Raw genomic sequence first — 101,351 nt, 5'->3', positions numbered from 1 at the left:
GTCTATCTTCAACTAAAAAAATATATTTTAAAAAATTTACATATGTTCATATTTCATCTTCATCTGAATAGTCATGAATATAATAATACCACCACATCATTGAAAATATGCTTAGAAAACTTCAGCTTTGTCTGAGTACTACCATTTTCCAAAGTGGTAGAATGGAAATTAGAATGACTAATGAGACCCCAAATATGAAAATCCTCTAATTTACCAAGATTCTATGAGTTCTCAAGGTCATACAAAAGGGAGTATATTAGTTTCCTATGGCTGCCATAACAGAAATACTCAAAACTGATTGGCTTAAACAATAGAAATATATTGTTTCATAGCTCTGGAGGCTAAAAGCCCAAGATCAAGATATAGGCAGGGTTGCTTTCTTCTGAGGACTATGAGGAAGAATCTGTTCCATGTGTCTTCCCAAGTTTCTGGTGGTTTTCTGATGTTCCTTTGCTAATAAGTGATTCACCTTTACCACTGCCTTCATGTTAACAGGGAGCTTACCCTGGCTGGGTAGGTGTATCTGTGTCCAAATTTCCCATGTAATAAGGACATTAGTCATATTGGGTTTGGGGCCAAATCTACGTCAGTAGGACCTCATCTTAACTAATTACAACTGCCATGACGCTATGTCCAAATAAGGTCCCATTCTGAGGTATAGAGAGTTAAGACTCCAACAAATGAACTTGAATAAACACAATCTAACCCATAATGGGGAGCAAACATCAGTGCTGATGTGATGAAATGGAAAGATTCGTCAGAGAATTTAGTTTCCAGTCCCAATCTGTTGAAATTGAGACAAAGAAGGGGGCTTCTACAATGATGTCAAAGCATTGCTGAGAAATGACTAAAAACATGAAGTTTTAAATTAGGTTCTTGGTTGTAAAAAAAAAAAAAAAAAAAAAAAACTTTTCAAAACTCAAAAGAGAGACCTTGCTATGGGTTTTAGTATGTCCTATAAAAGTTCATATACTAAAAGCTTGGTCACCTGTGTGGTGGTGTTGAGGTGGTAGAACCTCCAAGAGTTGGGGCCTAGTGGAAGGTACTTAGGTCATGGGCCACCAACTCAGAGAGGCCTGATGTAGTTCTCACAGGACTGAATTTGTTCTCAGGAGACTAGTTGCTTATAAAGCCGGGCGTCTCACATTCTTGGCCCTTTCCACCTATGATTGTATCCCTTTCTGCTTGTCTACAATGTTGTGATGAAGCTGAAGGTGGGGGACAGTTCACCAGAGCTGGCTTGTCAACCACAGAATCATGATCCACATAAATCTCTTTATACATTACCCAGAATCAGGTATTACCTAGAATCAGGTATTGTTATAGCAGCACAAAACAGTAAGACAGACATTTTAGGAGGACTACAGTGTAAAGAGGCTCAACACAGAAGAAGCAGGATCCCTGCATCTTATTTGCTATAACATAGCGTTATAGGACTACTGCCTCAGGGCTGGGATCCCTCTCAGCCTTTTTGAAGTTGCAAAACCCAACACACCATGCTTGTTTATTTGATGTTGTAATACCACCATTACCTCCTTTCCCCATCCCAAACCCAGAGGAACTGCCAAAAATAGATTTATTTTTAAAGACTGATTTGGTTTTTCAAATTTCACCACATCTAAGATCACATTACACTCTCCAACAAGGAGGTAAGCAAGAGCTGATGGCCCCTGGCAACCAGAAGGGCTGAAGGACAGAACACATAGGGACATACCATAGAAACAACCACAATGAAATTATGAACTATTATCTTTTATTCCCACCTTGCACTATCTTAGAGCACTTTCACAATAGCAAACCTAGAGAACTGGAAGTCAGGTTACTGAAAATAAAATCAACACTATTTGGAATAAGGAATTATGGGTGGCTATTTTTATAGGTGATAATAATTTAGTCTCTAAACTTTTTTCTATTTTCATCATTTTCTACTATAAGGCCACTGTTAATCCAAAATAGTAATAATAGATTTGAAAGATGAGTAAGTTCATTCCTTTGCTTAATACATATTCATGACATAGTGGTGAAAACAAAAGATAGTCCTGTCCTATGGCAGTTCCACTGGGGAGGTAAAAAACCATTTGTTCTTCAATGTCAAAAATTTACTTTGGGCAGTTGTTTTATTTTGTTTTGTTTTGTTTTGAGAAGGGAATGTGGAGGTAGAAATTGCACTGTGCTAGGGATAACATGTGCCCCAAACAACAAAAAACGGCTAAATCCAGAGGTTTGAGGGTCCATTCAAGCCCACTTGGTTGGTGCCTAGATTTGACTACAAGCTGGCTCTTGGAGTCAGCTGCACCTTCTTTGGGCCAAGCCTGCCTCTTGCATTTAATTACCTCCCCCTGGGACAATTGTGAAAATTACCAACAGCAGGGTACTCTTGATAGAGGTGGGATTGAGAATAGCACAGGGCATACCGCTGACATCAGGACTTCAACATATCTTTTTTGTGAGGGAAAACACAAGTCAATCCATATTGTATTGTATTGTATGATACAATACTAAGAAAACTAATAATAATGGCAAAGTCTTCTTTGTCCCTTTCCAAGTCAGGCAGTGTTTTAGATGCTTTGCATATTTTAACAAATTATTTCCCTCATTTTGCTGATAAGGAAATCAAGGCAAAGCAAATTTAAGTTATTTCCTTAAGTTTACACAGCTAATAAGTGGTGGAGTCAGGCTTTAAACGCAGGCAACTTGGATCCAGAGATTCAATCTTCTTGTTGCACTGCAAAATTTTATGTATATTGTGATGCCTTCAATATTAAAATACATTTTAAAAATTATAGAACAAAAACCCACTGAATAATTTACAAAAATGAAAATAGTTTGTTTTTAGGAGAGGGATTGTTTTTTACAGTGTTACATTACTAGTGCAGTATAAACACACATATATATGCATGCTTTTATGGACATTTTTGAAAACAGAAAATGTTTTGAAAAAGTCTTTGCAATTTAGAAAAATTTGTAAGGATTCCATAATCAGAAAAGAGTGATCATTAACCTTTAGGGACAGCCAGTCTTCAACATGGTCTCAATGATTCCAGTCTTCCGGGACTCTTAGGTGCTGCTCCCAACATTCAATAAGGGCTGACTTGTGTGACCAATAGACTACTGTGGAAGTGATGGCATGTGGCTTTCCAGACAAATATCAGAGACTTAAAAGGTTTCCCCTGGACCTCTTAGATCTTTTGACCTGGGAAAAGCCAGCTACCATGTCATGAGGACACTTGGCACCAGCATCCCCTTGCCCTCTGTGTAAGTGTGTCACCTTAGGAGCAAACTCTCAAGCCCCTCCCAACCTCTTGGTTGCAACCTCAAGGGAGACACACAAACACTCCAGTGGAGCCACTCCTGAATTTCTGACCCACAGGATGGTAAACAGAATGACATTTCCCCAAATTGGTTCATGTCCTACTCCCTGGAAAGTGTGAATATGATATGCAAATTTGCAGATATGATTAAGGATCTTTAGATAGAAATGTTATCCTGAATTATCTGGATATGACTACATGTTATCACAAGGATCCTTAAAAGATGGAAGATGGAAGCAAGAGTCAGAGATGTGTTGATAGGTAACAGAGCACAGGTCAGAATGATGAGACTACGAGCGAAGGAATGTGGACAGCTTCTAGAAGTTCCTCCAGAGGAAAAATGCTTGACTTTAGCCCATAAACCCATTTCAGACTTCTGATCTCCTGAACTCTTAATTTTTTAAGCCAGTACATTTGTGGTAATTTGTTACAGGAAATTAATACAACTAATTTATTACTGAGGGTAATAAATAATTATTGCTTTTTAAAGACTCTAAGTTTGGGGGCAATTTGTTATATAGCAAGAGATACCACTATACAATCCATCATTCACAGTAACTTGAAATTATAGGCCAAATGATAAGAGGGCTGTCCTTGATCTCTCCATCAGATCTGTTCAAATACATGGATTCATTGATTCTTCTGGATTCATCTTTATCAATCAACCCATCAATCAACCCACCTCAACATTCCAGAGTAAAAATCTTCTAGTCTTTAACTTGATATCAGTTAAGGGCAGAGAGGAAGAACTCTCTTCAGAGGGACTTCCTATTTCCCAAGGACTTCACAAGGACTTCAGGACAGCCTATTTCCCAAGCCTCCAACTCCAAAATTCTCCTTCTTTGGCTCTCTCTGGGCAAAAGAGGCAGCTGTTGGCAAGGCTACCTGCAAGACATAAATCAGTTCTGGAAGTGCCTTGTCCATGTTAGTGCTTAGCCTTTCCTACTTGAGTGTCTCCCAAATGCCTTTGAGCCATTTACCATACTGCTCTGCCCCCAATAAGGAGCTATAAATCCCTGACACCTGCTCACTACATGCTTGTAGAAAAGTTATTCTTTCAACAGTTCTAAATGAATGTTTTGACAAGAAAAAGGGTTTTAATTTATCCTCTTCATCATGAGCCTATAGTTACACTGAAGTCTCTTCATCCCAGAAAAATAACCTCTCTCCATGTTCCATTCCTCCTAGCAATGGCCCTTCCTTCCTACCAATCCTCTGAAATTGACCTGGCCAAGGTCATTGGCAATCTCCAAACATAACTGACACTTTCCAGTGTTGAACTTACTTAGCTTTTCTGTAATAAAAATTACGTAGTTACCAGTACATGACATTCACTGAGTATTCTGAGTTTTTGACATCTAGTGACTCTCTGCTCTTGGACATTTGATGCTGTTGATCACTTGCTCCTTCTCACATAAGTAATTACATTCATTAAGATGTCTCGAGGGGCTGGGGTTGTGGTTCATGGGTAGAGCACTTGCCTGGCATATGCAAGCCCTGGGTTCGATCCTCAGCACCACATAAAAATAAATAAATAAATAAAATGTATTGTGCCCAACTACAATTAAAAAAAAAAAAAAAGATCTCTCAAGTCTATTTTCTTTCCATCCACAATTCCAGACCCTTGACTAGGGGCTACTATCCCTCCAGAACATTCTGGATTGTTATTTCTATAACAAATGTGACTGAGATACTTCCCTGATTGCAAGTCACATCTGGTGGCTCCACACAGCCTATAGTCTCAAACCTGAAATGTACCCCAATATGCAAGCACTTGTATACACATTAAGTGTCTACAAGCCACTAATAGATCATTTACACTATCATTCATATTCAGAAAAAGAAATTCCCCAAAAGATAGCAGTCATAGATTGAGTAGAAGTTCTAAGACTTTTCCCCTATACCACAGTGGAGGTGTGTTCACTTACTTGCTTGGAGACTTCAGACCCTCCATAGTAAGTCCAAGGGCAAATCCTGGCTTTCCAGGCTTATAATGATCTGGCTCCTACCTGCCTTTTCGGCCTCTTTCTCTCCCTTTTGTCCTTGCTCCCACTGCTGTGGTCCAAATGGAAGAATTTGAACGTAAATGTCCCAAACCTACCTGCTTTCTGTCTGCTGTTGTCTTCATTTAGAATGTTCTTTTCCTTTTTTTAATATTTATTTTTTAGGTGCAGATGGACACAACACAATGCCTTTATTTTTATGGGGTGCTGAGGATTGAACCTGGGTCCCGCCCATGCTAGGCGAGCACTCTACCGCTGAGCCACAATCCCAGCCCTAGAATGTTCTTTTCTGCCTTGACTCTCCAGGTCCCAGGTCTGTCTGTCTTACTCATTCCTAAAAGTGCTCCTCATCCACCTGCTTCTTCTTGAAGCTGCTTTTGGTTACTTCTGTCTCCATACCCTGTCCATCCGCCACATACATCTTTTTCTTCTATTAGGCAGTATTTGCTCATCTGCCTCTCTCGTGACACTTTGAGCTTTCTGAGGTCAGGACTATCTTATTATCATAATTATATCCATAGTGCACAATAACAGTAACAATGGCAAGAATAGTAGCTAATGCATTTATAGTATTCACATGTGCCAGGCACTGCTCTGACCTACCTGTGTGGTAGGTGCAATTATCCCTGTTTTGTAAATGAGGATACTTGGGCACTGAGGGTGGAGTGACTTCCTAAGCTCACTATATAGCATGTGAGGTTCAGAAAATTTGGAACTACCTTGAACTCCAGGCAGAGAAGGGCAAGGAAATGCTCAGGCTGAGGAGAGCGGCAGGTGTGGCCCTGGGGCCTCCTGCCTGCCAGGCTGAGCTGTCCTAGCCTGGCCTGCACTGCTCCCTGCTGGCCGCTCTCTCTCCCTGTAGCTCTCCTCTCTCTGCAAGGGCCCCTGCAGGGGAACTAACCTTGCCTTAAATCCCCTCTGCCACCAGAGGTTGTGTCTGGGGTCTGGCAGCAAGTACAAAATATTCGGGGAGGGGAAGAGAGTCAGAAGATCACACAGGGAATATACAAGGACTTCCCTACATTCACGTCTGAAGGAAAATACTCAAACACTCAAATTGGTAAACTCTCTGCCCCCCCAAATTCCATAGGTTATGCCAAAACTAATAGAAACTTTCATTTTCTAAAAAGAAAGTAGTTACATATTTAATTCTTCTTTCGCTAGGCTCTTCTTTAGGACAAAATTGAATGCTAACTTATTGCTATGATTTGGATATGATCTGTCCCCCAGAGGTTCATATGTTGGAAGCATGGTCCCCAGCATGGTAGTGTTTAAGAGGTGGGACCTAGAGGAAGATAGCTAGGTCATGAGGCTCTACCCTCATGAATGAATGAATACACGTCTGGTAGAAGTGCCTAAGTTCCCATGAGAGTAGGTCTTTATAAAAAGAGCAAGCCTGGCCCCTCTCTGATCTCTTGCTTCCTGTCTCACCATGTGATCTCCTCCACATGCACTCCCACCATTGTAATGTCATCTCCATGAGACCCTCACCAGAGCCTAACAGATGCTGGCAGTGTGTTCTTGAGCCTCTAGTGGGTGGAATAACACTCTTTTCTTTTGCAAAGTACCCAGCTTCTGGTATTTTGTTACAGCAATACAAAAAGACTAAGACACTTGAAAAACATACTTACTGGTTCTCAAATAGGGTGCCTAATGAAACTATTCAAAAATACAAATGTGTTGGTTCTGTTCCAAATGGATTCAGTTGGAACCACTCATGGATACTATTTCACTTCAGGATTAAACTCAAGCAACACTTTCCCAAACCCAAAACCTTTAAGACCACTTAGCATCTTGTTTTTTCCAGCTAAAGGAAATTCAATGCCTTTATGTTGGAACTTCAGGGGGAAAGTATGCATTGTCTAGAGGACACCCCTCCAAGTTTCCTGATTCAAGTCTCTCATTGTGTTTGAGATGTTCTTCCGTTCTGTAAATTGTAGGTGACTGATGGCAACACAAAAAAAACTTCTTTCTCTATACATTCAAATTATATCCTGGCTTGTAGAAGTTGAATTGATTTTCCTTTCCCTCTTTGGAAAAAAGCAGTTTTGTTTCCATTTGTACATTCATTTCATCACACTTGACCTATAAGTGGGTCTCTCTTCTTGTGATTGTTTGTGACCTTGTTGTAATATCTGTCTGACTCCCTCAATGAATATTGAGATGAATAAAATCTTAAACATAGGTTTGTGTTTCCCTCTCTCTCTCTCTCTCTCTCTCTCTCTCTCTCTCTGGTTGTTGTCATTGTTACTGGATTATTACTGGGGATTGAACCCATAGCTACTTTACCACTGAGCTTTTTATCCCCAGTCCTTTTGATTTTTTAACACAGAGTCTCCCTAAATTTCTAAGGCCTCAAACTTGTGATCCACCTGCCTCAGCCTCCTGAGCTGCTGGGATTACAGGCCTGTACTACTGCACCTGCCTCATTTTTCTTCTGGGAAAATTATCTTCAACATGCAAATAGCAAGTACTTTCCTTTTCTCTACTCTGGCCATCTGCTACTTTGCTTTGGTTGGAATTTACTCAAGGGAATTTCTCAGAAGAGAACTCCTGCCCTCGTTGTGCCCTTCCTCCATATGCATAATATCTACCATGGATTCCTGGAAGAACAGTGGAATAGCCAAAAATCTTTTATTTTTAATTAAAGGCAAAGAGAGATCAGGGCATTGACTCATCACCGTCTCTTTTACAAATAAAATAGCATAAGCTAAACCAAAATTAAATAAACCCAAGAGATTTTCACTGGACTCCCTCAGTGTTCTTTCTTGATCCTTTCTCACTTGTGTGGTTGACATTTCATCAACACTTACATGTACTAGAATTGTTTTATTCATAATACCTTTGCATGATGCTGTGGAAAATAAAAAGTACCTGTGATCTTCCTGAGTACACAGAATTAGTCTATAAAAACTATTATCACCTTAACTGGAGGTATTGGCAAGAACACATACACAACAAGTTTTCACGTCGCTTGGGATTCCTTATACCATTGTGGCTGGGTCCCAAGGAGGAGCATCCTCAGAGACAGCCAGGAAGAAACTGTACCACCTTCCATGGTGAGCCTCAGAAGTCACTAAGTACATTCTGCTGCGTTCTGTTCAGGTCCACCTTTGAGAGGATGAGACCCGGGTAGCCCCTCAGGGCCTCGTGATTTAAAAGGGCCTCTTGTTTCTTTAACACCTTGCTGTCTCCACCTTGAAATTCTTTAATGATATCTGGACAGGAGCCCTTCATTTTCATTTTGCACTGGGCCCCCAAAACTAGGTTGCCAGTTCTGATTTTTTTTTTTTTTTTTTTTTTTGGTCCATGAAGCCACAAAGACCTGCCCAGACTCATAGGGTGGGAATATCAAGTTAGTCTCCTTTTTTAATTGGTGCATTATAATAATACATAACCGTGGAACTCATTATGCCATATTTGACTACCTTTTTGATGAAGCAGCAGATTTCTTGGACTGTTCTTGGAAATACTGTTGTGGCCTTTTTTTAGAAAATGCTACCTGCCACAGAGGATTGATTTATGGAGAAGTTAAGACAAAACTGGACTTTTAAAAAACTTTCCTCCAATTTATAAACTTCCCAGCCTCCTGCAAAGTCACCTTTGGGTCCTCCCTGCTCCACAAAACCCTCCTAAAGAGAAGCAAAGGCAGCTGAGCCCAGTGGCGCATGCCTGTAATCTCAGAGACTCGGAAGGCGAAGAGGAGAATCACAAGTTCAGGGCCAGCCTTAGCATTTAGTGAGACGCTGTCTCAAAGTTTTTTTTAAAAAAGGCTGAGGATGTAGCTCAGTGGCAAAGCACCCATAGGATCAATCCCAATACCAAAGAAAGAGAGACAAAGGTGATATCAAAGTGTCCATATGTCCATTCAACAAATCCTGATTGAGTGCACACTGGGGGAGCATTTATAAATGACTCAGCCTCAATAGGCTGGGGCAAGAGTCTCAGCAATGGCTGGCACAAATGAAAGGAGAAGAGAAAGCAGAAGGTAAAGGACCAAGAACCCTGAGAACAAAGTCCCAGGGATGTCCAAGAGAGCCAGCTTCCTGGAGACATGGAATCTGTGTGGCCCCCTCCCATACATTCAACAACATCATTCATTCGTTCATTGAACAAGTATCATGTATGCCATTTGTAAGTTTCCACCCTGGTGGAGCTTGCTTTACAAGGTACACACCTGTTTGTCTCATCTATATCTGATTTAAATGATTTTTGGCTTTAGACTTTTGAATTTGGGCTGGAACAAGAACTTGGGGATTATTGAGATGGAGTGGCTATATTTTGCTTGGGCAAAGGACATGAATTTGGGGAAAGGGATGTCATGGTCTGGATGCTGGTGTCCCTAACAAAATTTATGTTGAAATTAATATCCAATGTGTTAGTATTAAGAGATAAGATCTCAGGCAGGGGGTATGGCTCAGTGATAGCGCACTCGCCTGGCATGTGTAAGGGACTGGGTTCGTTTCTCAGTACCACGTATAAATAAATAAAGGTCTATCAACAACTAAAAAAAAATTTTTTAAAAGACATAGGGTATCTGGGGGAGTGATTAAGTCATAAGGCTCCATCCTCATGAGTGGGATCAGTGCCCCTGTAAAAGAGGTTGGAGGCGGCTGCCTTGCCCCATCTGCCACGGAAGGACCAGGGAAGGCAGCACCTAGGATATGGAACTGGAGGGTATTATGTTTAGTGACATAAGCCAGACACAGAAAGATAAATGCCGCATGTTGACTCATATGTTAGTAAGAATAAAATCCATCTCAAAGGCAAGAGCAGAATAGTGATTATAAGAGACTGGAAAGGTTAGGGAGGCAGAGGATAGAGGATAATGGGATAATGGTACCAACATTCAGTTAGATCAAAGTAAGTTCTAGCATCCTACAGCACAGTAGGGAGACTGCAGTCCACTACCAGATACTGTATAAAAAACTAGAAGAAAGGAATTTAAAGATTTCAGACACAAAGAAATAATGGAAGTGTTAATTATCCTGATTTAATTTTCCTGATTGCATCTTATAACATTACTCCATGGATACATACAATTATTATGTATTATTTTCAGGAATTTTGAGCCAGTCTTTAAACCAATTTTTCTCGAAACTGGACATGGGAGAGCATTTATGCCATGACAAGGGAATACTGAGCTTAGGATTTTAGAGCTGTTTTATGTCAAAATAAATGACATTTATTTATTTTTATCATTGTTGCTTTGTTTATTATTTATTACTGGAATATTTTAACAATTTAAGTTTTTCAGTGCATCTTAATTATACAAAACAATGGGGTTTTGTGGCACATTCATGCATGCAAATAACACATGTGATCATATATGATCCCCTCTCCCTGATCGTCTCTCCCTGATCCCCTTCCACTTCTCTAATGGTCTCCTTGCTTCTTTCACAACATCTTTTCCTCCCCCTAGATTCCACATATAAAGGAAAACAAAACCCTTGTCTTTCTGTGTCTGACTTATCTTGCTTAACATTATGATCTCCACCCCCGCCCATTTTTCTACAAATGACATAATTTCATTCTTCTTTATGACTAACACTGGGTTGTGTATATGTACACTGCATTTTCTTTATCTATGCATCTATTGCCGGCATCTAGGCTAATTCCACAAGATGTCTATTGTGAATTGTGCTGCAGTAAGCATGGGTATGCTGACTGTAATTCTTTTAAGCATATAACCAGGAGTGGCCTGGCTAGATCTCGTGGTGGTTCTATTTTTTAGATTTCTGAGGCATCTCTGTACTGATTGACTAATGTATTGATCTACATTCCCTCCATAGGTATACAGGGTTCTTTTCCCCCCTGCATCCTCTCCAGCATTTATTGTTTTGATGTTGTTGGTTTTGTATTCTTAGGTGAAAGCCATTCTGACTGAGGGGAAACAGAATCACAAAGTAATTCTGATTTGCATTTCCCAGATGGCTAAAATTTGGAACATTTTTTTCATATAATTACTGACCATTCTTACTTATTTTGAGGAGTGTCTGAAGAAAAGATATTTCTGATGGGCTCAACAAACCTTTGGAGGTACTTTAGCAGCATGAGCAATTTAGTCATTGCTGTCGTCACCTTCGGACAAGTATCAGGATGGTCAGGATACGTTTTGCGCTTCTTTGCATTGTATGACGTTTTTGTATATTTTAAAAATCGAATGAAAAAATGCTTCGGAGATGGAAAGTCCTGCGTGGTGATAACCACCCACACGGTGACGGCCGCAGCTGGCTGACCAGGGGAGGACACTCAGTCCTTGGGGCACGCGCACAGGTGAGCGCTCCCAGGCCAGCTGCGCGTGCGCACAGGTGTGCTGCCGCCCTCCCTGCCGCTGAGTTTGGCCACCTGCCCGGGAAACTTGTCGCTCTCGGGCGGGGACACGGAACCGGGCCATGGAAGATTCGCTGGGGACTCGCGAGCCCCGGGTTCGAACGAGAGAACGGGACCCGGACCGGCGCCCCCGCCCGGACCGAGACCACCACCCTGAGCGACCGCGGGACAGAGCCGGGGACCGGCGCAGGGAAAGGAATGGGGACGCGCGGAGGGACGGGGACCGGCGAGGGGATCGAGACAGGGACCGGCGAGAGGATCGGGACAGAGGGAGGGACCGAGACCCCCACCAGGACACACACAGGGACGCGGGCCGTCGCTCAAGTGAGCAGAGAGGTTGGGAAAAGTCCCGCCAAAGCCGGACGCGGGACACAGCCCCGGGACCGACCTGGGACACAACTCGGGGACAGACCTGGGAGGCAGCCCCACCTCCTTGGCCCGGGCCTTGGGAAACCCCGGAGCCTCCCGCCCCGAGGAAGGAGAACTTCGGTCGCCGTGCACCACAAAGGTGAGGGGACTGCTGGGGACACGGGGCCCTGCGACCACGGCCAAGGCCAGCCTGCGCTGCCCTGGCTTCCTAGGAAGTCCATTTAAAAGAGGAAATACCATTTCTCTCTTTTGTGCCCTCGGAAGTGACCCTGGAGAGAAAGGGAAGCGTAGGGTGCCCCCACCGATCCCAGATAAAGCAGAAAGCACTCCTCTTGGCAGAGGCAGGGCTGGGACCAGGTAAAGAGGAAGACGGCCCCAGGACAGGAAAAGCCAGGTTCACGTGAAGCTCCTCCCTAGCCCCTTAGGGCTTCAGACCCTGACTCTTCTAACTCTCCTCTTCCTTCTTCCCTTCCTCCTTTAATTCTTCTTCCTTATCCTCTTTGTACTGGGGATTGAACCCAGGGGCGTTTTTCCCCTGGGCCACATTCCCAGCCGGCCCATAGTTTTTAAAAAATGTTTGAGACAAGGCCTCTCCAAGTTCCTGAGACTAGCCTTGAATTTGCCACCTTTCTGTCAGCCTCCTGAGTTTCTGGGCTTACAGTCAAGCATTACCGTACAGCTCCTCCCCAACTTTCAAAGTCCTGGTCCCTGGTGTCCAGATCCAAAGAAAGTCAGCCCCATGAAGAGTTAATAATAATTTAACTCTTTAATAATTTAAATTTAACATTTAACCCCTTTAGGACTATATGCATTTCAGAAACAGCTGGGAGAGAAGCTACACTTTTAACCAAGGAACTAAATCTACCCAGACTTTGTTCACGGAAGGACATAGATTTGTTTCCCTCTTGTCAGTGAGGTCTTCAAGGCAGCCTCTTTCAGATCTCACCTTGAGACCCCACCTTCCTTAATGAACAAACTTTGCTATCCCTGCCTTGAAGAACAAGGAATTCCCATAAGCTCTGGTAGAACAAAGATCATGATGTTCTGGAAGATCATGTGTGCTAGGGAGAGTGGAGATGGAAGACCCAGGCCACCCCTTGTCCCCATGTGCCCTTCTAGGAAGCTGACATTTCATCCAAGTTCACAAATGGTACTGAATGTGCAAATAATGTGCCCAGTGCTGTGGGACTGAATTGATAGGATATTGTTCCTGCCATCCCCAACAAGGAGGCACACAGATCCTGTGGCAATGATTGCCTCCTGCTTCCACTGTGGGTCTCAAAGGCTGAGCCCAGTCTCTCGCAGTTGTGTCCACACAGCTGTAAAGCTACTATCCTGAGTTTATGTTACATTATCTAAAACCAACTAGTATGACAAAGGTTGCACCCAGATTGGCACTAGCTGTTGTTTCTCTGACTAAAGCCACATTGTACAGCAACTGCACCACTAGGAAAATCGAGGGCTGCCTTTTTAAGTTTCCTTATAAACTAGAGTCCCAGTTCCCCCACCCCAAAGTGAGTGAAGGAAATACTTTCATTTTTTGCTTCGTTTGCTCACCACCAATTGGAGGTTTGAAACCAAAGGGGCAATTTATTCCTGTTTTCTACTTAAGCATTGATTTAATGGATAGGATGGCGGGACAGGGCTGCAGAGATCTACCCTCTTAGTGTTCACAGCCTGGTATAGAAGAATGACAGGTCAGATGCAGCACAGTGTGAAATGGGCTGCAGGAGAAACTTGGATTAGGAAAGAACAGAGCTGGGCTCCTGAGCAGGCTCAGGCAGGCTTTCCAGAGGAAGGACCACAAGCTGAGTTCTAGAGAAGCAATAAGAAGGGGAAGGCTGAAGGAGGAAGGTGGAAGGTGTTTTAAGCAGAGGAAGTGTCTGCAGCGACCCAGATGCATGGGAGAGCACGTCATCTTTTGGGGCGAAGGTCAGTTTCAGAGTCTGGGTCTGTGAGCCTGAGGCTATAAGTGTAGAGAAATAAGCAAAGGCCTACTGTGCAGTACTAAATGTTTAAGGATTTCAAATCTAAGATAAGCTCTGTGTTCTAGAACGATCCCTGGAGCCTAGCAAGTAGAATGCAGCCTCCTATTGAATCTTAGAACCCAGAATGTGCTAGATAAATGTGGGAGAAAGAAGATAGAAAGTGCCAGGATTGGTGGAGGAAGAGAACATAGGAAGATCTCAAAAGTTGTTTGTAGCCCCCATCTTCCTGGAGAATTTCCACAGTAACCACAGACAGAAGAGCATGCCAACCTGGACTCCATAGTCGTGTAAATACACACTAGTTCTGAGAGGCCTAGTGCTTGCCGAACTGAGAACCTCAAATCTTAGAGGCAGCTCCCAGCTCCCTGGTTAGGCAGCTTCCACAGGCAGATGCCCTAGCATCCAAGGCAGCACTTAGGTGTTCGGGATTATAGGATCGGTCTTGGGGTTAACTAGCCGTGTTGGGTCACATGTTTAGATGTTTGGTGGCGTCACTAAACCAAAGAAGCCTCTGGAGTCTGAAATACTGTGGCAGAGCTTGTTTCTGTTCTGCACATTCTGTAACATTCAGGCCCATCGCCAAGAGTCAAAGAGTTCTAATACCGACTGAGCCACTGAATTGGAGGCCCATTCCTAATGGCTGTGTGTGCTTTTCAGTTACAGCGAACCCAACTCGGGGAGATATGTGCCCTCGCACCCCAGGCCTGGACTAGAGGAAGTGGAATATTACCAGTCAGAGGCGGAGGGGCTCCTGGAATGTCACAAATGCAGATACCTGTGCACAGGGAGAGGTGAGCCTTTATGGAGTCCATGTACTGTTTGCTGTTGCAAGTGGTCTGAAAGCAGGGGACAGACTTTCCTTTGGGGTTCTAGTGTTTTCATTTCCATACCTATCTGAGGTTCTTGCTTTCCAAAAAAAAAAAAAAATAGAAAGAAATAGAAACTATTTTATGAGCTATCATTCTCCAGACAAGAAACCAGAGAAATAAAGTGATTTTTAAGAATACCCATAGCACTCATATAAATATGCCCTACACAGAGAAACGTTGGATCCTTCGCATTTTCATCTCCATACCTGCATGAAGTTCTGTCTCTCCGAGCAAAGGAAAGTGTAGAACGGGCTGCTCGCCTGGAGCACGGAGCAGCCATGTTTGCAGTTTCCTGACTCCAGGGGGGAGCCCCAAGGGCTGCAGGTGCAACTGGCCGTGAGCTGCCAGGTGTTGGTGGGGGCTTCTCTGACAAGGTAGCTGAGTTTGGAGAGAAGAAAAATCACCCCAGTGGGCCATCAGGTTGCAGCCCAGACCACACAGACAGGAGCAAGTGGTCTTCTTGGAGCCCTGACGCCCAAATACTTCATCATTAGCTTTTGATCCACGCCATTGGCTGAGATGCACTGTAAGAAATACATTTTACATTAAGACCAAGTTCACACGCACAAACAAAAATGCCATGAAACTCCACTTGCCTTACTACATATCAAACACATTGGTATTTTCTGTTTTATTGGAAGCAAAAAACAAAAAACCTATTTATTGAGTACATGAAGTCTGAAAAACACTGAGCTAATATTAAGTGTCAGCTCTCAGGGTTCTCATCTTAGCGTGGGTCCTGCCCGCGCCAGCAATGAAGAAAATCTGGTTCATCAGGGTGAGCCCTAATGGTATGTGGGATTTGTAAGCAATCTTCCTGGGCTACGTATGAATTAGGGAGAAAACAGCCCAGCCTAAGGGAAGAGATCATGGAGCTTCTAACTGAAAATGTATCTTAGGGTGATTACAAAGATGTACATGATTATAGGATTATAAGGAACTTCAATGAAAGGCCTCTAGGCAATCCCAGTGTAGGGATCATTACCTTAATTTACATATGTTGGTGCAGCCTCCTTGCCTTTTAAGTCTCTCAACAACTCCTGAGGCTCAGAGAGGTACAACAAGTCATCCAAAGTCACACAGCTGTTACATGAAGGAGCTAGGATGGAAATTTAGAGCCTGACCCTAAGTCCTCAAGTAGTTTACTTGCTTAGTTTCTTCTTTTCTTGATCATGTAAATAACAGGAACAAGCCAGAGGCTGGCTAACAGGTTTCTCCCTAGAGACATTTTTCTTTTGAGGTTGATTTACCAAGAGGAAAGGGCAGGGCTTAGGGCCTCAGATTGAAACAGACCCTGTGGTTTAGGCTTCATTGCTTCTGGCACTTTGGCTTTGAGCCTGGAGGTTGGGTTTCTAAGTCAAGGTAGTGAAAGAATAGTTCGGCCTCCAGAAACTAACAAATGAGGGCTTGAAAGGAACTCTGGATGGACAAAGACCCATAGAGATACACAATACGGCATTGTGTTGAGAGAAACAACCACTGAACTTGACTCAAGCAGGAAATACATGCCTGGATAAAGGTCAGCTGAAGCTCTTTAGACCCACCTTAGAGTGGATCCTCTGTGACTTCCTTATCAGGGAAGTCATGCCCCACCCCCAACAGACTTGCAAAAATTGGGAACAATTGTAGCCCTCCTTCTCTTTCTAGGGAGACTGGGCTGAAATCTGGGCTGTGATCTAACTCAGAAAGCTCCATGGATTACTAGGAGACCAACAAAAAGAGGCAGGCCCCAGATTTACTTTTACAAGCGAGAATTCTCCGATACTAAAAGCTTTTGGTGTAGAGATCAGACTGAAGCCAAGTCACATGCACGTATCAGGCCACCAGAGAATCCTGTGCATGTGCAGGTTGTGCTCCTTTATTATTGAGAGAGATGGGTAAGCCCGGCAGGAAGGTGCATTTCCTGCCTCCTGCTTGCACCCCGCAGCTTCTCCTTTCCCTTTTGTTTTTTCCCTCTTGCCTGAGACCCTTGTGCTCAAATCATGGGGTTTGCCTTCAGCCTCTCGCCTTAACTGCAAAGCACGTTTCAAAGACTAATCTTCAGCCAGGCACTGGTGGTGCCCACCTGTAGTCCGGCTACTTGACAGGCTGCGCAGGAAGATCCTTTGAGCCCACAAGTTCACCAGCCTGGGCAGCTTAGTGAGAGCTTACCCCGCACCCCCCCCCCCAAAAAAAAAAAGGGTTATTTACTCCACGACAGTTGTCATTTCTGGAGTCAGTAGTGCTGATCTCTCATTCAGAGTCTTGAGGTGTAGGTGCTGAGTTCTGAGTTTGTTTTTCAGAGGAGCAATTTCCTGACAAGGAACCTGAGCTGGAGGAGTTGCCAGCACAGTCCATCCTGGGCCGGAGGGGAAGGACAGGGGGCCCCACTGCCAGTGGCATTTATCTGTGATGGCCCTGAAAAGGTTCAGGGTAGAAGTTGTGGTCGTTTTCTAATTTACGCTCACAGTCCCCTCTTTTTGTGTGTTCCGCTGTGGACTGCACCACCGGAGCTTCCGCAGTCCCCTTTATCCCAATGCTTATTGAACACCCTGTGCAGAACCTGTCTGCACTGAGATCAGATCAAGATTTCAAACTGCAGCTGACTTTAAGACTGTTAACTGATTAACAGATCTGAATGCCATGGCCAGAGTCCAAGTAAGGAGTGACCCTAGGCGAACTGCCCGGGTTTTCCTGGTTTTATTTTGTCTTTTGTGCGGTATTGGGGACTGCACCCAGGGTACCCTACACTGAGCTACATCTCTGGCCCCTTTCATTTTGAGACAGGGTCTCACTAACTTGCAATCCTCCTGCCTCAGCCTCCCAAGTCACTGGAATTACAGGCACGTGCCACCCTGCCAGCTGAACCTCTGGTTCTTAGGGCAGAGAAAGGTGCTGGCTCAGAACCATATTCCCTGGAGTTCTGAGAGGGCTGTCTACCCCAAGGAAAGCCTGGGAGCTTCTGGGCTTTATTTTAAGGGTGCCATTGGCCATTTCCATAACCCGAGGCATTCTTTTGTGGTTACACAAAAGTTTTTTGTTTGTTTTTTTTAAGAGAGAGAGAGTATGTGTGTGTGTGTGTGTGTGTGTGTGTGTGTGTGTGAGAGAGAGAGAGAGAGAGAGAGAGAGAGAGGGAGGGAGAATTTTTTAATATTTATTTTTTAGTTTTTGGCAGACACAACATCTTTGTTTGTATGTGGTGCTGAGGATGGAACCCGGACCACACGCATGCCAGGCGAGCGCTCCACCACTTGAGCCACATCCCCAGCCCTACAGAAAAGTTTAAAAGAGGAATAAAGGGTTTGGTGGGGGCTGTAGTCCTTCTAACGTTTTTTAAGAAATTCCTTTCATACAGCAATATGCTGGGAAAGCCTAAATGTCCCTTACATTGCAATGATTTAATTGTGGCCATCATATTTTTTTTTCTTTTATTTAAGAGAGAGAGAGCTACCGCTTGAGCCACATCCCCAGCCCATCATATGTTTTTTAAAGTTATGAAGTAGATTTATATTTACTGAGATAGAAAAATATTCATACTATATTCTTAAGTGGAAAAATAGGTCATACAATAGTAGATAAAAGCAAAGAAACAACAATAAAAATTATGAACATGTGGTTCAAAAGTCCAGAAACTAAATTGTCCACCAGGCACTATGGCATACACATATTATCCCAAAGGATTGCAAGTTCAAGGCCAGCCTCAGAAACTTAGTGAGACCCTGTCTCCAAATGAAAAAGGCCAAGTGGGATGGTGCATATCTGTAATCCCAGTGGCTCCGGAGGCTGAGGCAGGAGGATCTAAAGTTCAAAACCAGCCTCAGCAACTTAGTGAGGCCCTAAGCAACTTAGTGAGACCCTGTCTCTAAATAAAATATAAAAAAGGGGCTAGGGAGGTGGCTCAGTGATTAAGTGCCTCTGGGTTCAATTCCAGTACCAAAGTAAATAGATAGATAGATAGATAGATAGATAGATAGATAGATAGATAGATAGATAATAAAAAATACTGGAAGGTAGCTCAGTGGTGGAATGCTTGCCTAGCATGCTCAAGAGGCCCCGGGTTCAATCCCTAGTACCATACACACCCACATATACATACTCACCACATATATGTGTGTGTGTGTATGTGTGTGTGTGTATAAATATATAAATATACACACACATGTGTATAATTAAAAAATTAATATATATTGTATATAATGTTCACAGTGGTTAATTTATTTCTCTTATTTACATTTCCTTTCTTGCAATAAGTTTTATAATTAAAGAAAACAGTGATATTATTTGCATTTGGAAAGAGAGTTACAGGTGAAGATGGCATTTCAATTAAAGAGTACCATCATTTCAATTAAAGAATACATTGATGTCACACAGGAAATAGGCCAGCTGGAAGCAGGCCTATTTCCCTTGCAGCCAGGGAAAGGCCACTGGGCTGATCCCAGAGCGTACAGTGCCAGCTCAGAAATACCAACTTTCTATTGTGCTGAGCAAAAGAAGCCAGAGTTCATGAAAGTACATTACTGTATGATTCCAGGTACATGACATTTAAGATAAAACCAACTTCTAATCAGAGGAAGCAGGTCAGAGGCTGCCCAGGGAGAAGGAGAGGAGTTGACTACAAAGTGCTCCTAGGGAAATTCATGTGCTGTGTATCTTGATTATGGTTACACTTGTCAAGACTCATCAAGCCAGTACATTGAAAGTGATACATTTTATTGTGTGTAAGTTGTATCTCAATAAAGTTGATTTTAAGGAGAGCAGATACCTTCCCTAGTCCAAGATAAAGAAGCCATGGGCCCTGAAGGAATTGAACTCTGGGGAAATATTCCAGCCCAAATGATTACTCTTTAGGGAAACTAAATAAAATGAAATTAAACTTTAAGACATATTTGTGGAATTGAAGTCTAGGAGTAGTTTCTTTAATCCAGTAAGTATCCTAAAATAAATTAACTTAATCTTTGATATTTTTAATAAGCAAAAAACCACAGTTATCATTTTTTTTTTTTACTGCTTACCATTGAGCTCACTCCCAGGCCCACAGACATTTTTTTTTTTTTCTAGTTGTTGATGGATCTTTATTTCATTTATTTATATGCGATGCTGAGAATTGAACCCATGCCTCATACATGCTAGGCAAGTGCTCTACCACTGAGCCACACCCCCAGCTGCCACATTCAATGTTTTGATGTATAATTTCCATGCTTTTTTAAAAACTTCATTGTATATTTTTAACTGCTATGATCTTCTTCAAACTTGGAGAAATCTCTTTCAAATTGAAGAGACCATAGAGCACGCATAAAGAGATGACTTTTTTTAGTGTTTTAGGTGGTAGTATGGAATGTTCTCACCCTCCCTGCAGGATGTCTTTCTTTCTAATGGGCACGACTTCTCTCCCCTCTTTCTGACCTCTCCTGGGCAGGCCGCTTTGCTCTTGGGGAGTTACTTTTTTCATTGCAAAGTATTTCCAACACCATTTCTAGAGACCATGGTTCCGTGCTACCACCTAATGCTAAATTACACAGCTTTGGTTGCCCCAGGGAGCAGAATGAAGAGCAGGGGTCTGAACTTCCTTGGGGAAGATGAGCCTGGAGGTGGAAGAGCCTCCATTTGCAAAAACAGCATCTCTTAAAATGGTAATGCACCCTTTTTTTGCAGCCTGCTGTCAGATGCTGGAGGTTCTGCTGAACTTGCTGATCCTGGCCTGCAGCTCTGTATCTTACAATTCCACAGGGGGCTACACAGGCATCACCAGCCTGGGGGGTATTTACTACTACCAGTATGGGGGAGCTTACAGTGGTTTTGAGGGTCCAGATGGAGAGAAAGCCCAGCAGTTGGATGTCCAGTTCTACCAGCTCAAGCTGCCCATGGTCACTGCAACAATGGCCTATAGTGGAGCCCTCATGGCCTTCTCCTGCCTGGTTATTGCCATGGGTGTCCTGCGGGTCCCATGGCACTGTCCTCTGTGGCTGGTGATCGAAGGCCTATTGGACATGCTCATTGCTGGGGCATACATCCCAGCCTTGTACTACTTCTTCCACTACCTCTCCGCTGCCTATGGCTCGCCTGTGTGTAAAGAGAGGGAAGCACTGTACCAAAGCAAAGGATACAGTGGCTTCAGCTGCAGTTTCCATGGTGGAGATATAGGAGTTGGGGTCTTCGCAGCCCTGGGTATTGGGGTTTTTGCCGTGGGAGCTGTCCTAGCCATCAGGGGTTACCTAAAAGTCAAGAAACTGAAAGAGAAGCCTCCAGAAATGTTGGTGTTTTAGGCTTCTTAAAACATTCTACCAAATATAAGTGATGGAAATTACTCTGAACTACCATCTTTTGTAAGAATTCTTTGTTGTAAAACTTGCCAGAACTTCAAAAGTAGCAAGCCAACTTCAGTAGAGGTGGGCTTAGCTCCTAGTTGTGTGAAGCAGCATTCTTTGGCACAACCAACTTTGGATCTTGGAATCCTCTGTTATTAAGGGAGTAACCAAAAGAAAAATTTTTTTAAGATGTTAATGGATTTTTATTTTATTCATTTATTTTTATATGTTGTGTTGAGAATCAAACCCAGTGCCTTGCATATGTTAGGCAAGCGCTCTACCACTGAGCCACAACCCCAGCCCCCTAACCAAAATTATTTTTTTTAATAAATAAATAAATAAATAAATAAAGCCTGGAATCCAGGACTCACAGGGGAAAGGCATGTGGTACATAGTGGCACACACTGTAATCCTGGCAACTCTGGAGGCTAAGGCAGGAGGATTGCAAATTCAAAGCCAGTCTCACAACTTAGTGAGACCCTGCCTCAAAATAAAAGAAAAAGTACCAAGGATGTAGCTCAGTGGTAAAACATCCCTAGGTTCATTCCCCGGTACTAAAAGAGACAGAGAAAGAAGTATAGTTCTTGATTAAATGAGGGAAAATAACCAAGCAAATTGAAAGTACCTTATCTTCAGAGTTCATCAGAAGTCACAGAGGCAACTTCAGCCTGAACTGTTCTGTCTTCAGCAGATAGTCCATAGTCCTTCCGCTGCCTCAGTTCACTGGGAAAAGGGGGCAGGGCTTCCAGAAGAACTACCCCTGGAAAATTTAAGTTGCAAGTGGGCGTGGGCTGGGCAAAGAGGAGTCAGATTAACTCACTGGGTTGCAAAGAAGCTATTCTGTAAGCCCCTCACAATGGCTTGAAAACTCAATAAGTGTTTTGTACCTCTCCTAAATGTATCATTGTATGAAGAATTAAACCTGAGGTCTGGAATTCAGGATCCATCCAGAAGAAAAGAATGTACAATCCTTCCCAACAGAAGAATGTCACTTTTGGCCAGACAACTTCATGGGTTTTTACTGCACATGGAATAATGACTTATGGAACATTACAATATATTTTTGGTACAAGTCCATTCTTTGCTTATGTGAATCCAAACAAAATAATCCAAAGAAAAATTTGAATTTCAAAATGATGGTTCTCTTTAAAATATGTTTATATAATTCTCTTGAATAAGGACAATTTATTGCATTTAGAAGATAAGTTTGAGTTTAGAAAAGGAAGTTCAGATACATGTATGTGTATGATTGTCAAATTTCTTGAATAATACATAAGAAAGTATTAACAGTTTGTAGAGAGAAGGGGATTTTTTTTTAATTTTTAATTTTATACATGACTGAACATGTATTCATTTTAGAAAAATAAAAAAATGTAAAAGTTGGATTTGCTTTCCTCCATTTTTGTTTTTTTAAGAATTAAATTTATAGTGCAAAGGCAGAAGTAGACATATGATTAAGGGGTATTATATGGCCAGCCACAAAAACAGCCTTACTCAGAGAGATGCTATTTATAGCAAAGATCTGTGAGTTTTTGAGTCTATACTTCTACAGAGTTCTTTGCTGTCTTTCTGAACACTTGTTCCATCCCAACTTGGATATAAGTGACAGCTATCTCTGGTGGTCATCCCTATCATATTTCTCTGGTGCCTTTGTCTCTTTCTGCACTAGCAGCTTGCTTAAAAATACTTGAACCTGTTTGATATTGGTAGCTAAGCCAGCTCAGGCTTGGCTGGTTCCTGAACAATAAATAATACATGATCATATTCCTTCAACAGACCCAATATCATTAGACCCAGAAGTCAGCTGTTATCCCTCTCAGTTGTTGCCGTCAGTAGGGTGATTCACAAGAGCTAGATTTATTCCATTTCGGCCCAGCAGATGTGTGCTACATGGATCAGGACTCCACTGGTTTGGAAGAATCTGTCCCAGAAGGAAAATGGTCATATTTCCTGTATCTTGGGCAGTTTGGGTCTGATGTTACTTGGATTTTTAAATCAAAAGAATGCAGCTTCTCAAGTGAGAGCCCATGACTGCTGTCTCTCTAGGTCCTTCAGGAATTTGTGTGGGCCCTCAGGAGATAGGAATAGCAAGCCCTCTGTCGCCTGTGTCCTTTAGCTGCCCAGATTATAGACTTCATTGTGCCACCTATGTCATTGATGGTTGTCTTAATTCTGGAAACAACACTCTTCATAAATCTGTCCCATTTCTTAAGCCTCTCACCAATTTACATTTTAGAAACAATAACCTGTGATTTTCAGAGACAGTCATCCCTTGGTATGCACAGGGGAGCTGGTTCCAGAATCCCCCGTGGACACCAAAATCTAAGGATGTACCAGACCCTTGAATAAAATGGCAAAGTATTTGCAACTAATCTATGCATATTCTCTGTATACTTTAAATCATCTCTAGACTAATTACAATCCAGGGGCTGGGGTTGTGGCTCAGCGGTAGAGTGCTTACATAGCATGTTCCAGGCCCTGGGTTCGATTCTCGGCACTACATGAAAATAAATAATAAAAGGCATTGTGTCCAACTACAACTAAAAAATAAGTATTTTTTTTTAAAATTACAATCCCCAATTCCATGCAAATGCCATGGGAATTGTCATTTTTGCTGTATTGTTCAGGAAATAATGACAAGATTCTACGTGTTCTGTACAGTTAAATTTTTTTTTCAAATATTTTCAATCCTTGGTTTAATCTGTAGATGCAGAACCTACAGGTATGGAGGGCCGACTGTACTTGGCCCTCACCACAGCCTTGTGGGATAAGACTGGAAACCTTGTCTTCATTGGTCAGATAAAGTGTCTGAGGCTTAGAAAGACTGAATGACATGGGCAATATCACAAGGCAGGAAACAGTGGGGACTTGAACCTGGTGTTCCCACTCCAGGTCCATTTGCATTTCCCTTCTTTCTCTCCTCTGAATCCCAAGGAAATGATAACAGACATTCTCCTCAGAAGGGTCTGGGACCTCTGTTGGTACCAGATGAAAGCTAAGCTCGGACAAGAAGATATTCAATCTCTGTTGGCTCTTACTATCTTGCAGCATTTGTGTATTCCTTAAACTTAAAAGAACACTGTCCCAGGGCTGGGGATGTGGCTCAAGCGGTGGTGCGCTCACCTGGCATGCGCAGGGTGCTGGGTTCAATCCTCAGCACCACATAAAAATAAAATAAAGATGTTGTGTCCACCGAAAACTAAAGGGTAAATATTAAAAAAAAAAAAGAAAAAAGAACACTGTCCCCAGTATGCACCATTAAGTGAACAGTCCAAGTATCCATCATAAATAAATCATAAACCATGTGTAGAGACTTGAATGGACTTTCTCAGTTTATGTGTGGATACTTGACTGGATACCAGTTTATGTGTGGATACTTGATGGATACCATTCCATCCATGCAATGGAGTTGGAGGCCATGCACAAAGAATGTGGTCATTCTGTAGAAACCGATGTGGAGAGAGCGGTAGGGTATAGTAAATGCAAAATGCAAATACAGACCTGCGAATATGGTACACTTTTGTGAAAAAAGCCAGAAAGGGGATGAAATGCTGACGTGTATGCTTTTATTTGTATAAAGGAACACTGGACAATTGTAATGGAAACTTAAGTGGTTAAGGATAGAGAACCATGTGTAGAGACTTGAATGGACTTTCTCAGTTTATGTGTAAGTTTTGTTTTGTTTTTGTTTTTTGGGGGGGATTTTGGTAGTGAGGATTGAATCTAGGGGTGCTTAACCACTGAGCCACATCTCTAGCCTCCCGGACCTTTTTTTTTTTTTTTTTTAAACAGTCTCACTAATTTGCTGAAAGTAGCTTTGAACTTGAGATCCTCCTGCCCCAGCTTCCCAAGCCACTGGGATTACAGGTGTGCACCACTGTGCCCAGCTAATGCTTATGTTGTTTTTTAAAACTTTTTATGTTGGGCTAGAGATGCAGATCAGTGGTGAAGTGCTTGTCTAGCATGCAAAAGGCTCTGGGTTTACATCCCCAGCACCACAAAAAAAAAAAAAAAAAATTCATTTTTATATATTCACAAGTCACAAAAATGGTACAGAGAAATGCCTGTGTGCCCTTAACCTGATTTTCCCCAATGTTACATCTTGCATAACTATAAACAATGTGTGTATTCTATGCAGTTTTTTCACGTGTAGGTTGTGGTTACCGCCACCACCATCCAGAGCTGCCCAATCATCACAGACATTCCTGGTGTTTTTATAGCCACACCCATCTCCTTTTCCTCTCTCTCAGTATGTAACCTTTTGAGCCTGGCTTTTTTTCGCTCATCATAATTCCCTTGAGATTCGTCCACGTTGTTGTCTATGTCAACAGCTAATTCCTTTTTATTGCTCATCAGTGCATTCTGTGGCATGAGTGTACCTGTGTAATTGTTCACCCACTGAAGGACATTGGGATTGTTCCCAGTATTGGGCTATTATGAATAAACCTACTGTGGGCTGGGGATATAGCTCAGTTGGTAGAGTGCTTGCCTCACATGCACAAGGCCCTGGGTTCAATCCCCAGCACTAATAAATAATAAATAAACCTACTATGAACACTACTGTATGTGTTCTTTTGTGGACAAAAGTTTTCATTTCTTTAGGATAAATCTCTTAATCTCATTATCAGTCACAGGGTTACATGGTAAATGTGTATGGAGTATTTATAAGAACAGCCTAAAATTTCTCAAAGTGGCATTCTGATATTTCAAACATATTTTTAAAACAACCACCCACCAAAAGCAATTCAAGAATGTTGATGTTGAATGTGACCATGTTCTTACAATCGGGTCAGCAGATCCGCTAGTCTGACCTGGTGAGTGATGTCAGTGTTTACCTTGACTCTCTCTTCCTCTAGGTGTGGTACAGATAGTGGAGGTGATTTTGAACGGGATGGTTCTCATGTGTATTGTGGCCTCCTACTTTGTCCTTGCTGGATTCAGCGCCAGCTTTGCCAGTGGCGGTGGCTTCGGAAACAACTACTACTCACCATTTGAGGGCACTGAGCTGGAGGAGGTTCGGCAACTGGACCAGAAGTATACAGTCCTCCGGGCGCCTCTGATATATGGCGGTGTGGCTGTTTCTCTGGGGCTGGGTGCCCTCACCATGGGCGTTTTACTCCAAGGAGCCAAGAGCCTAACAAAACTGCCTAGAAAGTGGCTCCTCTTGGAGGCCGCCTTCAGCCTCCTGGCAGCAGTGGGCTACTGCGTAGGCATTGGCGTTTACCTCCACGTGACATTGCAGATCAACTCCACGGACACCTGCAAAACAAGAGAGAGGCTCTACGCCCGCAAGGGTCTCACCTGGATGAACTGCCAGCTGGCAGGCACCGATGGAGCAGCAGCCACCTTTGCTTGTCTCCTGGTGATTATGTACAGTGCCAGTGTGGTACTGGCCCTGCGGAGCTACCGGGAACAGAAGCTCTACAAAGACAGCCAAGAAGAGCAGAGAAATGGCAGGGATGTCCCAGAATACCTGTGGTCTGGGACACTCTAAGGGAGACCTTCTGGAACATAATTGTCAACCCAACCCCATTGTCTCTCTCAAGAGTCAAGTCTTTCACAGCCACTGCAAACAATTGGTTTTCACATACTCAATTTTATAAGTGCTTCTTTTGGTACGAATGCAGAGTTAATGGTCTCATTTTTCTGTTGTAAAGGGAGATCAGTATGTCCTTGTTGGCTGACCCGATGATCACTTGAGAAAACTACTACAAAAAGCAACATCAGAAGTCAAGCTATCCCCTGATGGTGATGCTATCTTACCATATGATAATGGTAGAAATAGCCAACTAGCCAGAGAAATTTCAGAAGCTGAGAACAACACATCTGAGGGTAACACATCCAGCGTTATAGTAGAAATCTCACCTGTCATAACTATCTTGAGTCGTCAAAAGGAATAAGCAATCCTTGCTTGGTTCAAGGGAAAGACTGTAAAGCAGTGCTGTGAGTGAATTCTAAATGGGTAAATCTCCCCTGTCCCCAGAGGGGAAGAATTCTTCTGTTTGAGTGCCACCAGTGTCCCCTGCACCTGCATACTGCCAAGCAGCCCCCGTCTTTAAGAGATGGGAGTTGGGTTTCTGGGAAAGAGATGTTTTCAGCAAACTTGATTGTCCTCAGGACCCCTGCCTCGGGGCTCAGGGAAAATATTTCCTACCAGCTATTCCTAGAGGGTTTCTATTCCCATCCACTGGAATTCATTTTGAAGTATTTTAAATTTTTTTAAACATGAGGCTTCCAAATAGTGAGAAAACTCACAAGCTTCTTAAAGATGTCATTCAACTAATTTCAAAGATAAAGCAGTTAATTTTACTAGACTCCAAAGGCTAATTGGAGAACTTCTCACTTCTGCATTCCCCTACTTGCAGGCCTTCCAAGGAAGAGAGTGACCCTCATCCCCCTGCACCATCTTCATAATGTAACAGATTTCTGACATGGAATCTTGAACGTCTTTTCAGTAATTGTCATCTGAAGTGTTCTTGTACTTTACAGTTAGTCTCAAATGTTTCCGTTTGTGTCAGATCCAACTAGAAATATTCACATTCTCTTTATCTGGGTCTTTTTCACATTCTCTTGCTTTTCCATAGCTAATTCTTATGGAACCTATCCAAGACAAAAAAAAAAAGTCAGAAGTAAAATTCACAAAAAAATGAGAGAACAAAGTTTGGAAGAAAACAACCAACTGGAAATCTCTATTGCTCAGTTGGAATAAAGTCCACTATGCCACAGAAAGGTGCTTCCTGTCACCCTTAGCCTGGGGCAGTGACTAGAGTCCACACAAATTTCTCAAGTGGCAGAGATTTTAACAGCAGTAAAAAACAAACACCCACTCCTCAAGAGAACAATGCACACATACACTGGTCTCAACTAGCGTTTATTCTCAAAGATCATATCCCTGTTAAATGATCTTTGCCCATGCTGGGCCTTTTGCTAGATAAAATGGGGACTTTGGACTACTTGACTTCAGCTTTGTGCCCAGGCCCAGCTGGGATACTGCTCCTGAGATGCAGCTCTCTTCACTGATAGGAGCCTATGGGTGAATTTAACAATACTCATGCATGTCCACGGTTTTATAAGGTTCAAAAGCTTTAGCACTTATTCACCACTTGTCAAGATTTGTTATTCACGTGTTATAGAAAACAAGGTTCAAGAAGACCAAGTGTTTTACCCAATAATTAACATTTCATTGAAAGCTATGGGCCAAGTACATCACTGTGCTCAAGTACTTTGGGTCCTCTTATTTAAGTTCATGACCGATGACAGATACTATCTTAACAAATAAGAACTACTGGGTGGGGATGCAGCTCAGTGGCAGAGTGTTTGCCTAGCATGCATAAGGCACTCAGTTCAATTCTCAGCACGAGAGAAAGAGAGAATTGAGAGCACATGAGTGTGCAAGCCTTAGGAAAGTGCCATAACTTGCCTAAATGACAAAACTTTCAAGTAACAGACAGAACTCAGACCTACTGAATCACCTGATGGTGACTAACATGCTTTTGCCTTCAGTGTCCTAGGGAATGTTGTATGAAATGCAGAACATATCCAAAGAAATGTTTCTGCCACCCTGACCAGGGAGGCATATCTTATGGAACTAGGGTATTAAAGTAGATGGTGGTGTAGTAACCAGTAATCAGGTGTTGAGGCAACAGTTGTCAAACCTAAGTTTTCAAAATGTTCATTCTCTAGATGAGGAAATCTGCAAAATGCCTTTAACATGGCCTTTATTTGGAGCAAGGTAGCTAATCTTCCTTGGAAGTCAGGAGACAACAGTGGGGGCAAGGATGGCAGCACCCATTTGTAGGCTTTAAGTAGATTAAAAGTATGTTGGAAGCAAAAACCACTAAACTGATGTTCTACCATGAAGCCATTATGTTATGGAACATGTGACGGCCCGCTCTGCACACAGCCTGTCATCACCCACTTTGTGATTCTTTAAGAAGAGCTGCAGATCATTTATAATTGAGTTTCTTCTGATCAGCTAATAACCTTCATGTCAATAAGGACTGCTTCCCATCATTGGGAACATATGAACCAAGTCAGGATATGATGTTTCTTAAAAACCTTTATTGCTATTTCACTTGAAATGGTGCTGTTTGTGTGTAGTTGGAGTGTCCCCCAAGAGTCCACTATGATTGAAGGCTTGATACACAGGGTGGTGCTAATGGGAGATGAGGTCTTGTGGGAGGAGGACCTCAGGTCACTGGGTACAAGTCCTCAGAAAATGGATCTCCTGGGATCCTCTAGTAGTTCTGAGGGGATTGTTATGTAAAAGCCTAAGTTGGGTCCCACACAGCTCTCTCTGCTCCTTGATGTAAGATGTAATTGCTGGCTCCCAAACATGCTTCTGCCATTGCTATCCACCATGACATGATACAGCTGAGACCTGAACCAATGCCAGTGCCATGCCCCTAAGGCTCCCAAACTCTTCTTCAAAAGTAAGCTGTGTCAGATATTTTGTTACAGTGATATAAAGCTATTACAAAAGGTGATCAAGAATATAAGGTCCTTGCTTAGCATCTAGATGGCCATCTTAAGTGACAGCTGCCATATTAAGGAAAAAGTTTTGCTTTCCTGCCCAAGGGCCTTTCTGAGAAAGGCTCACCTTTCCCTCATACCAACCCAACCCTTAACCACCGGCATTAGGGACCAACTCTGATTCCTGAGCCTGCCCTATAAAAGTCCTGGAACCCAAGCCTGTTTTGCCCCTCTCTCCGCTATAGAGAGATGGCTTTTATTTGTCAGTTCTGATAAATAAATTCTCGTGTGTATCTCTGCCTGGTCTCTGCCTTTCATTTCTTGTTTACCTGTCTCTTGTTTCCCCTTCAAAGAATATTTTGCTTTAACTCATATAGCCTCAAAGTGTCATGGAATATACTCCACGTGTTTGTTCTTGCTTATCTTCCTGAAGCAGGAAAGAGAAGAAAGGGGCTGGGGTTGTGGCTTAGTGGTAGAGTGTGAGGCCCTGGGTTCGATCCTCAGCACGATATAAAAATAAATAAAATAAAGGCATTGTGTCCAACTACAACTAAAAAATAAATATTTTTAAAAAGAGAAAGAGAAAGAAAGATCTTAAAACTACTTTTGGTTAAGAACCTAATTCTATAATAAAAGTTAGGGAGAAAATTCTAGATTCATGCTAAAATATTTGTAAAACAATAAGCATTCCATTTTAAAACAAAGGCATGAAAAAGATTCCATTTTATTTTATTTATTCTTGTTATTATTATTTTTTACAAACAATAGATTTGCTGCAGCATGCTCTGGCTCATATTATTGAATTAAAAAATTTAACACATTTCAAAAATATCAAAAATACACTATAATGAGTCTTAGGACTACAATACAACGATGATTGCACAAAACCATAGATATGAGCCCACTGTCTGGCTGACATCCAGTGGCAAAACAGTTAGAGAAACCCTACAGCATCTGGGAGAGGTGCATGAGATTTAGAATACAAGGAGCTTATGCTGATTAATCACCAAATGAGGGAAACAGAGCAGGTTTGATTGTAGCCGCTTTTCTCAGTCTAGGAAGTACTTACCCAATCACGGGGCAAAGTCACTAACTGGAAAGAAAGAATAACTTGTGTCCATGATTGGGGAGTCTGGAAGGCTCCACCCAGAGGGAAGTAAAAAGTGACAAGACAGTTCTACAGTGATGCTGTGGACATCACTGGATGGCTTGGAGACTAATTCTTTAGTAATTGATACATTTATCATTAACAGCCAAATGCTCCCTTATGGAGGTCTCTTCATTGATAGTTATTAAATAGATAAAGAAGGTGAGCCTGTGGCTTCCAAGTACCTGCTTTTGTTGAAGGTCTACATAGAAAGAAGAGCATCATTTAATAGATCTGCCAAACATAACTGGCTCCATCTCCTGGAAAATAGCACTCGCTACAAGCAATTGTAATAGCACCCAGTGATGCCATGTTGCTCGTGTTGGCTCTTCTGTATGCCAGGAAAATGGGTTCAATGACTTATTGCACATATACACTCTACAGTAGTATAATAAAGCCCTCACTACGTCAGAAATGGTAATTCAATGATTTGACTATGGTAGCACTAGAGCTTTATGTCATACCAACATTGAAAATTTCGGATGTATTTCCAATCCATTTGGATAAATATAAGGATACTTGGCTGACAAGCTACATGTATTTTCCTTTCCCCATGGGACTCCTGAACTGCACCCATAACCAGGAGTTTTTTTTTTGTTTTTTTTTTTTTCCAGAAATTATCTTAAACTCTGTAAAGTGGGAGGTACATGCAGAGACCCAAGAATCAGGCAAAGACCAGGCTCTCCATGCTAGGGATCACCTGTACTCTGCCCACCCAGGGAACATACCCTCTGAGTTAAGGTATTGAGAAAATGACACTCATTTGCAGACAGATTACTGGCTTTCATTTGACAGCCTACTCAGATAACACAACATCTGTCAATTACCTCATAGGTCAAATGGGGTATGTATTTTTGGTAATGAACTATGGCCTTTTAACCTTCTGTTTTAATACAGAACAATTGTAGAAGGACATGAATGAAAGGAAATTGCAAAAAAAAAAAAAGAAAAAAAAAAGAATTATCAGTTTTGGTATATCCTATAATAGAGGTTTTCATCAGACCTAATGATACCTGAAAATAACTCCACCACATCAAAATACATGTGGAATTTCAGAGTTTTGTTGACCAAAAAGCAAACACACTACTTTTGGAAAGGTCAATATGGACCTGGGTTTTGAGGTGGTTCCAATAAGTAGGACAGGAAACAAATAGAAGAAAAGTAGTCACAGATAAATGACAATTTTTATAAGACTATACTACTAAAGTGGTATTTTCCCAAAATAGCTTTAATTTTTAGACAACATCACTCACTAGTCTATTCAGAACCCAAAGGTTCTGCTGTCTGAGTAGGAAGATGTTTGATATCACCCATCACTAACATCTTGGGTTTTTCCTTCATTTTCTTTTTTCATTCCCATATAAAAATAAGGTGGCAACATACTATTGTACCCATCTTTCTAACAGCACCTAAACTTTGTATGAGCCACCATATTCCCCACTTCAAATCAAAGACCTGAGTTCTAAATTTTTTCAGTAGCTGATCAGTAGTTTGACAGAAGGAAGTCAAGTGTTCCTGATGATTTGAGGACTCAAGTTCAAATTCTTGAGAGTTGAACATTAGGTAGCCAATGTGGTATACAGAATGGGGTACTTTCCCTAAGAATGTACCCTAATGACACATGCACATGGGTATGGGGCCTCTGAGAGAATGAAGAGACATAACTATTTGTGGACAGGTCATCTAATTTTTGACTATTGCTTTGAACAAAAACTCCCCCCAAACCCTCCCAAAAAGAACCCACAAAGAAATTAACATATACTTCCAACATTATATTTAACATTTTGTTTCTGATGAAACAAATTAAAAATGGTTCCACTCTGTTTTCTTGTTTTCAAACTATGAAATGTCTTAAAACTTCAAAGCACATTTCTCAATGGGTAAAATCAAGCAATACCAAAATTTTGTAGGACTAAAGAAGTAGGAATTAGTTTGCTTAAGAAAATCTTTTAATGGAAAAAGCAACAAACATACAGAAGGAATTGCATTTTGCTAGAGTTATGTGGAATGTGCAAAAAAAAAAAGAAAAAAATCAAGTTAAGAATTTCTCGAGTCTGTCTTATATTGGTATTGAGTCCAGTACTCTGAAACCACATGAAGCGAGTTAGCAGTTTTCAGATAGGTACATTGTCAAACCTTTAGTGCAAGGTTTGACAACTCACTTCCAACATTCTAGAAAACCATTTCTCCACTTTGGAGAAAGAAGGAACACATCTAACCTGTGAGCTCCATCCACCCATCTGTTCTCACATAGCCTCCATCTGTTTGGGAATCATCTGCTCTAATTCAAGATTCCTGGATGCCAGCAGTGCTGGTGTTGGCCCTGCCTGTCAGGAAGCTGGCTGCCAATTCTACCACACGGTAAGGGAGAGAGGCCAATCCCCAAGTGCCTACCTTGTGATCTGCTCAAATCACATTCCTAGTGGGTATCGCAGCTGTTAAGGAATGACTCTTTTTCTGATATGGGGAAGGAAGTCTTTGCTCCTTCCCCAGCTTTATCCCCAAAAGAAGATTCCTTTCTACCCCATGTTCCTCAGGAGCTTTCACACTTTGACATCCAATAGCTCAATCCAGGGTCTTTCCAAGTACCCTCACAGAAGGCTCCAATACCCAATTATCTCTCTGCCTATGGACAAAGGTGTTGGGCTGCCTCTAAGAAGATTGGCTCGAGTGCAGATTCAAAAATAAAAAGTTCACAGTCAATGAAAAGTGCTCTCATTACATTACTTACATAAATTATCTGTTTGATTGGTTCTACATCTCCAATAAACATCATTTTGATAGGCTATATTCTCGTAGAGAAGAATGAAAAGCCATGTGACTAGTCACATCACACCCCATTAGTTAGTCTGAAAGATAAGGTGATTTCTCTGTCACGGAGATCCATCAGCAGCAATTAGTAAAGGGAATCAACCTTCAGTTATTTCCTCCACAGAAATAGTCCCTTTCCTGCCCAGGCAGGCAAATTCTCAAAATGATCCTAGGAGAGAAAGGGTTAATGGCAGGTGGTAGGACTGACAGAGAACGACTTCTGCTTTCCTCCCAGTAACTCTGGGAATTCCAATGCAGGTTAAATGCAAAACTTAACACTGATGGTGGTACTGGCTCATCCAGGGTCAGGCCCTGATAGCTCTCACCTTTTTGGGCTCTTGAGTTTTACCCCACACATTTCTAGTTAGAAACACAGAAGCAAAATGCCTCTGGAAGGGTCCCTCCCCAACACCACAAAAGCCTTTTCTCACACTGTGCCCGCAACAGTGGCAGAATCATAGCGCTGTGTCAAACTCCTCTGGGGGCTCGGTCCGATCCTCTTCACTGGGCTCGGACTCAGGCCTGCTTTCCTGATGCTGTTTCATTTGCTCCTTCACTTCTTCCTCCAGGTCACGAGGTACAACAAACTGATCCTCTGGCTCCAGCTGAGTAGGGGCAGCAAAATAGCCAGTTTTCCTCTTGGGTGCTTCTGTGGCCACTTCAATGAGGTTCAGGCTATCTTCTAGGGGCACAATTGAGCCATTGGAGAGCTTCTTGCCATAGAGACAGGAAGTAGAAGGAGACTTCTGTAACTCCATTTTGTCCCTACACATTGGCAGAAGTATGCCACTATTTACACTGTTCTGTCTCCGGATCCCAAAAAACAACCCTCTACCATGTTCCTCAGGACATGGGGTGGAAGAATTCTCTGTAAGGGTAGGACAGCTCTCAAGATCTCTTCCTCGGCAGCAGTGGATATCTACTTCTACTTCTACCTTGCTGCCATTGATTATGACCCCTTCAACAGGCTGGTCATCATCACTGTCAAGGCCATTGTCAGACTGATTACTGGAGAAGGTTGCACAAGAAGGCTGGCGCTGAAACACCCCAGAGGTGGGTGCTGGGTGGAGGCTGCAGCGCCTCTCTGGCCGTGGAAGCAAACCAGCCTCCAGGCCCACAGTGTTATGTTCATCAGAAGCAGTGGAGCCCACTTCACTGCTCACCTCCGAGGTGGACATCTCACTGCTGAACTCAGAGGCAATGCCACTACTGGAGGAAGGAGTGGTTGGTTTAGGAGTATCCTTGATGGTGCTGGTGGAAGCAAATCCCACAGGTCCTGGGAGGGTGAGTCCATTCATTTCACAAGTGCAGCCTTCCTCACCAATGTTCAAATAAACCACCATGGCCCCCACATTATCCTGACAGCCATAGCTCTGTGCTAATGTACACAGTTTCTTAGCAGCTGCTAATGGATCTTGTACGTGACGCACTCCGTTAATAGCTTCTGTATATGACAAGTGTTCCCATAATGCTCTGTTTCCCAGAATCAGCAATTCATCTTGAATAGTAAGTGGTGTGGAAGATATATGGGGCTTGGGGAGGATCCAAGGATAAAGGTATGTACAGCCCAGCATCCGGGTACAACAGGTTACCCCATTCACTTTGTTATCCTAGAGATGAGCAGAATAAAAATTTTGAGAAAGCAACAAAAACATGCAACATTTTCATTCTCCAAAACATTTTAAAATAAATAAAATAAAATTATTTATGTTATTATATGATGTGCCCTAGGATCAGCACAATTTTAAGTGAACTCCAGGACCCACCTTCTTCTTCTTTTTTTTTCTTAGAGAGAGGAGAGAGAGAATATATTTTTTTTAATATTGTGTATTTTTTTGTTTTCGGTGGACACAACATCTTTATTTTTATTTTTTTTTATATGGTGCTGAGGATCGAACCCAGCGCCCCGCGCATGCCAGGCGAGCATGTTACCGCTTGAGCCACATCCCCAGCTCAGGAACCACCTTCTTAAAAGATATTTGTTCTAACATGAAGGATATGCTGCGAGGAACATGTTAGACATATAATGAGCAAAATTGTCTTTAATTCTCCCATCCCTAGTACTCTTAGGTCAAAACTCAGATATATCACTAAAAATAATTTCTCATTTAAAGGCAGTTGGTAACTGAAAAGACTTCCAATGGATAAAACTCTAAGTAGCTAAAGTCCTAAATGATCTCTATGGTTATTTGGCCTAAAGGGAAAGTCTGAAATATGTAGCATAATTTACCTACTCTGTAGGGCTGCACCAAGAATGAACAGCAGATTAAATAGGATCCCCTATCATTCTAAACTTAGATGAAAAGGAAATCCCTGGGTGCAGGTTGGGAATTTCATATGCTGGAAATTGATTTTATTGATTTTTCTCCCCCCCCCCCCAAAAAAAACCCAAAAAAACAAAAACTCTGAAATCATCAATAAATTAATATGACACTTGCAGTCACTCTCTGGCTTTTATTTATCAGAATTTGCCATAAACTAAACTATTTTCATCATCTGGAAAATGAAAATAAAATGGGGGTTATTGTAATGTTAAACAAAACTCTGAAGGAACAGTACTTGGCAAATAATAGATAAAATTATTCATGGTTAAAATAACATAAAATTGCAGTGGTGCACACCTGTAACCCCAAATACTTGGGAGGCTGAAACAGGAGGAGCTAAGGTTAAAGGCAAGCTTTGGCAGCTTGGTGACCCTGTCTAAAACAAAGTGGGGTAGGAAAGATGTAGCTCAGTGGTAGAGTCCACACAAATAACAGCCAACTGATCTTTGAAAAAGGAACAAAGGCAATACAGTGGAGAAAGAATAATCTTTTTAAAAAATGGTGCCAGCACAGCTGGACATACACATGCCAAAAAAAAAAAAAGATCTAGACACAGACCTTAAGCTTTTCACAAAAATTAATTCACAACAGACCAAGACCTAAGTGTAAAAATCAAAACTTTTATAAAATACCTAGAAGATAACACAGAAGAAAATATGAGTATCTTGAGTTTGCCAACGAGGTTTTAGATCTAACACCAAAAGCACAACAATCCATTAAAAAAAAAATAGATTAAGTAGAGCCAGACATGGGGGTGCACACCTGTAATCCCAGAGAATTAGAAGGCTAGGCAGGAGAATCACAAGTTCGAGGTCAGGCCTCGGCAATTTAGTGAGACCCTAAGCAACTCAAAGAGACCCAGTCTCAAAATAAAAAAATATTTTAAAAGTGGGGGAGTGGAGATGTAGCTCGATGGTTAAGTGCCCCTGGGTTCAATTCCTGGTACCAAAAAATAAAAATAAAAAAAAACAAATAGAAGTCTTTTGTCTTGTTTGGAATAGCAAAGTAGATGAGCTGGGAACTAAATGAGACACAACATTCATTTTACTTGTTAGCTATTCATTTAAAAGTCCTAATTGCAAATTAGGACTTTTCTAATTAATTTTGCTTCTTTTTGCTAGTCCTTAACTGCTCAGATTTTCTTCTAGCGCTCTTACTGAAACCATCTGAAATGAACATTTATCTACATTGAATACAATTTACAAGGTATGACAGGAAGAAAATGGACCTTCACTGCCTCCATTCAAAGCACTCTTCACTAGAACTGGGAAGCAAAAGTGACTGGCAGAAAGCGAGATGCACCTCTGTAATGATGGCTTTTTGATCCTTCACCCTTCGTGCCTCCTCCAGGTCCTGTTCCAGGCTGAAAACTTTCGAAAGGGGCACTGGCTTCCCACCTCGGCACAGGACTGCTTGGCACGTGCCAACATTAGCCACAGTCAAGCTAAAACTACTTGTTGGATCACCAGTGTCAGGGCGGATGTAGCACAGAAGAGCAGAGGAACCCAGCTTTTGGCCAGCCATTCCTAATTTCCTGTTTAAAAAGAAAGAAAAATGAGGACACAGTGGCTAGTTTAAAAGTGGCAGTCTTTCATACCCATCCTTCCCTCATTCTTCTGCCATGGGATTGTGAAGCAGCCTCACCCCTATCTACCTGAAGGCTGACTCTTGCTATGGGTGATACTGCCTTTTACTCTCAGCTGATGGGAAAAAAAGAACTTTACAGAGAGAGTGGGGGATGGGCAATGCAAGTGCATCTTTCTCTATTGCTTGTCTGTCTGATCAAAGTCTTCCTAAATCAGGGGTTTTCAAACTTCGTCATATCAGAATCATCTGAAGAGTCTGATGATTGTTAGAGCATAGATTGCTGGACCTAGCCCTGGAGCTTCTGATTCACTGGGCAAGGGGCTGGCCTAATAAGTTTCTGAAGATGGTCAGGATACCAGTCCTGGAAAAATACATTGAACACTGCCTGCCCTTAGGACACAATACTAACACAGAGCAGACACTACCAGAAGAATCTAGTTTCAAATTCCAGCTCTGTCATTTATTGGCTACATATCCTCATCAAGTTATTTCTCTAAGAAATTTCTCTGATAAAATATCTACCTGTTTGCTTTGTTCTGATAATTAAAGATATAGGATGAAGCTGGGCACAGGGCACAGCCCTCTAATCTCAGCAACTTGGGAGGCTGAGGCAGGAGGATATCAAGTTCAAGGCCAGCCTCAGTAACTTAATGAGACTCTTAGAAACTTAGTGAGATCCTGTCTCAAAATAAAAAATAAAAAGAACTGAGATGTAATTCATTGGTAAAGCATCCCTGGGTTCAATCCCCAGTATTAAAAAAAAAAAAAAAAGATGATGAAAAATGCATGGTACCTTGCCTGGTTCTTCGAAGGTACTTCTTAATTGAGTTCCAAAACCCTTAATTTTGTCAAGTATCCAGCTCAGTTCTATAGAAAAGTGGACTCCTTTTCCAATACAATGCTTTGTGTAAATGACAGTTAAAACTGGCCTGAGCTCCAGACTGTTCCATTTCAGCCTTGAGTATACAAGTTTACAACCTCTTAGTTGTTCATATCCTTTTATGCAGCCCACCAGATGTGCAAGACACTCCATTACCTAAGATTTTCAGTAGTTGGGGGTTTTGCCCTTAAGTGGCTTAGACATTTTTGTGGGGGACACCAGGGAAATGAACCCAGGGGTACTAAACCACTGAGTCACATCCTCAGCCCTTTTTTTGTTTTGAGACAGAGTCTAAGTTACTTAGGGCCTTGCTAAATATCTGAGACTGGCTTTGAACTTGTCTTGCCTCAGCCTCCCAAACCACTGGGATTACAGGAATGTGCCACCATATCTGGTTCAGTGGTTTAGACTTGAATGAAAATCTTAGTTGGGTAAATCCCCAGTACAAAGTATTCTAAACAAATGAATCTGACCAGTGCATGTTAACCTTTTGTAGGCTTTTGACTCTTTGGAGAACCATAAAATCTTACCATCATTCTCCCTAAAATGTACAAATACATCTATTAAAAACACAATCTTCTATACATAAAGAACAGCCTTTGGGTTCAACAGAGAAGGCACATGACTCCAAAGGCTCTATGACATGCCAATGTTCCCACAATCCCTGCTGATACTGAGATGTATAATCATGGAAGAAGCAGGTCTCTCCTTGATCTGGCACCCATAATTTAGATCTTTACCTTCTGACTCAGATTTATTTTCCAAAGGTAGAGCTGAGTTAGGGATTATTCAACCCACCTGCTTACCTGTGAGATACCAAAAAAGTGTTGGTCATGAAAACTGTGTCATTTGTTGACTGCTGTACCTCTTCCAAAAGCACATCTGCCATTGTACATTGCAGCAGGCGTGGGAGCTCCTCATTTCGGTCCCCATCAAACATGCCATATACAGCTCCAACCCCCTCTGCAAAGTTATCCATAGCTAGGGCAGACACACATAGCCTAGAATAGAAAGATAAGAAATACAATCATCAAAGAAAGCTTCTGGTAAACAATTATTCCTCAGGGAGCATCCTTTTAAAAACTGGTTATTAGCTGGGCGCAGTGATGCATGACTATTATCCAAGCCAACTCAGGAGGCTGAGGCAGGAGGATTGGAAGTTCAACGCCAGCCCAGGCAACTTAGCGAGGCCCTAAGCAACTTACCGAGACTCTGTCTCAAAATAAAGGGGCGGGGGAGGGCTGTGGTAATATCTCAGTAGTAAATGCACCACTGAATTCAAACCCCAGGACCAAAAGTAAATAAATAATTATTAACTGAAGGTAGAGAAGGATGTGGTAAATCTTAAATTTATACATGAAAAATGTCCCCAGAAGTAAGCAGCATTTGTAAGACCTGATGTCCTAAGGAAAGGTGAAATTCAGTCCCCATTCACGGGCAATTTATACAGCTTTGCAAGGCCGTTAAAGGCTGGCAAGGTGAGATATGTTCCTGTAGAAGTGATTAGAGACTGGCTTCATTGATGTCTGTCAATTCCAAAGACCATCACAGCATACCTATGGTTGAAGTTGGGTTTAGTATTCCTTGCAGGAAGGAAGAATGCACACCACGGAATCCTGGACTGTATAAAAAAAGGGTGCTGGAAAGAACCTAGTATAGGATTTGGGCTTTGGATGGGTCACCTTTGGGAGAGTCTGAGAAATGGAGGATCATATCACATTGTAGGCTGAGAAATGGAGGATCATATCACATTGTAGGCTATCAGAAATCGGGGCAATTACAGAGTTGAGTCCCTCAATAAATCTTATCAACAGAGAAGGAAAATTAGCATGAGGAAAGAGCTGTGAGGGGGCTGCTGGGTATTCTGTGGCCTACACATTCATTTTGTTTACTTTACCTGAGTCTCAGGGATCTTATCTGATGGTAACATTCTGTGATTTGTTTATGCACAACAGAACTACTGTGGCCCAGCTGTGAGCATCAGCCCAGTCCCCAGATGGCAGGAGCTGCTTTTTTTCTTTCTTAACCTCTATGGCCGACATACTCACTTATTTCTCTGTCCTGCCATCTCAGCCAGTCCATGACTCCAGAAGGTTGATGTAACGGTAGAATCTGTGGTTGGCAATGGTTTTTGATCAATTTTCAGGGTTGTGATGTGGCTGTAGAAGGAAAGAAGGTTATACCATATTGCCTATTATATTTTAAAAAAACTATCCAAACAATAACATGTTTTTATAAAACAATCTCTTGAAAGACTAAGATGTATTTCCAGACAGGCTAAAAGAAAGTAGTATGATGAACCCGCTGGCTTGGATGCAGAATAAAGGAAAGGGATAGGAGGAAAAACAGAGACAAATATCATTACAATTATTGGGACATGTAAGTTTCAGCCAACCATCTACTTATTTTAAGTATTGTAATACAATAAAGCCTTGGTGCATGAATTAACATATATTGTCTCTCGGATGTTGTAATGTGACCTGTGCCACCTAAAATATCTGTGCCTTCCATGTAAAAATATTCCACATGGGGCTTAGCTGTACATAAATAGACTGACTATTAAATAGGAAATAGAACATCCATTTATAGCTGAATCAAAATCAAAGAAGAGAACCTAGGGTCTTTCTGATCTAATTCATTCTGTTCCTTTAATTAACTGAGAGTCCACAGTCCTAAAGAAGATCCAAAGATGATTGGTGGGCCTCTAGACACATGTGGATTTAATTTCAGATTGTTTTCCCCACCTAAACATGTCCAGTGTCTTGTGTTCCAGAACCAGATTTGTGTTTCCAGTTAGGTCAAGGTCTTGTAACGTAGCAGGCAGAGCCTCTGGAATTAGAATTTCTGTCAAGTCGTTGCAACTTAGGTCTACAAACTGAGAAGAAACAGAAATCAAAATAAAATAAATTCTAGTTTAGTTCTTTATTCCCAATACTCAATCTCCTACTATATCTTCTAAGGATAACTTAGTTTCTTCCCAGGAATGAATTAAGCATACTTGAATTCCAATCTGAGTATGTTAGAATATTATTTCTTCCTTATAAAAGAACAATCTCATTCACACTCCTTTCTTCTTCCTTCTAAGAAGAGAAGCATCTCTGGACTGGGGACATGGCCCACAGTTGCCTGGCAAGTGTGAGGCGGGTTCTAACCCAGCACACACACCCCGACCCTGCTTCAAAAAAAGGCATCACACGCTGGCTATTTCCCCCACCAGGACTTCTTCCAGCACATCAAATTACCTGGATCTGAGGCAACTGCAATATTTCTGGGAAAATGCTGATGTTGTTAGAGTGTGCAACAAGGGTGTGCAGCCTTCTGCAGTTGGCTATGGTTGTAGGAATGGTTTTAAGCTTGTTGCCACTTAAGTTCAGTTCCTCCAATTGTTCCAATTTATTTAGTTTACTGAAAAAGAAATATCAAAATACCACATTATACCAAAACAACAACAGCTGCCAAGTAAGTGCTATTTTACAGCCCCTGAGCATGGAAGGCCAGCTTGGTGTACTTAAGAGGACTGGACCTCAGAGGACTAGTAATAGGAAACAACTGGACACCAGTCAGGCATAGGCTCTCTACCATAACTGGCTCTGCTATCTTTGTACCTGATCTCCCACTCAAGTGTGTTTCAAGGGCTGACAGTGCCCTTGATTTTCTGAAAGCTGTTGAACATACACATCTTCCTGTTATCTAACTTGCAAGGAGCTGAAAAAGCATGGGTCTATTGTTGAGAGATTAATTCTAGCCCTTGTTTCACCACTAATTAGCTATATTAGTAGAAAAAAAGTATAGTAATATCAAACAGACCTCAACAGCCTCAGCTATAAAATGAAGAAATTGTACCAAATCATCACCAAGATTCCTTTCAGGTTTAAATTTCTAGTTACCTATTCAAAACCTAACTTATCTCCACTAAATATTTATCAGGTTCTTGTTGGTACACACAGCACTATGCTTGGGACTCAAAGTGCTCCTAAAATCAATACCCTTATCCAGAATACAAACTGTTCTAATTTATTGGTTTAAAAAATTAGAAAAATAAACTGCTATAATATGGAGAAAAAGTTCAGAAAATAATTAGCAATAAACTAGCAACCTGAGGGCTGGGGATGTGGCTCAAGCGGTAGCGCACTCGCCTGGCATGCGTGCGGCCCAGGTTCGATCCTCAGCACCACATACAAACAAAGATGCTGTGTCCGCCGAAAACTAAAAAAAATAAATATTAAAATTCTCTCTCTCTCTCTCTCTCTCTCTTTAAAAAAAAATTTAAAAAAAACTAGCAACCTGAAAGAATAATTATTATAATTTTGTTGAATTTCCTACCAAATTCCTCAAATGAGTATTTGTTTTACATTAATTTCATGTCCTATCTTTCACAAATATTCTATTGCTAAAAAATTCACAAATATTTTTAACTAAAAAATTTTCTTTAGTACAATAATGCATAATCACTAAAATAAATGAGAAAATGGAAAATAGAAAAAAAAAACCCTCTTAATTCTGCTACCAGAGATAATCCCTGATGACATTTTGGTAGATAGTATTCTTGTCTTTAAAGCATAAAACTGTATTTTTCAAATTTTAAAAATGATGTAATATTAAAGATGAATTGTTTTATAACTTTTGTGTGTGGTTAGTACTAGGGATTAATCTCAGGAGTGGTTTACCACTGAGTTACAACCCCAGCCCTCTTTATTTTTTTAGTTTGAATCAGAGTCTTGCTAAATTGCCTAAATTAGCCTTAAACTTGTAATCCTGCAGGCTGAGTAGTTGGGATTACAAGTGTGCACCACCATGCCTGAATTATTACTTATTTTTTTTAACTTAATATATTTTAAACATTCCCATGTCCAATTTTCATGCTTTGCCCTTATGCTACTTCCTACCTTGATTTTTCTAACTTGTAAATAGAATTGCAGTATTCATATCTTAATCAGCTTCTTTCCAAGTACCCACAACTATGATGGATTCTGAAAATTGTCCAAAAGAAAGAAGACTTGAATTGTGCCTGAGTTTTAATATTGTTCAGGAAATGCCCTGATAGAGGATTGCTACTCAATATAAAATTAGCATGTTCTTAAATACATGGCTCCTAAATTCCATTTAGTTTTATAACTGGATCACTCTAATTTTGTGTCATCTCTTCCTATTTCTCATCTTTACTATTTTTTATTTTCATTTTCTTTTATTTTCATTTTCTTTCACATGTTTTCAGTTTCACATGCTTTTGATCCCTCCAACAAGAGTGTCATCAAAATGGGTGAGAGTCATTAGTTTCAGAACAGAAAATCTCGTACTATTCATCAGTTTCACAAATGAATATATTCTGTCAGTGGTCTATCAATGAGGCTACTTAAATTAATATGGTAAGATTTTAAGAGATCTACTACATCCAAAATTAAGATTCTACATTCAATTTAAATGTCACTGTTTGAAGTATTTCAAGAAAATAACCAAGTTCATACTGTTTGTCTTCTTTTTTTTGGGGGGGGGCGGGGGGGTGGTCCTAGGGATTGAATTCAGGGGCACTCGACCACTAAGCCACATCCCCAGGCCCATTTTGTATTTTATTTAGAGACAGGATCTCACTGAGTTGCTTAGTGCCTTGTTTTTGCTGAGGCTGGCTTTGAACTTACAATCCTCCTGCCTCGGCCTCCCAGCCACTGAGTTAGCCTCCTGAGCTGCTGGGCTGTTTTTTATCTTAAACTCTATTCTCATTTCATGAATGTTCAAGAACCTTTAATATTTTAATAATTAAACTAATTTTTTTCTGAATTTATCACATTTCCAAGAAAATCTGCAAAATCAGAATCATGCAAATTATATTAAACATTGTATAATTTTATGACATTTAATTCAAATTGTATCATGTCATTTCCCCCACGTTCTTACTTATAAAAGCATAATTTTTAATTACTAATTTCATGGTATAGATGGATTTTTCTGGTGTAAAATTGTTTTTTAATCAAGTGTATTTTGAAAGATATTTCTCTACCAACACTGTCTAAAACTTTGAGAGCCTTAACCATCTCTCTTGTCTTCTTACAGAGTAGCCTGGCTAGCTTCTGTTCATCTCTTCCTCCAGGCCTCACGCACCCCAAGCTCTGTGTAGCAGAGCTGGCAACCTGTGCTCATCTTTAACACTTGTATTTGTCACACTGCATAGCAACTGCCCAGATACTTGTGTATTTCCTCAATATGGCTCTAGATTCCTTGAGAACCAACTAGTACCTAGTATCTGGCATATAGTAGGCATCTTATATATACATATATATGCATATAGTAAACAAACAAAAATATTTGTAATACAGTGCTAAAAAGAGAAAAGAAAAAAAATATCTTCAGAATTTCTTTATTTCAGAAGGTTGTACTTTCCCAGGTTGAACATTCTCAGACAATTATTAAATGATTAGAACTAAAAATTAAACACATTTTAACCATAATTTCTCTTGGTACTGGTATTTAATAACTGGATACAAACTATTAAGATGAGATTTTTTTCCTTTGGGACTAGTGAAATCACAGTATCAGTAAGCCAGCCAACTTATAAAGGAAGTGTCACAGTTAGAAACCTATGATTTAGTCTGACAAATGCAGAATTATTGTTATGATCCCAAAGCATAACATTTTACATTCATTCACCTTGCAGGAAAGGTCTGTAGCTGGTTGTTTGCGAGGTGCAAGATTCGCAGGTGTGGATGCCCCACAAGGACAGGTATGCACTGATCTGTGAGGAGGTTGCTGGTCAGGTAAAGCAGCTGCAGCACACTCAGACTCTCCTCCCCAGCACAGGCAGAAGGTAAAGACTCCAGACTGTTTGCAGATGCATTCAAGTATCTGAGACTGACAGAACACACAAAGTTCATCATTTCCTTTGTGTTTGTTGCCACCTTCTATAGAAACCATCATGCTCTCTCAGTAAGGAATGCTGCCATTCCAAGCTTCCAAACTCACAAAACAACAACAAAATACCACTTTCTTCAGGTATTTTTCTCTAATTGAATCTATCCAAACCAAAGTTCCTTTTACTCGACTATGCAAGCCAACGACAGGAGAAATAATATGGTGTGACTATTTTCCGAGGTTTCTGCAGTAACCCAACTCTAACTTAGCCTCATCTATTACCATCTGTATGTCTACTGAAAGGACATTATTATTGCATTCTGTGTTCACAGATATCTAAATTATGAAGACACGCTTCAGAAAAAATTGTCTGGTTTTAACAACATCATTATTTATTTAACCAATCCCATAATAATCCCCTAATAATGGATATATAGGTTGTTTGCATTTCTATTATAGACACTGTAATGAACACCTTTGAGTCCTTACCTAGTTATTTCTTTAGGATACATTTCTAGTAACAGAATTTATGGAATCAAAGGATATATATTTTAAAGATTTTTTAAACATATTGATAAACTGAGCTCCAGAAAGACTATACCAAATTGCACTCCCTTAAGATGAATGCAAGACTGCCAGTGCACTCGCACTTTTGCCAACACTGAAAGTATCATAATTCAGTTTAATCTGTGCCAATCTCATAGGTAAAACATGATATGACTTAAGAATTTCCCAGTATGGTGTTTACTATGCATAGAGTATTCTTGATAAAAGGAAGCCAATATTCTTAAATTTGTGTGTTCTTAAATCTTCTTCATGTTGTATGATCCACATCCCTAATTAGCTTTTAAATTACTGAGGGTAGTTAGTGTATCTGCCATGTCTTTATCCTAAAATTGTTGTGTGCAGTCAGTATAAAATAGACAGCTTCACATAGCTAAGTGACTTCCTTACTACAGATTCTAATATTGTAAACTAATTTTTTTTTTTTTTTTTGTACCAGGGATTGAACTCAGAGGCACTCAACCACTGAGCCACATCCACAACCCTATTCTGTATTTTATTTAGAGATAAGGTCTCACTGAGTTGCTTAGCACCTTGCTTTTGCTGAGGCTAGCTTTGAACTCACAATCCTCCTGCCTCAGCCTCCCCAGCTGCTGGGGTTACAGGTGTGCAACACCACACCCAGCAGACTGTAAACTAATTTTATTAATACTGCATAACTAAATGCAGTGTCACATCTTGCTAATAAATACTTGTTAACTAACCACTGCATCAAGTCTCCACACAAATTTTTCCAAAGCAAAATTTCCTTCAAAATATTAGAATTTCCAAAGATTTTATTCTGAGGAATAACCAACCAAGGATATTATACATAAAGAGATATATGTTACTAAACAGAAAAAAAACTTGTAGGATAAATGTTTTCTTGTTTTTATTTTGTGGTATAGGCAAAGGGCTAGGCAAGTAATTTTTCTAGCTACATCCCAATCCTTTTTATTTTTTCAGACAGGTCTAAATTGCTCAGGCTAACTTCAAACTTTCTGCTTCAGCCTCCCAAGTAACTAAGAATACAGATGTATACCACCACACCCTATCTAAATGCTTTCTGTATGTTTCATGTAACCCTGTGTTAAATTACTACTGCTCATCTGTTTTCTTCATATCTCTAAATTAATGACAGTACTGTGTTCTCCATATTTTGGAAAAAAACAGTTGTAGCTGTGGAGCTAACCTAGTTGTCCTTCAACAAATGATGGATGGATTAAAAAAATGTGATATATCAAATGGTGTGACTCTATTTTGTGTACAACCAGAGTCATGAAAAATTGTGCTCCATATGTGTAATATGAATTGAAATGCATTCTGCTGTCATATAGAACAAATTAAAATAAATTTAAAAAGAAAAATATTTTTTTAAGAAAAATATTTTTAAAAAGAGAAATGTGATGTGTGTGTATGTGAGTGTATATAAAATGGACTATTACTCAGCCATAAAGAAGAATGACTTTAGGACTTTTGCTGGTAAATGGATGGATCTAGAGACTATCATGCTAAATAAAATAAGCCAATCCCAAAACACCAAAGGCTAACTGCTCTCTCTGATATGTGGATTCCAACACACAGAGGGAAGAAAGAATACAAATTCAGTGGATTAGGCAAAAAGGAAGGAAGGGAAGGGAGTAGGGATGGGTATAGGATAGATAGTAGAATGAATTGGACATAACTTTCCTATGTTTTGTATATGAATACACCACCAGTGAAACTCCACATTGTGTACAACCATAAGAATGGGACCCTAATTAGAATAAGTTATACTCCATGCATGTATAATATGTCAAAATATACTCAACTGTTGTGTATATCTAAAAACAGCAAATAAAAATAAATAAAAAGTTTTCTTGGACTGGGGATGTAGTTCAATGGTAGAACACTTGTCTAGCATGAGTGAGACCCTGGGTTTGAGTTCCAGAACGATAAAAAAAGACAAGAACAGTGATTAAAAAAAAAAAAAAAAAAAAGTTTTCATTTAAAGATAACATACACATTAGGTAAACCTGATTAAAGATCTTAAAATACAAATAATCTGGGTTGGGGATGTGGCTCAAGCGGTAGCGTGCTCGCCTGGCATGCGTGCGGCCCGGGTTCGATCCTCAGCACCACATACAAACAAAGATGTTGTGTCCGCCGAAAACTAAAAAATAAATATTAAAAAATTCTCTCTCTCTCTCTCTCTCTTTAAAAAAAAAAAACAAATAATCTATTTGTTAATTTACAAAGAGATGGGAAACAATACCTTTTGGAAGGGTATTACCTTTAAATGCATAGTTTTCAAAGTAGGTAGCCAAAAAAGTTGTGCAAATATGGATGCAATTCGAAGATGGTTTGGCAAAGCTAGAATTAAGTTGATTTTAGCCATATGTTCTTTTCTGCACAATGCAAAAGCTGAAAATTGCTCAAACAAGCTATATCTAAATGTTGCAATTTCTCTTTAAATGTCATAACTGTATTCATTTTCTGCAATGAAAGTGTGAACCTTCCCAACCAATCTGAAACTGTTTACAACACAAAAACTTAAGTGTTTGATGGTTATGACTTTGAGTTAAAGATTACTACCACATGAAACACTGCCATATTTTCTTTCATTAAAAACTGCAATCAAGGGGCTGGGGTTGTAGCTTAGAGGTAGAGCACTCACCTAGCATGTGCAAGGCCCTGGGTTCGATACTCAGCACCCCATAAAAATAAATAAACAAAATAAAGGCACTGTGTCCAACTACATCTAAAAAATAAATATTAAAAAAAAAAAAAACCCTGCAACCAAGGGCTGGGGCTGTAGCTCAGTGGAACTGTATCTCAATGGTAGAGCACCTGCCTCCCACATGTGAGGCACTGAGTTCAATCCTCAGCACTACATAAAAATAAATAAAGATATTGTGTCCATCTGCAACTAAAAAAATATTTTAAAAAAATGCAACCAAGTCTCCACCCACAGTTATTTATCAGATAAATACAGTTCCAAAAAATCACTCCAATGACAAATCAATGCAATGCATTCAGTCAATGATTCTGTTCTTTTAAAACATAAATCCTCTGGTACTCACTTTAAGGCCTTGGAGAAGAGGGTGTCCGGCAACTTGGTGAGAACATTATGCTGGATATCCAGCACCTCCAGAGGGATGTGCTCCACTAGCACCGGAAGGCTGTGGACATGATTGTGTCCCATCATCAGTTTCCTAAGACTCAAGCTACTCAGAATTCTAAGGGGGATGGTACAAAGAAACAAAAAAGAACTTACTTATATCTTTCTTTCTAAGTATGTCCTGGGCTATTTAATAAAGTCAAACAATCATTAGAAACACACTGCTTCTAGATTGTACAATCACCAACAAGTGCCTGAGCATTATCCACCATGTAGAATAGAAGGAAGTCACTAAAAGTCATACTGAGAAAGAGTGAATTCAGAAAGATAAGCAACAGAGAGGAGATCTAAACTAAAACATTTTCTAGAATAAATACATTTAGATTCTAAGTCTAGATAGCATTTATTAATATTTAAAAATTCAGTATATTTACTAATATTAATAACAATTTAATAAATTCATAATAAAAATATCATTTTCATAAAAACTATTAAGTGCTTAAAATGTGCTAGGCCATTTAATAATGAAATTCATAAAGATTAAGTGACTTTGCTTTGCCAAAGATCTCACATTTAATATTAAACAATATAGTCTGGATTTGAACTATAGTCTGATTCTAGAAGTTGTGTTCAGACCTACCATGCTACAAAGGCTCTAGTTTAACTTAAGATCCTGCAAGTACACATTTTATATCTTGATGCTTCTGAACACATAAAAATACTCCTCCCAACATTCTGCCAAGCACCACTCTTTCCCTTCCACTTAGAGAAATCCCACCACCTGGTAAAGGTCAACTTGAATACCACATTCATGAAGCATTCTCTATTTCTTCTGAATTTTAAAACAATTTATACTGATTCATGATTATCAGAGCAGATACTTGCAGGGCACAGTGGTGCACACCTGTAATCTCAGTGGCTGGGGAGGCTGAGATAGGAGAATTGTGAGTTCAAAACCAGCCTCAGCAAAAGCAAGGTGCTAAGCATCTCAGTGAGACCCTGTCAGTGGTTGAGTGCCCCTGAGTTCAATCCATGGCACCCAAAAAAAGAAGGGAAGGAAAAAAAAAAAAAAGAGCAGAGACTCTGCAGTAAGTGACTACATTCAAATGTCAGCTCTCATTGCTTCCTGGTTATATGTTAGATGAGTTACCTAACTGCTCCTTAGTCTCCTCATTTAAAACATGAGGATGACAGTACCTATAATAAGGTTTATAACTAGGTAAGATCATAAAAGTGAAGTTCTTAGAACACTATTCAGTTCATAATAACTCTTCTTATAAAATTAACTATTATTACCATCATATCACCAACACATACCAGCAAATCTTTGAACATTTGATCACAGTTATCAGTATGCATGTCACACAATCCTTTAAGTTTCTTACCATTTGCATTAGCCATCACTATATCCCTCTTTGCACATCACATCACCTCATAGTCAACTGAACTAATGAAAGTAACCCAAATCTAGGGAAATAGTTAAATACACACACACACATTCTCTACCCCACCCCTCTCTCTATATATATATGTACTTATGCATACATACCGCATAGGAACTTCTGTGAGAAGATTATAGCTCACATCTAGTATTTCCAGCTTCTTTGCTTCACAAGCCCAGTCTGGAACACACTCTAACAGGTTTCTGCATTAAATAAATAAGTAAGTAAGTAAATAAATAGATAGATAGATAAATAGATGGTATCGTTTAAGATGACAAGATGTTATGGTTTAGATCCTCAATGTGCTAAAGACTGATTAGCACCCAGCAGCACCACTGGGAGGTGCTGGAATCCTTAGGAGGTGGGGCCTAGTGGAAGGAAGTTAGGTCAATGGGGCATGTGCCCTTGAAGGAGATAATGAGACCCTGGCCCCTTCCTCCCTCTCTCTTTGCTTCCTGGCTCCTATAAGTTGAGCAACTTCTTCCACCATGCACTGCTGTTGTTATGTTCTGCCACACAGGGTCAAGCAACCATGGACTGAAACCGTGAGCAAAGATAAAATTTTCCTCCTTTTTTATCTCAGGTATTTTGTCACAACTATAGAAATCTGACAAATGGAACTCTTCTCATGAACTAAAATGTATCTGTTAAGCAGCCTACAAGCCCTTTAGGGAAGGGACACTATCTCTAGGACATCCCCTGGTAAACTACCTGGAATACAGTAAGTAATCTGGAGAAATGTTAAATTGGAAGAGTGGGGAGAGACAAGTATCTGAATATACCGAGTAATACTGGATCAACTCTGTTACATGTTTAAAGAAGGTAACGTAGCTTTTAACAGTAGGAAATCACACATGTAGTGGGATGGGATGAGGGAGAGATGCAGAAAGATTTAGTGGAAATGGAATTTTAAAACCTTTGCAGATGAGTAGGAATTCCACTGGTAATAAGTGGACAAAAAAGAAGCAAATTCCCAGGAAAATTAACACACTGAATAATGTGGAGGCAGGGACAAGAAGTAACTAGTGGGAGAAGAGTTTCAACTCAAATATTTAGTAGAGTTTTGTTTTCAGATGCAACCTAGTATCTCTAGGCCTCAAGGTCTCTATCAATTAATTGACAGGTTGATGCAATAAGGCAGAATGATGCAAGTGCTACATAAGAGAAACACAGATAAGTGCCAGACAACTTAGTGAAGGCAAGACTTTGCCTGAAATAGACCATGGCAAGCTCTCTAGGAAATAAGGTTAGTATTTGAGGAATGTTTTATCAAGACCTTATATGAGGAGCACATTCCAAGCAAGGGTGCCAACATAAGCCAGAGCACAGAGAGAAGGAAAGAAATGATGTGACACATGAAGAGAATAACAAGCAGTCTGGTGATGTTGGAACAGTAAGTGGTGGGAGACAAAGCTGGAAAATGAGGCTGCAACCAGAACCAAACCATGTCGGGATGGCTGCGTCTTGATCCTGCAAGTACAGGATCACTGAAGGATACAACAAGAAGTGAACAGACAACATAAGCTTTGCACTTCACTTTGTCACCATGGAGTCTGGCTGACATGGTTCTATTGGTAAAAGGAAAACTAATGAGAATTCCAGACAACAAACAATACAAGCCTAATATACAGTTAGAGGGCACCAAAGGTGGGGAGAAGGAATTATAGAAATATTTGAGAGGTAAAAATTAAAATATCTGAAAATGAATTAGATGTGAGGAGAAAAGAAGAAGGAAGAATTAAAAATTATTTTCACCTTCTGCCCAAATGATCAGGGAAGAAGATAATGCCAAAATCTGAAAAATACACAAGACCAAACAAGAAAAGGCAGGTAAAGGGGGTGGACAATGAGTTTAATTTTGCAAATATCTGATGCGCCTGGGAAGGTACACATTAAAATATCTAGCACAAAATTGGACACATGGGTCTGAGCCTGAGAAAAGAGAACCTGGGCTGGAAATCTAAGTGATAATGACACTTGAGTATAGCTGAAATTACTGAAGTAAATGAGATCATTTTCAATGACAGGTGCAGAGGGCCAAAGATAGAACAGTGGGAATGAATAACCTTTAAAGGGTTAGCTGAGGAAGAGAATATGCAAAATAGAGAACCAGCAGATAATATGACATGAAAAAACACAGATTGTATTAACTAGCTAAAGAAACAGTATATTTGAAGAAAAGACAGCAAGGGTCAACACCGAAAATTTCCACAAAAGAAAGTCTAACGTGAGCTATTGATGGGATAAGATACAGATAATGAGGAAACTGAGCCATTTCTCAACAAATGCAAATAACACTTGAGAAATTTGCATAAGAAGGGGATGAGAGTAAATAGAAAGTAGTTAGATGGGCTGTAAGGTAAATTAACTTTTTTTGTTTATTAAGAGATATAAATGTGTATAAAGACTGAGCAAAAGGAAGACACTGAACACACATGAGATAGGAGGAGGACAGCAACTAACAGAGCAAGTACAGAGCAGTGGGAGCAGATAGGGTCAGAGGCCTATTATAGACAGCTGGACTGGCCTTGAACAGAGGAAAAAAGCTAAGAATGGATGAGTCTTCTGGAGCGTGTAATCCTCCTGCCTCAGCCTCCTGAGTAGGTGGAATTACAGGCGTGTACTACCATACCCAGCTCACCTGGGATTTTGTTAGCAAGAAATGGATGGAATCTAAAATAATAGCTTGTTAATAATAATAATAATAAAGTAACAACAAAAAGAAATTTGGCCTGATACCATGTATTTTACATCTAGTATCTCATGTAATCTTTGCAACAGCTCTGACCATACAAGGACCTTCAACCTGCTTGAAGCCTTCTTGAAACATCTTCAAGCATCACAGCACTTATAATGCTGCCCTGTTTCTGCTTGTCTGTTGATCTCTCTACTAGACTGTGAACTCAACAGAGTTCTGAATTCCTAACACAGTGTTAAAAATGAATGAAAAAAAGAATACAGTGTGGGCTGAGGATGTGGCTCAAGCGGTAGCGCGCTCGCCTGGCATGTGTGCGGCCCGGGTTCGATCCTCAGCACCACATACAAAGATGCTATGTCTGCCAAAAACTGAAAAATAAAAAAATATAAAAAAAAAAAAAAGAATACAGTGAATCTCATTTACGTTTACTGCTGACAACCAGCATGAGTAGTGAAGTCCTGACTAGTCCTCGCCAAAGTCGTCTCCAAAAATCAGGCCAAGATGGGTAACAAGAATAGCAAAAAACTAAAAATAGAATTTTAAAAGTTTTTCAAATCACTATCTAAATATCAAGAATTACAGTCAAAAAGAAGAATAAAATTGTATCATTTGCAGGAAAATGGATGGAACTTGAGAACATTATGTTAAGATAAATAAGCCAAGGGTTGTATGTTTTATCTCAGAAAGATGTGGATGGGAGTGGGGGAGTCTCATGAAAATCAAAGGGAGGTCACCAGAGTGGAGTTCAGAGAGTCAACAGATCAGGGGCGGGAGATAGGAAAGGGGAAATATTAGGGAATGATATTGGTCACGTTATATTGGGTGCATATGCAATGGAATACATACGAACAAATCCTACCATTATGCACAACTATAATGCACCAACAAAAAACTGGAAAAAAAATCAAGAATAACCTTATTCTAGTTGACAAAAAGAAAAATCACTACCATGAAGATGATGGGCTACCTTTGTTCTATCTCTTCCTACACCCACAGTCTTTAAGGAGGAATAGTTAACAGGCACCTTTCCATTCCAAGAGGATCTTCCCTTTACCTGTATACACTATAGTCATTAGATTTATTCCTCTAACTCATCCTTTTGCCTTTCTCCAGGTTATCCACACATCTCAATATATTTAGATTTCTTGTACTCAAAATTGTTAGAGAATCTACACATCTCTCTTAATTCGTAAGGATCAAACATGCTCCCACCTTCACAAGACACTCACCGGGAGAGCTCCAAAGAAGTGAGGAGACTGGGCACCGGGTAGACATTTACTGCAGTCAGTCCTATCAAAAATCAAACAGATATTAATGAAGGTCTCTGAAAAAGAAAGCAACTTGTAGTAAACACAGAAAAAGAAGCTTAGTGAAATCACTGAAACAAACTGATGTCTTCTGAGATGACTAAAGATAAAAACTACCAGGAAGCTCATTTTGACTAACTGCTTGATCCCATTTTGTTTTGAAAAACAAATCTTTAACTAATTGAAGGACTATGTGTAAAGCACTGGATTTATAATGGATCTGGCAGTTATTAAATGTTAACTACTTAGTGTTTTAACTTGAAAAAATTAATAACTGAATTTTTGCTGGCAATATCTAAACTTTAATAATTAATGTATAACATAAATACAGAATAATCTTAAGTGTCACAAGCCATCTGTGGATTGGATGTGGATTTTCATGTATGGAAGCCTTGTGGGTAGGGACATCTGGTGTCTGGGAATGGCCAGTGGACATTTCTTCTGATCAACTGCCCAGGCACAATGTGAATATCTTTCCTGCTCTGCCATGGCCCACACAAGCACCTGAGATGGGTGTGACCTACATCAAGATGTCAATCAACCTAGTGACTCAAAGACATCATGAAGCAAGACTCCACCCTTGAAACCTTATCCCTGCCTTTGATATAGCCCCTTAAATAAACCACTGGAGTCCTTTTCCCTTTGTCTAGTTCCAGAACTCATGTGGACTAGATTAATCAGGGGCTTTGCATTCTGTAAATATATTCCTGAGTATTTTTATTTTGTGACTTACTAATTATCTAAGATTGTAAGTTTTAGGGTATCTTGGACTATTCTGGGAAGGAAAAAGGACTCCTTAATGAGATGCTGGCCATCCCCTCCCTCGAAACTTAAAGTGTATAAATCACTGAATTTTCACAAGCTGAATCAATACCCAGATCAAGAAAAGATGTTATCAGCACCCAGAAAGATCCGCTCACCTCCTTTTCCACTCACTGATCATCAAGGGCAACATTAATTACCCTGACTCTGAATATCACAGAGGGCCTACTTATATAAACAAATGCATACAGTATGTCTAAGTTTCTGGTCTGGTTTTGTTCACTCCACATTACACTTGTGAGATTTGTTCATACTGAAGCATATGGTTATAATTCATTCATTCTCCTGCCTGAATGAAGTTTTTGTGTGTGAATGAATATACTACAACTTATTTACTCACTTAAGAGATGATGGGCATTTAAGTCTTTTCCAGAGTAATGATGAACAGTGGTTCTATGAATATTTTTGTCCATATCTTTATGAACTAATATCAGCACTTATTTGAGTATGAACCTAGGAAAGGAACTCCTAGGTACACTGTACATGTTTGAGTTTTTTTGTTTTGTTTTGGTACTGGAGATTCAACCCAGGGGCACTCAACCACTAAGCCATATCCCCAGCCCTTATTTATTTATTTTTGTGTTTTATTTAGAGACAGGGTCTAACTGAGTTGGTTAGTGCCTCGCTAGTTGCTGAGGCTGGCTTTGAGCTTGCACCCTCCTCCCCTAGCCTCCTAAGCCACTGGGATTATAAGCATGAGCCACTGTGCCAGGCACATGGTCAGAAACTACTGAATAGTTTTCTGAAGTGGCTCTACTAATTCCCATTCTCATCAGCTGCCACACTATTTTCAGGCTCTCATTCTAACCATTCTGGTAGGTAAATAGTGTCATTACCTAGGAGTTTTCAATTTGCATATCCCTAATACTTAGTAAAGCTGAATGCCTTTTATAAAAAAGTTAACTGATCATCTGGCTAACTTTTTTTGTAAAGCTAGGTTCTTTATTTTATAATTATTTTGTAATTGTTTATGTGAATTCTTCCATGTTGTAGAATTTAAGGATTCTTTAATCAGAGGGCTAACCTCAAATAAGCCCCATTTAGAATACTGCTATGACAGAATTTCCAGAACTAAGAACTGCTTATACATCAATGTCTTTTGCAGTAGAGCCAGGCATTTGGACTTTCTAGACACATTATAGACACAGATGGACCTGATAAGGAATCTCTCCATGGCAAGGACCTACTACCATGTCACGGTATTGATATAAAGCACCAGTCAACACTCATCAATTCTGACCCTCTTCTGAAAACTAACCTGAAACCACAATTTAGAGCTTCTATAACATGATAAAAGGCAAGGAAAACAGAAATTCTTAACTTTCTATTATCCTATATCTGTATTGACAGATACAGAAAAGCAAAGAAAATAAAATAATGAACATGCTCTCACCTATTATCCAAATTTCAACAAATCTACCCTCTGCCTTAATATGCTTCACTCTTTAAGAATTAAAATACTACACATATCAAAAGGTAAATATCCTCCTGAATATAGTTTTTAGCATTTCCATGGAATCTTTCATGCTGTTATATCATAGGTAAAATTAAATTTTGATAATTGTAATAGTCCCATATAATTATGCACTTTTTTGTTCAAAAATGTTTCTGAGAGCTAGGCATGGTGGCACACATCTGTAATCCCAGAGATGGGAGGTTGAGGTAGAAGGATCACAAGTTTGAGGCCAGCTTCTGCAACTTAGTGAGACCCTCAGCAATTTAGCAAGACCTCATCTCAAAATAAAAAGGACTGGGGATATAACTCAGTGGTAAAGCACCCCTGGGTTCAATTCCCAGCACTAAAAAATAAATAAATAAAAAGTTTCTGATATTTATTCATACACAAAGACAGTATATTCATTTCCATTGCTGAGCAATATTCTATTGCATAAACACATCACTACTGATTTGCTCATTTTCCATTAGTAGTCCTATTTTGTTCCTATTCTTTCACTATAACACAAACAACACTGTGATGAACTTTTTGTACACATCTCCTTGTGCATAGATAAGCATATCTGGGATATATTCCAAGAAGGTGACTACTAGGAATGGCTTATGTGGACCTTGGACTTTTCTCACATAGTCATACTGTCTTCCAAGATTTTAGAGTTGATCCTCACTGGCCGCACCTAAGGGCTTTTGAAGATGATTCTGCCCATCTTGGGTTATACTCAGCATTATCTTTTTTTTTCCTTTGATGAGTATAAAATCGTATAATTTAAATTTGCATTTTTCTAAATATATGAAAAATGCTCATCATCTCTAGCAATCAGAGAAATGCAAATCTACTCTAAAATATCGTCTTATTTCAGTCAGAATGGCAGCTATTATGAAGACAAACAACAATAAGTGTTGGCAAGGATGTGGGGAAAAAGGCACACTCATACATTGCTGGTGGGACTGCAAATTGGTGCAGCCAATATGGAAAGCAGTATGGAGATTCTTTGGAAATCTGGGAATGGAACCACCATTTGACCCAGCTATTCCTCTCCTTGGACCATACCCAAAGGACTTAAAAACAGCATACTACAGGGACATAGACACATCAATGTTTATAGCAGCACAATTCACAATAGCTAAACTGTGGAGCCAACCTAGATGCCCTTCAGTGGATGAATGTATTTTAAAAAAATGTGGCACATATACACAATGGAATTTTACTCAGCAATAAAAGAGAATAAAAATCATGGCACTTGCAGGTAAATAGATGGCGTTGAGAAGATAATGCTAAGTAAAGTTAGCCAATACAAAAAAACAAATGCCAAATGTTTTCTCTGATATAAGGAGGCTGACTCACAATGGGGTAGGGAGAAGGAAAATGGGACGAATAGATGAACTCTATATAGGGCAGAGGGGAGGGAGGAAGGGAAAGGAAGGAGGCAGGGGATTAGCAAGGATGGTGGAATGTGATGGACATCATTATCCAAAGTACATGTATGAAGACACAAATTGGGTGTCAACCTACTTTATATACAGAGATATGAAAAATTGTGATATATATGTGTAGTAAGAATTGTAATGCAAAAAAAAAAGTACATGTAAAAAGACATGAATTGGTGTGAACACACTTTATATAAAGATGTGAAAAATTGTGCTCTATATGTGTAATAAGAATTGTAATACATCCCACTGTATATGCTTCACTCTTTAAGAATTAAAATACTACACATATCAAAAGGTAAATATCCTCCTGAATATAATTTTAAAAACTAAATTAAAAAACAGAAAAATAAATAAATTTGCATTTTTCTGACATTTAGTGAAATTAAACTTTTTACCTTTCCTTCTTTAAACATAGAAAAAGTAATTATAACTTCTACAGTAAGAATTCTCCATAAGAATAGCATCAACAGATAGGAAGCCCTTTACAAATATTCTTGGAATAATTCCCTATTATAACAAGGGCTTCTCACTCTCAAACTGAGGTAGCACAAGCTTTCAGACCAAGAATTGGCAATTTTTTTTCTGTAAAAGTCTAATAGTAAATAGTTCAGGTTTTATAGACCGTAGCAGTCTCTCCCACTACTACTCAATTCTGCTACTGTAATATGAAAGCAGTAATGCATAAATAATATGTAAATCTATCAGTGTGGCTATGTTCCAATAAAACTTTATGAATATAGACACTTAAATTTCATACATAATTTTCCCATCATTAAGTATAGTTCTGATTTTTAAAAATCCAATCATTAAACCATTCTCTCTCTCTCTCTCTCTTTTTTTTTTTTTTGGCAAGGGGGTAACCAGAGATTGAACCCAGGGGTATTCAATCACTGAGCCACAACCCCAGTCCTTTTCTATATTTTATTTTGACACAGGATTCCGCTGAGTTGCTTAGGGCCTTGCTAAGTTGCTGAGGCTGGCTTTGAACTCAAGATCTCCCAAGTCACTGGGCAAACCATTGTTTATGAACTATACAAAAAGAGATTGAGGTTGAGCGCAGTGGCACATGCCTGTAATCCCAGCAGCTCAGGAGGCTGAGGCAGGAGGATCACAAGTTCAAAGCCAGCTTCAGCAAAAGCGAGATGCTAAGCAACTCAGTGAGATCCTGTCTCTAAATAAAATACAAAATGGGGCTGGGGATGTGGCTTAGTAGTTGAGTGTCCCTGAGTTCAATCCCCAGGACCCCCCAAACCCCACCAGAGAGAGAGAGAGAGAGAGAGAGAGAGAGCCAAAGTTAGCCCCTGGGCAATAGTTTGCCAACCTATTTTACACTATTACTAATACTTGGTTTTGAATATATTTGTCCACACTCATTACTTTTAAAAACACCTCTTCTTATTTTCCTGTAGTGAGTCTTGCCATGTCTTTTCATGAACATCTCAGTCACCAGTGTTGACAACAAAGTTAAAACATAAAGCTTGGGCTGGGAATGTGGCTCAAGAGGTAGCGCGCTCACCTGGGGTGCGCGGGGCACTGGGTTTGATCCTCAGCACCACATAAAATAAAATAAAGATGTTTTGTCCACCGAAAACTAAAAAATAAATACTTAAAAATTCTCTCTCTCTCTCTCTCTCTCTATTTAAAAAGAAAAAAAAAAACATAAAGCTAAAGGCTGGGGTTGTGGCTCAGAGGTGGGAGTGCTCGCCTAGCATGCATGAGGCACTGGATTTGATCCTCAGCACCACATGAAAACAATATATTGTGTCCACCTATAACTAAAAAATAAATATTAAGAAAAAAACCCATAAAGCTAAGCTTCAACAAGTTCTATTTTGCAGAGACTGAGGACCACAGACACCATTATTCTTAGAAAGTTCACACAAGAAAGAAAAAAACAAGAGATTGGAGACAGAACTCACTGTTTGAACTGGCATACAGAGTTCGAAGGGAGAAGCCACTGAGTGTCAGCTCCCTCAGCTGGTTCCGCTCACAATGCAGCTGTTCCAAGCTACATAAAGAGCTAAGATCCAAGTCAGTCAGTTGATTGTCCCGCAAATCCATGTGCGTGATGTATCTATTTCCCTCCAGATTTTCAATAACCACGGTTTTCAAGTAATTCATCCTTAATATTCAAAAATAAGGAAATAATCAGAAATAAATTCTGTTAAGTGTGTTTACCAAAAGAAATATGACAGTCCTGTTTTCCCTCCTAAACCAACTAGGAATTTCACTACTCGACTCATTTTGCAAGGTATAGAAATAACTACAGATGGTTTATAAACAAAGAGCTCAAGGTGCAGCTAAATTAGACAATCCAGACTGGCAAATACGCATACAAATTCAATGTAGAGAAGGAAAAAAATGGGCCATATCCATAAACAGGTGAACATTTATATCCAAATACCTACTAAGGTTAGGTGGAAGCAAAAAAACAAGAAGATGAATATGCTTTTCAATGAATGGTAGCTAAGCAGACAAAAGGGAACAGCTCTCCTTCCTCCTGCTGCTATAGGACTAAGACTCACATGACACTAATGAAGAAAATAATCAGTATGTATACTGAAGGATTCAAAGGCAAACTTGAAACCTTGAAACCATGCTGACCAAATTATATTATTACACTGTGTATATGTATGAATATGTAAAAATAAATCCCACTATTATATATAATTATAATGTACTAATAAAAAATACAGGGAAAAAAGTCCTCCATAATCCAAAAAAAAAGACAAACTCTAAAAAAGGGCCTCTCAGTTCTTTTCTATACAAGTATATAATTCAAAGCACATGGGTTTGTTCTCATTTTCCTGTATTTCAATAATTCTGTCTTTTGCTACATTTTTACAAGGCATGTTAATAGCTCCCTGTAAATAATAGAACACTCAGGTGTCTTTCACCACCTTCCTTTAGGAAAAGATTATAACTAGGATATAAAACTTATAAAAATTTCTTAGTAGTGAAGCCTTGAACATTTCATTTATAATACAATGCTATTAAGAAGAAATTCAACGACTCAACAGAAAAATAGTTATTTACAGAAAATTACGAACCACTAATAATATGCACATAAAAAACATACTCAACCTCACCCCAGTAACTAAATGTTTATTATAACAAAATACTATTCCCACCTTCTACTGACAATAAGGAAAAAGACTTCTAAAAATCCAATGTAGATAAGGATGAGAAAAAAAGAAAATTCTCATAAAATATTGCTGGAGGGTGAGAACCACCTCTGTCAAAAGCAATTTGATGCTTATCACGTGGTCCACCTATCTGATCCTATATCTCTCTGTTAGTGGGTGATAAATTAAATTTTACTATAACTTGGAAAATATTTCTTCAATGTTCTAAAATTCCAATATTTTAAAGGAGTGTTTATAAAGAGAAGACATACAGGTCGGTTGAAGTCAAGATAAAGAAGCTCTGGTAAAGAATGACCTCACCTTAAATCCACATGCTTGATATGGCTCATCCTGTTCAGCACCCCTAAGTTCAAGACTTCTAGGCAATTTCCTGCCATAACCACTTTATCTACCATTATGAGTTTCTCATAAACTTCAGGAATTTGACTAAAGTTGTTGAAGGAAATTCCAAGGGAGGAAAGCTGTTGCAGATTTCCCAATTCTTCAGGTAAAGTAGTCAGAAAGTTGCCATCAAGACAGAGGGTTTGAAGACTGCGGAGGGGGAAATAACAATCTACTTTAGGAAAGATCATTCAATTGCACAGAATTAGAGTTATGAATTCTGACTTAAGTCCTTCATTCATTATCAATCCCAAAATGGTAAAACCTCCTAACGCTCAACATACAGAAACTTAATAGATGACTTAGATACTACCTCGAAGGATGGGCCTTTGACATTTAAGTCAGGATCTCTGCTGGTCAAGTACAGGGACTGATCATTACTGCAATCATGGAGATCAGAGATCTCCAGCATTAAAAACTGCTGCTAACTAGAGTTCTAATAACTTCATGACTTATTTCAATGTCAGCACTCAAGGTTCTACCTTCACTCAAAAATGCCAGACAGATTCCTTATTCTAAAGGAAAAAGAGCAATGTAGCAAAAGTTAGATACTTACTTCAGCAGACTGCCAATCTCACTTGGCAGGTCGTGAAACCCATTACAGGAAAGGTTGAGCTCAGTCAGGGTGGAAATCTCACACAGCAATACAGGAAACAACCCAAGTTTATTATGGGACAAGTTCAGGCCCTTCAGTTGAGAAAATCTAAAGGGCAAAGGCAAAAATCCATACTGTATTTCAAAAAATCTGTCATATATCTTTAGAAGAGACATCAGTGGTCTTTCATGATCTATTTTAAATGATCTGTTTTAAATGTCCATCCCAGAATTTGTTCCAAAAATATTTAATGAGCACTTACTACATGCCAAGCGTGTGGGCAGAGGATACTAAAAGGACTAATGTGCAGTCCATGCTATCAAGGAAACCAGGTCTAGTGTGACAGAAATCTCTTTTCCATAAAAGGCAGAATATCTAGGGCTGGGGATGTAGCTCAACGATAGAGCACTTGCCTGGCATGTGCAGGGCCCTGTGTTCCATCCCCAGCCCTGCAAAACAAACAAACAAACAAAAGGCAGAAAACTTGAAGAACAACTCATGCTGGACAATTCTATTATATAAAGTCATACTTGAAATATTTTGTTATTAAATATCTAACATGTACTCTAAAGTGGTTAAAAATTAATCAACTCTCAGATACAAGAATAATTAACAAATATATAGATCAAATCCAATTCTAAAAAACTAATTTTTGGTCTGGGGTTGTGGTTCAGTGGTAGAGTGCTTGCCTCGCATGCGTGAACCACAGTACTACATAAAAAATAAATAAAGTTATTTTGTTCATCTCTAACCAAAAAAAATATTTAAAAAAAAAACAACTTCTGGGCTGGGGTTGTGCTCAGTGGCAGAGCACTTGCCTCATGCAGGTGAAGCACTGGGTTCAATTCTCAGCACCACATTAAAAAAAGTAAACAAATAAAAGAAACGTATTGTGTCATCTATAACCAAAAATTTAAAAATTAAAAAAAAAACAACTTTTTTTTTAATATCGAAATTATGTTGGTTCAAATGTCACTTGAAATGTATGGACCAGTTGAGCTTGAACACATGTATACAACAAGTGTTTTACTGTAATGTGGTATGATATGCAACATGAATTTTTAGTGCTTTTATTTTTGACTGTGGGAGTAAAAGTATCAAGACTGTCTTACCCAGAGACAGCATAATCATAAAGTAGATCCAAAGGAGTCACATGGAAGTGTCACTTTGTTGTTATAGAGTACAAGAGACAAGGCTGAGGTGTTCTCTATGACAAAATCCTATCACCTGTTCCTTGATCTGAATCCTTGGGACCTCATTCCAATGCTCTTCATCCATATTCCCAACTTGATTTCCAGATGACATGACCCTGATTACTGATTATTCCTTTGATTTGGTACCTTGACTCCAGAATTAATTAATCCATATCTATCTAGCAATTGCAGTACTGGAGATTGAACCCAGCATGGTACATGCTAGGCAAGGGCTCTACTACTAAGCCAGTCTTTTAGAATTTCTGATCAGAATTTCTCCCTTCCCCACCAAACCCCATATAATCACTTCTACCACATATTTACTCACAGTTATCCATTTTTTGCTTGTTTTGGTTTAGGTTTTGTTTCTCTTCAGATGGGGTCTCACTATATCCCCCAGGCTGGTCTCAAACTCATAAGCTGAAGTGATCCTTCTGCCTCAGACTTTCAGGTAGCTGGGATTACATATAGGCATGAACCACCATATCCAGCTTTCAGCCCTCCAATTTTCAGTGGAGGAATGAAGCTGGATGAGTAAAATGTAGGAATGAGGGGACATACTTTAATAAAAGAGATGGAAAAATATATAGGTCATAGATCTGTAGAGTTGAAATGGCTCCTTTGTTAGAATTTTTCTAAGAGAGAAACCTCTCATCACTGAACAGAGTTGGCAGGAGCAGGTACAAAGGAAAGATAAATCCTGCTTCTGGAATTCCTGAAATTAGGCCTGTCTGCTTGAAATCAATTAAATTTGATATTTTTTATTCAAAAGTTTTCATATACTGAATCCCTCAACTTAACATGGTTGCAGCTCATGTACCATAGTTAATAACTTATATAAAAAGATTATCCAAATCAATGACAATTCATTGTTGCCTCTATAACAGAACATTTGCATCTACCATCTGTTTTATGGGGAGGAATACAGAGGTGGGAAAATTATGTGAAAAATATTGCTTCCTCTTCAAAAATGAGTAGAAATTTCAGGGAAAAAAATATGTATGCACATATATATATGTACAAACACATAATGAAATGTGCTATGGCTTGGGCATGGTTTGTCCCCCAAAGTTTCATATGCTAGAAGCTTGGCGCCAGTGTGATAGAACTAAGAAGTGGTAGACTTTAAGAAGTGAGACCTAGTGGGAATAATGTCACTAGGGGTGCTACCCTTGGAAGGGACTAATGTTATTCTCATGAAGTAAATTACCTTCTACACAGAATGAATTATCATAAAAGAGCTAGCCTGACCCCCTGAACTCTTCTGGCCTCCTGTCTGGCCTTCTCACATGGGCTCCCACCATGATGGCATCTGCCATAATGTGATGCAGCCAAAGAGGCCCCCATCAGATGATGAACTGACAGAGCTGCCTGATCTTGGATTTAAGCCTCTTTTCTTTATATATGACCCAACTTTAGGTATTTTGTTATGAGAAACAAGAAATGGACTAACACAAGCATGCTCACTTAGAGGTCTGGACCACTAAGATACTGATTACAATATAGTTCCAACATATTGACCTGAAACCTATTCTCCACATACTTGTAGAGTGTGTCGAGGCCCCCTGGTCTTTCTAATTGCATGAAGTTGTGTCGCAAATTGAGGTAGGTGATATCTTGACTGTAGAAAAGATGCTCAGGAACTTCCTCAAGGCTGTAACACGAAAGATCCACAGTACTAATTCGTTGGGACACCACCTGAAGAAGGTTCAAGAGAAAAGCCTTCTGAGCTAGTACTGGATGTCTATCATCTAACACAGGACAGAATGGCATTTATACAAACAGCACTGACTAAAGACCAGGAAAGAAAAAAAGGTAAAGAAATCCAATTATTCACTTATAAAACGTTTCAGTTTTTACTTTTCTCTAAAACCATAAGGTGCTTGAAAAACAAAGGAACAAACTGCAAAGTCTCTACAAGTAAAGGGTTTAAAAAATACAGTATCATAAAGAGAGAAGGTTGACATTTCACACAAGAAATAACATTAAAATGATTCAAAATAACTGTACAAAACTTTGAGAGACAGCATGAAAAGACAAGGCCTTTTGGAGCCACACAGATTCTGCTGCTTACTAGCAGTTTCATCATCTGTTGTGAGGGTAAGTAGTTAAATAACCAAGCACATAGCACACTGCCAAACATGCCAAAGATGCTCAAAATCATTCATTAACTTCTCTTTAAAAAGGCAGAAGAACAAAATAGCTACTTTAAATGAAAACTACTTCTATTCAGAGCATATTTTATAATCAATACATTAACAAAAAACTTCAATGAAACCAAAACAAGGTTTTTATTTCTATAATAGTATGCTACTAAAAATATGCATTGTGAAAATTATCTGAACAAACAATATATTACTGGAAAAGTCACTCATGTTTTGATGGCAACTCACTTTATAATAACACTACTATGAAAATTTCTGCAAATTCTCAAACAAGAGAGTTTGGAAATCACCGTACACTTTTACAGTAGTTCATCTTTAATCTTTAAAAAGCAGAAATAATGCTCAAAGGCTATCCTCAGTATATAGCAATAATAATTTACAGGTCATTGTACTATCAGTAAGTTCTAATTTGAAGTGGCTCATCAAGCCTGTTCTTAATATGTTGAGACCAAAAAGCACTGGGCTACAAGTTAGGGAACAGTTCCATCAACCAATGACTACTATTACAGAATGAAAGCCATGTAAATCTCATCATTTCTCAATTCCTTCTTGGGTCAAATCTCGTTATGTCATAATTTCTTCCAAGGCCTGCCTTGCAGACATGGTACAGAGGTAAATGCACCTAAAAACACTTTTGATAGCATTTTTATACTGAGCATAAATAATAAGTTAAGGATCTAGTGTGATTCCATTATTTTATTCAATATATATTAAGAAATAAAATTAAGAGTTATAATTTGCTGTCTTAGAACTAAGATAAGTTTCAAAATACACTTCTAAGGGGCTTCTACATTCTTATCTTCACATCAGGATGTTTGAGAGCTTATCACCTTAGATGCTTGCCGTTGCCATCTCTGGTACTCAGCCAAAGACTCAAAGCTGACATGATAGGTCTGGGCTTGGGCTCCAGCTGAGCTGAATGCAAGGGAATGCTGCCGGCGTTTCACTTCTTCTATCTGAAGAAGAGGAGGAGAGAAAACCAGAACCACTAAAAAGAAATCCTGGTCAAAAAGCAAAAGGCAATAACAAGCCCAATTTTTTTAAAAAGGCAAAAAATGTCTGAATAGACATTTCTCCAAAGATCTATAAAATCACCAATAAGTACATGAAACGATAATCAACATCATTAGCTGCCAGGGAAATATAAAATGAGATACCAATTCATATCCACTGGGATAGTTAAAATTAAAAACATACATTAAAAACACATGTTGTGCAAATATTGGTAAGGATGTGGAGAAACGGGAATCCTCCTATATTGCTAATGGGAATGTAAAATGGTGAAGCTGCTTTGGAAAACCTTCTGGCAGTTCCTCTAAAGATTAAACACAAGGTCATTATAAAACCAAGCAATTCCATTTTTACATTGATGTCCAAGAGAACAACTTGTATATGAATGTTCATGTCAGCATTATTCATAATAGCCAAAAAGTAGAAACAATCCAAATGTCCATCAATGGGTGAATATATAAACACAAGTGGCATTATCCATAAAATAGAATATCATTTGGCCATAAACAGGACAAATATTGATACATGTACTGTACCAATGAACTTTAAAAACAACATCTTAAGTGAACAATGCCAATCACAAAGAATTTTTTTATTCCATTCATATGCAAATGTCCAGAATTGGCAAATCTATAAAGACAGGAAGTAGATTCATATTTGCATAGGGCTAGGGAAGGAATTGAGGGGCAATGGCTAAGAAATGAAGGGTTTCTTGATTATAAAAATGATTGGGGTGATAAAATTCTGAGCATCTATGAGAAAGCCTGTGTGCCCTGTGCTACTGCTCGCTCTCTCATGCACTCTCTTTATCTCCCTCACCTCCTCTTTTGTTCTCTCCTTCTCCTTCTCCTCTTCCCAGCTTCCCTGCTTCTTTAACTCAAGAAATACACAATGATCACAACACATTAGATGTGTTTTTGCTCTGTCAGTAGCTATGCAGCATAACTCTTGTTCTCAACACTTCAAAGTCAGGAGGCAGGACACCAGTAAACTATGTCCTCTTACTGCAGAAAACCTTTATCAAGCTCTCTTGAGTCCCCAGCTTGAGAAAAGGCAAGAACCTCTCCTCATTCCTATTTGGGATAGTGATAAGAATTCAAGGCACAAAAGCAGCTATGTAAAAAACTCCCTCCCAATCTCCAAAAACCCAACCTATACAATTTTGATGAGGATACAGGTTTTGTTTTTTTTTTAAATAGTTATAGAACCATTTATGTCTTGTCTGGCATCTTACTTTAATATGCCATAGCTACTGAATTTTGACAAAAAAGCTGGGAATTTACAAGTTATACTTGTAAACCATTAGGGTTCTGGTGCCAACTAAAGACTGAACCAAATGGCAGAAACATAAAACTGAACAAAAAAGAATCACATTTAAAAGGCTCACTGAAATTAAACAATTTGCCTAATGTTCAATTGTGATAATCACAACATAACCATTTTTCACTACTAATAAATCACTGCCATTGAGTAAGCCTGTGTCAAAACAAAGGATCCTTACTGAAATGAAGAATAGATCATTTTCTAGAATAATCAAATGCTTTATTATGGGATGTTTCACACAGTAAAGTACATAGAACCAATTAATGTCAAATAGTGGGAAAGGTTGGTAAATCTCCCACTACAAATTAATTTGTCAATATCTCTGTATAATCATATTCTGTGTTATATTAGACTATATTGTTATATATGTACAACCTTGGAATTAGTAAATACAGTAAAATGTTCCTTTCGTCCTTTTTTGGTTAGTCTCTTTATCCCTACAAATGTTTTATTTACTCAAATCTTTTGGGGGATTCTATTTTACTAAAATGTAATTTACCTAAAATAAAATCCACAGATTTATTTTTTAATTCACCGATTCTAAGTGAACTGTCAGATGAGTTTTTATAATAGCATATAACCCCATGATCCCCCAAATTTCCCTTGTGCCCTTTGCCAATCCTTTCCCTATAATCACTGGTCTATTTTCATTCAGTATAGTTTTGTACCTTTTTCAGAATGTCATATAAATGGAGTCATATGAAAAATGAACTTTTCTGTCTGGCTTTTTCCACTTAGAATAATGCTTTCCAGATTCATCTCTGTCCTTGAGTGTCAGTAGCTCACTCCTTTTTACTGTTGAGTAGAATTCCATTGTATGGATATACCACATTTATCTATCAATTCACCAGCTAAAAACAACTTGGGTTGTTTCTGTTTTTGGCTATTTTAAGTAAAGCTGCTATGAACTTCACTTACAAGTCTTTATAAGGACACACATTCATTTCTCTTTGGCAAATAACAGGAGTAGAATGTTGGGTCATCTGAAAAGTTTATGCTTAATTTTACAAGAAAGGAACAAGCTCTTTCCCAAGTAATTTTATTTCCACCAGTGATGTATAAATGTCCCAGATGCTCAATGTCTTTGCCAAACTTGGTGTTCATCAGTCTTTTAAGTTTGGCCATTTTAGAGGTATATAGCATCTCACTGTGGTTTTCATTTTCATTTCTCTAATGACTAATATGTTGAGGATCTTTTTTTCAGGTGTTAATTATCAATATATCTTCTTTGGTAAAGGATCTGTTCAAATCATTTTTGCCCATTCATTAGTGGGTTATTATTCTTTTTACTACTTAATTGCATAAGATTTTTATATATTCTGGATAAAAGTCCCTTTGTTGCATACTCATAAATAAGTTTCATATGACATTAATATAACATATAACCACACTAATTTTCTTTTTTTTTAAATTTACTTTTTAGTTATAGGTGGACACAATATCTTTATTTTATTTGTATATGGTGCTGGGGATGGAACCCAGTGCTTCACGCATGGTAGGCGAGCACTCAACCCCCCACACTAATTTTCTTTTGCTTGCTATTTGACCAGTAAATATTTTCCCATCACTTCACTTTCAACCTCTTAAGAGTAAGCATTTAAAAAAAAAAAAAAAAAAGAGTAAGCATTAAGTATCTCTTTCTTTTTTTTTTAATTGTTTAATTGAAGTTGGACACAATATCTTTATTTTTATTTATTTGTTTTATGTGGGGCTGAGGATTGAACCCAGTGGACCATGAGTGGGTGGTAAGCACCCTAGTCACAACCCAGCCCACGTATATATCTTACAAACAGCAAACTGTAGTATTTTAAATAATATAATCTTACAATCACAATTAACCTGACTACTGACATGTTTGGATTTATTTCTACCATTAGTTGTGTGACAATTTACCACATTATTTTGCTTCTTTTTCCTAATTCTTTCTGCCTTGTTTACAGTTAGTTTTCTATATTCTCTTTTATCCTTTTAGTGACTACTCTTTTAAGATTTTTAAATTTGGGGCTGGGGATGTGGCTCAAGCGGTAGCGCGCTCGCCTGGCATGCGTGCGGCCCGGGTTCGGTCCTCAGTACCACATACAAACAAAGATGTTGTGTCCGCCGAAAACTAAAAAATAAATATTAAAAATATTTAAAAAAAAAAAAAGATTTTTAAATTCATATTTGACAATTTTTCTAATAAAGTTTAAATTATTTGGTGTCTCTATTCTTTTATCCCAAGGAAGTGTCATTTTATTTATTGAGTACATTGCCACATCTTATTATCTTTAATCTTTTTAACTTTTTATAATCAATATCTAACTAAATTTGCCACCATATTTTATCAATGTCTACACTCATCGTTTCTTTTAATTTATAACCTCCCCTTTCAACTTACTTTCAACTATTGTTTTACTTTTTTTCTTTTTTATTGGGGAATGAGGTTCTGAAGTATATCTTTTAGTAGTTCTTTCAGTCTCCATATGTCAGCTTAATTGTATATCTGAAAACGTGTCATACAGCCTTGACTCTTGTAAGATAATATGAGTATAAAAGATATAGGTCAAGAGGCTAGGGACATTGTTCAGTGATAGAGCACTCGCCCAGCATGCACAAGGTTCAATCCCAGCACCAACACAAAAAAGAAAGACAGGCAGACAGAAAAAAGAAACTGAGAAAGAAAAGACTAAAATATAGATTCACATTTATTTTCTTGCAGAAATTTTGCAAATAATCTTCCAGTATCTACTTTTGATAAGACAGCTTTTGTCAGTCTGTCATTTCCTTGCAAGCAACCCTTTTCTCAGCAAAAGCTTTTGGAATTTGCTTGTTTTAATATAGGGTCTTGCTATGTTGTCCAGGATGGCCTCAAATTCCTGGGTTCAAATGATCCTTCCACTTCAGTCTCCTCAGTAACTGAGACTATAGGTGAGTAATGAGCCCAGCTTTTTCTGAAAGATTTTGACTTGCTCCTATCCATTATGTTGTGCAATGCATCTAAGTGAAGATTTATTTTTATGTATCCTACTTATATTCCGAATACTTTTAATCTGAACACTCATGTTTGTTTTTATTTCAAGAAAATTTGCAACCACATTGGGCACAGTGGCATACACCTCTGATCCCAGTGACTAGAGAGTTGAGACAAGAGGATTACAGGTTTGAGGCCAGCCTGGGCAACTCAACAAGACACTGTCTCAAAATAAAAAATAAAGAGAGCAGAGAATGTAGCTCAGTGGTGGAGCACTTGCCTAGCATTCATAAGGCCCTGGGTTCAATAACAAGTACTACAAAAAAGAAAATTTTAAAAAATTTTTGCAGGGACTGGGGATGTGGCTCAAGCGGTAGCACGCTCGCCTGGCATGCACAGGGCGCTGGGTTCGATCCTCAGCACCACATAAAAATAAAATAAAGATGTTGTATCCACAGAAAACTAAAAAATAAATATTAAAAAAATTCTCTCTCTCTCTTTAAAAAAAATAAAGATAAAAAATTTGCAACCATTATTTTCTCAGCAATCACTTCTCCCTTCTTTCTGCTCTCTTCTCTGGAACTCCTATTAGATGTATACCAGAGCCTCTCTTAAGGTCTTTGTTGTTGTTGTTGTTTTTGTTTGTGAAATTCCTTAGTACATCAGTTAATTACATCCAGCAATAAAACAGAGGCTTTAAAAAAAAATGGGGGGGTCAGTCAGGGATTGGTGCAGTAGCTCTATAATGCTATCGAGGACTCAGCTGCCTTCTACTTTCTATATAGTCACACACAGCATCCGCTTGCCAACTAATGGTCACCACAACCACCACACCTCCAACCCTGGGAGAATATGTGCCACAAAGGAAGGTAGGATAGGGCAAAGAGTCACAGCATCCGCGTCAGTCCCATCTTAAAGGGCTTTCCCAATAGTCCCACCTAGAAACTTTTGTTTATATCTCATTAGCCATCCCTAACTACAAAAGAGATTGGAAGATACTGGTTTTGATCCTGGGCATACTGCCAACCTGAATAAAATTCTGTTCTACTGGTAAATAAAAGAGAGAATGAAGACAGCAGGGTATGATGGTACACACCTATAATCTCGGGAGGCCGGGGAAGGAGGATTGGGAGTTCAAAGCCAGCCTCAGCTATTGCCAGGCGCTGCTAAGCAACTCAGTGGAACCCTGTCTCTAAATAAAATTCAAAACAGGGTTGGGGATGTGGCTCAGCGGTCAATACCCCTGAGTTCAATCCCTGGTACCAAAAAGAGAGAGAATGAAGACAAATTATGTTACTGTTAATCAAATCTCTCTGTGAATTTCTTATCTGGGTTTATCCTATTAAGTTTTAAATTTCAATAACTGTCTTTTCATTTCCATTATTTTTACTGACTCCTTCATAGCTGCATATTCTTACTTCAGAAATTTTTGTTTTCCTATTCTGTCCCAGAAAATTCTATACATTTATTTTCCAGTCTTTTCAGGATGTTCCTTTATTTCCATTTTGATCCGAAGTATCTTCTGATTATTACATTTGTGGATATCTTCCCTAATATAAAACTTGTAGGTGTTTTTTTGGACTTTGGAGTGTAGGTGCTTTAAATGAGAGGTTAGCGTTTTATCTTCCTCTGTCTCACTCTCTCCCCAGCTTTTTATAAATTCCTGACCTGTTCTTACTTGCCTTTTTCCTGTCAAGAAATTTTACTTACTTTCTTCACTGTCCTTCAGCCTCCAAGATCAGAACAAGGTCTCAAATTGGCATGGTGGGTTCCTGGTTTCTGGTCAATTTCTTCTTTGAGTCAGTAGGGACCTGGTTCACTTCCTAGTCACAGGCCATATTAACTGGGTCCTCCTATCTTTTTAGGACCACAACTAGAAGTAAGCCTTAGTCTAGTCGATAGTTAACAGCACATTTCACTTTTAGCTTTCTTTCATAAACAAAGAAAACAAACTCAGCCCCTAGTTTTAAGCTATAAACTTGGCACAGATCTCCCAGCATGAGCAGGGAACTTTTAGACCTAGGTACTTTCTAGGCTACCCCAACCTTTCAGACCCAGAGCCCAGCAGGCCCACAGATTCACACCAACTGACCATTTTATATTTCTACACTACATTTTTAAGCCCAGCTATGTCTTTTCACATATTTAACTTTCTAATACATGTTTTGATATATATATTGCCATGTACTTAGATCAGAATGAATGTTTCAAAGTATGACTTTACAAGATGATTTTGTCCTCTTAAACTCACATTGGTTATGACACTCAAATTTCAAAACAAAAAAAAAATAAAATTATATGTAACTATTAACATACATATTTATAGTCAACTGTCACTAGCTAGCAAGTGAACTCCTCTCCTCGGAGGGGGATTCCTCTGGGACAGATGCAAGAAAGAACATGCCTCTCTGGCTACTGGATTGAGGGTCATAACTACCCCAGACTCTGAATTTTAATTTAATGGGAAAAAATAAAAAACTAGAAAGGACCTCTTTTATTGGTGGATATTGGCAGGTACTTGTCGGGAGCCATTCTCACACGTGACTGGGTGACTCCCGGTTAGGGTCTGAGGCGCTCTGGCTGTGTCGGAGCTTTCCCGGCCCTCTCCTGTTGAGAGAACCTGTCCGTGTGGGGGTGTAACTGACCACTGACCCCGGAGGCCCAATCACTGACCCTGACCTTGGAGTGCGGCCCCCCCTTCAACCTTCATTGGATGGAATTCTTCCCTGAATTTCTTGCTCCCCAATAAAAGGCTACTCCCTGGCGTGCTCGCTCTCTCTCTCCTGCTAGCCCTGAGTAATCCTTGCTGCCCTGCCGGGCGGTTAGAGGAGGAAACCAGAGAGGGGAGCCATCTCGGACCTGGTCATAGAAAAAGGTAACTGAGTCTGTGTGTTTATTTCGATCTCTGCTAGCTAACTTTAATGCCAAGAACCTCATTAAGGAAACCATTGCGCTGGCCGCATGGTAGAGGTACTTCTAGTTTCCAAGAGCAGCTTCTGATGGTAGCATTCCCTGTCTACTCTTGGTGTTGCCAGCAACAGCATCTAGTACACAGCTTTGGAGGCAGGGCTTCTCCGACAGATGATTCTACAGGAGCATTTGGGGAATAGATAGCCTCTGAACTTCCCAGACAGGCCCTGATAAAAATCTTTAACAATGCTCATATTTACTTTTTTAAAAAAATATATGAAAAAAAATCAATGAAAAGCATATGTGACATTTTCTCAATTTATTCTTTCCTTTCTCTCTCTCCCTTTCTCTTTCACACTGCTGAGAACTGAATCTAGGGCTTTACCCATGGTAGGCAAGCTCTCTACCACAGACTACATCCTCAGTCCTTAATTTTCTTAATGATTAAATGAACAGTAACAATATTTCTTTGTGGGTTGGGGTTGTGGCTCAGCGGTAGAGCGCTCACCTAGCGCGTGCTAACACGTGGGTTCGATCCTCAGCACCACATAAAAATAAATAAACAAAATAAAGGTATTGTGTACAACTAAAAAATAAATATTAAAAAAAAATACATCTTTGTGATTCTTACCTTCCCCCCAACCAGAGGCAAAATGTGCATCTTTCCAGTTTGACAATCCTTCACTGAGGAAACAATAAGGCAGGTTCCACAGAGAACAACTAGGCGTTCAGCCCACTTATGCAGCTGGGTCTTTCCCTTGCGTACATTATAGATGCCAGACAGTAGGATTCGATCCAGATGATCCATCTGGCATGGTTTCTCTATAAAGAAAACAATAGTTCAGTATCCACCACTGAAGCAGTATACTGATGAAAAGGAAAAAGAAATTGTGTGCTAATATTCAACAACCATATTTTTAGATACAAGTAACCAAGGTATTACAAAATAAGATCTCAGTCCTAAATAATACCCATCTTGGACCTTATCCAGTGGAAATATAGTAAATTTTAGACTACAGAACAAGTCAGATGTCATTGTTACCTCCTATTTAAATAGCCATCTCTCAAATGTACAGAGAATGATAGCAAGGCAGAGGAATTAAGATCACAGACTTTAGAATGAGATATACTTGAGTTTAAATACTGGTTCTGTACACACTTTGTTTCTTTGAACTATCATTGAGCCTTACTTTATTCATTTATATTGTTTAGATTTTATCATGTAAGTTTGGTTTTTATTAATCCCATACCTTCAAAAGATTCTTGTAAAAAAGATGATGTAAGGTAATAATAATTTTAGGCACAAAAGAAGTATGGACTAAATGACAGTCACTACTGATATCATTCTATCTTAGAAGGAAGAAAGTAAGAATTATGGGGGTTCTCTAGTTCTGTACACAATCTTCCATCTTGTCCCTCATGAGGAAAAGCTTATGGTTGATATTTTGATCAAATGTTCCAATCACAGTGGCAGAAGACGACATAAGTATGCATGAGTTTCTCTTTCTATAAGCACCCTTTCCCATCAAAAGTCTTTATAGGACTGATATACAGTAACCAAAACAGCACACAGGGACAGAAGAGATATGAAGTTCTTGGTACACATATGTACCAGAAACAGACAAATACCATACACAGAAATGAGGGGAGGAGCAGGAGTACCAGCTGGTACAAACTATAAGCCTGGAGTAGGGACAACCAAGTTGTACTCCAGATAGCTCCACACAACTGACTATGTAAGTTTGGGCATCACTTTGCCCACTTAACCATGTGTTTCCTCATATGTAATATGAGGAAATGAACTAGATTATTTCAAAGACTCAAAATTATATTACTCAATAAAACTTTATATGTCAACACTAGATTCATCAAACAGCCATTTCTCCTATTAAGCCAGCCCTCTCACCTAGTATAAATTTCACCTTCCTCTGGGAGTTTGGTTCTTCCAGATATGTAATTCCTACTATTTCCACATTTCCAACTCTCTGCCAGACATTTCCAACTGGGTGTTTACCACCACTTAAATTAAATATCCCTAAATCGGGGCTGGGATTGTGGATTAGTGGTGGAGTGCTCACCTACATGTGTGAGAAACTGGATTCTATCCTCAGCACCACATAAAAAAATAAATTAAATAAAGGTATTGTGTCCACCTACAACTAAAAAAAAAGAAAATCCCTAAATCAAGTCATGACCATCCCTACAAACCAAATGCTTCTTAAAACTCAAGTTCTATTGTCTCCTGAAGCCATCCAGGCTTAAAATCAGAGTCAGCTTCAACTTTTGGGTTCTCTTCCTCAACTCCCTTTTTCACATAACCAACACTTTTGCTGATCGTTCCACCTAAGTCTCTTGTTCTACAAATCTATTGACGCAACTGGCTATCCATAGAGAAAAAAGTAGTTACATCCCTACCTCAATATTTTAATAATATAAAAGTACTTAATAAAACATAGAATATGTTTATGACCTACGACAGTGATGGAATGTAAATGCACAAGAAAAAAAGTATGTCTAAATAAAAATTTTATTTTATTTTTTTAAATATTTATTTATTTATTTTTTAGTTTTCGGCGGACACAACATCTTTGTTTGTATGTGGTGCTGAGGATCAAACCTGGGCCGCACGCATGCCAGGCGAGTGCGCTACCGCTTGAGCCACATTCCCAGCCCCTAAATAAAAATTTTAAATGTCTACATAATAAAAACTAGTAAGCCAAACTAAGAATTACAGGCTGGAGGAAATTCAGTCCCAAATACAGAATCCAAAATATGTATATTCAGAAGATATACAGAAGTCCTTTAATTCAACTTGATAAAAAGAAATATGCATAGAATTCAAACAAAAATAAAGACTCAATGAAAATATAAATTAATTCTCAATCACACTAAGTAATCATGGAAACAAAAATGAAAACAATGAGATCATTTCCTCCATCAGATTAATAAAAATTTAATAGTGTAATAATACTGAAAGGTTATACTATAAACAAAGGGCACTCTGATACACTAATGAGATAAAAAAAATGTTCTGCAGGAATAACTACTAAGATTTTTAAGTGTGAACATTCTATGACCCAACAATTTCATGTATAGAGATCGCTGTGTTAGGTACACAAAGAGACATTTTACTATAATGCTGTTTTTAGCAGCCAAACACCTGGAAACAATGTAAATTTCTATGGTTAAGAAAATGGTTACATAGGCCATTTACATACATTCACTATATTGAATACAATGTAACAAAGAAATACAGGAAGAAACCTAAATGCTGATAAGATTTGTAACCTAGGTAGTAGGGTCAAAAAAGCACAAAGAACCAAACCCAACTGATAACATCTATGTAAATAAGATTCATGCATTTCTATAAATGTATATTATACAGGAAAAAGAGTTAGAAAATCCTGAAGTGATACATGCCAAATCGATAGTAGTAGTTACCTACAAAGCAGTTAGTGGGTTAGGAAGGTGATTATAAGAAATTAAAATGCTACAGATAGCAATAGTATATTTATATTTTACTTGAATAATTGTTTTTAGTTTGTTTTGGGGTGCTGGGGATTGAACTTCAGGGCTTTATGCATGCTAAGCAAGTGCTCTACCACTAAGCTACATCCCCAGCCCTTTTCCCTTATTTTACTTTGAAACAGATCAGCCTGAAACTTGCAATCCTCCTACCTCAACCTCCCAAGTAGCTAGGATTATAAATGTGTGACACTACACTCAGCAAACACAATGTATTAAAAGGGGGAAAAATGTATGGACACAATATTTCTAAATGTGAAAATATGCACATAAAATAAGACTAAGAAATGTATAATAAAAAAAGTAATTGCATTCAGGTGGTAGGGCATTTTCTATATTACCCCTACATTTTAACAAAGAAGTTTAAAATATACAAATCAACATGAGAGAGTATATTTTGCAATTTGGGGCAAAGACTAATTTTAACAATGATACCTGATATTGGCAAAGGGAAATGAGTACTCTGAAAAGAGAATGCCAAAAAGTACATACTGGCATTGCCTAGCTGTATAATTTGGAATATTTAGTTGAAATTTAAAATTTCGACTAAATTTGGGTATGTAATGACTCAAAAATTCTACTTGTAAGAATAATGTCTTCCCCCTGAACCCTAGAAACTAGCTAATCCCCTGACTTTTATAATAATCCTTTCTTTGCTCTCTCTCTGTTTTTTGTCACTTGTGTATGCAACCTATACTATGACATTATATTAAATTGCTATGGCAAATAATATAGTTATTTCTGTCCAGTTGGGAATTCTGAATAACCAGAAGTCAATATTGTCATTTAGAAACTCAAGTTGATAGTGGCTCTGCCAGTTTCAACACTGTATTTCAAATACTACTTGAATCATTGCCATCCTAGCCCCCAGAAAAGAACACTGAGAAGCACTCATTGGAAGTTTTAGAGATCAGGAACAGAAGTGGCACTCATCAATTCCACTCCATGCCATGAAGAAAATGTTGTCACAGGTGCACAACTAATTGGAGACAGGCTGGGAGATGAGGTGGAGCTAGGCAATAATATGCCAACTACAATTCTGTTACCAAGGAAGAAAGAGAGAACAGATTTGGACAGAAAGACAGTAGTACTGCCACACATCTCTCAACAAAAAGGCTGAGATTTATCTGGTTTTGAACTTTAAACATATGGAAAGATACTATGCGATTCTTCTGTGTCTGCCTTCTCTTCTTTGTATTTATTCTCTTTGAACAAAACTGTTTAAACAATGTGTGCAGAGAACATGGTAAAGAAACGTTCAGGCAGGGCCAGGCACTGTGGCACACTCCTGTAATCACAGCAGCTCAGGAGGCTGAGACAGGAGGATCACAAGTTCAAAGCCAGCCTCAGCAAAAAGCGAGGAGCTAAGCAACTCAGTGAGACCCTGTCTCTAATTGACTTTCTGTTATGAATTTCACAGAATACCACTCTAGGCCCTTCTGCCCCAGAACTCCCTCTTCAGTCCAACTGATAACTGGCATTTGCCTAAAGGCTGCCTGGGATACTGAGTACTTTTTATTACCAGAGAACACAATATAAATGAGTTTGAACTTAGGCCCTCACGACCTTGGCCTCATTAACACTGTATTCTAACTAAGCTGACTCATCAAGAGTCTCCACACAAAATATTTAAAGCTGATTACTAAGCTATTTGCTTCAAAAAGAATACTTCAAAAACATTTTTCCTTTTGTTAATTGCGGTTTTCTCTGGGTTCAGGAACTGAAAAACATGAGGAGAAAGGTGAAAGGGAAGGAATACTTTTTGCAATGATTTTAAGCTTTGATCACACACATTCTTTGATATTTTCACTCAAAAGTTAGAGTATAGCCAGACATGGTGGTTCAGGAAGCCGAGGCAGGAGTTTCCAAATTCAAAGGCAGCCTTATAAGCTTAGCAAGGCTCTAAGAAATTCAGTGAGACCCTGCTTCTAAATCAAATACAAAAAGGGACTGGGGATGTTGCTCAGTAGTTAAGTGCCCCTGGGTTCAATCCCTGGTACCAAAAAAAAAAAAAAAAAAAAAGGAGTCTAATTCCCCTTTCCCTCTATAAAGTGGGGCTGTATTTAGTGACTCACTTCTTAATAAACAAAGTAGTCCACATCTTCGTGATTTTTCAAAGACAGAGTCCTCCATGTGTACACATGCATGCATAGGTATATGTATATGTCTCATCACTGGAGGCTGTGAAAACAGACTGCCCTATGAAGAAGTCTACATAAGAAGAAACTGGCAAGGACTGAGATCTGTAACAGCTACAACTCCAGCCCTGTTTATATGTTTACTTATTTTTTGAGACAGGGTCTCACTAAGTTGGCCTGAAACTTGCAATTCTTCTGCCTTAGCCTCCCAAGTTGTTGAGATTACAGGCATTAGCCACCAATTATACCTGGCTAAAAAACTCTTTTCTGAAATTTTCTCATTCAAATTATACTAACTTCTCTAAGTTAATAGGAAGTTCCCTAACACCCCCTATCAATACCACTAACAAATATAAGTACTATAAACTGGTATTCTCATAGACTCCACTAGGATATCCTCTTAAGGGTATATTAAAATTCGGTCAACCTTTAATTTATCTAGTGATGGCAGAAAACTAGTGGCACCAAAGTCAATTGTTGACCACTACACCTGAATGCAAAATAACTCTCAATGAGTAAAAAGTAGTTCACTGGTTAAGGCCTAACTTCCATTCTAGAATAAAAATGTATAATGAAGAACTTAGGTTCAATCACAGATAATGAGCATATAACTATTCCAAGTTGATTTTTATTTCAACCAAGTTATATGACACTAAGTAGGTACACTCCTCAAATTAGTCTTAATGAATTCTCTCAGATTTAACTTTAACCTAGTAATCATTTCCCCCCATTAACTACCAAAAGATTTTATTTACATTTCCCTCTTCTGGAATTTACTCCCTCATTTGTTCATTCACTCTCATATCACTCAAGAATTTAAGAACTATATATGTCTGTGAATGTATATTTTCTTGTCTTTGTTAGATAATAAGTAACATATTCTATATACTCTTCTGTACCTTTCTTTTAACTTAATTGATAATGAAAACTACTCTCCACTTCAGTTTAAAAAAAAAAAAAATCAACCCCAATCTTTTTAGGACTGCATAGTATTGTATTACATAAGTGATAAGTGAAATAACTTCCTCAACACCTTAGCCAGGCCCTAGATCTTATAGTGCTTAAGATCTTATAATGCTCTAAGAATTAAGAAATACAAAAATTACTTAGACTTTAATCATTTTTTTTAAAAGAGAGAGAGAGAGGAGGGGGAGAGAGAGAGAGAGAGAGAGAGGAGAGAGAGAGAGAGAGAGAGAGAGAGAGAGAGAATTTTAATATTTTTTAGTTTTCGGCAGACACAACATCTTTGTTTTGGTGCTGAGGATCGAACCCGGGCTGCACACATACCAGGCGAGCGCGCTACCGCTTGAGCCACATCCCCAGCCCAGACTTTAATCATAATAATCCTTAACATGGATTTATTTCCAGAATTAACTTCAAAACTTATTTCTTCCTTGGGTTTTTAATTCTTAAACGCTGGATACAGGATAGCTGCAAATCAGAATGTTTAACCAAAAAGAAAGAAAAAAAAATTAATATGCTACATATCAATATTAATATGCTGCAGCCAAAGGTAAATGAGAAAAGGAAAAAAATCTTGCCAGAATGATCATTACACAGAAGCAAAAGGAAAAAAACAAAACAAAACAAAAGCAAGACCACAGAGCACAGACCATTCCCAAAGACAGAAATTAATGGTAATATAATAAAATTAAACCAACTTTTAATCAATTATGACATAAATCAGCACTTTGACAAAAATTGTAAGTAAAATATGAAGTGCATTAAATAAAACTGACTTATCATATGTTTAAGAGTTATATCAAAAAGTTAGGGGAGAAAAAAGTTAGGGAGCTGGAGATATGGCTCAAGTGGTAGTGCGCTCGCCTAGCATGTGTGAGGCACTGGGTTCGATTCTCAGCACCACATAAAAACAAAATAAAGATATTGTGTCCACCTAAAACTAAAAAATAAATATTTCTTTAAAAAGTTATACAGAGCTAGGGGCTGCAGTTGTAGCTCAGCAGTACAGCACTTGCTTCACACTTGTGAGGCACTGGGTTCAATTCTCAGCACTGCATATAAATAAGCAAATAAAGGTCCATCAACATCTAAAAATAAATAAATAAAAAGTATACAGAGCTAGGCACAATGGCATGTGCCTGTAATCCCAGTGGCTCAGGAGGCTGAGGCAAGAGGATCACAAGTTTAAAGCCAGCCTCAGCAATTTAGTGAGACTCCGTCACAAAATAACAAATAAAAAGGGCTGAGGATGTGGCTCAGTGGTTAAGCGGCCCTGGGTTCAATCCCCAGTAACAGCAATCAAAAGCAAAAATAAGTATACAGAAAAAACTAAATCAAAAAAGGAGGAGGAGAGCAAAGAATCTTAGCACATGATTATATACATTAATAAATTAACTATCCTGGCTTGTTTGGTAAGTGAGGCATATAAATTCAAAACTGTTATAGGTCAAATGTGTCTGTCACTTGCTAATAATGTGACATTGAGCATAGTTAAACTCTACTTCAGTTTTCTCATCTGGAAAACAGTTTAGTAGCTACTACAGCATGACTATAATGAGTAATTTAGACAATTCATAAGTATAAAGGTATACAGTTAGTGCTCAATGAATTTTACTTAGTGGTGGTATTAGTAGGTTATATAGAATTAGATACATTCATAAAAGTATCTCATTTTAGCCAAGTGAGGTGGTACACACCTGTAATTCCAATGACTCAGGAGGCTGAGGCAGGAGGTCACAAGTTTGAGACTAGCCTCAGCAACTTAGAGAGGTCCTAAGCAACTTAGCAAGAGCCTGACTCAAAATAAAAATTTTTTAAAAGGGCTGGGGATGTGGCTCAGTGGATAAGCATCCCTATGTTTAATCTCCAGTATTTTAAAATATATATATATAAATATATATAAAAATTTATATTTATAAATATATATTTATTTATCAATAAAATTAAGACTTATTAAAATAAGATACATATATATATATATATATATATATATATATATATATATATATATATATGATGGAGAAACAGTCTGGCAGGTGGGGAATGTACAGAAGAGAAAACAAAATTAAAAATCCACAATTTAAGCCAGGAGTGGTGGCACACGCCTATAATCCCAGTGACTCCAGAAGCTGAGGCAGGAGATCACTGAGTTCAAAGTCAGCCTCAGCAATGGTGAGGCACTAAGCTACTCAGTGAGACCCTGTCTCAAAGTAAAATACAAAACAGGGTTAGGGATGTGGCTCAGTAGTTGAGTACCCCTGAGTTCAATCCACAGTACCCCACCCCACCCCGACAAAAAAAATCCATGATTTAAAACCTATGAATCACCATATACAAATTTGACATTCATCAAATAACAAGTCATATATGATAATCACTACTTTTCAACACTACTGAGCTATCCAAAAGTTCACAGACTTTACCAGGAGCTTGAAAACATAACTCATACTAAAAGCATGATTCAATCTCAATTCTGGCAAAGGCATAAAAATAACTAATAAATTAACAAAATAAAAGAACAAAAAATATAAAGGAAAGATACTACTGCTAATACTTTAGAATCTTTCCTCACTCCCTAACCCTTTGTTTTTCTTGTAGCTTGATGGTCTTTAACTACATTAGTTAACTAGGTCAAAAATAGATTCTGAGAAAATATTTTTAAAAAGCTGAAGGCAGATGGAGGCATAAATAATCAACTTAAAAGTAGTGAAGATATTCACAAAGCCACTGATAAACTCTTACCACCATAAAATCGAATCATACAGCCAAGGTCAGGATTTGTAGCTTCCTCCTGTATGCGTACAGGATCCTCAAATCCCAGCCTGGATAAGTACTCATAAACGATCTGAAGAGGTCGTTCAGTGGGTTCCAGTCTCCTGCTCACACAATAAAAAGAAAAACATTTGGTAAGTAATAAAAAATGCTTCATTTAGGTTTGGGGATGTTTTGTTTTGTTTTGTGTGTGTGTGTGTGTGTGTGTGTGTGTGTGTGTGTGTGTGTGTGTGTATGGTGCTGGGGACTGAACCCAGGGCCTTGGGTATGTGAGGTAAGCACTCTACTAACTAAGCTATATTCCTAGCCCTTCATTTAATTTTTTAATCTTTTGATACACTTGTTTTTTTAAATTTCTAGGTCAAGATCTCCTTCAGTATCATATTTTACAACTACTAAACAAGCGGTTTTCAAAGTTTTAGTCTTTTTTTTTTGGCGGGGCGGGGGCGTAAGGTGGTGGGTACCAGGAATTGGACCCAGGGGCCCTTAAACAGTGAATCACATCCCTTCCCCTCTTTATATTTTATTTTGAGACAGAGTCTTATTAAGTTGCTTAGGGCCTCACTAAGTTAATAAGGCTGGCTTTTAACTTGTGAGCCTCCTGCTGTATCCTCCCAAATTGCTGGGATTACAGGAGTGTACCACCACACCCAGCTCAGTCTCTTTACATTCTTTGAGAACTTCAAAGGGCTTCTGTTTACATGGAGCATACTCCATAGATTTTTAATATATTAGAAATTAAAATTAAGAATTACCAAAGATTTATTCATTTGCCTTAAAATAATAAGCTCATTAACAAAAATATTTTTAAATTTTTTTAAATTTTTTTTCAAAAATAAAATGTTTAGTGAGTTATATTTTTGTAACTTTAACCACTGGTTTAATATAAGAAAGCTGAATTCTCAAATCTGCTTCTGTCTTCACTCTGTTGAGATATCATGTCCCAGTCTCTAGAAAGTTCCACATGAGGGACTGCAAATGAAAAAGAAAATTAATATCTTACTATAAAATAGTTTTGACCTTAAATACGCCTTTAAAGAATCTCTGAGACCCTGCAAAATGCTTTGAAAATCTTTGGTCAATTTTAAAGGCAGTAAAATTATTATATGTAAAAGGTAATACTTGGCCATAACTGTCTTCATATAAGTTACACAAGCAACTATAGGTGTAGACTTTAGGGTTATCTACTGTTCCAGATGCTATATATTTCTACCAGCTTCATAGGTGAATGAATAGCCCAATAAATCCCCCAGAATCATCCTCACTAAAAGCTAAGATAAAACCAAAATGTCTGGTAATCATTCATGGCCCCTGGTGACACTGTATTTTAAATCAAACAGACTTTTAAATAAATAAATAAAATACTTATAAAATATTTTAAAACAAAAAGATCAACTTGTATGTGGACAGAAGGTGCTAGCTATACCAGTCAAAACAGCAAGACAGATCTCTCACAATGTTTTTATCAGAAAGCAAACTATAATTACTGCTTCCATGGGGCTAAGAATATGGGCTACAAGTTAGACTGCCTGGATCTTAGTCTACCATTTAGCAACTGCATGCCACTGTATAATTATTTACCCTTCTTGTTTTAAACTCCTCATCAGTAAAATGGGAGTAAGCAATAAAAATCTATCTCAAAGAGGTATTGTTAAATTTATTTAGTTACAACAAGATATTGCATAACAAAGTATATAGTAAAATATCTTACATGTACAAAGTATTCACAATAACTTGACAATTATAATTCTAAAAAAGTTTAGGATTAGAACTGCATTATGTTGATTAAAAGAAAATTATATACTTCTCATCATGGCAAAAAGATAAAAAGGACATCTGTACTTGATAGTTAAAAAACTGTAAAATGCTGTTGGCAATAATACTTAAGTGAAAAATGTAATGAAACAGAAACACTACAAAGCTGCATGTAAACAACTGCATCAAAATGGTAACTGAGGAATAGAAATCAAGCTGATGTGCAAAAACGACAAAAATAAAACAACCATCTGCTACTCACTTCAGTCTTTTAGATTCCAGAAACTATAAAATAAACTCAGAACAAACTACTACAAAGAACCAAAGACCAAAAGGAAATAAAGTTCATAAAGATCAATAAATATTGAATTTAATGAAAGTGAAAACAAGCTTTTCAGTGAAAAAACATCAATTAACCCCTAGCCAAAGGGAAACAAAAATTCACAAGGGTCTATGGCTTTCATTAGGCATTTTCCCAGCACAATGGTAGAATTTTGCTAAAAAAAAATTTTTTTTATTTTGATTTTTTTCTTATTTTTAAGAGGAACTTTTAATATTCTGCATATTGGCAGAGTAACCATGTAATAAGAAGAATGACTGAAGGAAGATGAAGTTGAAAACAGAGTCTGAAGGTGCAAAGAGCTATATCGTCAGATGTCAAGAAGAATAAAACTTACTCTATATTGCTCCTATGAATGGGACGAGTAACAATGAGAAGTTGCATAGGTAGATTTGAACTAAAACATGAGGAAGAATTTAATAACTAGTGATGCTCAATAGTCAAACACACTGTCTTTCAAAATTGCTCACAGAACTAGCGAGCCATCTATCAGAAATATGCTGGAAGAGATTCCTGGTAGGAATCAAATTGGGCCACGTGATTATCACCCTCTTTTAGAACTCAGGTCACCTAAACAGGCATGGTGGCACATAACTAATATCCCAGCTAACTCAAGAGTCTAAGGCAGGAGGATCACAAGTTCAAGATCAACCTAGGCAATGTAGCAAGACTACTGTCTCAAAATAAAAAAGGTCTAGAGATGTAACTCAGTGGTAGAATGCCTCCCTAGCATGTGCAAGGCCCTGGGTTTGATTGCCACTACCAAAAAAAAAAAAAAAAAGAAAGAAAGAAATAGAAAAAGAATCTCTGGAATATCCAAGACATCTTCCTAATATAATACAAATTCCACCTAAACCCTACTATTGCAGGAGATAGAGTTCAATGTGTTTAAATACTATAATTCCATATAATGATCACATATTCAGGACCAAGAAATAATTATACTTTCAAGCTAACGCTTGCTTGTTCAATTTTCCTATTTTTCTCTAGAAAACTTAGAGAAATGGAAACACTAATTTACATATTTTACATGATCAAATTTCCTGGCCTAAAAAAGGCTCTGTAAATTTTGGAAATCCTCAGGCTGGGGTTGTGGCTCAGTGGTAGAGCACTTGCCTAGCACATGTGAGGCACTAGGTTTGATTCTCAGCACCACATAAAAAAATAAATAAATAAAATAAAGGTTTTGTGTTCAACTATAACTAAAAATATTTTTTTAAAAATTTTGGAAATCCTCTTTACATATTTGTACTTAAAGTATTTTCCCTGATGGCAGAAAAAAAAAAAAAAAAACAAGAGACCTCCATATCTGCTCTCATTAATTTAGCATAAATGAGTAAATAAGTAACATTTAAAGAAGTACAAAAACAAGTAAAATGAAAGATTAATTCCATTTACTCATTAAACTCATGTGCTTAAGAGAGTAGAGTATCAGGGAGGGAAATGCTATAATATGCTTACAGCTCAATTTTTTGTTTCAAAGTTCCAAAAGTTTAACAGGCTAGTAATTTACTATTTGTTAAGTTTCTCACAAATCAAAGAGAAATTATATACTGCAAAATAGAATAATGTAGAAAATAGTAATGCTAGCAACAAAAAGTTACATTTAGCAGTTGAACTATTTGTAATACTGCTTTAGGTTGGCAATACTATAGTCCATGTAAATCTGAATATAGGTGCATATGATTATTTCTCATCAAACCAGCCACCCAGGCTGGGATTGGGACCCAGTATCAGAGTGCTTGCCTCACACATATGAGGCCCTGGGTTCCATCCTCAGCACCACATTAAAAAAAATAAATAAAATAAAGGTATTAGGTCCACCTACAATGAAAAAAAAAAAAAAACAGCCATACAATGCAGCAATTTATCAACAGCAGATTGTCTCTCTTAGCCAACAGTAATATTTTTCTATATTTCTTATTCTGAACAGTGCACATAGTTAAGATACATGTAAGAGTAAATTTCATTCTAAGTATCATTTCACAAGAGTTCTAATTATGTATTGAGGATGTAGATCAGAGGTACAGTATTTGCCTAGTATGTGCAAGGCCCTGAATTCAATACCCAGCACCACACACACAAAAAAAAAAGTTCTAGTAATGGTAGAAAGCAAAAGCACAAACTATTAAAATTCAATTCATGGAGTAACACATAGTATCAAAGACCTAACAAAAAAACACTGTGGCATTCCTACATCAAATTCGGATTAAAACTCAATTCCTTTCTACCTACAAAGATAAAATCTGCAAATGTTAAATCAACAATACCATGAAAAATTCAAATGATAATACAGATACTTACACTTGACACTGTGCTGAAGGTATTTAAAATATTACAAAACCATGGCTATTTTGCAAATAAGAAAAATGAGGTTGGGAGAGTCACAAGATTCAGAGTCATACAACTAGTACATAATGACATCAGCCTTTGAACTTGTATCAGTTTCATTACAAAATCAATCATCTTTTAGACAAACATTATTTTATGCAACTAAAATAATTTATGTAGAAGAGAGCTCAAAACACTTCATATGTCAACTTAGCCATACCATGGAACCTAAAAAGGTTGTTTTAAAATTACCATTATTTTATAATGACTAATATACCATCATTTGAAAGATACACTATGTTTTATGCACCATTATTGTCCTTTGTTCCTGGTTCCTTGGAGATAGATTCTAAATCTTGAATGAAGAGTGTCTTTGCTATTGACAGTTTCTTAAACCCCCGCCCCCCCAATGCTAGGTTACTAGCTAGGAGACAAGGTGACTCAGGATGGGAGCCAGTCACGAAAGGTTGAGGATTGGTGCCAACTAGACCTGGGTAGGGAAACCAAGGAGCTGGAGATTGAGTTCAGGCACATAGATAATGATCCAAGCAACCACGGCTTTGTAATGAAGCCCTAATAAACATTTGTTGAAGTTCAGCAAAGCTTCCTGATTGGTGAAGTGCCAGGGGGTAACAGACCCAGATTCAATGGGAGAAGGCACAGAAGCTCTTCACAGGGGACTTTCCAGACTTCACCCTATATCTCCTCAGTTGGCTGATTCTGATTTGTATTCTTATATTAAAACTGTAACTGTAAGTACAGAACTTTTTGAGTTTTGTGAGTCTTTTCACCAAATTATTGAATCCAAGGGGGTTGTAGGAACTTCCAAATCTGTAAACAATTACTCAGAAATACAAGTGGCCTGGAGACCCTCAAAGAGCAGCTGGAATAGGGCAATCTTAATAGGACCCATGTCCTCTATTTATTTATTTATTTTTAGCAGTATTGGGTACTGAAGCCCAGTGGTACTGGTACTGAACTACATCCCCCTCCCTTTTCATTTTTTATTTTGAGACAGAATCTTGTTAAGTTGCCTAGGCTGGACTGGAAATTAGGATCCTCCTGCCTCAGTCTTCTAAGTAGGTTGGATTACAGACGTGCAACATCACACACAGCAGGACCATGCCCTTTAATATTTGAAGTCAACATTAACCCTGGTGATCAGTGTCAGAATACCCTGCAGTAAACCCTATGGTGTCAGAATAACCATTAAGGAAGAAAAAACACTCAATTAAATTGTGACCTACCATAAACAGTAAGATACATGCTGATTTCAGAAGTATTAAAATATTTTAAAATTATTTCAAAATAAATTATTTATATTCCAATTTTGTATTTATAATACATTCTTTTGCAGCTTTTTCAGTAGTACAAAAATATGAATGAAGCACAAAACAAAAAAAAAAACTCATTCTCCCGTACTCATGGGTAATCAGTTCAGTTCAAAATATGGTAAATCGGGCTGAGATTGTAGCTTAGTGGTACGGCACTTGACCAACATGTGCAAAGCCAAGTGTCTGATCCCCAGGATGGCAAGAAGGGAAAGAAAAAAAAGCGCGCGTGCATGCGCACTGTAAACAAAATTTTGCTGACTCAGAAGTTACCCAACAAGTCAATGACAGAAAAGGGACCTAGAACTCAATCCCAAATAGCAAGAGTATTATCATCTGCTATAAATATCCTATTAGTTCTCAGCTTATCTTAAAGATGGCTATCAAACACTTAGAAATCTTAAGTCATTTTGATGACTAAGAATCAAAGGTCAATCCATTTTATTACATATGATCTCCTTACAACCCTTCAGACAGAAGGCAATGATACGCTAACCTTACTACAGTATCATTTATCACTTGACAGTTCAATAGAAAAGAAAGGGTCACAAAGAATAATCCAAGGAATAGACTGGGTGGTTAGATGTGGGTGTTCTAACTACAGCTCTACCACAAGCCAGCCTGAGGATCGCACTTTCAACCTGGACTCTAGGTCTGTTTCACATTAATTTTAAAAAAGGGGTGGGGTGGGGAGGGAAGGGAATGGAACCAGTAATTCCCAATGGGAAGTTCCTGGCTTTTGGTATAGGACAATTCTTTTCTATCCTACACTATGAAGACCCTAAGCCTCTCGATTCCTTACCCTCTAAATCTAAATGCTGGTGACTCTCCCCAGTAGTTATGACAATCAAAAAAACCTGTCCGCCACCACGTAAATGGGGTTGGGGGCACACTGTGGTTTGTTAGTGATGGGCAGGCTTACTTTCACTAACAGGCATGATTAAGCTGTAAACCTGAGTAAAAGGAGCTGCTGTGGCAGCTTCTCCTCTCCTGCAGGATCTTCATTAGAAAAAAGGAAGTCTATCATCTACCTTGAATATTAGGTATTTCAACTGCCTGGTCATGCCTTCCTGACCTTGAGCAGGTAACTGGACTTCTCTCAAAGTCTCTTCCTCACCTAAAAGAAATGAGACTACCTCCCTTGGAATTATTATAAATAATTTTTTATTTTAATTTTTTTTTAGTTATACATGGACATAATATCTTTATTTTGTTTATTTTTATGTGGTGCTGAGGATCAAACCCAGTGCCCCACATGTGCGAGGCAAGCACTCTGCCACTGAGCCATAACCCCAGCCCCTATTATAAGAATTTAATGAAAAATGTGTATAAAGCACTTTGTACACTGACTGGCACAAGCAAGCGCTTAAAGTCAGCTAAGATCTATCATCATCATAATCATCACCATTATTCTTACTTGGATAAGTTCTTAAACTCCTACTCCAGCAACAAAAGAATACCTGTTCTTTCAAACCACTGTTCAATTGTGTTTTCATTATTTTCTAATGAATTATATCTTCAAAGGGTTATTTTATTATAAACTGATAAAAACAGTTAAACATTCTACCTCGGGTACAGATAAGAACAATTAAACATTCTACTTTTTAATTTAGATTTACATAAGTAAACTATACCACATTTGAATTTTCTTAATTACACAACTACTACCTAATAATACATCTAGCCAACCAACACTGGGGTTCTCCACATTCCTAACATCTTTGCATACATATACATTAGAAAACACATGAGTAAGTCACATGCTTAAATAAGTGAACTCAATCAATCACTAGCAGCTCTTATCTAGGTCAAGGCTTTTCACCTGATAAAATTAGATCAGAATCAGCGTTAAGATTTAGAAAAGCCTAAGGATCACCCTTAGTCTGATCCTTTTGTTATACAAATGGATTTAGGAAATGTAGTTAACTGTGAACAAGGAAAACATTCAAATGCTAATCTACTTTTTCAAGAATTAGTCCAAATTCTAAAAGAAATACACAGTAAATTCCAGTTCACACCTTTACAAGGACATCAATTTTAGCTCAGCTAGAGGTGCTACTATTATTACCACTTTCAAGGTGTAAGTGGGAGCTTCCCTTCTCGCTTTCAATAGTAATGAATCCACCCACAGCTTTGAATTCAAGACATTTCTTTATTACAGGGAAGGAGGAACACCAAACACCTATGGTCAGGCATTTAAAGAACTCTTATTTGATGTTGTCTAATTCTAAGAATTAATGGTGATTTGGAAAGAAAAAAAAAAAACTCAAAGAATTCATATGCACAATATAAGACTATAAGACTTTTTCTTCATGTTTATATAAAACATTTAACATATGAATGGCTTTTAAATCTGTGGAAATCCACTCAACTTCACTTATTATAAGAGAAATGAAACATAAAACAATGAAATACCAAAATTCCTCAGTTTTGCTAGCCTTAAGCTAGCCTTGGAAAAGAATTGACTTTGGAATGCTAACTTTATGATTCTCTAAACACAGTCAAGGGGTTTGGGTTATAATTTGTGGTAAAGTGCTTGCCTCGCATGCTTGAGGCCCAACAATCATTTCTATGTATAAGCGGATATGTCCTCATGCATATATCTGTATCTACATATAAAATTTAATACTAACATATTCTGGAGAAAGGGGAAATGGGTGTACTTCTATATTTGGATGGAAATATAACATCCATGAAGAAGAAATTGACAATACCTATCAAAATTATAAATTGTCATATCACTGAGCCAACAATTCCACTTTTAGGAAATTATCCTACAGAGAGACATCCACATATAAGGGACATCAAAGATACAGGGACATTCACTGCAGCACTGTTTGTAAGCATAAAAAATTGGTAACAAGTTGAATGGCCATAATAGTTGACTGGCTAAAATTATGGTGAACTCTTAAAATGGAACACTATTACAGCCACTAAATAAATGATAACTGTATAAATATTAATAGGGAAAGATCTCTTAGTGATATTAAGTCAACAATGTGCTGCATACAGCATCATTAGTTTTAAATATATATACATAGGAACACACACACTTATGCATGACTCTATCTATATGCTTATTAACTTCTGTGTGTATTACTGGGGATTGAACCCAGGGTCTTGAGCATGCTAAGCACTATAGCACATATCCCCAGCCCTTTTTTATTTTGAGACCAGGTCCTATATGCTTATAGTAGCACAGAATATCCTTACAATGCATAAGAAATGTGTAACAACAGCCGCCTTCATGAAAAAGTCTGGGTAGCTGAGGCACAGGGAACAATGGAGGACTTACTTCTCACTCTATACCATTTTATACATATCAATTTCATTCTATTTATAATTTCTAAAATAATTAACTTTTGTTTTGTTCTCTTGCTGTACTGGGCACTAAACAGAGGTGCTCTACCAGTGAGATACCCCCAGACCTTTTCATTTTGAGATAGGGGCTAGCTAAGTTGCTGAGGCTGTCCTCAAACTTGTGATCTTCTTGCCTCAGCCTCCCAAGTCTCTGGGATTACAGGCATGCTCTACAGTGCCTGTCTCAAAATAATTAACTTTTTAAAAACTTATCTTAAATTTAGATATCAGACCTTTAGTGTATTCCAAATAAAAGAACTCAATTTCCTTTCCCGATAGTTTCTAAGTTTCTAAATTCAAGAATCTTAAGCATTCTAGGGACAAATCTTTTCAAGTCTACTGATTGCATAATCAATATAAGTTCCAGCATGATTAAATTCCTAAAGTCCACTTCTAAGCAGAAACACATGCAATTTATATTGCAGTAGATAAATTCAGATCTCACCTAACCAGGTCTCCATGAAGCTGTAAATAAAGACTTTCTCTTCCCTCTCCAGCACAAATTTCTGAGGCTGGTGTCTCTACTGTGCAAAGGACAAGATGTAAGTCAGAGGAAGAGGAGGAAGCAGTAGAGGAAGTGGTAGTTGAAATGGCAGTGGTCGTGTCGGCTCCATAAAGGTAAACACAGCCTCTCTTCACATCTTCTCGCAGCCAGTCTCTTTCTCGAGAACCAAACCTACTTCTCCTATTTAAACAATTTCTGCTCCCATTGCGTTTCATATTTCTCTAAAAAAATTAAGAAAAATAAATTATTAGCTAGAACATTTACTGAATTAGACATGCTCAGTCCTCACCCCATCTATTTTATATTCACCAATTCTGCTCCACTATCCCCTTTCTCCTATGGAGCATCCACCTCTGCTATGCCCATTCTTAACCTGAACAATAACTTTCTTTTCCACCAGCTGTTTGTGCTTCCATCTATGATGATATCTGGCCTGCTTCTATTTTTCAGTAAAGTGTCCAAACAAACAAACAAAAAATCAAAGTACTTATGTACCTATTACCCAACTTGCATATTTTTTTTTACATTTAGCCATAGTTAGTTCAAATCATTGTTCTAAAACAAATATATACAATTCATTCCTATATATATAGTTGAAGTTACGGAACCCCACTACAATCCCCTATCACTCTCTCTCTCTCTCTCTCTCCTTGGTATTTATCATTTCATACATTTTTGTCATACATGAATATTAATAAATATTTATAGTACTGTCTTACCTAATTTAAAACTTTATCTGTATCTTAACATACTTATATTTCACCCTGCAATTTTTTAAAAATATTTTTAGTTACAGATGTACACAATTTTATTTTATTTGTTTATTTGTTTGTTTGTTTGTTTGTTTATTTTTATGTGGTGCTGGGGACCGGACCCCCCAGTGCCTCACACAAGCTGGGCAAGCACTCTACCACTGAACCACAACCCCAGCATCATCCTGCAATTTTATAGGGTTCAATATTGACTTAGAGATATATCTATGTTAATATACCCAGTTCAGTTGTTAAAATAATATTCCATTATATGAATACACTGCAATTTAACCACTGTACTATTGACAGTATTTAATGTTTTCCCCAAAGTTTCATGATGGAAAAAAAAGGCTACAATAAACATTTTTGTACATGTCTCCCCGCATCCCCAGAACTAGGGTTGAACCCACGGATGACCTACCAGTGAGTTACAGCCCCAGCCCTTTTTACTTTTTATTTGAAACAAAGTCTCACTAAACTGCCCAGGCTGGCTTCAAACTAGTGATCCTCCTACCTCAGGCGCCCTAGTAGCTGGGATTACAGGTATGTGTAACTGTGCCTGCCTGTACATGTCTACTTATAAATATTTTAAAGTTTCTCTAGGGTCCTAACCCTCTGCTTCATATTCCAAATAAGTAAGTACAGTATTGGCACAATATTGCACAAATAATCTCTCCATTTCTGACATGTTCCAAAAAATTAATGTTGCATTTGATATCGTAGGAATGTGAAATTCACATATGTATTGTGAAGTCAAGCTATCTCAAAACAAAAACAACTGCTACAGCCAATATAACAAATATATAAATCAACATTTGCCTGTTCTATTTTTATGATGGACCATTTCTCTCTTTAATCAAAAAGAAATTTCCACTGATAAGTAAACCAACATACTTCTCTTGTTTCATTTCCTACTGCCCTTCACTGTTTTCAGTCATATCCAACTATTTACAGCTCCCCAAATACCCTATTCCACAACGTTGTGATTGACTGAAACATCATCCTTCCACCTGTTCATGTGACAAGTTATTCTTTTAACTCTATTCAGACATCGCACTCACCCATCTCTACTTCCTTGCTTTCTTGAAAGAATTAATGACACAACTCTCTCCTTAGCAGAACCTCTTCACCTTCTAAATATTGTCATTTATTCCATATTTCTTCTCCTCCACTGAGCTTATTATAGTACCTTAACAGAGTATCACAGAGTTATATGCAGACACTGAGTTGACATCACAGGAATTTATACCCAATCTGTACTTGAGCTCAATTAACTCTGGTAGGATGCTGAACAAACTGAAAAACATTATCCATTTTTGTAGAGAACCCTACAATCTTTTCTTTGTATAAGCTACAAAGTGAAAGGGAGTAAATAAAATATTTTCACTAGTATGCTTCATTGAAAAACAGAAAGCAATACCTACAAAGCAAATGCTAGTTTTACTGAGATTAAATTATTGAGAGTTAAAATCAAATTAAAATTAAATTTCTAAAAGTGGTAAAGAAAGAGGAAGGAAAAGCTAACAGGCATTCCCACATGGAAAGAAAGAAAAGCAAGCATGAGAATGACCCCATTGTTTACATTTAGGATAATATGGGCAAACTCATCATTTTGCGGATCTTGAAGAATATTATGGATTTAACTTTACAGAAGTAGGATAAATCCCTGCTACAAGTTGGAAATAAGCCTCTCTTTTGCCATCAAGTGTATTTTCTCAAAGCTGAACATTTCAGAATTAACAATGGGCTTTCAAGTGTTTATTTCATACACACAGGGCCATCATATTTGTACCATTCAATAATGTTAATCACTGAATGGTTAACTACTGGTTAATTTTGAATATTCTTTACTTTTTAATCTTTGAAAAACATTAAATGGTCTATCAAGTACTCTACTGAGAGAGTAATATTTACATAAAAAAGCTCTGCTTTCTACATTAAGTGGAGAGAAAGGCCAAGCAGATACTATTCCACAACCACCAAAAGGTTTCTTTCTTTCTTCCACCGACCCACGCCCCACGCCCCACGCCATGCGGGGTGGAGGGACAGGGGAGGCTACTACCAAGAATTGAACTCAGGGCACTCAACCACTGAGCCATATCCCCAGCCCTATTTTGTATTTTCTTTAGAGACAGGGTCTCACTGAGTTGCTTAGTGCCTTGCTGTTGCTGAGGTTGGCTTTGAACCTGTGATCCTCCTGCCTCAGCTTCCTTAGCCGCTGGGATTACAGGCATGTGCCACCGTCCAAAGCAAAAGGGTTTCTTAAAAAAAAAAAAAAAAAAAAACTCTCTAAGGTTAAATAACAGCCCAGTGAACTTCACAATCTTAGAATTGTCAAGAAAACCCCCAGAAAGTATTATATTAGTTCACACATGACTTTTTTTTGCAAGAACTTTTACCAATCATTCGTAAGTGTGCTTATATTCCCTTAAGACTATTAAATTCCTTAAGGAACTTTACCTCATCAAAATATATGTAAATATGTTATTGGTTATCCTTTAAATAAATTTATTTAATAAATTATCTAAATTTATTTAGATAAATCAGAGGATTTGTCTCCTACCCATATGATATACTCTACCCTGTGAAGACAAACAGCTAAGTTAGAGCTTGAATCTCCTGAATCTGATCAATGACACTAAAAAGGCCTGAATAATATGTAAAGTTTTACAGGGACAATCTAGACATACTATTTTGCTATTATTAGCAATAACTGAATTACCTAATGCTTTTTTCTTCTCAGGAATGTCTTACTCCACTGCCTAAAGCATCAGGTAACTGCTGGAAAGGCCTTCTTAGCAACCAGTACTGCAGATGATACTATCCTCTAGCTACCTTCAGCTTTTAGAATAAGGATTCCACTGTAATTGCTGGATTGAGAACACTTAATTTTCTCCCTTACTCTAATATAAAAGCTGTTATCATAAACTTATCTAAAAGAGGGCACAACTCTAATCACTCCTCACAACAAATGAGTATGAAGAGTATATTTAAGATTTAAAGATCCTTTTAGAAAGCAAAACTTCTTTTGAATAAGCCATGAATTGAGAACCTACTGCTTCACTTTCACACTTTTAACTAATGAAGATGAATATGAGGCCTGTAATCAGTTCAAAAGGTGCCCACATACTCTAAAATATGCATAGTGAAAACAAGGTATAGTGAGTTCTAGCAAGGTGTGAAATACTAAAACAATAAAGACTCATCTCTGGGAATATAAATATGCTGGAATATTTTAGGACGTATGAGTGAGATGAGATAGGAAGAGGAAAAATATTTCCTTCATCAAAATGTCTTGGTATTGGCTGCTTCTCTTACTGGAAATGGACTGCATTCTCCCTTGAATGTGTATTCCTTGGTTTTCCCCAAAGCTTCTCCCTCCCTCTTCAATGTCCCTCAATGGCAACATTGTCCCTTGAATATATACTTTTTACTTTACCCTCAACAAAAGTCTCTTCCCTGAGACAGCCTACATTCTCCCTTGAATGTTTAACTGCTCTCCTAAATAAATCTGTCTCTGAAAAACAACAAACCCAATTGGTATTGATTATAAACCATTCATTCACATTATTTAAATAAAAACTTAAAACTATTGTTAAAAAAAAAACTCATGGCACTCATCAACTAGATTAGCTGTAACTTCATATCTTCTGCAGACTGAGTTTTAAAACTCCATAACCTTGAAATTGCAAAAAACTGAAATATTTACTAATTTCCTATGCTTCAGAAATTTGAGAAACTTTTTTTTTTCCCCTTGAGATGTAGTCTCACTACGTTGCCCAGAAAGGACTGGACTTGAATTTCCAGGCTCAAGTGATCCTCCCATTTCAGCCTCCAGAGTAGCTAAGACTACAGGCATGCAACACCATGTTTGTCACAGGGAGCATAGTTTAAATGAAATATGTCAAAACCCCATAAAGATGGACCTTGACCTAGTCTGGATTTTTATGAAGACCTATATTAAATGATAAAAATGATGTTCATTATTTGATAGTAAGTAAAAAAGAGTTACAAATAGAATGAAAAGATTTTTTGTTTTGTTTTGTTTTATTGGTGCTGGGAATTAAACCCAGGGCCTCATACATACTAAGCACATGCTCTACCACTGAGCTACATCTGCAGTCTGGAAATCTTTTCTGAAGGATCTTCAGAGAAAAATATGTGAGCAATTATGACTTTCTTCCCAGTTCAGAAAGTCATCTGTTTACATAAACATTCTTTTCCAGTGGCTGACAAAAAGAGTCAGCCACTCTGCTACTTAAGAAAATGTCTGTATGTGGAACACCCAGCACCTATTCTTTATGATCATCACATTTATCTGCAAGGATTAAAGTGTTAACTACGTGCAGTAAATCAAACTATGCAAATGCCTTAGAGATAGCCTCTCACAACAGAAACTCAGCACTAGAATCAAGATCACTAGACTCTTTCAAATGGTCCCCAAATTGAAACTTAAGGGAACCAGTAGAAAATTGTCTTCAACAAAATTCATTTCTCAATTCCCTCACCACCAAAAAAAAAAAAAAAAAAAATCCCCAAATTGTTCACCTTCTAGGCTAGGCCAGAAGGTATTACCTGGCTCTCAGATCTGCCATTCCCTGATAACCCAATCAGTTGAATTTCTGTTTTTATTGAATTCATGCACAATTTACATTTTGTGACTTTATAGTTTTAAATATCCAAAAGACTTTGGGAAATTGTATTCCAATGTATGGTAAATAAATTTCAATAAATCGGTTTAAGGTTAATGAAGAAGTCTGAGTAAATGATGAAAAGTTTTCTAAGTCACCACATTAAAAACTTAACAAACAATGTTTAACATTTTAGAGAACTGGTTTATGATACTTCATGGAGTCACTAGGTCCATGAAATCTAATTTTTTCTCATTTTTGTGATGTCTTACCAAAAACCTTAAAGAAAAAATATGTTCAAGACAACGTTAACAATTATGACAATGTAGTTTTTAACATCATGTATTTTCATTGTTTTCCAAGCTATTTTTGTAACACATCAGATCTTTCCTCCCCTTGGCAAGTTTTAAATCTCGCCGATCCCTCTTCTAGATAAGTCTTAGAGGAATTTCATTCCACCACTGGAAGGACTTCTAGTTTACACATTTGACCTACAGAAAAATTTCTCCACAACTATTTCAAATGCTAGTAGAGAACACCCAGTTAGCCTCCCACAACCTCTCCCCTTAGACTTCGTTACCGTTCCCTCCCAGCCTTCTGTATTCCTTCTGCATTAAAACTTCTTGTCATCACCTTCAAGGTTCCACTCACCCCTTGCCTACATGTTTTCATATCCTCCTACTTCCCCGATTCCTGCCAAAACACCCCGCTAGCTGCCTGTTGCATAACCGCTTTCCCATTACGGTCTCCCCGGACTGTCAACCCGGCAGGAATGCCCCTTTCGGTCCAGCCCCTCCTCCCTTCTGCAACACGCCCAGCGAGTCCCGGGAAGCAGCTCCTCCCGGGATTCTCCCTCCAGGCGGGGCGGGCCGCCTCCCCCGCCGCGTCTCGGAGCCCGGCTCTGGGTCGGAACTTGGATAGTAAGCCCCGAGGGCAGAGTGTGCCGCTCCACCCGGCGCAGCCCGCGCACACCGCGGCGCTCGGCCAATCACCGCCGCCATCCTCCCGCTGGGGTGATGTCTTCAGGTGTCCGGGGAGAACCCTACGTACTTGCAGTCCCGCTCCAGCCAGGAGTGCCCCGCCTTCGAAGCACCCTGCAGCCGGCCCCCGGATCCGGGAGCTGCCGGGGGAGGCAGAGGCGGGTGTGGGGAGGCGAAGGAGCCGGTGGGCGGCGGCGGCAGCGGCGGCGAGCGGCCCGAAGGCGTGGGCCTGCCAGGCGGGTGGCGCCCGGCCAGGGATGGGCAGCGGTGGGGACGACGCGGCTGAGGCCTTTGCTGGGAGCCCCCAGGCGAAGGCCTCGCCCCGGACAGTGGTGCCCCGCGCCAGGTGTGGGGTTGCCGAGCCGCGGAACCGACTGGCTGACGCGGGGCGGGGGTCGCCAGCTGCCTCCGGCACAACGCGGGGTGGGGGCGGCCTCGACCCTCTTCCTTCCCTCCCTAGTCCGCCCAGTCGTCCGCCGCCTCACCTTCAGGACCCGGATCCCTCCCGGCCGGCGGTTAGCGGGCGCTTCGGGCGGCTCCGGGGGCTCCAGCGGGCCCGCGGGCCCCGGTTCCACCTCCCCCATCGGCGGCCGAGGCTGCACAGGGACGCCCGGCCGGCGCGACAGCGCGCGAGGCTCGGCCGCGCGCGCGAGCAGCCGGCGGCCCCGCCCCCCGCCCCCCGCGGCCCCGCCCCGGGCCCCGCCCCCCGCATCTCCGCCGGACTTGCGTAGCTGCGGGCGCGGCGCGACCCCGCGCCGCGGAGCTACATCCCGATCTGCGGGCGGCGGAGCACTGGGCGGGCGGAACCTGGTATCACTGTAGAGTGGGCCTCCGCTGCCAGTCACACTGGATTTGGAGGCTAGGGCATAGGGAGAGGGATTTGCTGCTAACCGCTCTCCTAGTAGTGGTCGAAGAAGGGGCAGGTGGGGCTTGCACCTGTTAATTGGCGACGGGAAGCAGCCCTACTGCGAAGGTGACTCTTGGAACTTCCCTCTCAGAGATGTTTTCTCTTTCTACTCCAAAACTGGCCTACCACCCCCACTTTCAAAGTCATTGAACCAACTGTTAAAAATACTCGTCTTAGCAGTATTTCTCTCCTTTAACTGGAGGTGCTCAAGACCTTCCACAACCTCGTGTACAAAACGTCACTCACCTTCCCAGCCACATTTCAGTTCCCTTTTCTCATGTAGTAAAATTGTGGAACTCTGTTCTTGGCCTCAAGCAGTAATATCTGTGAGCCATTTTATTATTTGCAATGCTAATTCAGAAAAATCTTTCAAAAGTTAACATTTTTTTGTTGTTGTTGTTCCTGGGGTGATGGTAGTTTTGTATTCAGTGGGCCAAATTTGTCGTCAGCCTGATTCCAAATCTCAGCTCTATCCATTATTAGAATTGCTTGATCTAAGCTTTTGGTTCTTAAACTGTGAAACAGATTAATATCTGCCTAGCAGTTATGAAAATTGAGTAATGCATACAAAGTGCCTAACATATAATAGGAATGAATTCAGATTTTATAATTCTGAAATTCCAAATTTAAGATTCACTCAGTTTTCCAAAAAGAACTCTCATTAATCCCTCTTGAATTTCCCTAGGAGCCTTCTAGACTTCTGGATTTTTAGGGTTTCCTCTTACAGGTAAGCAACTTGTAAGAAACTAAACAGCAAAAACCTGAATTTCTTGACCTTTGTGTAGTTGGTAAAGATTGTATCTCATTATCCATTGCTTCAGCTTGCCTCATCTAAACCTAGAATGTTTTAAGAGAGTTTGAGATCTAATAGGGCAGCCAGTGTCCTCAGCAGATATATTTATGCATTTGGAGATATTTTACATGCTAAGACAAAATTTGATTCTTGAAAGTTCTAACCCCAAGTTATTTCTTCTGTAAAAGTATAGTCAATATTTTCTCCCTTAATTACTTTGCATATATCAAAATTCTAATCTCCAAGCAATCACGTATTGGTTTCATAATGCAGTAAAATGATTTTGTGTCTCTCCCCAAGTCTGGTATAAGGTGGAAAAAAAGTTCTTACATTGGCACCTGGGTTTTCCTTCTACCTTGAAATTATTTTCAAGAAAGCTAGTGAACCAAGCAGAGTGGCTCATGCCTGTAATCCCAGCAGCTCAGGAGGCTGAGGCAGGAGGATTCCAAGTTCAAGGCCAGCTTCAGCAATTCAACAAGGCCCTAAGAAACTTAGTGAGACCCTGTCACAAAATAAAACATAAAAAGGGCTGGGAATATGCTTCAGCAGTTAAGCACCCTGGGTTCAATCCCCAG

General features: G+C 38.9%; 2 protein-coding genes across 3 annotated transcripts; one reads left to right on the top strand and one right to left on the bottom strand.

The window, feature by feature from the left end:
• The first annotated feature begins 11,709 nt into the window (after positions 1-11,709).
• On the top strand, positions 11,710-26,651 carry Marveld3 (MARVEL domain containing 3). Of its 2 annotated transcripts, none has more exons than XM_076839356.2 (3): positions 11,710-12,155; positions 14,668-14,795; positions 26,014-26,651. In XM_076839356.2, the coding sequence occupies exons 1-3, from the start codon at positions 11,710-11,712 to the stop codon at positions 26,649-26,651; spliced, it is 1,212 nt and encodes a 403-aa protein (XP_076695471.2). The 2 variants fall into 2 exon arrangements, with proteins under 2 accessions (XP_076695471.2, XP_076695472.2); XM_076839357.2 differs by lacking the exon at positions 26,014-26,651 and adding an exon at positions 20,505-21,115.
• Positions 26,652-30,360: 3,709 nt separating this feature from the next.
• On the bottom strand, positions 30,361-99,686 carry Phlpp2 (PH domain and leucine rich repeat protein phosphatase 2). Its single transcript, XM_076838225.2, has 19 exons — positions 99,562-99,686; positions 92,654-92,934; positions 83,062-83,195; positions 74,325-74,515; positions 66,330-66,455; positions 64,878-65,032; positions 62,103-62,249; positions 61,466-61,696; positions 59,939-60,141; positions 54,234-54,294; positions 50,414-50,509; positions 48,827-48,982; positions 45,021-45,221; positions 41,621-41,783; positions 41,123-41,253; positions 40,427-40,537; positions 39,185-39,379; positions 37,214-37,445; positions 30,361-35,197 (listed from the first exon to the last, which is right to left on the bottom strand). Exons 1-19 carry the CDS (start codon positions 99,658-99,660, stop codon positions 34,043-34,045), a joined length of 4,068 nt encoding a protein of 1,355 aa, XP_076694340.2. The 5' UTR covers positions 99,661-99,686; the 3' UTR covers positions 30,361-34,042.
• Positions 99,687-101,351: the final 1,665 nt, after the last annotated feature.

Source organism: Callospermophilus lateralis, chromosome 18, assembly GCF_048772815.1.
Source record: "Callospermophilus lateralis isolate mCalLat2 chromosome 18, mCalLat2.hap1, whole genome shotgun sequence".
Lineage (NCBI taxonomy): Eukaryota > Metazoa > Chordata > Mammalia > Rodentia > Sciuridae > Callospermophilus > Callospermophilus lateralis.
The sequence above is the reverse complement of the archived record's forward strand: the minus strand, read 5'-3'. Positions and strand labels throughout refer to the sequence as shown.

What these genes read in the sequence shown, in the direction of transcription:
- Marveld3 (XM_076839356.2), top strand. Translation starts at nt 11,710, where the DNA reads ATGGAAGATTCGCTGGGGACTCGCGAGCCCCGGGTTCGAACGAGAGAA. An exon ending in GGTCGCCGTGCACCACAAAG is followed by an intron (nt 12,156 to 14,667) that starts GTGAGGGGACTG and finishes TTTCAGTTACAG; the next exon opens with CGAACCCAACTCGGGGAGAT. An exon ending in ATACCTGTGCACAGGGAGAG is followed by an intron (nt 14,796 to 26,013) that starts GTGAGCCTTTAT and finishes CTCTTCCTCTAG; the next exon opens with GTGTGGTACAGATAGTGGAG.
- Phlpp2 (XM_076838225.2), bottom strand. Translation starts at nt 99,660, where the DNA reads ATGGGGGAGGTGGAACCGGGGCCCGCGGGCCCGCTGGAGCCCCCGGAG. An exon ending in TGCAGTTGCCTCAGATCCAG is followed by an intron (nt 41,254 to 41,620) that starts GTAATTTGATGT and finishes GTTTCTTCTCAG; the next exon opens with TTTGTAGACCTAAGTTGCAA. An exon ending in ACTTTTTTGGTATCTCACAG is followed by an intron (nt 37,446 to 39,184) that starts GTAAGCAGGTGG and finishes CTTTTTAAACAG; the next exon opens with GAAATTAGGAATGGCTGGCC.